Here is a 118,721-nt window from a genome sequence, read left to right as displayed (position 1 = left end):
AATCCTTGTCATTAAAAAAGGTTTAAAATCATTAACCTGAAACCTTTGTACATATTTGAATTCATTGCTTCTGCTTAATATCATAGATTTAGCAATGTTACTTTAGCCTATGATAAAAAATGGTTTGTGCGTCCGCTTCCTTGACCATGACTCAAAGAATTCCAGGTACACTTTAAGGTCCAAGAATCCCACAACCTTTTTATGCCCCAACAAAAATTGGGTGAGGGGCCAACATAGTGGTTTGAGAGGCTGTGTCCATATGAGTTGGGAGTTTTTTGGTTTTATGTCTGTCCGTCCGTCGGTAATTATACCCCCACAAACGAAGTTTGAGGGGGTATATAGGAGTGAGCTTGTCGGTCGGTCAGTCTGTCGGTTTTCATGGTTTCCGGACGATAACTCATGAAAGGCTAGACAGATTTGAAATTTTTTTGGTACACAGGTGTAACATCAGAAGATACAGGTCAAGTTCAATATTGGGGCTGGTGGGGCCAAGGTCAAGGTCACTGTTACTAAAAATAGAAAAATGGTTTCCGGACGATAACTCATGAAAGGCTTGACAGATTTGAACAATATTTGGTACACAGGTGTAATATCAGAAGATACAGGTCAAGTTTAATATTGGGGCTGGTGGGGCCAAGGTCAAGGTCACTATTTATACTAAAAATAGAAAAACGGTTTCCGGACGATAACTCATAAAAGGCTAGACAGATTTGAACAATTTTTGGTACACAGGTGTAACATCAGAAGATACAGTTTGGTACACAGGTGTAACATCAGAAGATATAGGTCAAGTTCGATATTGGGGCCGGTGGGGCCAAGGTCAAGGTCACTGTTACTAAAAATAGAAAAACAGTTTCCGGACGATAACTCATGAAAGGCTTAACAGATTTGAACAATTTTTGGTACACAGTAGTAACATCAGAAGATACAGGTCAAGTTCGATATTGTGGCTGGTGGGGCCAAAGTCAAGGTCACTGTTACTAAAAATAAAAAAAAAGGTTCCCGGACGATAAATCATGAAAGGCTTGAAAGATTTGAAAAAATTTTGGTACACAGGTGTAACATCAGAAGATACAGGTCAAGTTCGATATTGGGGCTGGTGGGGCCAAAGTCAAGGTCACTGTTACTAAAAATAGAAAAACAGTTTCCGGACGATAACTTATGAAAGGCTAGACAGATTTGAACAAATTTTGGTACACAGGTGTAACATCAGAAGATACAGGTCAAGTTCGATATTGGGGCTCGTGGGGCCAAGGTCAAGGTCACTGTTACTAAAAATAGAAAAACGGTTTCCGGATGATAACTCATGAAAGGCTAGTTTTTCTTGTCAACAGTGTAACTTCTAAATTACTCAACAGATTTAAATAAAACAAAACATGCATGATAAAAGAAGATGCAGTGTGCAGTAACCTCCAGTGGAGTTATGGCCTCTTTTCAAAGGAATGGTTTGCCATTCCTGTGTCCAGGCGGCATTTGGGGGTATTCGTCACTCCTGTGACAGCTCTAGTTCCAACTGTATTAACTATTCAAATGAGTCAAGATTCCTGAATTCCAATCCATGTCTTGGGCTTCATGACCATCGGACGAACCAAGTTCAGATCAGATTTAGACTCTGCCCCTCAAGAATAAACACATACCCCAGTAGTTCTTTTACCACTCACCCCTTTAACATTAGTACAAAAAGGTCATGTTTAAGAAAAAATGTTTGATGTAGACAAACATTGAAACTAAAATTACTGTTTGACATGATGTAAGTATTCAACATTGTACAATGATGAAAAATATCAATTTTTTCAATGTCAATTTTGGATTAAAAATCAGTAACTTGCTCAAATTCTTTGATCTGGACAGGAAACAAGTGATAGGTAATATTAGTACACTACATCCTGCACAATTATAAAATGTTATTAAACCATTATAAAAAACATGACAAGCCAGTAGGCTTTTAATAAAAAACATTCAAAAGCAGAATATTTTGATTGTCCAAGATCTACATGTACACTCCAACTGGTAACATTCTTAGAATTTAATTCTATAAGTCACAAGAGCTTTGTCTGAAACTTCAACAAAGCCTGTTGCTGTTTGATAATAAATAATGAAATAGTTCTGAGAAAGGTTGTTAAATCAAATATCAAACTGTTTTCACGGATATAGAGATCCTATTGATCAATTGGCATTGATCTTTAACCATTAATGTGTGATGGCTATGCATGCCAGGCAAATCAAAATACAAGAAATCTTACCAATGATCCCCGAGAGTCACATGGGTCTTGCACACGTCACACAAACTCATGGTGAATGCAAGTGCCAACGAATTAAAGTTTCCCTAATGCATGGCCTGGACAAGCCAACAATGAGCTATGACCCAGATGCTTTCTCCTTATGAATATTTGTGCCAATTTTTTTGGCATATTTCTAAATCAGTCTATACAGTAAGAATTCATGGGCTAGACTAGAAATAGTCAAAATGAACGTGCCCAAATACAGCGAGCTGCCATTGTGATAACTATGTCAAGCTTTATTTTATCATTGCCAGAAAAAATTAATCTGGGCCATCAAAAGCGTACTTTCTAAAAGTGCAAGACAAATCAATGACTTTATTGTGCAACTGATTTAAAGTAAGATTTATGCCAGACATATATACATGTGAACTTGTTATCAGCAGACACAATTTAAAAGTGTTTTGTGAATATCTGATAACTGTCCTTTATTAAAACTGTATGAAACAACTACATTGACATTTTTTTTTTCGTTGGTAGTCTGGCTCCATAACTGATTGCTAAAGTGCCTCCAGAGCTGTTTTTGAACACATTATTATAACTATATTTACAGAAATTGATTACAAAGTATACTGGTAAGATATCATAACTTAGTTTGATATTTATTTCATTGAATTGTGTGAAATTTATTCTCAAAAATTGATGGGACACATGGCACTTTAAGCTCCATTCATTGGGGTACCGTATATATCACCACCTCATTTAACTCTTAGCTCCTTTAATGGACATATATTTCTCCATCTTGTGGCCCCTTTAGCTCCTTTAATAAGGGTATATATCTCTGCCTTGTGGCCCCTTTAGCTCCATTCTGCTCCACCTCATAGCCCTTTTAGCTCCTTTCATAGTCATATATTACTCCACCTGGTTCAGTATTTTTGAAATAATACAATACAGATGGGATCCTGCCGATTTCATTAAAGCTCTATATCATAAATTACTAGATACCTAATGTCAACATCAACGTCAATGTTGGGCCTGTTGAAAGGGCCTTTGACACAGACATAATTTTCATAATTCAATTGCAACGCAGAATAACATGGAGTTAAAAAATTCATGGAACCTGCAAAACGACACCTCATCATGGTGTACCACATTTGTTGAAAATCCTATAACGCATAGCAAGGATACATCCTGGACAAGGATCATTTCAAATTATGACCTTAATCTTAGACGTACAGACCTAGACGACAGGCTACCTCATCATGGTGAACCTTCAAGGCATGTTTTCGAAAATCCTATGGTGCATGATCAAGATACAGCCCAGACAAGGAACATTTCCACCTTTTGCTTGCAAGCTTGACCTTGAACTTTAATGTACATACCTGGGTCATGTGCACATACTGCCCCCTTGTCATGGTGAACCTACATGGAAAGGTTTTTTTTAAATCCTAAAATACATGTTAAAGATACAGTCAGACAAGGTTTGATCGTGACGACGGGATGGATGCACTTACACAAAACTGCAATTGTGACAAATAGGTATTGCTCACCGCATGTGGGCTCATCAAATATATTCACTTAGTGTGATACATTAATGTGCTATATATAGAATATACAAAGAGAACCCCAAATATCAAATATTATTCATTTATTATAAACAATCTTAAAAACAATATTGCACAAAAAAATATCTTCCAAATATAATAATGGTCCCCAAAATGACATTTGTAGCAACATGAATGACATAGAGCTGGAAATAGGTACAATAGTTACCTATAAAATCCCCTCCTCAAAAAATCCTACTCTTTAAAGTTATGTTACAAGTCATATCTGTGTAATGTTTTGTTGCAGAAGGGTATATATAGTATTTTCCTGTGACATAAAAATAATTGCTATTTAAACATTACCAGCATTGAATAACATTTATTTTCAGACATAAAATTGAGAATTTTTTTATAATTAGCATTTTTCAAATCTGATAGAATGTGATTCTAGTCTTCTTATGAATTTCACATACTGTTGTACACACCAGCACATGGGAACTAATACTTTAAAAAGCTCCATTTGAATAGTTCAGGACAGCAATACGAGACAAGTGTCGTCTTCCAGAGAGTGTTCATGAAGGAATGAGTCTGTGTTTAAGTCATCTGCAGTGTTTATGAACTGGATGACTTTATGGCTGACTTATCCATGTACACGGGGTTATAGAGGCGGAAGATGGTGGGCACCTGTGGTGTTAATTATCTGGATGACATTACAGCTGACTTATCCATGTACACAGGGTTTGAGAGGCGGAAGATGGTGGGCACCTGTGGTGTTTATGAACTGGATGACTTTACGCCTGACTTATCCATGTACACGGGGTTTGAGAGGCGGAAGATGGTGGGCAGCATGTTGCTGATGTTGCCAAACAAGGTGTCCGAGATGCCCTGAAAAATATAAAAAGTATAAAATTTGAAATTTATATTATTTTGACACCTAAAAATTCTGCTACATAGGCTGCCAGTAACATATTGAGAACTCATCAAGTAAGCTTGTATTGGATGAATTGGAACAAGCATTTAATCTGTGTACATGTTTTAAGACATTTCATCATTAGCAACACCCTTGTCTCTATGACATTAGAAAAGAATAAAAGAACAGGACATCAAATATCGGGTAAAAGCTTCATTATGTTGATACCATTTATCTCAATTGTTTTTTCATTGTTGTTTGCACTAATTCAACAAAATTATATAAAACAGCTATCGTAGTAATGCTCTCACCAGGGGCACCAGGAACTGCACATTGCGAGACTGATGTCCGCCATATGAGGCCATCTCCATCATGAAGCCCTTTACACATTTGAACACCAGCTCCGCACGCTTCATACACCATGGGATCGTCATCTCCTGTGAAATAGTATGGGAGAAGATGTCATATGGGTGTGAATGCTATAAAGTGTCACCTTAACACAAGAACTCATTAGCAATTTCTATATAATTATGCACCTTCTATTGAGTTATTGCAATAAGATGGCAATGAAAATGTAATAATGATTATCAAATTAAATAAAATATAAATGGAAGATAAAACTTCTTTTGAGATCTTTAAATAATTTAGATACACAAGGTAATGAGTGGTACATACATGTTTTAGTAAATTTTAATACATTATATATATAACAACTGCAGTAATTTCTGGACAAGACCATTATGATAACAAATCATTTTTTTTTTTTTTTTTATTATAGAAGAACATCCATTGCATGCCAGACGAATAAGCTTCTCAGACTTGGTGCATATTTATCTGAAATATTCTAGTACACTCCCTCAGCCATGCAATGGCGTATAGAAACATTTTTTCCTTTAAACATAGGAGCTAAAAATGAAAAGCAGTTTTCATAACTGTGTCTGTAATAAATGATAATAGTGCCACACTTAATCAAAGTTCTCCTTGATAACCTAGCACTATCTCACCTCATGCATCTTGTGCGTAAGGAGGAGAGGGATAGTGAGGGTGTTGATGTCGTATCGGAAACAATTCTTGATAATGTTCCGTAGGGCGAGAATCACAGCGTGACGGGATGAGATATCCCCTCGTACTGTCTCATCTGTCACCAAGTGGAAGACGGCGTGCACCTCAGACAGGTTCGAGTGGCGTGTGATGTAAAAGTCCCCGGTCACTAGTCTACCTTTCTTCTCCTGGGGAAGCATAGTTATACACAGGTTGATTTTCTACTAATACTTGAATTTCATTAAAGCTAAGGTATAAATGATGCGATATTATCTCCTAAAAATAAGCACAATTTCGAATATATAAACAAAAATTAGGTTGCTCTTTAACCGTTTAATTTTCTCTTTTCAAGTTAGACAAATACATTTAAGGGATATAACACATCTAGCTGACCTGTGTCCCAGTCTCCCCCCCAGAGGAGCCACTTTTCAGGCTGGCACGATCCCCATCATCGCTGGTATTGGACCGCCCCCTTTTCCCGACCCCCTGTAGCTCGGACTTCATCCCTGCAAGCTGCTGATGTAGGTTGGGGAAGTGGAAATCTGTTGACCACTCACACACCCTCGCAAACTCTGCAATAGTGTCAGGTTTATATGAAAATTTCACACTTTCAAAACTTCTATAAGAGTTTTAAAATATCAATCTTCATTAAATGTTTTCTGTCAAGTAAAGTGTAAACAAATCCTCTCAGCTGGGTCTAATCTTGTATAAAGAGTGATTATCTTAAATAGGTTGTCTTAAGAATTACTCAAACAAGATTAATAAATATAGTTTTTGTGTTGAAAAATATGCTGTGTTTTATGTTCTTGCTTATTTTAATGTTTGTGTTTTTAAAACATATTAAGTTTAGCATACAATTTTAAAGCAATTAACATAATGTGAATGAAAAACATTGTTCCGCCTGCTAACTTATCTGTGGTTGCTTGTCAGAGATGGTCAAAGTAATCTATTGGATTAGAAAGCCATGAGCTCCTTCGATGGAGGAAATGTTATTCCTTTATATGTCATTTGATTGGTTGAACAACAACCAGTGTCCGGTTAATTTATCCCTGGTTAATTCATCAGTACAGCAAGTAGCCTTTTGATATAATGATAATAAAATTATATCATATTATGTTCTTTTTTAGTTTTACAGTACATTGCAATAACCAAAATCAGAAGACTTTTTCTAGTGTAGTTACATAAAACATAATTATAAACTTAATCATAATATATTGCTTTTTCTATTAAAACAGACAGCATTATGCAACATGTTGCTTACAGTTTAGTGGAGCATCTGTGGGCAACAACCTGCAATGACTGTCTGTTGGCTGCACTTTTGTGATATAATCAAATAAAAAATGTATTAAACACACCCTTTTGATGTGAGCTTTTATTAAGATATGTTTTGTCACTCAGACTTTAACAATAATATTGTCCACAAATAAAAATAATTAAATAATCTGTGCCAGTTTGTTTTTCGATCTGTTTAGGTTTAAAGGAAAAGTTTTTGATATATTAACATCATGTGAAAACGTTCATCATTTTGTTATCCATTTTGATAATTAATGTCATTTCTTTAAGTGTTTAATTGTTATTGAATTATACAGAAATCCTTTTGCCAATTTCATTCAAAATATCATAATCAGTTATCGAGCAGAAAGAAGATGACAATTGGTTTTTCATTTATTTTTTTTAGAAATGGCAATGGGGTCAGTTAAGGTCCACTTAATGATATAAAATCACACTTGTGTTATTCATGAAAATTGATATTTGAACAGAATCTGATATACTTAGATATCAATAGAGACTATGTGAGCATTATGACACAATCCATACATTTATAACTCTGAAGTCATGACTGACTGAGGTGGTAGTATTCACCGGATGACGTCTGTACACAAGTGGCAAATGATAGGTTTGAAATTAATTGATATTGTAATAATTCATATGAGACATTATTTCACAACAATTGTTAAGAAAGTTATATTTACAATGTAAAGTTACACTTGTTGGCATGATATTGCTTGAGGGTGTGGTCGTCTGTTTTGGAGGACACCAGAGAACCTGGAGAAAACCAACTTGTCCCCACAGGTAACCACTCAGGCCAGAAATCTAACCCGGGTCACCTTGTTGAGAACTGAGGGCGCTCACAACTGTACTAACAAGACATAATGTGCCCGTATGTAGTAAGAAACTATGTACAATGTGTTTTATTCTAAACATATTTTTTTTTTATCAAAAGGGCTTTAGTACTGAAATATCCAATGACATGACAACAATGCAGCAATCTAGTACATCTGACAGGAATAAAACATATAAAAGGAAAACCTTGAACAAACCTTATAGTTCATCGCTTCAAACTGGCCATTCAGAGACAAGTATTGCATGCACTCCATTTTGGCTATTGGTGTATGTGACTGAGTCAACTCATATATTGGGCCATGACATATAAATTAAGATCTTCTTTTCTCCCACCTCAGATAAGTAGATCCATTAATTTAACCATGCTAGAAATTCTTATCTTGCCCACGGGCGAAGATAAAATGCCCGTATGGAACTTCTTTTATTGGTCACCATATTGTAATTACCTCCCTTGTTGAAGACTGTCGTCTGTAGCGCATCATAGAAACATTGTCTTGTGGCAATATTTAGAACGCTAGTTAATTATTTCTCGCTTCAAATGTCACAAGAAAAAAGTTTTCACGCACCTTTCAAGAAATCATGTTTCACTCTTCTTAGAACTATTTAAAGACCGATCAGACCATTTACATACTCTGCATCACTGCGCGAATATCCATGACAACCACGAATTATCGCATATCCGTACGCAATTATTTTCACTAAGCACAAAAGAGTTCCAGCAAAAAAATACATTTTTACTTAATTTTGTTTAACTGAGGTGGGAGAAAAAGCATCTACCATAGCCACTTGTGTAAGATAGGTTCATTCCGACCCTCGCGCAGGGTGTTTTGCGGAAACTCGGTAAACCTCGTTTCCGCAAAACACCCTACGCTCGGATCAGAATAAACCTATCTTACACTCTCGGCCATGGAAGATACTTATAATCTAAGTTTAGTTTAAACCGATTTAATTTAGCAAATATAAGCAAGATTTCAATATAAATACTAGGGATGCAAAAATATTCCATTGAATGTTTGGTATTTGAATGTTAAAATCGGTATTTGAATATTTGCTTATCTTTTAAAAAAAAAGATAAAATAAACCTTGCATCTGCAGTTGTGTTGTTAAGTTTAAAATTATATTGTCTTGTTTCTACAACAATAAGCACCTAATGCCAGAGGCGTTAACGAGATGACAATAAAGTGAATGCGAGTCATAATGTCTGATGGACCGATCGTAGAGTTCTATAAACAGTCCCAACAATTGTAAAATAACTGGCTTTTAAAAAGTGACATTAAACAAGTTTAATTAGTTTTCGGTACTTTTAAATGACCATGCCAATTAAGAATTTAAGGAATCGGCCTTCACACCCACTTGTCACTTTGCCTGCCAATTAAGCTGCTCAAATCAGCGATTTATATAATATGCTGAAACTAAGTTCTTCATTCACTCTTCATTCCTTGAGAATATCTGTTCGCAAAACATTCTAAGTTTAACTTATTAGATTAATATTTTTTTACAATGTTAAAGATGCCAGCCACATCTGAAGTATGGAATTATTTCACGTCCTCTGTTGACAAGAAATCTGTCACGTGCATACTATGCAGCCTGACCTTGTTGATATGGGAACGACAAGTAATCTCTATGATCACATGAAGGATAAGCATTTAAGTTCTCAAAGTGAAAGTAACAAACAGCAATCAATGAAAAACTTTAACGTGTCCGGTCTAAAAAATGATTTTTGTTCCGAGGAAATTACAAAGAAAGTGATGAATTTGTGGTAAACAATAACCTGCCCATTATCATTATGGAGTCACAGGGTTTCCGTGACCTAATGGCGTATGTTGCTCCCAGTTACTCTGTACCATGTCGAACTACAATTTGCTCCAGAACGACTAAAAAAGGGCGCCCTTGCTGACAGCCTGGAGTCCATCCAAAGTACCTCTATAACAACCGACACATGGACGTCCAACACAACAGACAGCTACATCACAGTGACTGAGCATCATGTAACCGCAGACTGGGAGATTGAATCCAATGTGCTCATAACCTACGAGATGCCTGAGCATCACACCGGAGAAAATGTGGTCAGGCGTCCGAGTTTGGTATCTCGGATGGTATTAATACATGTGTGCATGACAACGCCAGCAACATGGAGCACGCGGACTGATTGTGACAGCCTTTAGTGCTTCAGTCACACATTGCAGCTGACTATCAAGCCAGAACTTGCTCTCCCGGATGTCAACTGGGTCGTCTCCAGATGTTGTTAGCTGGTCGGGCACATCAAACACTCAACTACATTGACAGCAGAGATGCCCATGCGCCAAGCTACTTTGAAGGTGGCCAAACAAGAGCTGGTACAGGATGTTGCAACTCGGTGGAACAGCACGCATGCCATGCTTGCCAGTGTGAACAAGCACCGCCGCGTGCTGTCCGACCTCATGTTGGACACTCGGGTGATTTTGAAGGGGGCCAGCATCAGTTGTTGAAAGATGGCATCTCTGAGGTGAGCAAGGTACTCAGTCATTTGACTGAGAATACTTCGTTCATGTCAATGGAGAAGAACGTGTCCTGCAGTGAAATATCTCCCATCGTGACCTGTCTTCTCGACAACACACTCAGTGCATGCGAGTCTGATTCTCCTGTTGTCAAGGAAGTGAAGGGCGTTATTGCTGTTGGACCCCTGATAAAAGGACCTGGACTTCCTGTCAACGGAACAGTGACGGCACATGGAAGACACTCAAGAGCAGATTAGACTTTAAATGTTCCACTTCGACTGCCAGCCCTGACATGAGCCCACTAATACCCTCCAAACAAAGCCTATCTTAGCTTTATGGTTTCAAAGATGACCAAGATGGATGACAACGTGCTGGGTCGGTACCGGCATGAACCTTCCACGAGGAGGCCACTCCATTTTCATGGTGGAAAAAGAATAAGGGACGCTTTCCTCAAGTTGCAAATGTTGCTCGCCAACTCCCTGGGATCCCAGCGACATCTGCGCCATAAGAAATAATTTTCTCCTGCAATGGACTCAATGTTCAGAAACAGACTGTAATGCAATCTTGTTGATAACATTATATTTCTGAATAAGAACCAGGCCATCATATGTGATAATGATGATGATATTGATGAGTGATTTCACTGAATTATATGTATAAGTTATGTGCTTGTTATTTGCTAGATATGTTTTTCATATAACAATGTAATGTTTGTTTTTTAAATGTAACTGAATATCATAGCATTTTACAATGTATTTCCTGTATTGTTGTACAATAGATGAGTCGAAATCCAAATATTTTGTTTTATTTTCAAATCTCAAACATCATCAGCATTATATATGCTCATATTTAGTGGTATTAGTAAATATCAATTGTGCACTTCTAGGGTCAGATAACGTTGAAAATATTCAACATGCTGCAATGATTTCTTGAATTCCGATAACACTGGAAACATTCCACATATACTGACAAGAAAAAAGTTGATGCATAGCATCAAGTCGGCGCAATGAAATTAGAAGGAAAAGTGCATGCAGATAACCAAAAATAGTTATTATTTCAATGATAATATTTTTTTTATTTTGGGTGTACATATGCTCGAAGGACATTATGGTTAATAATATTGTTACAATAGTTTAAGCCCGGAATTATAGATATTCTTTTTTTTCCCAAGCTAATCCTCCGGTTAAAACTAAATTAAAACAAAATAATATATGCCTTTCTTCAGAAGAAATAGAGCCAATGGTCTAATACATTATTTGTACCGGCATGTTATGTGAATTCCTTGCTTTATATTTTGTGCAAGTTTTTTTAACACATTTCACTCATATGAGTATATCGAACGGGGATAAAATACTATACATCAAGAGGGAATTATCTGGAGTTCATTCTTTCGAATGACATTTTCAAAACAAACAATTAAGCTCAAGGGTAATTTTTCAAAACTCGGCATTTTTGCTGTCACCAAGGGAGATTACTGCCTCGGAGGTTTACAAACATAAAGGATATTGCAATAGTACCGTGTAACCTTCATCTATTTGGGCGGAAGTTGATATCAATCGGAACACCTCGGCCTGTATCTATCTGGGAGATGGCCGAGTTGTTATGATGGCGTTGGTATTTAAGATCAAAATTTTCAAAATGATAAGCAGGGCTATTATAATTTAAGGTTTCATTATCAATTAAAGTGTAAAGTTTTATAAAACATACTAAACTTCATATTTTATCATGCAAAGTGGAAACTATTAAAAGCATTGTTCTGCAATTTATGAACTAGTCCGTTAGTTGGAATATTTCTAAAGTAATATCAAATAATATCAATAATAAGGGACTCGTGGTTAATAGCAAAAAATAACAGTTTACTATAACTTTAATTTTTGTTATCAAATATTTGATCAAAAGAATTACCAAATACTCAAATATCGATTTTGCCATTCATTTGCATTGCGTTGGCAGTTGAGGCAGTCATTACTATTGAAGTAATTATCGTACAAAATAAATTATGTTTTAAATACAGATGATTGAATGTGAGACTTCAAATGCAATTTCCTATATTAAAGAATTTTTTTTTTTAAGGAACTGATTCAACTTATTAAAGTAGAATAAATTACAATACAAGAAAAAAAGAAGAGAAAGAGAGGCAAGGCAAAATGTGTGAGAGTGTGGGTTGGAGTAGTCTTTCACTGGCTTTCAAATCTTTTGACATGTAAATAAATCAATGAACTGCATCAAACGTAATACTATTTTTCTCTTCTGTCTGGGTGTCATAACCATATAGTAAAGAACAGAGGGTTACCTAAGTCGGAGACTAAACAGTAGTGAGCATATACTGCCTTTGTTCAGTTACGTTAAGAGAGGACAAATGAAAAGGAATTTTAAGTCTTCCAACCAGATTTGATTTAAAGCAAGTGCATAGAAACCAGCCAAGTAAAACCAGTCAAGTAACTTAACGTCCACTTTCATTTTGTCTTTTATCCAGTTGGTCTTTTTCATATTGTGTTCATGTATTCCACATAGCATCTGCACACCCTGCAGAGACTGCTTATCAAGTCGATGATAAAGACATTTCATTATATTAACTCTGGACCAGCCTTTATCTCTGATGTAGTTAATATATGAGCAGGAAAACTGCAATCATCAGAAAGAAAAATACCTAGATGTTTGTGAGATTCAACAGAAGGTAGAGCTGTGTCGAACATGTACACTGGTGCATGAATGGGTTTATTTCTTTTCCATATTTGACCATTGATTCAGATTGTGTAGGATTGAGCTTAACAAGCCATCTGTCAGCCCAGAGAGATATTTTATTAATGTCTGTCTGTAGTTTTAGTGTTGCAGTCTGAGGAGAGTCGACAATAACAAAAAGACTCGTCTATAAAAAGGTTTACAATTCGAGTCTACCTCCTTAAGAATATCATTAATGTATACAAGGAACAAAAGAGGACCTAGAGTTGATCCCTGTGGAGCTCCTGGAATTACAACGGGATAAAACCTATTGGCTCAGTAGTTGGAAAACCAAGACAATAAATGACCATACAGTCCTGCATGTTCGAGTTTGTTCAGTAGACCGTGATGCCAAACTTTATCAAATGCTTTACTTATAAGACAACACTTACTTCAAGACTGTTGTCAAGAGCTTGACAAAATCTATTATCTGACATAAAACAGGTAAATAAGTGTGAATCACAATGAAAAATGAATACATGATTAAATATAATTTTTTCAAATACCTTTTCCATTGTATTCAGAAGAGGGATTGGGTGAAAGTATGAAGGATTTGAAGGATCACCTATTTTGAAGTTGGCGCAGACATTTGGGTATTTCCATTCTGATGGTATAACAGAAGAAATAAGCGAAACATTGAACAATTCACATAAAAGTTGGCTTAGATGAACAGAAGCTTTACATAGTGTCGATTATTAAGGCCATCTGCGCCCGTTGCTTTACCTGTCGAGATGCAATTTATTGCATCCTCATCCTTAAATGGAAGAATAAGTATGGATTTTAATTTTTCATTTTAAGTATGGCTGCATGCACCTTGATGTTGCCGGAGTGATATCTTAAAGTCTCCCACCAGTCCCTGAACCGAGCTCACTGGAATTGAGTTTTGAAGTATGTTTGTCAAAGTTAAGTGATTGAGAAATACAAACCAGAGCAACTACTTCATTTCACAAGCCACGTAACCTAGTCCAAGATTATTTGAGAGTTTAGCTTTTCTAAAAGCCTGTTTCCGCTGTCGGATTTTTAATTTAATGTCAACGATTATCCAAGGAGGATCAAGAAGATAAATATTCACTACCTTGCTTGGAATACAGCAGCCAGAATTATCAGAAATTGTTCAAGTAAGATTGGAGGTAAATATGTCTATTTTCAGCATTCTTAATAGTTGTCCAATCTGTATCCGAAAGTGTCTGTCGTATATTGATCGTAGTTGCCATTTTCATATTTCCATTTTTTATGACGAGAGACCTTCTGAAAATTGCTAATACAGGACAATGGAAGCAAATGTTTTGCTCAAGAAAAAGCTCACCAACACCACTATGGACTAGATAGTTTGAATTAGAAGCAAATAATAGATCTATAATTGAGGATGAATGCTCAGTAAAATGTGTTGGGTCAGAGATACATTGCTGAAGTCCAAACTGCTGTGATAGAGAATGAATATTTTCCACTAGAATGTTAAGATTGAAATCACCTGTTCCAATAATATCACCAATACCACTTTCTCTCACCAGGCCTATTGAGTCTTCAATGAGGTTTTAGTAGTTGTTACCTGAACCAGGAGGGCCATAGACGACACCAAGTAGAACACGTTTAGTAGTGCAGATCTTTATTTCCAACCAAAGACACTCATATCATTTCTCTCCAAATCATTTCTTCAAAAACTACCATTTCCTCATCAAATCTGTGTTATTTCAGCTTTAAAACAATTGCATTGTCCAAGGCTCGACACAAATGGTAACCAGAGTCAAGTGACCTGAGAAAAACAATTTTCTGACAGAATTATCACAGCGAAAATTGGCTAGGGAACTGCCAGGTCACCCCAAAAAATCCCTTGCCACTGCGGTAATTTAACAAAATTTTGCTGTAAAAAAACATAATAAATACAAACTTTGCTATACCTATAAATAACCTATCTCTTTATGTATATAGCAGATGAGCACAACTAGTGTGACATCATTGAATGTATTAAAGTCTGGTCTCAAACCTCTCTCTACAGTATTTGGTTAATTAAATACATTGTACATACAGAGAAGCAAGTCTCAGCTAATAACACCAGATTATCTGATGTGTTTGAAAAGTGTCAGCGATCAATGAATAATGACATTATTGTTAATAAAATCCGCACAAAATAACATACCAGTTTCTTATTTTAGACTGACCGAGAATTCAGTGACACATTTTCATGATCTGAATTCTGTTATTAATTTGCAGTGTGGAGATTCCTAAGCTTTGCTTCAGAGCAATTCCCCCAATAAAAAAAACTTGATGAGAAAAAGCTTCAAAATACCTATTTATTGCTTCTAAATTTATTCTAAAACAATAATAATCAGGCCCTGCATAGTCTTATTAGAAGTTTTTTATTTCAGGATAATAATTGTGGACAATCTGCATTACGGTGTCATATGACTTTCCATCCCATTACATCCAGTGAATCATCTTTTTCTGAAAATTTCATGATTGCAACATGTGATAACTTCCTGCACCATTTATAGCAAGTATAACATAAACTCATACATTATGCTGATGCCATATAGGGAGTGTTACACAATAACCTCTCTCAATGGAAGGGATATTTCTCTAACCCAGACAGGCCTCAAGACTGTGTCAATATCTTGTCTTATATTATCTGTATCACATCAATAAAGCAGGCTCTGCAACGGTATAATTGTCTACATCAGAAATTGAGAAAGCTACTAGAGCTTTAAGCTTCAAAAATATATCGCATAATGTTTCTATAAAAGGCTTCAGAAAACATGACAAAATGTCACCGAGACTGATTAATTTGTAAAAGGTATTAACTTTAAGCATGTTCTAAGCAATCTTCTAGGAAGCTTATGCAAATGTAAACCATTCAAAATTTATTGTAATGCTAAATGCCAACATGGATTATTTTTGTTTTAGTTTCCATAAATATATGGCCAGTTACTGAGCTGTTTCTTATCCCACCTATGTTTAAACTACAGCATTTCACTCTTTTTCTAACTTTTTTTAAACTCTCTATAAACTACTCACTGGGATGAATCTCTTTAAATCCTATTAGTGGTCGACATATTATTTTGTCAAATAAGAGGTAGTATTTCTCAAGTTTTCCAATACATTTATTTAAGGAAATCAGCAGTCAGCCATCATTGATCTTAATCAGGTAAGAGGTAGATATTAACAGTTTCAGGCCCAGTCAGTTGGTAGCAAAATATTATGTAGACCACTAAAAATTCAAAGGTTGTTATGCAGCTGTGTGGCATCGAATCATTTATTTTTGTAAGTATTTACTAACAATCTTTAAGCATTACTCAGATCAGAAACTAGCAAATCCACAAACAGAAACATGCTTTCAGCAATTTTGTGGATGGCAGCCAATTTGAAAAAAAAAATGACTTTTAAAAACTTGGCTCCTTCAATGCAATGTTAATGTGTTTATAGATAGATATGCAAGACCGAAATCCACACTCAGTGTGTAGAAACAAGAATGAGATCACCATCTTTCTTCGTGACATTTTTTTGTTGAGATGACCTTATAAATGACCCTCCTCACACCTATAAAATCCCATTAAGAAAGGGTGAAAGTGGTCTGTGATTCATATCTGCCTCTCACCCAAGAAGTGTGTCAGTGCTTAGGGGTACATTTTCCTGGCCGCTCATAATAAACACTCATACTAGTTTCTACTCAGAAAATGAGTGGTGGGTTATATCCTAAGAGTGTGTTACCTTTCTTGATGCCGGTGTAGGAGTTGACGCGGTTGTCCACCAGGAGAATGATCCCATTCAGGTTGTTGGAGTACAGGGACATGGCTGTCTGCAAGCGCTGAGGCTGGGCCATTGTCACACCTCTGTAAGGCACATGGAACACACAACATGACAGGGGATTGTGCGGATGAAAACATTGGTATTATGGACTAATTTCGTACCAAGAACAGAGTTCCAACAGTAGTATTGCATTAAATCATTACTCAGCATGATTCAATTTGCACATAAAATACCTGTATCTTTTGTAAGGTTGTGAAATTAGGGGAATGCAATTAATTGACACAATAACACTGCACTATTCTATGTAACATCTGGCAGCTATTTTAATGACAGGCAGTGAATGATGACTGTTTCTGCTCTATTTCTAATCTTCAGCATCTTTTGTACCACCATCATGTATTTTATTCTACCTTTTGATATCAACTGAGAAGGAAATGATACAACAAATCTTTTAACTCAAGATTTGTGTTTAACCCAACTGTCTGTATGTAGGGTAACTGCTGATTCAATGCAAAATATTCAAAATATTGAACTGCTTCACTATTCTGTATTCAATGGTAGAAAAAATCATCTGCATTGTTCATATTCTGATTTTATTCAGAAAATTTCCAAAATAAACTGTGCATGAAAATCTGTAAGTAATGATGTAACAAACCCCATATTTCTTGATTAAAAGCTGGTGATGACAAGTTTTCAACTAATTTATTTAAGTGACAGCTGCAAGCTGATATCGATCACCATAATTTTCAATCTGTTTTCTTTACCAGTACTATCGTTTGATAAGTCACAAGAATGTTCCCCCAGTTAAGAGTGAACTCATAAACCCCAGGATTACCGGTATTTCATTTTAATTGCTGATTTACTTTCTGAATTATTAAGAATGAAATATTATGTAGTCATTTGTATATTTTCATAAAATTAATATGTTTAAACCAACCTTTGGACTACAGATGGACACCAACACCAACTGACCAATTTGCCATAAACACAAGAGGTAAACAATTCAATACCTTCAGCTAATATCATGGAGAACCTGTTTCTATCTATGAAAGTTCTTAACTTACATTGATTGAATACTATTTAAGTGCAATAGAGTGGGTTTAGTTTTAATAGCATATTAATATGGCTCCCTCATTTTCGAATGGGTTGATTACCGGTACTTACCATACTGTAATATATCATACTGAAAATGAGAATTGTGTCAAAAGGACACAGATCCCCCACTTGCCTGACATGACACTAGTTCGAATATATATCCAACCAAAGTGAGTCAATCCATAGAAATCTGTGACATTGTATTTGCAAATAAAATAGTTCGAAGATGCCAATTTTTGGTAATTCAAGGGCCATAACTCTCTCCTTACTATGTGCAGCTACAAATGAAACCCCTCATGCACAACTTCATCAACTTAACCATTTCCCCTAAGGCCTAAAAAAAAATTGTTTGGTTAGGGTTACATCCTTTTCAAAAATAGGTAGGGTAGGTAGTTTTTTTTTTATTCTTTTTTTTTATTAGGCTTTATATATGAATGTCATTTTCATCATTGGAGAATGGTGTTAAAGTTATCTTCTAAATATGCATTTAAGGTTTTAAACTACACATTGAAAAGCCAAAAAAAAAAAGCCAAAAAAAAATATATATTTTTTTTTAGTTTTTCAAATTTTAACTATAAAAATGGTAGGGTCGGCGCCTATTCCGTAGGTAGGTTCGGGTAACCCGAACCAAATGCAAAGGTCAAATAGTTTTTGAGATTTGAATGACAAAAGTTTGCCTACTACTTATGGACGGAATCATGGACGGATGCACACACAGACAAGGGCAAATCTATATGCCATCCCCGCCAGTAAGTGTAGGCATAAAAAGATGCTTAGTGCTTTTTGGTGAAATATCACAGCTGTTATTTTCCTTACTGTTTCACATCTAAGTTCGCATATGTTTTGTAAGAGTATCATAGGGTTCACTATGTTAAGTTGAATAAGTTGAATATTTCTTCACTGAAATGACATCACGCGATTTCCCAATTAATTCTCACTTATTGGACATTTATCTTAAGTATAAAAGAAACAGCAAATTTGTAGATATTTTTGGTGTAAGATCATTTTTATTTCACTATGATCAAATAAATTAATTATTTCACTTGTGGCTGCTCATAAAATATTGCTTTCTGTGATCACTCAGAGAAATAAATTTCGATGTTACCCCAAAATTCAACAAATATTGTTTGATAATATTACTGATATACAACAGTGATACACATCTGTTGTTTGTCCTTTAAAAGACTCACGATAACATACTGAAAACTCAGAAGTGGTGTTACAAGAGTCATTTAATATAACAACTGTCAAAGGTCAAAATCTGCTTTCACTCAATTACTGAAGAACACTTGGGTCAAGGATCCTCAAACTTGGTAGTAGGTCACCAACACCCAACTATTTTGAGGTCAGTGTGTCAAATGTCAAGGATGTGGCGACTAAGAGCTGAAAATCTGTTTCTGATTAGTGACTGAATAATGCTCAGGCCCAGGAACCTCAAACTTGGTATGGTGGTTAGTAATGAACAGCAGATGCACCCAAACAAAGTTGAGGTCTGTGGGTCAAAGGTCAAGGTAATTTTTTAACCTGAAAACCTTTTTACGATCCATAACTGAAGAATATGTGTCCCAAATGAAGAATGCTGGGCCGTACTGACCTCAATCGTAGTATGCAAGTTGGTCATCACCAGTAGATTACCTTGTTGACTTTGAGGTCAGTGAGTCGAAGACCAAGGTGACCTCAGCTAAAAATGTTTCCAATAAAAAAACTGCAGAATGCTTGGTTCCAGGGAACTCAAACTTGATATGCAGGTTGGTCATAACCAGCACCCTACCTTTTTTCAGGTCAGTGGGACAAAGGTCAAGGTGATGGAGACTTTTAGCTGAAAATCCATTTCCGTTTAATAACAGAAGATTGCTCGAGCAGGTCTCTCAAACTTGGTAGGCAGGTTTGTCAAGACCAGCTCATGACCCTTATTGATATTGAAATTAGAAGGCAAAGGTGGTTATGAACATGTGTTAGATACTGATGGCTATCTGTCCATACAGGCCCAAATACTACTATCTGTCCAATGTTTCAGAGGCATTTGTCACGTTCCTGTGACAGTCCTTGTTCCTACTATATTCAATGGAAGTTTTATAATCATTTAAATCTGTGTTAGCTTATTTTTCACAATAAAAGTAAGAGTAACACCAATACTTGAAGTGCATAGTAACAACCATTGAAATCATATATCATATGTATTTCTAGCCAATTATCTAAGTGGAAAAAAACATTCTAACACAGATCTCAAATTTGACATGATGGGAGAGGGGAAAGTGTTTCTTTTTGAACAAGCACAATAAGAAACTAGAAGCGAAGAAATGCGACGAAACCAGGTTTTTAATATGGGCTATCAGAAATTAAAATAAGCCAATTAATTTCTTGTATGAATTAGGAAAAAATAGTAGTCTTTTTCTCCCACCTCAGATAAGTAGATCCAATAATTTAACCATGCTAGATATTCTTTTCTTGCATACCGGACGTGTGTTTCCGGTCATGTGACCAGTGCTGGAAAAAACCATCTTACATACCCCATGTAAGATGAGTCACGGGCAACAATGCGCCACTTCTTATTTCATTTATTGTATGGTTTATGAACAATATATTATGCCATTTCAATAAAGCGCAATCAAATATAGATGTTTGCAAGACTTTTAATTAAAATTGAACATAAATAATCGTTAAAAAACGCTATTTTTAGTTATTCAAACTGCGCTCTATGACGTCGGTAAACAATGTCGCACGCGCTTTTTGGTGTAATTGTATAAATTTCGTTTTCTACGTCATTTTTTCCCCAAATTGATAAATTTAGATATGACAGAAAAAATATCAATCATGTTTTTCCGGTCCGGATCGAAAAATCTGACCCTCGGGCTCGCTGTGTGGCCGGTAACTCGGCAAGCCTGGTTACCGGCCTACGCACGTGCCCTCAGGTCGGATTTTTCTATCCGTACCGGAAACACATGATAGATACTTATAATCTTGCCCACGGGCGAAGATAAAATGCCCGTATGGAACTCCTTTTTAACGGTCGTCACATTATAATTACCTCCCTTGTTGAAGACTGTTGCATCATGGAAACCTTGTCTTGTGGCAATATTTAGAACGCTAATTAATTATTTCTCGCTTCAAATGTCACTATAAAACAGTTTTCATGCACATTTCAAGAAATAATGCGTCACTCTCCTCCGAACTATTTAAAGATCGAATTGACTGTTAACATAACCCAAATCACTGCGCGCATATCCATGACAACCACGTGCTATCGCATATCCACACGCAATTATTTTCACTAAGCACAAAAGAGTTCCAGCAAAAAATTCATTTTTACTTAATTTTGTTTAACTGAGAAAAAGCATTTACCATAGCCGCTCGTGTAAGATAGTTTCATCCCAACCCTCGCGCAGGGTGTTTTGCGGAAACTCGGTAAACCTTACGCTCAAGTCAGAATGAACCTATCTTACACTTTCGGCCATGGAAGATACTTATAATCTTTACTTTTTATCAAAAAAAGCGAAGTATCCCATGTGTTTAGTTTCCATCAATTCTAACTAAAGCTGTTGGGCAAAAACCATTTTTCTAATTTAAGTAACAGTGACTTTGAACCCAACCCCCTCAAAAGCAATCCCAAACTACACACCAACATTCATCACTATCCATTAACTATCCAGTAAGATATTTGGCAGAAACCAATTTTTAGTAACAGTGACCTTGACCTTGATCCTACTCCCTTCAAAGCAATCCCGACTTAGCTCTTCACATAATCTTATACATACAATCTTTCATTACTATCATTAATGCAAGCTTAAGTTTTTGGGCGTCAAACATTGGTTTCCCCATGACCATTTCTCCTAGCAGTAATACATTTTGACAGCAACGTCACATTAAGCACCTACCCAACAGTATGAGGTTTGTGGCGACACAGGTCCATGGCACTGGTACATAACAGGCGAAGATTGTGGGTTGTCTTCATCTGGGCACCTAGGTAAGGACACAAACACATTGTTTCAGTTGTATATGATTTTTTGGCAATCCTCTCTCGTATTCTTATGAAATTCATGAAACTAATTTTCTTTTCCAAAAGCAAATAAGTTCTTCACAAGTTGAATCACATGTAATAAATGCAACAAAAAGATCCCATTTCTTAACAATACCAAGTATGATAGTGAAGCTCTCCTCCACACGTGTCTGTGCTGTGCGTTCCTCCATCCCTGCCTCCACTAGGTTGCTTGTCATAGCTCGCACGCGCTGCCTGGAGGATACAAGGCAGAATAGGGAACACAGATGGTACTTAGCTTTATGAACAAGAAGTATATACAGGTTTTATATCAGTAAAGGAAGCCTCTAAACTTTTGAGGTTTGTATTATTTTTATTTTTCATTTAGAATCTGCCATTCAATATAATTAGGAACAAAACACAGTCTGCTTTAGGATAAAGGCACTAATACTTGAAATCAAGACATAAGACTAACTTTGACACGGATGAGCAATTAAAATTCATTATAAAAATCATTAAAATCCTTTGAATACATATACGTGGGTGTTCCTATTCCCTTGGAGTCCTCGTGGACCTTCATAACCCAGTCTCGATACTCGCGTCTCTGTATTTCTTGCTGTCTGCTCAGCTCCGACGCCCATTTGGACTCCATCATTTGCGTTAGCTCAAAGTTTTGCTGGGCCAGCTGGTTCACTTGCTCGTCTGTAAATGACGTTCCCACACGGCTCAGTGCTGTCTTCATCTCCTCTTGCTGTCTGAAAATAAAATAATAGGTGGAATATAGACAGTAAAATTGACACAAGCTGCTGGGACTATTCTAGTATCTGTCAGAAATGATGATTTTCTTTCGGTGAACTTTTACTTTGATACATATGATTGTTAGTTGTTTTTTAATCCATAAGATGCATTCATCAGCAAAACAGTAACTGTTTTACTGCATGTGTCTGACCAGGAGAATGCACCAACATGGTAAAGCATTATATGACATTTGTTTCAAAACAATTTGATCCAAAAGATAAAGCCAATAAATATCTTCTCTGTTCCATTAATAGCAAAACTAAACAGACAAATCATAAAAACACCAGATTATTTTCCTTAGATAAATGTATGTCATACTGATCGCAGTTTATAGTGAAATGATGATCACTTCCCGGAAAAGGTGCACAGACATACATAACATGCTTTCCCAGTTGGCCAATAAAGCTGCATAACCAAAAAGCTTCCAGGAGAATATTTATGAGGAAATGAGGAGGAAATCATGGCAGAGCCTTGTGTTTGTCAGTTGTATAACACCAAATCTAATACTCACTGTAGATCGTTGACATATTGTAAAGGTCTTATGCACCAGTCAATTGTAACCACGGCCCCCCCAGGTCCGGGGGATAGCCAAGGAAATAGGCCATGTTTTTACCTTTCAAGTGGCCCCGCAGTGCCGGGTGAATGCGGTGGTTTTGTCTTGACGCAAAATATCGCGGGGAATGGGTCTTACCTAGGGTCCCTTGGGTGCGCGGGCATTTGGTGGGGAATTTACCATCAGTTTGTCCCCGCAGAGTGGGGATTTTACCCGGGGTTGGCTGGACTGAAAGTCAAAGTCTCCGCTATTCCCCGGACCTGGGGGTGAGGGCTGTGGTTACAATTGACTGGTGCATTAAATCTCACTTTTTTGTGTGAATTCAATAACAACTTTGAAATTAATTTTAAGAGTACAATCTGAGTTTTAAAATAGAACTGTAAAATGAATTGACCAATCAACGGAAATGGAATCACTAAGACATGAATACTGCCCGTGTTACAAATTTTAAAACCAAGCAAAACATTTACCAAAAAGATTATTCTTCAAAAAAAAAGAGTAACTGTAAGAGACAAATGCCTTTAAAGTGCTAAATAGATCAATGGAATATGGCTACATTCATGAAGAGCTTACAATAACTATAAATGCTGGACCCCCTTGTCCTGGAATGATGAACTAAGAGCTATAGGGACCTGCGATATACAGAGATAAGGACAGGCATCTTGCACCCAACATGTGTGACCTTGACCTCCAAGTCAATGACATGGGCTTTGCATGCAACATATTGTCTTCATGTGCCAAACATCTGTGCCAGATTATTTAAAAAAATATCTGCATAACAAAGTTTCCACACAGACACAACTGCCTATTTTCCATGTGCATATATGAAGCTTTTAATAATAATTAATCTCTAAGTGTGACCTTGACCTACAAGTTACTTACTAGACCTATTGTGGGTCTTGCACATAACATGTCACCTTTGTGTGCTAACAGCCAGAAAATGATACAAAATCAACAGTTTAACTTTGATATGCCAAGTTGGCAGAACTGGCAATTGATCAATGTCGAGCTTAATCCCCCGTTTCTTCTTTTTTCATATAAAATAGACTCATGATGGATCAAAACCTAAATAATTCAGCTGACTCAAGCACCATTGGCAGTCCCAAATACACAAATCATGCGCAAAACCTTATTCTTACCTCAAATTCATTATTTCACACATTTTTAAATGTTTCAAATTAAACAAACAATTGATAAGAATAAGAATTATAAAAAGTTGTTATAATTGCAATGACAAAATTTGATAAGGTGTGAAAAACGATTATCACCGTTTATGCCTGACCACTATAACTTGAAGGGCAATTCAGAAGATAATTGTGAGAAATTAATGATGAGAATTTAATTGTATCAAGTGTAAATAAGTAATAAACTTATGGATAAATGATTAATAAATCCCTCCACCAAACTGTCGAAATGCCAATTATTTTAAAAATCTGACCTTGTATGAATAAGATAGGTAGAGACACGGGACTTAAGCGTGACACATTCTCATGCAACTGTGGTCAACACATTCTCATGCAACTGTGGTCAACACATTCTCATGCTATGGTGGTCACGTCTGCCAAATAATTTTAAAATCTGACCATGAATGAGAATAATATAGACCAGACTAAAATGGGATGGACAGACATACTTAGATCGGAAGGTTGCTTTGACCATGACCTTGAAGGTCTTAAGCACAGATCCCCATGCTATTAAGGCCAATACTGACAAATAATGAATAAGAAAGATACGGACTGGACAAAATGGGACTGATAGAGGGATGGGCGGGACGATGCACGTGATTCCTATATAATCCCCACCTCACTTTATTAAGTGGGGATATTATTACAGCAATCTTGAGTATCACTGTGTTATTGTCTCCCTACCAGACAATTATAATAAATAGTAACGGTATCTAGAACTTCACGATGCCCTTCATGTCATACGTGCCATATTTATGGAAGGCTTCCCACGGGATTTTGATCAGAAAACCACGGAATTTGCCCTCAACTTGTGGGGCTCATTGTTTGTCATTAATTGTTCCAGCATGAGTTTCATTTTAATCTAAGCAAGCATTTCTTTTTAACTCCTCAGGTAAAAGTATTGTACCAAGCAATCTAGTCTACAATTTTCCAAAACACACAAATATGGAAAAAAATTGGGACAGTGGATTTTCTCTTGCAGAGAATATTTCATCTATGTATATTTACAATAAAATGATGTCAATTGTTAGGTAAAAGTATGGCAGCAAGATTACTCATACTGAGTTCTTCATTAAAGAAAGAGCTTCCAGACTTCAGAACAGTGCCTTTTAAGACCATTCTCACTACTTATTGGCATGTCATTATTGGTGGGTGTATAATGAATAACAAAAACCTGTTTTGACTAAATGAAAGTTAGCAGTTAAATAGAAAATATAGCATAAAGAACATCTTTTTAAGGTTAACCACAAGATGTGAGTCCTTATAAAGTTAAATATGGCTCAGGTAACCATTTTTTACATGACTCAATGGTGTATTAAACTTTCCAGTTTCTAAATTAATGTATACCACCTACAATTTACGTCATAGGATTCGATAGAATGTGGGGGTGGTCATATTCATTTACCAAATCCATAAATTTTATGTCTGTCTATACAAGCTAATACATTATAGCTCATCATGACAAACAGAAAAAAGCCAATACCAGAAAATGACAAGATGATTTTTGATGCACGACATCAAAGACATGGCTGAAGAGGTTTAAGTGTGAATTTATATATTTTTAGCATAATTTGAATGATGGTAAACATTCTTAGACATGCTACTTCCCCAAGCGACAGACCCTGTTTTTTTTTCCAAAAGTAGCCTCTAAAATGCCCCAATTTTAGAAAAAATCCCCAAAAGAAAGCAATATTTTTTCAACGTTAGCAAAACAAAATAATTTTAAATCTAATGTGTTCAATCCAAATTGTAAATAATGAGAAATAAATCAACAAAGATAGTGAATTCCCGGTTGAAAGAACGGTTATGTGCCAACAAAGGGTCTTTAATCTCTGTAGGATGATCGTTAATACTGCCCGAGAGTGGCATCTGATTTTTAATATTCTGCAAAACCTCAAAGCCTGGCTCTGGGATTGACCTTTACTTAATATAACTTTGGATAAACAAAACCAAATGGCAGACTTGTACCCTATTTACTTTTAATACAATCTAAAAAATTATCCATTGATCCTTGTGCATTGAAAATTGTAAACATGTATCCCTATAGACCCGGCCAGGCATCCTGTAATGTTTGGAATAGTTCTTGTAGTACTTGGAAAATAATTAGAAACAATGGGGCCAATATGACCCTTCATTGCTCACCTGAGTAACTTGCAAAACTAGGGAACCAAGCTATTGACAAGTAAATCATTGGTTGCTAAGACAAAAGATAGTTACTAAGGAAGTTAGTGTTTGCTAAGATGGTGTATGGTTGCTTAGGAATATGATGGTTGATAGGGAATCAAGCTATTGTAGAGGAAGTCATAGGTTAAGAAAAAATGTGCTTACTAAGGAAGTTGAAGTTTGCTTAAGAGATCCGTTGTTGTTGAGGAAAAAGGTGGTTGCTTAAAGGAAGCCGGCTAGAAAGTCCTAGGTTGGTTAGAAAAATGAGTGTTGCAAACAAAATTTGTATCTGCTAAGCAGAATAGTGGTTGCGAATGAAAGTGGCTGTCACTTGGAAAGTAAGGTTATATGAAGAAAGTTGGTAGAAAACCACAAGACAAATCTTCCAATACAAATGAATATATCAGCTCTGTTCATTGCAGTTTTAGAGAAAAAATCTAAAATATTTTCCTTACATAAATCATGTTAAACGAGTGACGCGCTTGGCATGGCCAATTATGACCCCCCAGGGGTTTGATTGGAATCATCTCAGTAGAAGACCTTGAGACTATGCTAAAAACCAGGGCAAGGTCAAGATTTTCTTTATGTAAAAATCCTTGCACAATGAATAACAAATATCTAACCTCTTGGCAATTAAATTTTGGATAAGTATAACTATTTTTACGTTTCCATGGCAACCATAGTTCTCAATGGAAATATTTCTATGAACAGTTTTGAAACTGTATAAACCAAGCTCAATTCCTGTGAAGTTTATTCAATGCAACAAATATCTAAGATCTCATCAAACTGGTTTTGAACAAAAAAAATCCCATGTAAATAAGTGACCTCTTGGGCGTGGACAGAATTTTAAAGACTTCATTTTCATTGCCATAGAATTCAAGTCATTAAGCTAGTTTTCAATGGGAACCCTTCAATGACTATTCCTGTGAAGTTTGGTTGAAATCCACCCAGTGGTTTAAGAGATGTTGTTTGAATCAAAATGGTAACCACAATATTACACACAAGCATGACGCTGGATATCTAAAACAGATTGATCCAAAAAGCTCCCTCTGAGCTTAAGTGAGTTTAAAAAAATCGAAAAATTATAAGCTTTCAACAAAAATCTCTGAGGTTCAATATCTTCAACGTTTTACAGTCAGAGAACTGGATCATGGCAAATAATACACTTAAGTTCTATCGTCTCCAATGTAATTCATTAACAATAAAATAATATTATTAACTTCTGTTACATAGTGGCAGCTTAAAAAGGCACTAATCCCCAGGAATAATCCCTTAATAAGGACAGAAAGGTGAATGGCCGAGGTTTAACACTACAATTCTTGAAAATATCTGCAAATAAAATCAACCGGAGTTAAAGCCTTTTTTCCTTATCGTATAACATGTTTAATATTAAAACTTTATTCATAACATAGGAAGAATCAATCTACATCCTGGCAAGCATTGTTTTTATTAAATTACTTTAGTTTCATAGTTATTGGATGATATATGCTCAAATTCTTGACTGCACAAGATTAAGTTGATGCTGCGGACATTGGTGACTCAAAAAAATATTACCATGAAGAGGATTGTGTCATGTACAAGTACATGTATGGGTTTGTATGAGGCCTAAAAACATGAGCTGTCACAGAAAGTGACGATTGCCCCCTAGGTGTAATCCAGTTCAATAGATTTTGCAATTACTAATATGCCTACAATATTAAAGTAAAAGAGTAAAAAAATACTGAGGCAATTCATCCCACAATTGATCTTGAACAAGAAATTAAATCCATAAACACTATCACCAAGGTTCATTATAATTCAATAAGAAATACTTCAGCAGTTGTTTAAAAAGACACAAGATATGCTGCAATGCGATGGACACCTGCTTTTTAACATTTATGCAAAGAGAGGGTTTGGAGAAATTAAATTATATGTGACAGACAAAATTACAGATGGAGAAGGGAAACTCTAAAAGGTTCATATGCTTCCACAGTTAAAACAAGAGCACCTTGGTGCAAAATTTAGCCCTGGTCTATTATTTGACTAAAGTCCCAAAATCCAAGGAATTTTACCAAGGACAGTTCAAGTGTATCACTAGAATTTGTCATGATTCAAAATTTTTGCCAAACAATTTTTTTTCCCAAATGCATGACCAAGTAATAATCAGTTTTGACTAAAAAAAAACTAGGAATTTTCGCGAATGGCCTTTGTGTGACCTTGACCTTTAATATTCAGTGATTTTTTTTCGTGAAATTTACCGCCGAATAACGGCTGTTTCCCCTCGCCGAAAATCGTCCAATTTTCCCAAAAAATAGTCAAATTTTCCAAAAAAAAGGTAATCAATTCCCCCCAGAAATGAATAAAAAATACAAATATGAATTGTGCTTTTTGTTTTTATTTTGTAAAACAATGCATTTTAAACACGATGCGAACGCGCAACAACAGCAGGAACCGGTTCGATCCGGCCCGTGAAATAGTCAAATATATCAAACATATGCTATTGGAAAATAAGTGATGTCTTTACGGCCATCGATGGCGCGCACATGCTTGTCTCACAATTTCCATTAGGTGCGAACAAATTAAAAGGCTTGTTTTTTTATTTATTAAGACCTTTGAACTTACTGTGGGTGCATTAAGTTAACACTGTATTGTACAATGAACAATGAACAAATACACGCTGATTATGCTTATTGGTACGATCATGGCGGACACATGGCGTTAATCTCTGTTCTCCAGCAATGCGTGACAAGATGACTGCAGAAATGTTATGACAATTTTATGATCTTTCTTTATGTTGATACAAATTCAAGAACAAATGATTTTTTTATGATTATTGGTAGATTTCAATTGTAGAGCTGAAGAGGTGTTTCAAAAGTGGTAGATTTTACCTACCACAGGTAGAATTCACATGTCTGCTTTGGACAGCACATTTTGGTATGAGGCGAACATGTGTAACACACCAGCCTAGGATTGGATTCTGCTAACAACATAGCAATACGAAACAATATTATGAAACAATACTGGAGCACACTTCAGTGAAGGATCTTGTCGTAACTTCAACAATCTTAAATCTGCAGGAACATCACAAACGTCAACAAGTTGATATTTTTTATTTAATTAACTTTGTGTTCCTTTTAGTATAAGCCTAAGTTAAATTTACACACCTATGCAGCAAAATGACATAAATATGTCACTCGAGATCATTTTAAGTTACAACTTAAATCAATTGAACTCGTTATTGAAACGGGCCCCAGTGTACTGTAATCGCTACTATTGACTGTTTACTAGAGACTGGTTAAAACAATTAAAACTGCCACAGGCCGATACTCACTCCTGTTCGAGGTGCTGCAGGTCCTTGTCACGTTGATGTATAAGATCTTCGATAGTAAGGGCATATGTGTGTTCCAGGTTTAGGAGCGTCTCTAGCGCCGGGGAATGAATCAGGGTGTGGTATACCTCCGAGAAATGCTGCTCACTGCTCACCTCCTCCGCCGGCGCAAACTGCTTCACCTCCTGTCGTAAGTAAACAATTTGTGTATGTATTCCATTTCATAGTCATATCTGTTTGGTTTACTTTTTTATACAGGTAGGCAATTTAAAAATACTGAGTATCTTCACAACTCTGTGTGTAACATTTTAACATTTTTAAACAAGAGATGTTTGTCCAACATTATGCCCCCTGCCATGTTGTCAGGAATATTTGGACAATTAAATGAAATATGCATGGCCTGGAATGATAGCTGACTTGTCATTGACATTGGATGCCTTTGAGGCAGTTTTAAGATTATGACCATTCAAAGTGTGAGGATAGTAGGCACAGTTTTTAATCATGTTCAGATGATGACTGGTATTTACAGATAAACATGTATGCTTTTAGCAGCAAGGAATAAGTAAATATGACATAAATTTTACTGACCAATATGAGTTGTGACCTTGACTTTTGACTCTATGACCTCAAAATCAATAGGGGTCATCTACTAGTCATTTCCCGTATCTTGACGGCCATGTGCGCACGCATTGTTGCGTCACAAGGACAAGTTTTTTTCGTTCAAGGTCACTGTGACTTTGACCCTAAAATCAATAGGGTCAATTACTGGTCAGGCCCAACCTCCAAGTTAAGTTTGAAGGCCATAGGTGCAGGCATTGTCAAGTTATCACTCAGACAACCTTTTCACATTCAAGGTCACTCTGGCCTTAACCCAATGACTTCTAAAATTACTGGGGGTCATCTACTGGTCAGAATGAGCCTCCATGTCAAGTTTGATGACCTAGGTACAGGCATTGTTGAGTTATCACTTGGACAACCTTAGGGATTAAGGCACATAAGGCAATTAATGCATGTCGGTAATAAGCCTCACCGGAGGAAGGCGTGTCGGCCCTAACAAGTTATAAAGGCCTGGCGGAGACCCTGCAAAAAGAGATACACTACCAACCACATGTTTTTTTGCAGATTTTGCTAATCACCGATATTGTTCCTTACCGCGGATATTATCCTTTAAATCTATTTTTCACTATACCCCGCGATATATCACATATCGCACACCGCGTTCATTTCTATAATTTGCCCCTTTGAACTTGAACTTGAGTCAACACTATACACAGCATTGCATAGTGTAAACTTACAGTAATTAAGGTTGCTGTTTTCAATTTCCTTGTTCCTATTCTATAAAGACAATTTTTGTCAGTTTTAGCAAACTCATACATACTTGAACAAATCACTTTGCTTTGCAACTGAAAGTTTTCAGATGCTTTTGCCATTTTATTCAAATAATAAAAGCCCTTTCGCAGGTTTATTTTAGTATCAATTAAATTATTTCCAAAAATACTTTAATAAACACTCACTTTTCCAGCAACCTTATTATCAAGTGTGGGGTATGAGTTTGTTTAGCATTGAAATCGGGTGAAAGCTATTATTCGAGCCAGGTACAATTTACAATCTTCTTTTTGTACCCTAGGCACCTGTTAAAATACCTGCATGTCGCCGCAAAGCCCCATCGCAGCGATATGCATGTTTTCAGAAGTTGTATTTAGTAGCAGCAGATGAACGCGGTTATATGCGTACCACCACGAATCTCTCCTGCGAAGGCATCACATATTTACATTATACCGATAAACACTGTCACCAAGTGTCACAAAACCACTGATCAATACTACTTAACAAAAATAATATCTAATCGCTTGGCCAAATGGTTTTGGACAAGATGACTTTTCAAAGATTTTCCTTTTTGTTGCCATGTTGTTCTGCATGGAAATCATTTCTCTGAGCAATTTTAAATGAAAAATTAGAACACATCACCAGACACAAGGGGATCCTAATACCTTCCTCTGAGCACTTTGTAGGACCCATTTATTCTGTACTGTTTACCACCTACCTGCACGAAGACTGTTTCCCACTGTTGTGCAAGGCTTTCTACATCCACCTCCCCACACCGCACTCTCTCCAGGGCCTCATTCGCATTCTCATCTGACAGTCTGCTCGTCTCAACAGATATAAACTTTTCAATCTTTGTACAAAGGTCTGTAATGATAAATAATTAATAAATAGAGAAAACCATTCAGATGTCTGTGTTTTAATTAACTACAATGAAATCCTGTTCCGATTCGATAATTTAACTTGCAAATTGTATAATATATAAAAATCACCATTTTCGTTAGATACATTAGCAGACATAGTGATGTAGTACATTGATTTCACTTTGCAACCTCTAGAGAAACATCTGTCATATCTTTTTTTAGGTTAAAATGAAACAAATACATTTACATACCATGTGTATATAAATTCTGAATATGATATACATGTTGATGTATGTTTACTGTATTAAAGAAAAAACAAACCATCTTCAATATAGCAGGGTAGGTTATGTTCGAAGACGAGTCTTCCTGTCAGGTCTCTGGCGTCCTGAGGGTATGGAATTTTGACAGGAACACGTAGCACTGATTCCACATCCTTACTGGTGAACACATATGTGAACTCCTTCTCCACAGAAAGTGGCATATCTGCCTGGACTCAACTACCTCTTTCTACATCGGACTGAAATTGATGGATCATTTAAAATTGCAAACAGCACACTTTTTTAACAGCAGTTGAGTTAAAAATAACCTTCTCCTTAGAAAAATGTTAAGATGCTACCATATTTTCTTGATATATATCTAATAAGCGTCTGTTGACATTGATGTAATGTTTTTTTACATTTGAGTCATAAAACGGCTCTGTTAAAAAAAAACAAAAAGTTAACTTCTTCTAAAAAGAAATAATCATATTCATACCCTTGTAACATTATTTTAAAGAACATAAATGAAGTTTTGCCTAATTTTCAAGCGAAAGGTGGGAGTTTTCCAGTCCGTGTGCGTCTGAGTGATACAGACTGTGACGTCAAAAAATAGGCCGATCTCGGGGTAAAAGTCGGTCAATAATGGATGAAAACACGCTGTCTGCTTCAACCGGTATGGACGTTTATTCATAGTTTTTCAGTTAAACTTGTGAAAGTGTTGCCAGTATTCTGAAAATGAAATTCTTAAATACTCATTTTGCTTTTCAATTTTAAAAACGTTATGTGTTAGCGGGTAAATGTGTATTGACATGCCTCATAGTTGCTTGTGTGTTTTGCTTTGTTCCTAAAATAGGTCGTCTGGCATTTATTTCAACTACATAGGATGTGTCGCTCATTAAAAGGATAATAATTTCAAACTAATTAATAGATAATACAGGTACAGTAGTATTTCATTTTTGTCTGCTTTTGCTATTTGCCGTTGGTCTACTTTCTTTTGAAAGTTACAGCATTAAAACTTCTTATATATGTGAAAGTACTGTCAGCCAGTCAGTCAGTCATTGGGTAAAATGGTCAGATGAGTCAGTCTATGGGTCTAGATCACTACAGAGACCGTTCAAAATGACAGCATGTGTAATGTTACAATGTATATTTACTTTGTTGAAGGTTTTAAACCATTTTTTTTCTTTTTCAACATAACAATTCAGAAGTCTGAATACTTCTTTGGGTGTGTGTGTGTGTGTGTGTTGGAAAGATGTGGGTATTAAAGTGGTATATACACGAAAGTAAGGCTTGTCAAGTAATGATACAACTTAAGCAATAATTTTGTACACAGCATTTCGCAATTCATTCATAATTAGATTTTAACTGTCTAGAAATTTCTGCTCATTGAACTTTATATAACAGTTGTATCTTCCGCCCTGCACTTGTTATGCACATGTGCAGTGGCATGTGTGAGAACGTATAGTACTGTCTATGATAGATCGGCAATCGGCAGTCACTCAGTGTCTTTGTTGAATAATAGTGTCATAGTTCTAAAAGTTGTGTAGTATTAAATTGATCATATAAAAAATTAACAATATTTAAATGGAAAGAACAAAAAATGTGTGTCTTTAAAATGTGTGATCCAGTACATCCGTTATTGCGCATGCGTATGCTTATGAACATGCACTTGCAAAATGCATATAAACTTTGATGAAATTGGCCTAGATTTAGTTGGTGTGGCATGTGTTACATGTAAATAACAAACTATTCAAAGAGAAAATAACTATGGATTTAACAACAGACAAGAAAGGTATGCCAAAATAAGTTTTATTTTACGATATTAAATGAGATAGAAAATCATGCCTGACCAGGTTTTAGTACCAGATGTTATTAAAATGAAACTATAAGACATTATTTCCTGGATTCTACTAATCCCTCATTAACGTTTTATCTGAAAATTAAATCGGTCAAATATACAAATTAAATGTCTTTTTTTGGTGGTATTTGTGCAAATTTCTCACAACATTAATGTTGCAACCACTGCTAAAATAAAATAACAAATTACCTTTAAATGTATTTTATGCAGCAAAATAATCTGAAAATAATATTTTGTAAAATATGATTTAATAGGTATAATATTCAATGTACAATAAGATTGTTATTTTTTATTAAGCCATTATTAGCATTATTGTAAAATTCTGATGCCTGGTGATCACATATCATTTGTGTTTCACTGCAAAGCGCATTGCTTGTGGATTACTTAAAATATATATATAAAAAAATACCAAAAACATAGTTTGATTTTTTTCTATATTTAACATGAAATGAACTAATTTGCAATATTTGAAGACAAAACAAGCTTGTAATATTAGAAGTGATAATTTTAACATATTCTTTCTCTTAGTTTATAATATAAACCTGAAATGATATGGGGCTAACAGGCATCCGAATCCACATTATTGCACATAGGATAGCCCAATATATAAAAAAGTTACATGGTTTGAAGTTAACGACCTTTGGAAAATTTTGGGACTCAAACATATTAATTATATGATTAAAGTGTTGATGTAATATTATTAATTTCATATGCCTGAGTTTTAGCTTGCTGAAAGATTCATATTGATAATAAGAGCTGTTTTAAATTTGATAAAATTTTAGATTCCCAATAATTTATATCTGTCCTTTGATGGTGATCAAATGATGTGTATACATGTATTTAAAAAAAATCAAGAATGTTTGAATAATAACAGTACTGCAAATTCAAATAAAAATAAAAAAAAGATGAAAAATTTCAACTTTTAATAGCTTTGTTTGATATCATAATTATTCTAGTCATGTGGGTGTGGTTTTTTTACTGTAGAATAACATTGTTTTAAACTTTAGTTGGTGATTTAAAATGACTTGGGGGTACCATGACACTGTGAAGTAAGTTATTCATTCTTGTGCTGCCCCATTTAGTGATCAGTCTGTCTCCCCACCATTTCCCTGCACCCATAAATACTTGCAGTGTTATTTTCAGGAAACCTTGGTAATTATTTACATCCTAGGTTGTTATCTCTGTCTGCTGTCAATAATTGGATTGGTTGTCTAGACTTGAAACATGCTATATATTCACTGTGCAGTGTCAAAAAATATACCAGACTCCGTTTTCTTGACTTGCTTCTGGAATAACTTAAAATCTTTCAAAGACATTGCCATATAAGTTCTTTATTATCTAAAACAATCATCCTTAGTTTTAGCTTTTCTAGACCAGCAGTTAGTTATATGCAAATTACCATCGCGGACGGATTTTGCGCATGCTCAATGTGATTTGCGCAATAATGCATTTGATCACGTGATTGCCTTTTATGTCGGCTTAAGATGTTTGTTAATTTTTTTTCTAAGGTTTTTGGAAACTAAAAGCAGTTAAACTTTTTAAAAGGATAATCAGTTTAATTATTGGTTATATATATATATTAAAATTATGATATAGTAAAGCTTCTGTATGTTTGTCACATTTCGTAGCAATATATCAAGAAACAAAAAGCCATATTTTTTTGCAAGAGAGTTTGTTAGTAGAAATTCTCACGTTTTTTCTTTCTTTTTTAAATGTTTTCTTTTAAGATTTTTGACTTTATTTGGTAGTATGATGAGAGTATTCAAATACCAGGTAACTCCAATCTCAAAAAATGTCTTAATTTCTTATAATTATTTTTATTTGATATTAATGTTTCAGATCTGTCAATAAAATTGCATGTCAGATACAAAAGTGCCAGAGATACCAAAGAACAAATAAATAAATTAATTAATTAATAAATAAATATATTGTTCTCAAGTACTGAAGTAGTTAACATTTTTCTGAAAAACTTTATTTTCAAAACGGCATCGGAGTATTAAACACTATCAATTTTGGTTGATTAAAAAGAGAATTTAAAAAGTTTTACATAAACAGCAACCAGCATTGAAACAGCAACCAGCATTGTTGGAAAATAGTTATGATTTCGTGACAAAGGACAAGAGGTGAACAGCTGTGATCCTGGGCAAAGGAAACATAGATCAATTGGTCTTGTTTCTGGTACAGGACAGTTGGTCAATAGCTGTAATCCTTGACACAGGACAGTTGGTCCATAGCTGTAATCCTTGACACAGGACAGTTGGTCAATAGCTGTAATCCCTGACAGGGACGTTGGTCAATAGCTGTAATCCTTGACACAGGACAATTGGTCAATAGCTGTAATCCCTGACAGGGACAGTTGGTTAATAGCTGTAATCCTTGCCACAGGACAGTTGGTCAATAGCTGTAATCCCTGACAGGGACAGTTGGTCAATAACTGTAATCTCTGACACAGGACAGTTGGCCAATAGCTGTAATCCTTAACACAGGACAGTTGGCCAATAGCTGTAATCCATGACAGGGACAGTTGGTTAATAGCTGTAATCCTTGACACGGGACAGTTGGCCAATAGCTGTAATTCCTGACACAGGACAGTTGGTCAATAGCTGTAATCTCTGACACAGGACAGTTAGTTAATAGCTGTAACCCCTGACACAAGACAGTTGGTTAATAGCTGTAATCCTGACACAGAGCAGGTGGTCAATAGCTGTAATCCCTGACACAAGACAGTTGGTCAATAGCTGTTATCTCTGACACAGGAGAGTTATTTAATAGCTGTCATCTCTGACACAGGACAGTTGGTTAACAGCTGCAATCCTTGACATTGGTCAATAGATGTAATCCCTGACACAGGACAGTTGGTCAATAGCTGTAATCTCTGACACAGGACAGTTGGTCAATAGCTGTAATCCCTGACACAGGATATTTGGTCAATAGCTGTAATCCCTGACACAGGACATTTGGTCAATAGCTGTTATCCCTGACACAGGACAGTTGGTTAATAGCTGTAATCCTGACACAGGACAGTTGGTCAATAGCTGTAATCCCTGACACAGGACAGTTGGTCAATAGCTGTAATCTCTGACACAGGACAGTTGGTCAATAGCTGTAATCCCTGACACAGGACAGTTGGTCAATAGCTGTAATCTCTGACAAAGGACAGTTGGTCAATAGCTGTTATCTTTGACACAGGACAGTTGGTCTATAGGTCTTGTTCCTAACACAGGACAGTTGGTCAATAGCTGTATTCCCTGACACAGGACAGTTGGTCAATAGTTGTAATCCTTGGCACAGGATGGTTGGTCATTAGCTCTTCTCCCTGACATACAATATTAAGTCAATATGTCTCGCTCCTGACAGGGGACAGTTGGTTAATAACTGTAATCCATGACACAGGACAGTTGGTCGATAGCTGTTATCTCTCACATACAATAAGTGAGTCAATATGTCTCGTTCTTTAAATGGGACCAGGGCTTCTAAAATTTTGGAACCTCAATTGGTCCGGACTTGGCCCTCAAAAAAAAGACCTGTTCAATAATCCGACTATATAGAAATGTCACACATTTTCGCGACATGTTTTCTGTCAATATTTTTTTGCGATGTGGCAATTTGTAAGAGGGCTCTAGAGCCAGCATAGCCGATGCAGATAGTCATTGATACAAGCTTAATTCAAATGAGATTCTCATCGAGTTCTGCGGCGTTTCTAACAAGAAAGACTGCGATCATAATTAACTGTGGCTGTTAATAATATATATCTAGATTTATAATCGGGGCAACGAGCTATATTAAAGTGTGATATCGTCAACGATATTTCATTACTGCGAATTAATATGATGTAAGTGGTGCACTCAGCTTTCAGACTATGTAGTTAATCAATTAATTAATTAATTCGGATTTTTAATGCTTTCACGGATTAACAATGACAAATGCATTTATCTTTAAAACTGTTTTTAACCAGCAATGGTTCTTTATTACAATTTAAGTTGAACCGTTTGGTAATCAACAAACAGATATATCATGTAATGATCGACAACGACATAGCATATTGCCATGTGAAAATATGGACCTATTTTAACACTTAATCAGCAAGCACATAATAAACACATAGTTTGTTTAATTGTGTCTTCTGTCAATACCAAATCACGTGATTGGACTGATTGCAGGCGTCTGCTAATTAACAGATAGGTTATAGAGTGATCAGCGTAGGGGAAAAAGCAGCTGGTCGCATCGGTCTCATGGTAACTAAGACACCTTTATGACCTATTGGGGGTAGTTTTGAATGTGTGAATGACCCATGAATGTTTGTATATTACAATTTCTACAACTTTTGCTGTCTTAGTCATTTCGGACCGAAATTATAAAAAAATGAGAAAAATTTTGGACCGATTTTTGTACACTTTTTGAAACTGAAAACGGTCTGGCCTGGTCAAAATCAGTCCAGACCGGCAAATTGCCAGTTTTTAGAAGCCCTGCACGGGACCGTTGGTCAATAGCTGTAATCCCTGACACAGGACAGTTGGTTGATAGCTGTAATCTCTGACACAGGACAGTTGGTCAATAGCTGTAATCCCTGACACAGGACAGATGGTTGATAGCTGTAATCCCTGACACAGGACAGTTGGTCAAAAGCTGTAATCCCTGACACAGGACAGTTAGTCAATAGCTGTAATCTCTGACACAGGACAGTTGGTCAATAGCTGTAATCCCTGACACAGGACAGATGGTTGATAGCTGTAATCCCTGACACAGGACAGTTGGTCAATAGCTGTAATCCCTGACACAGGACAGTTGGTTGATAGCTGTAATCTCTGACATATAATAAAAGGGTCAATAGATCTCGTTCCTGACACAAGACAGTAGGTTAATTTCTGTAATCTCGGAAAACAATAAGTGGGTCAATGGGTTTAAAATACAATGGTAGTCTTAAATTATAACTGTATCTATATTTATAGCTATAAAATACAACAATATTTTGTTTATTAGTATACAACTGAAGTTGCATTTTTGGCACCAAAAGTATAGATACAGCTGTGTGTTATAGCCAAATCTGTACTTCGGAATAACAACAGTTTAATGTAATTGCTATGAAGGTCAATGCTGTCATATAACTTTTGAGCAACTTGGTATGCTATAGGTTTCTAACATCAGACAATTGGGTCAGTAAGTGTGGTTTGTTACAAACACATAGCTCTTGGTTTCTAACATACACATATCTCTTGGTTCCTGACATGTACACAGCTTTGGTTCCTGAATACACATAGTTCTGGTACCTGGCATACACATAGCTCTGGTTCCTGACATACACATAGATCGGTATCCTGACATACCCAAGGCTCTTGTTCCTGACATTCACATAACACTGGTTTCTGACATTCACATATCACTGGTTTCTGACATTCACATAACACTGGTTTCTGACATTCACATAACACTGGTTTCTGACATACACATATCACTGGTTTCTGACATACACATAGATCTGGTTCCTAACATTCACATAACACTGGTTTCTGACACACACATATATCTGGTTCCTGATATACACATAGATCGGGTTCCTGACATACACATAGCACTGATTTCTGACATACACATAACACTGGTTTCTGACATACACATAGCGCTGGTTTCTGACATACACATATCACTGGTTTCTGACATACACATAGATCTGGTTCCTAACATTCACATAACACTGGTTGCTGACATACACATATATCTGGTTCCTGATATACACATAGATCGGGTTCCTGACATACACATATCACTGATTTCTGACATACACATAGCACTGATTTCTGACATTCACATAACACTGGTTTCTGACATACACATAGCGCTGGTTTCTGACATACACATAACACTGGTTTCAGACATACACATAGCACTGGTTTATGACATACACATAGATCTGGTTCCTGACATTCACATACAACTAGTTTTTGAAATACACATATCACTGGTTTCAGACATACACATAGCACTGGTTTCTGACATACACATAAATCTGGATCCTGACATACACATAGATCTGGATCCTGACATACACAAAGCACTGGTTTCTGACATACACATATCACTAGTTTCTGACATACACATAGCCCTGGTTTCTGACATACACATAGATATGGATCCCGACATATATATAGATTGGGTTCCTGACACTGAACCAGTTGAAGCAAGAGTTCTTCCCCAATTAGAAACTATGTTTTTCATTTCTGGACATAAAAAGGGGATTCCTGAGAAAATATGATCGTACATTTATACATTAAATTTTTGCTCTGAACATTCAGATTCATTAGTTTATGTTGTTAATGCTTGTAACTGATAGTTATCAGATGATTATAAACAATTGTAGGTGAAGGTAAGGAGTAAACGTGCGCAAGTATTAGAAATCGACCCAGAAAGCTGTCAATGTCAGTGTACTGTAACATGAAGGTTTTGGGGTTTTGAGTGTTCCAGTATGGATGTTCAGGATGGGAGTTGCCGACAAGCACGCCCACACAGTGGCAAACACATCACAGCTATATTGAGACCCGGATCTTCGGTTTTTATGTTAAATGTGCATAATGAATATATCAGACCATGTTCACCACACTGAGTCATAATGAGGTTAGATTATTTACAGGTTCAGAGGAGAAAAGTTTAATGCGCAAATTATGTAAACAGTGCGCATAGGCATAAGCGATTCACATTTTAAGTCAGTAAGGCATGTTCAAATAGGCATGTTCAAATAATTTTTGTTATGTATTTTTATTTAATAAACAGTGTACCTGCTGTGAATATATATGGTCTTATTTGTACTCAATGTCCTGTATCATTTAATGTCATATGAAGATGTATCATACTGAACTAGTGTTATAATTGTGCACAGACGGCATTTTGCCTGACAATTTTTATAATTGTTATCCATAATAGTTTTATGATGAATGCAGATATTTGATGTTATGTTCAGCACCAGTTTTTAAAGGGTGCATTCTGCATGTTGACTTTTGGTAAAATGTAGGCTTTGTCTCTTTATACTTACAATGTGAAAATGTGAAGTCAACCATTTATTGATATTTAATCAATTTAAGCTTAATTTGGTTTAAGCCCCTTTTTCTGGTTAAACCTCTCTGTATCACAGAAACTTCATTCTTCTTATTGTGACGTCTCTTAGTTTAATTGATATACTCTTATTAATCTCAAAGTCTTTTTCTCGGATACAAACCTCTAGGTGAGTTGACCCAGGACCTCATGGTTGAGAGACAAACACCTGTTTCCCTATATCACTCTCACCTTCGATCTTTCTTAGATCATTCCTCCAAACCAAGCCTTGAATCTTTAGATGTCTACACTATATTAAGCATCGTCTGCTGCTTGCTTTTAATTATACATTAAAACTTTTCTTCTTCCAGACTATGAGAAAACACACTCCCCACCCACACCAACAGCAGACAGAGACGGCCATGACAGCTCAAACCACAGCAAAGAACCATCACAGCATGAGGCCGGCACTGCAGCTGGTGACTGTGATATAGACAGAGTAGGGAAACCAAAGCCCTCTTTGGTGGAGAATCTGCCGACCAACACAGTAGGGAAACCAAACCAGAACCTGGTTGAGAAATTGCCTGTTAACATGGTGGGGAAGCAGCTCCCCCTAGGGGTCAGAAAGCCTGACACAGTGACAAACAGACAGGTGGCAGAGATCACGGCCACCAGACAGGACAGTGATGTCTCAATAAGGGAGGAACACAGTCATCAACAAGGTATACTTTGCATTGGTAAAAATCACTGTTGAAGACCTAATTTCAATCATTTATGCCCAAATGATTTTAAGAATGAAAAAATCCAGCACTTCAAATAGTCCATTGTTATTGTTTGGCTTAGTGCTTTTGCTAATTTTGACTGCAAATATAAAAAAACAAGCTTATCTTTTGTGGACATGGACAATAAATGTATCGTTGAAGGTCAGACAGTACAAATCAGCATTATTTTGGTAGCTTTATGACCTGGTGATAGATGTTATGTCTGGTGAAATAAGGCATGACAGTAAATGAGCGGTGTTATGGTGTTGTTCATCGGAATCTTTTATTTGCCATAAATTATATGTCTGTTGGTTCCCCAACTATAAAAATAAATATTGTCTGGCTAGGACAGTTATGGCATATCCATTTACTTAATTCTTTAATGTGGTACATCTCTGTTACTGTTAGATTATTTTGTCTGTCAGACTTGGTTATATCACACTTAGTTTACTGAATAATTCAGGTCCACCACCCGCCCAGGCATTCACTCTGATACCAATGTCGATCTGATGATTGATGAATTGTAATGATAGTTAGTCTCAATAATTGTAAGTTGACGGATTTTTTTTTATTTTTGATATGGCAAATCCTTCACGTACAAATTGTTTAGTATCAAAAGTGGGTAGTTATTCCGATCGGGATTCCGGGTTAAAGCATATTGCGTCTATAAAATAACATAAAAACAAGAAATATTACCAGATAATGTTATTTTATATTAGTTCCGTACACAAAAAAATAAATATCCAACTTATTTGTTATTATTATAATTATGAGTTTGATGGGTTTTCTTCATTTCATTCTGTCAAAACATAACGATATATACATGAAGGGCACCTGCAAGGCTTCAGGGGACAATTTTAAAACACTCCGAACATTTCGGCCATGGCCGAGTTGTTATGATTGTATTAACGAGGTCTATCTCGAAGCTTGTCGGAGGAGGCCGAGTTATTACAATTGGATCGAGTTGTTCCCCTTGGCATAATTGTTGTTTGTGTCAGTCAACTTTTGTTTTATTGGAAAGGTAAACAACATGTTTTAATGCATTAAATGCTTGTTAGGGTGCAAAATAACTTTTCACTTACATGGTAATATATGAATATAAACCTTTATGATCAATTTCAACCATAAAATACTTCACTTAAAACAATTTCAATATTTTTAAAACACCCCCAGTTTTTGCACTAATCCGTTTAGACGTTAGGGATTGGAAGAATCCCGTAAAACACGTCTAATATTTTAGACTATAATGATAGTATGATATTATTTTGATAAATACATACCTTGGTAATAACTTCTGTTTATTGCGAGTGTGGGTTGTGGGTGTATCCCACCGCCTGCTACCAAGGTCAGGGTCAAGGGTAACAATTTAGGCAATGCTAAGATTGAAGTTACCTCAGGTTATTGAAAGGTGAGAAACTGATAGTCAGAAGGGTGGTTTAGCTTTCCACCTCTCTTACAAGAGGTTGCATTCGGAATATATCAGCCATTTGCCATCATAAACAACATTGGATGTATGCCGGAAGTCAGTAGAAGTAATTTGTAAAATTTTAAATAATAGTACTAATTAATGGTATTTTTTTTTTCAAGTCTATTTTGTTTTACTTTCATAAAATTAACTGGTGAAGTGTATTATTGCATAAAGATTCACAAGAGTAGGGTAATTAAATTTAAATGCTAAATTGAAATAACTATGTGATTCACTTGGAGCATAGTTAAAGGTAATGATTTCTGACATTGTAAAACCATTCATAAACATCTGAGATGGAAAATGGTTTCGAATGAAGAGGTTGTGGGTCTGGGCCCCACCAGGGTGAGAGTGGTCCAGTGGTAAAGGTGTCTACCTCTCACCCAAGAGGTTGTGGGTCTGAGCCCAATCAGGGTGAGAGTGGTCCAGTGGTAAAGGTGTCTACCTCTCACCCAAGAGGTTGTGGGTCTGAGCCCAATCAGGGTGAGAGTGGTCCAGTGGTAAAGGTGTCTACCTCTCACCCAAGAGGTTGTGGGTCTGGGCCCCACCAGGGTGAGAGTGGTCCAGTGGTAAAGGTGTCTACCTCTCACCCAAGAGGTTGTGGGTCTGGGCCCCACCAGGGTGAGAGTAGTCCAGTGGTAAAGGTGTCTACCTCTTACCCGAGAGGTTGTGGGTGGGAGCCCAACAGGGTGAGCGTGGTCCAGTAGTAAAGGTGTCTACCTCTTACCCAAAGGGTGTGGGTGGGAGCCCACCAGGGTGAGAGTGGTCTAGTGGTAAAGGTGTCTACCTTTTACCCAAGAGGTTGTGGGTGGGAGCCCACCAGGGTGAGCGTGGTCCAGTAGTAAAGGTGTCTACCTTTTACCCAAGAGGTTGTGGGTGGGAGCCCACCAGGGTGAGCGTGGTCCAGTAGTAAAGGTGTCTACCTCTTACCCAAGAGGTTGTGGGTGGGAGCCCAACAGGGTGAGCGTGGTCCAGTAGTAAAGGTGTCTACCTCTTACCCAAAGGGTGTGGGTGGGAGCCCACCAGGGTGAGAGTGGTCTATTGGTAAAGGTGTCTACCTTTTACCCAAGAGGTTGTGGGTGGGAGCCCACCAGGGTGAGCGTGGTCCAGTAGTAAAGGTGTCTACCTTTTACCCAAGAGGTTGTGGGTGGGAGCCCACCAGGGTGAGCGTGGTCCGGTAGTAAAGGTGTCTACCTCTTACCCAAGAGGTTGTGGGTCTTAGCCCAATCAGGTTGAGAGTTGTCTAGTGGCATAGGTGTCTACCTCTTACCCAAGAGGTTGTTGGTCCAAGCCTTATTAGGGTGAGAGTGGTCTAGTGGTAAGGAAATCAACCTCTCATCCAAGAGATTGTAGGTCCAAGTCCCAACCAGGATGAGGGTGGTCTAGTGGTACTACAGGTTTCCATTTCTCATCCAAGAGGTTGTTGGTCCGAGCCTCACCCGGGTGAGAGTGGTCTAGTGGTAAGGATGTCCACCTATCACTCAAGAAGTTGTGGGTCTGAGTCCCAGGAGGTTGAGGGTGGTCTAGTACTATAGGTTTCCATATCTTACCCAAGAGGTTGTGAGTCCTAGCCTCACCAGGACAAAAGTGGTCTAGTGGTATAGGTGTCCTCCACTCTACCAAGAGGTTGTTGGCTCAAACCCCACACAGGGAATGCTTTTTAATCAACCTAGGAATTGGACTGGGAGGTGATTCATTATTATAAATCAGCTTACAACTATCTTTACAATTGAGCTAAAATAAAAAAGTATTCAAACTTATATACTCAAATGCTAATACCAATATGCGATATGTTTATTTTAATAGGGCACAATATGTGTTCACACTTGATAGATGCAAGTAAATTTTCTTTTAATTTTAATGCATAATTATGTTGACTTATTTGACTTTAATGATCAAAGCAAACAAGTATTTGAATTGTGCACAGTTAAAAAATCATTGCTTTTATAAATGTTTTTTTTTAATTAATAGCTGGTATTTGTTTTATCTGAACACAAATCATATGCTTTTTTGTTTTGATCACTAAAGTCAAATATGTTAAACATACTGTATTTGTCCTAATAAACAGTGTGCGTGTGTGTCTTTTTGAGAAACCTGCATGCTAAAAGAGAACAATTTTCCCCATTCAGCAACTTTTAAAAAAGCCGCAGAATTCGCGTCGAAAACATAAAATAACGATCCGTATCCGCTATATTGTAGCTGCATACATAGCGTGCTGTGTTAATCAATAAAACGGTCCACTGAACACATGGCTTCAATAAATTCAAAACGCAACTTTCCGGCAATTTTATTGCATCTTTCAAATGTATACAATAGTTATTTTTCTGTATATGCATGACATCAGCAGTTGCACTAAAATGGCGGCCGTATACTTTTTATCTGAAGAAAAATGCATTGTTCATGTAAAAGAATCAACAAAAGATCCACAAAAAGACTCCTGGGGCGTCTATCGGGCATGGACATTTAATAGTACATTCACGGTATTAATGCATAAAATCTTTTTTGCATCTATCAGGTGTAACTTCAAGTGTAGGTGTTTCTCACTGCAGCCTAGCCACACCCATCTTGTTAAAAGGTCAATGTCTGTAATGCTGAGAATGACATAAAATGCATAACATCCTACATGCAGCATACGGAAACATAAAAATGGTGGCTTGTTACTCCTTACAAATTGTAGCAATTATTCAATGTTTTTGCAATGAACGTGCACATTGTCAGGAAGTGCTTAATTTGAGGTATGTCTTAACAGCATTTCTCTATATTATCTAAAATAATCAGGAACCTTGTAAATAAGTTTCCTGCTGTAATCTTTCTTTCTCTACAGGTGCAAAACCAAAGATTAAACTCATTATTGAACATAAATTTAGGGCAGGGTCCATCCAGTGCAAATCACTCAAGGTTTGGCCTAAAAAACGATTTTCAGTGCAGTATAAGTGCTGTATGCAGGAATGGGTTTGACCCATGCAGTTCTAGTGCAATAAGTAATAGTTACGGTACCGACAACCAGTAAGTCTAGTGCAATAAGTAATAGTTAAGTGCCGACAACCAGTAAGTCTAGTGCAATAAGTTATAGTTAGGTGCCGACAACCAGTAGTTCTGGTGCAATAAGTAATAGTTAGGTGCCAACAACCAGTAGTTCGAGTTCTATTATAAGGAATAGTTAAGGAGCCAACAACCAGTAGTCATAGTGCTATAAGTAATAGTTACGGTCGCAGCAACCAGTAAACAAGCACCTTAATTGTATTAAAAACAATGTTTGAATGCTTATAAATGAGCACAATATGACTTTTTATGCCATACAGAGAAAAGTAATAGTCACTCTATATAAAATAATGTTATCTGTCACAACATACTTTTCATATATTTCTCTATATCCAACAGTGTAACAATCACAAAATCTAAATTGTGTACCAAAATAGCATTTCTATCCAAAGCCCAAACGGATATCAGTTCTGTTCAATAATCAAATATGACACAATCGATAGTCACTGATGTTGACATTTCCGATTTTTGATTTTTTAAACATAATCAATTATCGAAAAACATCGTTTTGAACACTTTAAGCTTCTTCATTGATTTCACTTTATTTATAAGAAGATGAACAAAAATTTATAGTGTGCTTAAAGTTTCAAGAGGGCTTTTAATCCCCATGGCAATATTGGCTTCAAGACTTGACAAGAAGGCAGCTTTTGTCACGAGTGTCAATTTGCTTGTCATGATGGGAGCGGAATCTGGAGCAGCATGAATAATAATTTGAAGCATGTGTGGGTTGTTGCTTAAGTTCCAGATTAGTTCCTTGCAAAGCTATTGAATTCTTTGAGACCAATTGACACAGTTTCCATATTGAGAAATCACCTTTTCTTTTGGGCTTCTCACTTTTTACCTTTTAAGCTTATGCCAAGAACTTACGTTGTCTCGCCATTTAAAACCTTGGATGTAATGTAACGCTTCATCATTATTGATCAATTTATATATATTCTTCCTTTATCTTTCCAGATATGGTCATAAAATGGCATGGCGAGACTTTGAATGGATTAAATGTTTCAAAAGTGAGGGATAACATTGGTGCAAAAAATGATAAAAGTGAAATCGAAACTTCAGAACATACTTGTGATGAGGATACAGCACTACAGGTTGGCCTTTCAAATATGGAGGAAAGGAAGTTAGAAATAGATGAGAGTAACAGACCAAGTGTTATAGAGGATGAGGATCAGTATCAGCTTCCCGACACACAAAACCCCGAGTTACAGCCACGGGGAGGCAGTCCGCAATTCCACAGTTCAAGGCCACGAGTGTTGCCGGGAGCTCACCCAGCACACAGCGTCCACAGTACTGTAGGAATTTCACGACCGGGCATAGGGATGGGGCATGGGTTACCAGTTCCCATCCACCTTGAAATAGAGAGGCGACATGAGGCCCTAGTAGGGGAACCGCAACTCCACATGCAGGAGATGAGCTCAACTGTCTCATCACCCGGTGAGTAATTCATTACTTGGTTATTTTACTCCCTGTCTGACAAAACGCCTTTCCAAATAGGCGCCGACCATACCATTTTTATAATTAGTAGGTAAAAAGAAGAAATACGTGTGTGTTATAAAATGTAGTTCAAAAACAGAATATAAGATTACTTGAACGCCATTTCCCAATGATGGCATCTTTCTTACATCAACATGAATTAAAGAAAAAAACCAACCAACCTTACCTGTTTTTGAAATGGATTTAAGAATGGATTTAAGAAAGCATTAGCTACTAAATAAAAAAAGCTTTAAAATATGAGTTTATAGGACAAAATGTTTCTATTGGTAATTTTTGTGTCAGGAGTTAAAAATACTTTAATTTCTTTGATAAATGAGTTATTTTCTAAGAACTTGCATCACATGACATCAGGTGCAAAGGCATTACAGTGTCCATGTCTGCCCTAGTTCCGTTCACATAAGATAAAAGACTAGATTATTTGATTGAGATTGTAGACGTCATTCTGCAGACAATTAATTCAGTCGGCTGCATTCCAGCAGTAAGATTTACATTGTGCACCACATTCCGCTGAAATGTTACTCATCCAGCGCTGCATAGAGCACATTCTTCACTTGTGCGCAGGTCAAGTGGTTTGTTTTGCAGTAGTTCCATTTTTTGTCAATGTCCAAGGACTTTCATTAATTAAAATATATATATATTTAATGCCATTTTGTCCACATACATTATGATAATATTTTGTAAAATATTAATCAAATTATTGTAACTAAGTGAATCCCATAACTTATGACATTATTGATATGCCAGAATATTAAAACTTTCTTTTATTGATACTAAAGATTTTTATTGTCTCCTGGAATTCTAAAAAAAAATGGGCTAGCATCCTTGAATAAATAATGGTTTGTGTACCGGCATATAAATGGGTACAGGCCAAAGTACATTTTCAGGCTTTGAAAATGTCATCTTGCCACTTTCCTTTATTTATTTGTTATCGGCCTATGACGTAAATCATCGGCCCACATATTCAGCTTTATATTTCGCCCTTTGTGGTGAACATGTTGACTTTGTCTGTCATGCATACAATGACCTCACATCTTTAGTATTGCTTCATGCATACAGACATTTCTATTTGATAAATATGACCCAGAGGTAAAATTCATAAAAGTACAGATTTAAGAAATGTCATTATACTGTGGTAACTCAGGGCCCTAATTTTCGTGTTCCACAAAATCTTACTTCTTACTTTGCCTTTTGGACAGTACTATTTGGAAATTCTGCACATTTCTCCCATGCTTCAAGTTTGTCATAACATTTTGTTAATGTCAAGTACAAGTGTTGAACTGTTTCTTCTATAGATTTACATGTGTTGACAGCTGTGTCATTTACCTTTGAAGATAATTCCAAGAATACAACAGTCAAAATGTTTTTGACAGGCCACATGCCACATGAAGACTTTTTGGAGTAATTTCCTACGTTCAACAGTGGGGGATTTTTTGTACTTGGATTCTTAATTAAACGGCGCCCTAGTTCTATAAAAATTATTATTTAATCTGGTTGAAAGTTCATGTTTTTCTGTTCTTTGTTGTCTGTGAGCTGAACGTAAATGCACCAAGATGCATGATATTTAAGCTGCACTTGAAATAAATTTCAATGAACGATTTTGATTTTAGTCCAAATGCTTCTTTATCTTTTTATTTCAAGATTATGTCTGCCGATGTAGACAGGTTTTCTATATTTAAACACAGAAAAACACAAAATGTGTAGTACATTACAGTTTATTTGTAAGAGGTTTCTGTTCAATGAATCATGTGTCCATGTTTTTTTTCATGGCAGCCATGTTTTCATGTCCCTGTTTTGAAGGTCGTTTGAGTCAGCGTCTAACAGGTACATCATGATTTCATGATTTTGTTCATTGTTAAAATAAGATGATGAAATAACACATATGGTGTTGGCTGACTGTTGGAGTATGTTTGTAGTGTATAAACCCATACCATTTGCCAAAGAGAAAAGACCTTTTCAGAGTGCAGTAGTAAAAATTACTTCAAACAAGAACAAATGCTCGGTCTAGATTGTCAGTATTGTCATTTGTTTTTGCTTAAGTCTTTTCTGTCATATCTGTCCTTGACCTGTTTCGATGATGTATTTTGATTTCCTCATTAATCTGATGCTATAAAGATGATAATGGCCTGCTGGGTAGATATTTTCCGCCCCTCTGTCTACTGCACTTCACCATGTGTATGCACGCCTGCACACTCCATGGAGCATCTAGGCCAATAAACTGTCTGGCTCATGTATTGATGAAATATGTATGATACATCCCTCAGTCTGACCCTATTCAGGTCAATGAAAATTTCTTGTTATATATATATATAAATGTAAGAAAAAATTGAAGTAATTACAAACTTTCATTGACAATTTTAATTATTTTAAATATACACAGGTTGATGTGTACAATGTTTTTATATAATCATTAAATAAAAAATATTTTACAAATTTAATACAGCATAACCACATTTTTTGCCCCTCTGTCTACTGCACTTCAACATGTGCATGCAGGCTTGCACACTTAATATACAGCAACATGTCTGTGTTTTGTGTGGACAATCTACCTGTTGGTCAAAACTTTTATCAGGGAGACACCATTAACATTTCAAAACATTGGAAATATTATTTGATTGTAGAGTGAGCATGAAAAACAGCAGAGATCATTTTTCCTTTGTAACTCATGCCCGTAACTGTGCCCATGCCCGTAACCCTGCCCTTGCCTATTACCCTGCCCCTGGCTATAATTTTGCCACTGCCGGTAACACTGCCCCGGCCAGGATACTGCCCCTGCCAGTAATACTGCCCCTGGCTATAATTTTGCCCCTGCTGGTAACACTGCCCCTGCCGGTAACACTGCCCCTGCTGGTAACACTGCCTCTGGCGGTAACACTGCCCCTACTGGAAATACTGCCCCTGGCTATAATTTTGTGACTGCCTGTAACACTGCCCCTGCAGGTAACACTGCCCCTGCTGGTTAACCTGCCACTGCCAGTAACACTGCCCCTGCTGGTAACCCTACCCCTGCCTGTAACACTACCCCTGCCCGTAACTTTGCCCCTTGTCGTAACCCGCCCCTGCCTATAACCATGCAAATGCCTGTTACACTGACCCTGCCTATAACCATGCCCCTGCCCGTAACCATGGCCGTTCCCATAACCCTGACTCTGCCCTTTACCTTGACCCTGCCCGTAACTCTATCCTTGACACTCAATCTGAGAAATTATCAAGGAGTTTATCTTATGATTCAAGGAAGTGACTAGGACTTTGACTCATCTCTCCCAGACTTTCTTAGTCAGTTTCCTTTATCTGCCTGTGCTGTTGTTACAGTCATCTTTATTTATCTGCAGCTCTCATAGAGGAAATAAGAATAAAGTCATTTTATATTTTACAATGGTCACTGTATTGTCTCTTTATATTAGATAAACTCATTTGAAGGTGCTGTCACTAGGTCAAAATCTGGGGTGTGGTATCCATGTGTTTACTTTTAGTATTAATTTCAATATGTCATACTTTTTAACCTAAAAAATTAGGAAGGTCATGAAAGTACAAAATTTCTGTTATAGTCATGATAGTGCTGTCATTTTGAAATAACCCATAAATAATTGGCTGTTACATGTCATATATATGTCCTAGAATAGAAGCATGTGACTTTTGAAAGTCATATTCTAGATACAAGCAGTAGTCCACAAAAAGGACATGTTCTATTTCATGTCGTCAGATTAAAGATTTATTTAAATTACTGAAAATCGTGTCATTTGTTCATGAATAAATTTATGTATCAGCATGTATGCCATTATCTTAATTACCTAAAGTTATATTTAGCAAATCGTTATCATATTTCCTTGTCAACTTCCTTAAATAACATGCCAGTTTCGGTCACATTCCAAACAGGAGTGGTAGGGTGGTCGTGGTATTTACCTTTGTTTATTCCCCGTAGCTACCTAGGATAAATAGGTCGTAGCTCATGATTTTGGCCTAGTTTACCTGTTTAGCTCAAACATATCATGTGTGCCGTTTTCAGCCTATGACACATTTGATAAGGGTGGTATGTACACTTGGTGAACCCTCCCTGTTTTAACCTGAGAGAGTGTTGCGTCAGCCGGGACCTTGGCTATAATACAAAGTGTTTAAGTTGGTCATTGTTGTGGTCTGTCTGCCTTGTTGACCTAGTGTCAATAGCGTATTAATCCAACAGTTAGAAACTAGGACACTCAACTATTATGATTTTCATTTATAAGTGCTTCACTCTTTAATCGAAATGGTTCTAGACTTTAACATGGGTTAATCCTTTTACATAAAGCAAGTAAATGTTTCATTGCCCATTACAAAATATTACTTGTCTATATTTGCATCATTTAAGATTTAAAAAGCATGCATATTGTCATATTTCATTGTCAACATGAACCACTAAGTCATGACAATGTCAAAGCAATATCAGGGCAGTACATGTCGGCAGATTTTCGCAGTAATGAGTTGCAGACTGGCCTTGATGTCAATGATGGGGTGCACTACTGGAAAACTGGGCCAGTATCGGTTATATTAAGATTACCATGGGTTCACATAAACCTTCACTCCCCTTTCACATGTATCAATCAAAACCCGGATAAAATTGATAGCCGATTGATTGGTGATGTTATTTGGGGCAAACAAAGCATATATGGAATACATGTTAAAATACACGTATAATAAAATGTGCATGACAAACTGTTAGCGTGAAGGTCATCTAGTTCGTCTGGTAATTAATCAACAAAGAGGAAATCCGATCTAAACAAGGAAAAAGGCAACCCTGTTGTCTTTTGTTTTGGGGAATTTCCCAAACCGTCTTGTGTGTGAATAATTACAGTTAAATACAAACCTGGGTTGGCAGTTATGACCTGATTTCGGACAAATTTGGACTTGATTGTGACATGGCCTGATTGGTTGATAGATTAGTGCCGGCCAGTGACAGGCACCTATTCTAAATGATTTGTTCACTCCATGGTAATCAGGAGCAATTTCTTCTCAATTTGTTCCCATTTCGTAGAGAAAAACCTGTTTTATATCAATTTGGTGGAGTTGAAATGAAATAATAATGTCAGACTGATTTTATCTGGCTCCAAAATTGTCTTGGATTGCCTGATATGGGTCTCTTACTTGAGATAAATAAGTTTACATGTCTTCAATTTCTATGAGAAGAAATCAGACATTTGCAGTGGTTTATATTTAGAAATATCTTACTCAAAATGGATCTAACTGGAAATTCATAGCATATTGATCATTTTAATAGTAATATATTGAGCAAGATCTAGCAGGCCACATTTCTAGGTGAAGTAAGGCAGGAATGTGGGTTAATGTATTCTGGAGAGATACTGAACTACTTCAATGTCGATAATAGCAATAACAAGCACCACCATTATAATTATGTTGACACAGATTCCCATTGAACCAAACAAATCCCTTTTTTGTATAGGCCTCATAAAAATGTTTTAATGAAAGTTTTCGAGAGTTTGTGGTCTGTTTAGAAAGTACTGAGAAAAAAAAATGTTATTTTTTAAGAATTTAAATGATACAGTTATTCAGTATCATATTCTTTGCAGAAAGCCAATTTTCATTCCTTTCATAATAAAAAAAATACTTGCTCCCAAATTATTAGATTTGATATTTCACTTCTATTACACACTGTTAAATGTCCTGTTTATTGTTACTTGTTACATTTTAGGCCACACCAAATTGATATTTCGTTCCGCGGATTTACCGCTCCTATTTTTTTGAAAATGTAAAAAAAATATTTTTATTTTTTTTGTGCGCCCGCACCTCCATTTTGATCGCCAAGCAGATTTTTTTCAGGTAATAATTTATTAAAAGGCTAAAAATAATCACGTATAATTTTTCTACGCTAGTTTTCGTGTTTTTGTAAAGGGAAGTTACCGATGCGTAGTGTTTTTATACTGTATAGATCGGTTTAGCATGGGTTCAATAAATTCAATTAAAATGGCCCCTTCCGGTATAAACAATGAGGCTCGAAGTTTGGAAATTAAATCTTATTTTTGACAATAAATATGTTTTGAGCATGCTTGAAGTCATTGTTGATCGTCTCATACACTAAAGGATCATTATTTAAAGCAACCATTATGCAATAAAGCATGTGTATCTGAGACTGGTAGCGATTATATTGCGTAATTAGTGACTCGTTTTGAATGGAAATCGGAATGATCAACTTAGTACTATATTATTTAAGTCATAATACAAGGGACCAACATTTTACCTCGTTACGACGATGCTGAAGATGTCACAGGTCAACTTAACTGGAACATGAGTCATTGTCAGGTCCAAATTGATGATTGTATCAAGCTCATTTTTGATCAAATTCTGACAAAGCAACAGTTTTGAACAAATATCTTTTCACAAATAGCGATATAAACACTGGTCTGGATATACCTCAACATAAGTAAGCCCAAGTTTATCACCTTATATTTTGTTTTTATTTGCATCATAATCCGGGATTGTAATGCGCTTGTCAATTGTAACCACTGCCCCGCCCACCCCTCGCCCTTGTTCCAGGGGTAAACCGGGGACAGCAGAGGCAATGGGCTGTGTTTTTACCTTTCAGGTGGCCCTGCAGTGCCTAGTGAATGTGGTTTTGTCTTCATATTGAAAATTGTCGGGAATGGGCCTCACAGGTATTCGGGGTTGCGGGGCCATTTGGCAGGGATTTTACCAGCAGTGTGTCCCTGCAGGTCGGGTATTTTACCCGGGTTTTGAGAGACCGGAAGTCAAAGTCCCCGCTATTCCGGACTTAGGGGGGGGGGCATATACAATTGGCTGGTGCATAAAAACATCTAAATAACCAAAAAAAGTACTCTGAAAAATACCCTGGTTCTTTTTGTTTTAATAAGCACATGTCATTGCATTTCCTGTGATAATAAAATTTAGTCTATGTTATATGGAGTCTGATGTTTGATGATGCCATTGTGTAAGTGATCATTTTTTACAAATCCAAAATCAATCCTAAGTTATGTCTAAATACAGTTGCATATTATGTTAAACTGATTCAGGTAGATTTATATAAGTCATTTCAAACTTTTTACTAAAAGCAGGGTTATTTATTATTTTGAATGAATGTCATATTAAAGTACGTTTTAATTATATAAGAAATTAGATTTATCCATATAATGTTTGTACTAAACACGGAGGAATAAATAGTATGTATTCCGACATTTTCCCAATGTCCATTAGAGGTTCAGTTCAAGATGGCATTAAAATGGGTTTAAGGGCAATTACTTTGAACAATCTTTCTTATTTATATTGAATATAAGAAAAAATATATTTTTCGCTCTTCGCTCGCTTCGGTTTTTATGAAAACTGGAAAAAAAAAAATTTTGGCAAAAATCTGAGGAACTAAACATTAATTTGGTGTGGCCTTATGATAGGTTTTCACTATCTAGGCCATACTGACATGCATGAAGATCAAACAGTGCCGTTTTCTGAGACATAAACCTTGGTCTTTTTAAAACACTATTATACGTTTTTAGCACACAGGTGTTGCATTTTGATCTATTAAAGGCTTTTCACCATAAAATCATAAAATGGTAGGTTATCGTCCCACAAAAAAATCTGTATTTGAATGTAGACACAGCAGTTAAGAACTATTAAATATCAGTGACATATTAATTAGCTTTAATTCACATTCATTTTTCTGTTAGCTATTGATAGGATTTCTGTATGGTGATATGACATGACGGTGATTAGTTAGGCAGTGATTAAGGTCTTGTTGTCTGGAGAGTAGGTAATTATACATAAAGACCATTCAGTTTGTCATGTATGCAGGTTTTCAATGTTTATTGCTACAGAGTTATCATATGAGGTGAAAAATGCTGTCAGTAGAACTACAAAATATAGATTTATTCCCCCCCCCCCCCCCCCCCCCCCCCACGGTGGTCTGAATAAGCACAACCCTGTAAGCCCTGTACTGGTAAAATCCTTTCTGCCCTTGCTGAAATTCTGTATTTTATTTAGCAGGGCTTGTTGATTTTTTTATGCCAGTCACTGAACTGTATGCAAGAAATGAGGCTAGTTCATCAAAAAACAATGCTTATCATGATAGAAAATATATAATAATTACATTGTTTGTGTCTTTTTATTACTTTGTATTTACTTTAAATGTAACTTCTTTTGTTAACTTCTTGTATAACTTTCGATGTTTTTGCTTTAATAACAAGCTTACTTTAAATATAGATTTTGTTTTTAAAAAATCCCCCTCAGCAAATATATTTAACCTCATTGCAACATGTGTTGCAAGGAATTTACACAGGAGTGGTACATTCTTTCCAAGATGTGAGCTATATTAAGTACTGAACTCATCATGCATGCATCCATTCTGACTGGAGTGTTAGGTGTGATGAAGAATCGATCAAAACCATGTACAGGTATTGGGTTCAAGCCCATCACAAACGGCTTGAAGTTCATAGTAGAATCTACACATCATAATCCATATTGTTAATTATAAAATCCATATTGTTAATTGTAATGTAAAACTAAAAAGCAGGTTAATTGGGACAATTACAAATTCAAAAGAAATTAAACTATATTTACTCAATAAAAAAAACAAAAATTGTGTCAAGAGCATCCTGTTATGCATTTTTTTACACCATTTCTTTGAGTTTGACCTTGGAAAAGATGAGGTATGTAACGAGTTGCAGACAGGAATTGTATGAATGGAACCTCCTGGCAGACATATAGGTGTGCATGCCTGTCTCAGGTCTTCTCATCAGCTAATTGGAGGAAACCTCGCCAGTTGCCAATCAAACAATATGCCTCCTTGCTTTTGTGTTTTGCCTGCACCAAAATACAGCATGTAGCAGCATCTTAGAATTTGTTTTGTAGATTTTTTCATGTATGCAAATATTGAAATGGACTGTGTTCTGGATATTTGCGATGTTGTTCACCAGTTTGAGCTCTGTCTAAAATGGTGGTGAATAGCTCCTTGTGTCACATACTGTCACTCTACTCTGATGATCACCATAAACTGAATGTTGGTGACCTCTCTGAAATAGCACTATTGGTCAAGTATCGGTCAATGGTCATGCTGACTGACCAGTCATTTAACCCAAATTTTGCAAAAGTCCGATCAATAGATGACTTTTCTTGATCAATTAACCCATTGGGGACAATGAGATAGTGGAAGTGTTTTATTCTTCAGAAACAATAGTTGCTATACATACATGTTAATTGATTTTGAAAGTTGTTTGGAAAATAAGTAAGTCACAGTGGAAAAAAGGAATCTGTGAACTGCACTGTCTGGTTATTTTAGGGGAAAACTGGGTAACCTTGTCACTTACCTACTTCCAGGAACATTTCACATTATGAATTATGTCTGAACACTTGCCTTAGGGACTCTGCTACATTTTATAAAACTGTCCTTTGATGTGTTTCAGGCTGAAAAAAGTGAGGTAGACCAGACAAGTAATAATGCTTTGTCAAACTGATATGTCAAGCTAAATTTTTGTTTCATCTGCAGACAGAATCACTTAAAACTGCATTAGGATGGTTCACCACAAACCAGTCATTACACAATATCAAAATAAAAGGAAAAAAATGTGTTTGTCTGGGTAATAGTCCGTTATCATTAGTGCTATAACATATGCCTTTTATATATTTTTGCTGTATATACATAACAATCATTATAATATTTGTGTCTTATAGGTTCTGGATCAAAGACGAGCCCGCTTAACAATAACCTGAAGTGCCTGGTGTGCGGGGACAAGTCATCGGGTATCCACTATGGGGTGCTCGCTTGCGAGGGGTGTAAGGGGTTCTTCCGACGGGCGCTACAGGACGTTGGAGACCCCGCGCGTAAGAAGTGCTTCTACAACAAGAACTGTGAGATCACCATCCTGACCCGCAACCGCTGCCAGTACTGCCGCCTGCAGAAATGTCTCGCTCTCGGCATGTCTCGATCAGGTATGTGAGTGAAAGAAATAGTGGCTGCTATCTGCACAGAAGCAAAGAACCTTCAAACAAAAATGGTATTCATTAAAAAGCGAAAAAAAGATTTGTAGTTAAAACACTTTGTTTCATATGACAAAAATAGAACAATTATATTCTGTCATTTTTATTATCAAATGTTAAATTTAAAGCTTTAATATTAATTGAAGAAATGACAAAGCCTTTTATTGCAGAAACAAGTTAGTGAAGCAAATATTGTTCTCAATAGTTTGTACATATGGTTAAGGTCAGCAACATTTGTCTGCGTACCTGATTGATTGGTTTTTGACATTAACTGTTTAAATGGATGTTTTGATTTCTTGCTAAATTTAGTTTTATATCTGATGCAACATCTTTTTTGTATAATGAATAGGGTAATAGGATTTCTGTACAAGTACTCTATGTAAGTGTTAGGCAAAAAGTGTCTCTGATAATAGAAATTACAATGTCTAGTTTGCATCAAATAAAACAGAACCAGTCTGGTTTCAGACATGTGGGAATATACTGCACTTTAAACTATCATTAGTTTTTGCATTTTAATGTGGTTGTCATTACAGTAACTGTCAGACTAATTTGATTCAGTGACCTGTTTTGATATGCAGTCTGTACGAAAGATTTGCACGTAAATTACCAACATGGGCAGTTCACTGGGTTTAATTAAGTAATGGTCTGAGGCAATTAGTATGTATTTACCAAGTATATTTATTTGATTATTGGTTAAGACACAGTATAACTGAAAATCCTACGTGAATATCCATATATTTCAGAAGTCTTATTCAAATATTAGCGTTTTCTTCTGTCATTTTTTCTCGGGTCATTATTGGTCGGGTAATTTTGCCTTCATTTCGGGGTGGTATGACCATTTGGGTACATAAGGAGGTGTTTTCTAGATTCATTAGGAGACATAACTAAGCCATACCTTGATGCGGAAACAATTTATCCAATGCGCATTTAGTCCATTTTGGGTTTTAACATTCTCCAATAATAATTATATACGAATTAGCAGAAAATTGATGTTTTAAAGACTTCAAAACTTAAACATGATGGTGTGTCTATCCAGCATTTGCATATACTGAAGTTTTGTTTTCTGACATTTTTAAGTGATGATTTATTCCACTGGTCTACTGTTCTTTAACTTGAAACATCTGAGACATTTGAGTTTGAGCACCCCATATACTTGGTCACCCAAAAAGGGACAGTTATTGCATAAATCAGCCTATTGGTTGTGGCACCAATAGAACCTTATATAGAGAAGGGACAATCTGGGAACTCATTCACCAAGAAATCAATCGCAAGGGGTGTGGTCACTTTGTCTTGTCAAATGACCCAATTTATATTGTCTTTCAACAACAGGGCCTAATTTCTAACTTTTATCTACTGATACCCCTATGACCAACTTGGTGTTTGAGATAATATTTTGTCTACAGACCTAGCTTTTGTTTAAATTGAATGATTCACCTGATTAAAATCAATATTTACCTATTGGACAAAATATAATTGAATTTAAATTTATTTGAGGTAAATCAGCCTAAGTCTTGCATGTATTTTTGGATGATGATTTTGAAGGGCAGGCATGTTGAGGGGTCGAAAGGGACCTATGAATTCAGAGCAGAGAAAATATTTTAAATGCATTTAAGAATTTAAGAAAATTTTACCTGAAACTGTTGCATGGTAAAACTAATTATTACTTCTCACCTTGGAATAGTCTTTTTTTAAGCTTTTACAAGTTTGACTAAAGTTTCTGCCATTCTTTACCATACAAATGTTTTTTCTTAATTGTAGGAATCTATCCATTTTATGTTTTAATTCTCCTGATGTTTTTTTTTTCTGATAATTCTTTATTTAGATGAGAAATACTGACATTTTAATATGATGATATATTTGAGCTGTATGTTTCAAATGACAGATTTATGAAAATATGTCTGGAGGTCAGCTTTAATTAAGTCAATATTGCCCTTTTGGGTAGCAAATTTATTTTACTGTATAATACATAATTGTATTATATGCATAATGTGCATATGGGCTGGAGGCCTTGACTTAAATTTACGAAAAAAAAAGCTTGAATCTACATGCATCTGTCTCATTACTGTTTCAGCTGCAAAGCTTGATCAAATGACAGTTTTATGAAAATATGTCTGGAGGTCAGCTTTAATTAAGTCAATATTGCTCTTTTGGTTAGCAAATTTATTTTACTGTATAATACATAATTGTATTATATGCATAATGTGCATATGGGCTGGAGGCCTTGACTTAAATTTACGAAAAAAAAGCTTGAATCTACATGCATCTGTCTCATTACTGTTTCAGCTGCAAAGCTTGGTCGCAGATCACGGAAGATGCGGGACCTAATCCGGAGTATTGAGGACAAGCAGACGGAGCAGGCTCTCCATGGTCTTCTCAGCCTCAACTCGGACAGCGAGTCGCGCACACTCATTGACAGTCTGGACCAGAATGAAGTCAACCTGAACCGGCAAGAGATCAACCATCTGTCTGTTGCGGCCCTGCAAATGTTGTTGAAACAGCGCGCAGAGTGTGGGCCCAACTACCCCCGCCAGCGAGCCCATGGGGCAACCCCACCCCGTCATAGCAGCCCACTACTTGATGGCCCCCCTCTGGCTCATTCCGGAATGAATCGTGTCGATTCTGACCAGCCCCTTGATCTCTCAGACGAGTCAAATCTGTCAAACACGCAAGACCATTTTAATGGCGTACAAACATCCCTGCCACTGAATCTGATAACTACTGCTTCCACGCGAGCCCAGATGATGGGGTCTATATTAAATATGCAGTCTCAATTGCCATTCCATTTACCACACTCACCACTGGCCATCAAGACAGAAGATGGCCACATAGAGGACCGGCGGTCTCCTTACTTGCCCATGTTTGATCCCTCTCTCACTGTTACATCACGAAATAGCCCAAGTGTTCTGAAGTCACAAAGTCTCGTAGCTCAGCAGTACGCTATTCAGCAGCAGCTGGCAGCAGCGATGGTCCAGCACCACCTGGCTGTTAACAGTGCCAGTCTGGACCTGACGACCACTACACCAGTTACCAACCGACATTACGAGTTGAAACGAGAAGAAGGGGAGCCTGGAGACGGGGAGGACAGGGAACCAGGCTCCGAGTCTGTCAGCAATAGCACATCCAAGTCTGTGATCATTCAACAAACTAGTCTAGATCTGAGAAAAGTCATCAAAGAAGAAGAATCCATGAAGCACAGCCGAAGTCCAATAAAAAAACGTCCTTATGTCCCCATGCAAGGGTCCGAAAAAGAGGTGGTGTACAAACATTCCCGGCTGAGCACGGACAGCTCATCATCATCATTACGAAGCTTTACCCCGGACAGGAGACCATCTTCTGCAGAACAGTCTCCTTCAGCCACGCCGTATCCTGCCCACGTGCCAGCTCCGACATCCAGTCAGCTGGCGGACACACGCTACTCACAGCCATTGCACATCGACACTTCATCCCATCTCATAAACAGTCATGGCCCAAGGCCTGTCTCACCAAACATGTATCATCAATCACCGCTGGCCTCTGACTACCGCAGAGGTAGCAGCCCCGATATGCGACCCAGTCGGGATAAGCAGCCACAGTCGGACCACCACCATACTGCAGTGGTGGCCCCGATAATCCAGAATCGTTACTGCACGCAGTTGAGTCGTGAGGATGAAGCTAGAATCACAGTTCCCCTGCTCACTGTCAAAATCCATGAGTCTTTCTATTCGACGTTCACCTTCCTGAAGCATCGTCTTGATGAAATGCAGTACAAGCTGCGCAACTACCAGGGCAACGAGATGATGGACGGCATCATCAACAGACTCCTATCTGGACACTTGGACAAGTCAAACACCTTTCAGGTAAGCTCAACATGGAAGTCTTGATGATAATGTATAGGATGCTATATATAAGCTTGTGTCCTTATGAGTTACTGTGATAGCCCTGCTGGTTGAGATCAGTTGCAATATATGTCATTAAGGAAAAACTATTTTATATCACACAAATGCCTAATCCATTATGTCAGTCAAAGTGTAGAATGGCATTTTACCCATTTATAAGTTTGAATAAATAAAAAATGCACAGCTTTTTGGATGAAATTAGGTGCTAATAATTGCAGTGAAAAAAATACATGAAAAACATCTATGTGGCTCAGCTATTGAGTTCTAAAATGAAGATTAAAAATTCAGTTGTTTGCAATAGAACTTTTTTTTTTTTTTTATCTTTATATTATAAATAGTAACTACAGTATTTCCATATAGAGATTATATATTTTTTTCTTATTTATTTCAACTCCTAAATATAGGTCTAAACCATGAATAGATTGAAGCAAATAATGATCGACCTATTTATTTCTTAAATGATGGATAATTTCAGAAAAGCTGGCAATCCTAAAGTACAGAATGGCAGTTTTTTATCCTTATCAAATGAGTTTCTTACAAATTATACAGAGTTATGTTGTATCAATATCATTGATGTCACCACAGGTGACAGCCCAGATTAACAGGAAACAATTTGAAAGTACTGGAAGATAAATGTTAAGAATGTGAAAGTACAAAACCAATGGACTCTTTACTACTTTGAAGTGCATTGGGCTGTTTTGAACCTTGTAACAATTATATTGTATTTGCTGACATGGCACAGAATTACAACACGTTAAAATTAAATATGCTAGCTAGAATTAAAGTTAATTATTTCTATAGGACTGAATTCAGACTTCAACATGTAACAACGGAGTCTCGGTCTTTCCTTCGTATTATTCTGTATCGATACTACCGCTCATTTTGTCTTTATATTTTTCTTTGCTCGATAACTATTGCCATGTTTTATGTGTTTTATTATTCCATGTATTTGTAATAGTATCAAATGGACGCAAAAAAATTAAGTTGAGTAAATATGAACAACAAAATTAAATTTGCGTGGTTAATCGATGGTAAAAGAAAAGTCTGACTGACAGAATACAAGTTAGATGATTGTGAATTTAAAAGGATATCATGAAAATACAAGTTTTGTTGACAAAAAATAGGTAATGATGATAAATTTACCATGATTTATTTATCTACCGATGAGTACAACAAATCAGTAAACATTATGTTAGGGTAATATTTATACTATGGCTCTAATGAGATAATAATAAGAAAAATTATCAGAAAAATAATAATAGTGATATTAATAGTAAAAATAATGAAAAGTTAACAACAGCAACATTTAAGCAGGATCAACAAAACACACCAGTGTTAATGTGTGAAGATATTTCTGTGTGTCTTCAGAGAAGCTCTTTTAGGGAAATAATGAATCTGTCTGACATTTAACCGTAGACCAGTTTACTTTTAAAGTGTCTGTAAAATACAAAGCTCTTGGTAGACTTTTTATAAATTGTTTCAATTTACGTAGTCCAAAATAGGAATCAGAATAACAAATCGGTACTTGGATCCACAGACTAGGATTATGTATTAAAAGAATCAGTAGTTTGAATACAATTTTGCCTTCCTTGTGTGTTGACAAACAAATTTTCTAAGCTAACATTAGCATTAGGTATGGGTTTATGTTTATTTGGATGTTTTTATGGAAGTTAAAATGTTCAAGCTCAGCACAGCTCGGCGCCCCTTTAATTTTCATAAAGACCTCAAAAAATAATAATGATTACTTAAAAAGTTAGTGTAATGGATGAATTTTTTTTGTTTACTCACAAGGAATGAACATACAGTCGAACCTCGCTATGTCAACATCGGATAAGTCGACTTTCCGGTTATGTCGACTTTTTTTTCCGGTCCCGAATTTATTCCTTCTTATTCTATATAAAATAAATCTGTTTGTGTCGATTTTTTTATCTCAACTTTTTCGCTACGTCGACCTCGTTTTTCAGTCCCAGTGGTCGAATTTCACAGATTTCCTATGTTTTTTATGTCGAACTGTAGATCGAGACGTAGGTGTGAAAATATTCATGACGGTTTGCGCCATGTCGCAAAATACCGTGCGTGTCAATATAACAAACTGTCATAATTGAGGGATACAAAAATGTAATTGGTAAGTGCGAATAATTAAGTTGTTTGTTTATGTATTTAATTAAAGAGACAGTTATTGCTCAAGCACTTTGGTATTGTATAAAACATGAACATTTTATTGATTAGATATTAATCCCGAATGGGAACAGAAAGAATAACTTCAAAATGTTAAATGTTAGTTCCACTGCTCTGGTCAACCAATTCAGAGAAGGACCCCGTATAAAATCTTACAATGTACAAATGTATGCAATTGTGGTTTTGTATGGGTTTTGTGTGATCCATAAACGTAAAAGAAATAAATTTGACACAAATAATTCTTCTTTTGTTTCACTTTATTTTTTAATAATAAGTTTGCTGTTTTCACGACGAAAATATTTAACGAGAACCGTTCAATTGTGGATGTAAACATCGTATAATCCAACTCAAACGTGTTGAGATTTGTGATATTTTTTGTAATTCGGATGAGTCGACTTTTCTTTATCTCGACTTTTTTCACTAGGTCCCGAAAAAGTCGACATAACGTGGTTCGACTGTATTTTCTCTTCTACTACTGAAATATGTATGTGAATGAAACTGAGGCAATATGAATACTTGTAGGGATGTTTTGTCTTTCCTAGATGTCTTTTTGTAGACATTTTGTGTACTTTTTGGTCGGTTTAGGTGCAATGAGTTGTCATTGAATTAAGTTTTGGATTTAAATTTACTTTACCACATTTAAGATTATTTTTTTGTTTTTTTTGTTGTAAAAGAAAATCTTCTAAGGGCTTCAATTTTATGCATGACTGCCAGGTGGCCTGTTGTCAGCATGTTAAGATGTTGAACATTTCTTGTACATTTCTTGTTTATGCATAGTATTAAAAGTCAGTTTCACAACAAAACATCGTTTGCATCAAATGTTGTGTAATCTTAGCAGAACTGCAGTATGACAAATATTATGACAAATACCCAGCAGAACTGCAGTATGACAAATACCCAGCAGAACTGCAGTATGACAAATACCCAGCAGAACTGCAGTATGACAAATACCCAGCAGAACTGCAGTATGACAAATACCCAGCAGAACTGCAGTATGACAAATACCCAGCAGAACTGCAGTATGACAAATACCCAGCAGAACTGCAGTATGACAAATACCCAGCAGAACTGCAGTATGACAAATACCCGTACACGTCTTACAGCACTACTATAGAGATATGATGAGATTTTCACATAATCTGTCAAACAATTCTGTTTTAACTATGTTAATGGGGTTCAACTAATATATATGGCATGTAAAATGTCGATCAACAGTTGAATACATTGTAAAATACTGCCATCCCATTGGTTCAAAAAATGATTTCAACCATCACAAATAGTTGTGATATTGCGTGTTCAATATAGATGTGTGTTCAATATAAATGCGCAGTTATAGCTTTACTGAAAGATAAAAAGTAACATTTTGTGGATTTAAAAATATGTCTAGACTCCATACAATCAAGAATTTAGTGTCTCTTTATTAATGTGGAGGGAAACTATATTTCATCATTACAAGTCGCTAAATCAGTCTGGCCAGGATGTGAATGTTGCCGTAGGTTACATTATTGTGGTAGGTTACATTATTGCCTCTGTCCAATAAAAAACAGCCTACTAAATGACACAAAAATAGGAAGCCTGTTAATATATGCTGCTCCAGGTCTAGACTAAATTCCCAGTATATTTTCTTAATTCTCTTGGGTGATAAATTAGTTTGCACTGACATTTTCTCTCTTTTTCAATCACATTTCTGTAAATGGATGAACCTTTCTATCTGGGTCATCTTGTTACTACATCTTCATTGACACAGACAAATTTTGCCAGAGGTTCCCATCTGTAATGTTCTTTAGACAAAACCATAATTGTGCTTAATGCACCACTTACAACAATTCCTTGGTCTGTAGCCCTATACCCACCCTTGGCGTCAACTCCTGGGTCTGTAGCCTTCCTAGAATAGACTCTTGTGTCTGTAGTGCTGTACCTGCCCTTAAGACTTCTTAATCTGTAGCCCAAAACCCACCCCAAGCATCAACTCCTGGGTCTGTAACCCAGAAACCACTCCTAGCATAAACTCATGGGTCTGTAGCCAAGTACCCACACTAACCATAGACTCCTGGGTTTGAAGCCCTGTACCTACCCCTAGCATCAACTCCAAGGCCTGTAGCCTGGTACCCACCCCTAGCATCAACTCCTGGGTCTGTAACCCCGAAACCACTCCTAGCATAAACTCATGGGTCTGTAACCCCGAAACCACTCCTAGCATAAACTCATGGGTCTGTAACCCCGAAACCACTCCTAGCATAAACTCATGGGTCTGTAGCCAAGTACCCACCCTAACCATGGACTCCTGGGTTTGAAGCCCTGTACCTACCCCTAGCATCAACTCCAAGGCCTGTAGCCTCGTACCCACCCCTAGCATCAACTCCAAGGCCTGTAGCCTCGTACCCACCCCTAGCATCAACTCCTGGGTCTGTAGCACCGTACCAACCCCTAGCATCAACTCCAGGGCCTGTAGCCCTGTACCTACCCCTATCATTTTTTGACTCCTGGGACTGTAGCCACTGTACCCACTCCTTCCATCAACTCCTGGGTAATTACCAATTAACTTAATATGATTAATACTTAAGTAAATATGTTTGAATTAACTCCCCCAGTAATAAATTTTGTTTAACTCTACTTGGTATGTATTATTTTGTGAACTTACAATTTATCTGACTGGTTTCAGGGTTTGGATGGCCGTCCTCTGAAGAGTGGGGAAGTTTGTTGGAACGCGTTCCAGCGCCTGTTGAACCAGTCTATCCAGGATGTGATCAACTTTGCCAAACGTATCCCAGGCTTTACAAACTTGGACCAGGAGGACCAGATCAGCCTTATCAAAGGGGGATGCTTCGAGGTAGGTACCAGCAATGTTGCTAAAAAATTTATATCTCAATTGGTCCAGCCCATTGACTCAGGGTTCCTTCTGGCGATCAGCATCGTATGTCTCTACAGTAAATCAAGCATGTCGCTGTTGATATCCTATAATAAGGACATGACTTGGTTAATTAATTTGGATTTTATCTTTGATGTAATAAAACAGAAAAGTCAATTAGCACTGAGCAAAGTTATCACCCTCAAGGATGTCCCCTGTTATTTTTGGGATATTTAAATGAAAAACAGTGTTTGTGTATTACATATTTTACATTTTTTAATGACTAAGCCATTTTGGACTGAATTAATAAAAAAAAAATGAAAAAACATTGGATGGATTTTTTAGCAATTTGAAATCGGTCTGGCTAGGTCCACACAGAATTGGTCCACACAGGCAAATTGTCAGTTTTTAGATGCCCTGTTGCTAGGTTGGATATAGTGAGCCTAGCTACACACATGGTAGCTTAATTAATACTTATTCAACCAAGGTCATGAGAAGATTTCCCTGTTAGTTTTGAGCCCCGCATGTCCAGGTTTTGTGTCACCTTTTCAACATATAGGTATTACTTTTGGCGTCGACGATATCCTGAAGCCCAGGCTTAAGCAATATCTTATGCAGACAATAACTTTTTATATACTTTTTTTTATCTAATTGCAATGAAATTTGATGACTGTGTTTGTTGGCATTACATTCACAATAAGATTAGTATTATATTTGGTGTTGGCTCTCGACAGCCTACAAATCTAATTATGCTGAATTTTATAGTTTTCTGATGATATCGGTTGTCTGAAAGAAGCATCATAACAAGTGGTACACATGACTGTTGATGTTATGCAATACGATATATATATATATATGTATTCAAACCAATCAACAGAGCTTACAGGAGTTTGTTATTTCATGAACAATGATAACATTATGGATCAATTGTTAATTGGGTATTGTGGATTTGATAAAGGAATCACAAACCCTGTGAGATTTGTTCTCTTATCATTATTGTGCTTAAATCAGAATAAGTCTAAATAATAGTATACTTTTATAAAAATGTAGAGGCCCACAATATAAATTGAAAGTGTAGGTTACCATCTGTCATTTAGAAAACAATTTAGGACAATTTCTACATTGAATTGTTTAATATGTCCATTTCTGAGTTTCCTGTATCCATGTGTTATTACGTCATAATTTTGTACTAGATGCATATATCAGAGTTCTGTTTTTATCTGATTATTGCATTCCATGTACTTCGATGTACTTAGCATAAGTAAGCCCTAAAGTATCTTAGACCTATTTTCGGACGCCAAGTGCAGCTGTAGGCTTATGTCAATAATATGGTGTATTTAGGTAAGATAAAATTATTATTCTTTGGCTTCTAAATAAAGAACTTGAGCGGTTTAATTATCTGCCGATTTCCCCAGTGAAGAGTACTAGAATTATTGTCTCGACATTAACCATGTTTCCTCAGTCGATCTTGGAATCTTTGGTCTCCTGAAAGTCGTGTACCGAAGCCTGCAGACACTGCATTTGCATTTCAAGAATTTCATGTCAATGTTGGGGACACTTGTACAGTTTTTTCCAGTTGTGCTTCTGGACAGTGGCATTCTATGTGTGTCTTTTAGGATAGTTGAGAAGAGGTGTTTTGTGATTTATTTCAAATAAGAATGCTTACATTATAATGAAAGTTATGGTTGCTGAGGAAATGCCCAGTGGAAGGCATAACATTACATATGCACTAAATTAAGGTGTTTTGTAACTTTGCCAGAAAGGCACTTTAGTTTCCTCCAAAAAAGTTGGACAGGCAAGATTTATGAAACATGTGTAACTGGTTTCTTATAAATCAATTTTAGAAAAACCTTCTTTTCTGTCTTTTCTAGCTTTGTCAGACTGATTATTCAACAAAGCCTTGCATCAAATAATAAAAGACAACCTTCAACTTTTGTATTTTCGTAAATTTCCGCCTTTGTTGGTAAGAAAATAGAGATTTATTGTCAAGGAAATAATTTTTATACAACATACCATCTTTTGTGATGTGTAAAACCTCCCTAGAAATATGGCTGAGGCAAAGTTGACAGAGATATTGTCAATGTTTTTGTTTAATTAATTGTTGATATTATTTTGGAAATGTTTGCTTTGTAAATATCATTCTTGTAATAAATTAACCACAAATGGATGGATGTGATCACAAACTAAATGTCAAGACAGCACTTCTAGTCGACTTGATGGTTGCCCCTGTTGTAACTTGTGTTGATTTGGTGTGACATATCATTGTTGTTAGGGTGTGTCATTCCAGTGTTGTAATGGTGTGTCATTCCACTGTTGTCCAGTGTTGTAAGTGTGTGTCATTCCAGTGTTGTAATGGTGTGTCATTCCAGTGTTGTAATGGTGTGTCATTCCAGTGGTGTAAGGGTGTGTCATTCCAGTGTTGTAATGGTGTGTCATTCCAGTGTTGTAAGTGTGTGTCATTCCAGTGGTGTAAGGGTGTGTCATTCCAGTGTTGTAATGGTGTGTCATTCCAGTGTTGTAAGTGTGTGTCATTCCAGTGTTGTAAGGGTGTGTCATTCCAGTGGTGTAATGGTGTGTCATTCCAGTGGTGTAAGGGTGTGTCATTCCAGTGTTGTAAGGGTGTGTCATTCCAGTGTTGTAAGGGTGTGTCATTCCAGTGGTGTAAGGGTGTGTCATTCCAGTGGTGTAAGGGTGTGTCATTCCAGTGGTGTAAGGGTGTGTCATTCCAGTGGTGTAAGGGTGTGTCATTCCAGTGGTGTAAGGGTGTGTCATTCAAGTGGTGTAAGGGTGTGTCATTCAAGTGGTGTAAGGGTGTGTCATTCCAGTGGTGTAAGGGTGTGTCATTCCAGTGGTGTAAGGGTGTGTCATTCCAGTGGTGTAAGGGTGTGTCATTCCAGTGGTGTAAGGGTGTGTCATTCAAGTGGTGTAAGGGTGTGTCATTCAAGTGGTGTAAGGGTGTGTCATTCCAGTGGTGCAAGGGTGTGTCATTCTAGTGTTGTAAGGGTGTGTCATTCCAATGGTGTAAGGGTGTGTCATTCCAGTGGTGTAAGGGTGTGTCATTCCAGTGTTGTAAGGGTGTGTCATTCCAGTGTTGTAAGGGTGTGTCATCCCAGTGTTGTAAGGGTGTGTCATTCCAGTGGTGTAAGGGCGTGTCATTCCAGTGGTGTCAGGGCGTGTCATTCTAGTGTTGTAAGGGTGTGTCATTCCAGTGTTGTAAGGGCGTGTCATTCCAGTGGTGTAAGGGCGTGTCATTCCAGTGGTGTCAGGGCGTGTCATTCCAGTGTTGTAAGGGTGTGTCATTCCAGTGTTGTAAGGGTGTGTCATTCCAGTGTTGTAAGGGTGTGTCATTCCAGTGTTGTAAGGGTGTGTCATTCCAGTGTTGTAATGGTGTGTCATCCCAGTGTTGTAAGGGTGTGTCATTCCAGTGTTGTAAGGGTGTGTCATTCCAGTGTTGTAAGGGTGTGTCATTCCAGTGTTGTAAGGGTGTGTCATTCCAGTGTTGTAAGGGTGTGTCATCCCAGTGTTGTAAGGGTGTGTCATTCCAGTGGTGTAAGGGCTTGTCATTCCAGTGGTGTAAGGGTGTGTCATTCTAGTGTTGTAAGGGTGTGTCATTCCAGTGTTGTAAGGGTGTGTCATTCCAGTGGTGTAAGGGCGTGTCATTCCAGTGGTGTCAGGGCGTGTCATTCCAGTGTTGTAAGGGTGTGTCATTCCAGTGTTGTAAGGGTGTGTCATTCCAGTGTTGTAAGGGTGTGTCATTCCAGTGGTGTAAGGGTGTGTCATTCAAGTGGTGTAAGGACGTGTCATTCCAGTGGTGTAAGGGCGTGTCATTCCAGTGTTGTAATGGTGTGTCATTCCAGTGTTGTAAGGGTGTGTCATTCCAGTGGTGTAAGGGTGTGTCATTCCAGTGTTGTCCAGTGTTGTAAGGGTGTGTCATTCCAGTGTTGTAAGGCTGTGTCATTCCACTGTTGTAATGGTGTGTCATTCCAGTGTTGTCCAGTGTTGTAATGGTGTGTCATTCCAGTGTTGTCCAGTGTTGTAAGGGTGTGTCATTCCAGTGTTGTCCAGTGTTGTAAGGGTGTGTCATTCCAGTGTTGTAAGGGTGTGTCATTCCAGTGTTGTAATGGTGTGTCATTCCAGTGGTGTAAGGGTGTGTCATTCTAGTGTTGTAAGGGTGTGTCATTCCAGTGGTGTAAGGGTGTGTCATTCCAGTGTTGTAAGGGTGTGTCATTCCAGTGGTGTAAGGGTGTGTCATTCCAGTGTTGTAAGGGTGTGTCATTCCAGTGGTGTAAGGGTGTGCCATTCCAGTGGTGTAAGGGTGTGTCATTCCAGTGGTGTAAGGGTGTGTCATTCCAGTGGTGTAAGGGTGTGTCATTCCAGTGTTGTAAGGGTGTGTCATTCCAGTGTTGTAAGGGTGTGTCATTCCAGTGTTGTAAGGGTGTGTCATTCCAGTGGTGTAAGGGTGTGTCATTCCAGTGGTGTAAGGGTGTGTCATTCTAGTGGTGTAAGGGTGTGTCATTCCAGTGGTGTAAGGGTGTGTCATTCCAGTGGTGTAAGGGTGTGTCATTCCAGTGTTGTAAGGGTGTGTCATTCCAGTGTTGTAAGGGTGTGTCATTCCAGTGTTGTAAGGGTGTGTCAATCCAGTGTTGTAAGGGTGTGTCATTCCAGTGGTGTAAGGGTGTGTCATTCTAGTGTTGTAAGGGTGTGTCATTCCAGTGGTGTAAGGGTGTGTCATTCCAGTGGTGTAAGGGTGTGTCATTCCAGTGTTGTAAGGGTGTGTCATTCCAGTGGTGTAAGGGTGTGTCATTCCAGTGGTGTAAGGGTGTGCCATTTCAGTGTTGTAAGGGTGTTTCATCCCAGTGTTGATGGGATGTGTCATCCCAGTGGTTATGGGATGTGTCATTCCAGTGGTGATGGGATGTGTCATCCCAGTGGTGAGTGGATGTGTCATTCTAGTGGTGTAAGGGTGTGTCATCCCAATGGTGAGTGGATGTGTCATTCCAGTTGTGTAAGGGTGTGTCATCCCAATGGTGATGGGATGTGTCATTCCAGTGGTGTTAGGGTGTGTAGAAGCAGTAGGTGATGGGATGTGTCATCCCAGTGATGAGTGGATGTGTCTTTCTAGTGGTGTAAGGGTGTGCCATCCCAATGGTGATGGGATGTGTCATTCCAGTGGTGTAAGGGTGTGTCGAAGCAGTTGGTGAGAGTCTTCATCCTGTGTCCTTTTTGAGAGTCCATGTGGGCTGTTTTAAAAAAAATGGCAGGAAACATGTAAAAATGGTCAAAATTTTAAACAGGTCTGAGTAAACATTTGATTACCTCATTATAATAAGCTGTCATTGTAGTCTACAAAAATAGCTGTGTGCAAAGAATATAACAGATACTTATTTTTTTATTGAACTTTAATTCAGCTGACCCAACAAAAAAAGAAAACAACATGTACCATCTTCAAAGTCACTACAGAAACAAAATCATTAATCTCTGTGTCTTTTTATGCTCAGTTTTCTTAGTTTAGGTGTTAATGTGAATGAAAAAATGTTTAAGCAAGCAATATGCCAACCGAAAAAAAATAAATTATTTTTTCCCCATTATTTACCCAAATTTAATGGCTACTATGAACAAGCAAGTTTGTTTTCTTATTAAATTGTATAATATTTGTACATAAAAACTGCATTTCCTTATATTTTAAAGAATAGCAAGTCAATACCACAGAGTATTACATTAACATTACTTAACATTTCACCTTACAGAACTGATATAAAGATATAGCAGTTCAATGAATAAATGTTTCACTCCTGACATAATTCACATTATTATCATAATTCAGATTACAACTTAATCTTGTGAAATAATTAGAATACAAGTGTAATAATACCTTAATTTATCACTGTAATGCTAACATGAAATAACTATTCAACAGTTTTAATACTGAAACTTTGATTTTTTATCACTTTATGAATAACAAGATGAATTTGATACAAGAAACAACAACAGAGTTTCAACTTTAAGTTAACTCACAAACACTTTGATAAGAACAGGTCATTATAGTACTGATTTGTTGCATATTAAAGTAACCCTGTACTATTAACAGAATATAACCATAATAACTAATGAAAACATGAAATGTCAACATGTTTCACTCCTGACGTGTATGTCAACTTAAACACTAGGAATGAGTCCTTCTGCATGTGCAACCTGTGGTATGTTGATCTCAATTTTGATTCCACAACCAGGCAACAGGATGTAGGCTGAGTTAGAGTTTGTAAAATATCATGTACTGACTGCCAGAAAACATCATCATTTGACCATGTACCGTATACCGTATACACTCCCGGCCGGCCTGTCTTCTGGAGGAACCTTAACTCTATATACTTGTTTTATCCAACTTAATTACCTGTAAATTTATGTAAATTTCAAGATTATATATGGAAAATAGAGCTAAATAGTACACATGAATAATAACATTAACATCTTATCTTATCCTATTTGCTTATCTTATGTAAGAAGTGTCAGTTTCTAAAAACTTATTTTTAGTATCACATTAGCCATATATACAGATATAAGGGCCGCAGATAATGCTTGTTTCTACGTGAGCTCAGTTTGACTGCAACAAAGTCCTGGGGTGCATAACTGAAATATGGAGATCAAAATTAATCTATTAATTTGGTCATGTACATTTTATATCTGTCATTTTTTTAATCAAAACTTAGTTGTTAGAGTAAAAATAATTGTTTGTAAATGCTTGAAACTCACCTTACTGCATTTGTTCTACTACAAGTTACATAAGAATTAAAACAAAAATCATTTATAAGTAATTCTATAACTTCACAAGTTATTATACTTTTGTTCAACATTATTTGAATGCCTGTGGCATAATTTACTTAGAAGCATTATGTGATACTCATTTATTTATAAAAGCATTTATGTGATATTCATTTATTTATAAAAGCAATTTTGTGATACTCATTTATTTATAAAAGCATTTCTGTGATATTCATTTATTTATAAAAGCATTTTTGTGATATTTATTATTAAAGCATGTCCCTGTTCATGTCCCACTTCACTTTGCCGTTTACAGTGTTATTTGTGCCAAAAAATGCCAACTTTCTTTGTCTTTTCTTGGTCGGCCAATTTTGTTAATCCCAAGTACTTCTTCAACATTGTCTGTATCCTTCTTTGTTAATATGTTCATATGTGACAGCCTTCGTGGTGAAGCATTCTTTACTATATGATCCATAGTGTTTGCATAAGCTCTAGGTCTTTCTAGTAGATGCCTGCATGGTCTTTCGGCAGATTTGCAAATGTTTACATTTTTCTGCTTTCTTGTTCTTCTTGATATTGTCCGGGAGCTTCTACTCTTCAGTTTTCTTCCAGCTTTGGCAGCTTTGCAATTCCTACTTTTCTTTTCCCATTCTCTGTTAAGCTTTCATTCTTTCATCTACAACTGTGTTTGGTCCTCTTTCTTTCTTTACTGTCTATTTGTATTTTCGACTTTTCAAGTAGTTCATCATCCTTTTTCAACTTCTGTCTATGTTTTCGAACTCTTTCTGTGGATGTTATTATATTGGTTTGTGTCCTATATTGATTTTTTTATTATTTTTCTTAACGATTTTCTGATGGTTAGAAGGCTAACAATAAGCATGCTCATCTTGGCTGCTTTATATTTACTCTAAAATTGAATGTATGCAATTTTATCATTTTAATGTCAGGAGTGAAACATTTTTACCCATGCAAGAAATCATGCTAAGAAGAAAAGATATATGCTGTAATTTGTTATTTACAGTAACCTGCAGTAACATTTGATAAAACATAAGCATGGAAAACATAAAAAAATCATACAGAAAAATATGTTTATCATTTTAGTCATATATTTTTATCAGATATATTTTCGACTCATAAACTATTATTATAACAATTTTATTTAATAGCATTAAAACACTTACCATGTATGAACTAGATTGTAGTATTATCCACCAATCATCACCAAGAAATTAGAAAAATGCACAGCTGAACAGTGTTGCTTAATAATATGCTAGTTTAAAAAATAGCACCAAAATTGGAAATTGCGTTTCACTCCTGACATTCACATACATGCCATATACTCAATACACAAACAATAACTTTGATCATGACTGCAACTTGTGATTGCTCTAAGACAAACACTTCTTGGAAAAATGCATTTGGGTACATATATGTTCTTTTTTCAAACACAGTGATTCATTTAAGTGCAAATGTTTCACTCCTGACATATTTGGGTCATCTTAGAATATACAATGCTAAAAATAAAATTTAAATATATGATGATTAAATTATTACTTGTTTAAGTCATGGATACATATAACTTTATAATAGCAAGAGTAAGTTATGAAATACCATTAGTTCCAAGAAGTTCTAGTCATTTTCATAGATTTATACTGATTTTTTATGGAAAATAACATTACCGCCCTTATTCCTTTTCAGTCTTGTTTCATGTCTAAAACATTTTTATATTTTATTTAGTTTTATGTTATTTTTTAGCCAAGACATTCAAATTGAATAAAAATAAATAATTTACTCTCTCACCCACATTTTGACATTGAAATAACATTTTGAATTTTAAGCTTTTCTTAAAATGTCACACTTTTTTGTTGCACTCCTGACATTTTTGGCATGTTTTATGGACATAACTTTTTTTTCTGTGAATATATCTTGTCCAAATTTTACATACAGTTATATGACACCAGTTGGCATTTTTAGACAATTGAATTAGAATCTTATAATGCATAATGTGATAGAAGTTTATGAAAAACTAAAACTAGCCATTTTTTTTAAAACAGCCCATTTACGGATAAGAGCCTGATTTGGGGCTTTAATCAGGGACTAATTTAGGGGTTAAGACCAGGGGTGTTCCTGGATCATTTTGAATTAAATGTAAAAGTTATTTGTGAAAATGTAATGGTCTTTCATAAGGGTGGTCTACAAATGTTATATGGGATGAGAGCTAGATGGGTTACTGTTCTACGGTTTTTCCAGAATATGAGAATAAAGATCCATTATCAGCTTTCTGTATGCAAACCTTAAGTGAAATTAAAATTAACTCTAACCATTTGAAAATTGTTTGTATATGCAAGTCTTCACATTTTATTCCTGATTTGGAGATTTGAGCGCTTGCCTTTTGTGAGGAACCAAAACTGATTTGTATGCTTGGGTGATTGGCGCATTGCTACACCCTGTGACTAATACCATTCCATCTAGTAGCTCTGTTTTTTTAGAAAATAGTATTGAAAGTTGTTCTGTTCTTATAATTACACTAAATGTCATGAAATACATCACTTATTTGCTTTAAGTGGACAGTTGTCCTGCTGCAGAGGTCTCAAGTGGCTTTTGAAAACACTTGAAATTAAATTCTAGTCTTGACATTATACTTGCGTCATATGCGGCTCTTTTTTTTAAAGTACATAGGAAACTATCAGCGAAACCGCAGTATGATAGTGCAAAAATAAGTGTTAGGATTTCCTGGCCACTATGAGAACTGAAGAAGATAATGAGATGACACAATATACCATAATTGTTGTATTGTGCAACTGCTCTTGTCAAGGCCTGGGAAAACAGGCATGTGACCGCTAGGCGGGCAAACAGTGATGGGAACTTGTTAGGAGGAATGAAAAGGGAAAGACCCCATCGATTCTTGCTTATAAGTGGTGCATCGGTATAAATTGATATATTGTTATATATCATTCTGTGTGTAGCTTAATACAGTACATGTATGTTTTAATGATACAGGTCATAAATGTTGCATAATTAAAGGTCATGAAGCAGGCTCGGAGGTAGTAGTCAGTAGATCCCTCTGTATCAGATTAAAATAAAATGAAAATGGAAATATGTCACAAACAAATTGAGAAAATATGAATACAAAATATCTTTAATGTTTTTCTCAGTAAATTTCAAAAGGTAAACAAACGCATGACAGTGGGATTGAAATGCAAACAAGCTGTTGGGTATGATAATTATTTTAGCAATAAAAAGAACCACAATGAAGCATTAATGATTGGATGAGACAGTATAGACATTATATAACTTTAAGATCACCATAAATAATTCCCAGATGTTTGCACCTATCCTTGCACTATATTTCTTACCTCAATTTATCATACTTATGAAGCTGGCAAGTTAAGCAGACATTATTTATTCATAATTAAATGCTCTTATCAGTGTATTTGTGTTATTTTATTTTCTGTACACTGCATCCTCACCTCAACACATACATAACTAGTATTCTGTGGTCTTGTAGAGTTCGTGGGTGTGAGCCCCACCAGGGGAGCCTTCTTATAGTCCCAGTGTTGGTTTCTACACAGGCAATTGTACACTGGGGTGATTTATATCATCTTCATTTTTACAATGAAGCTAATATAAATTACTGTTTATTTACAGATGTGTAACTAGAATATTACTTTCAAACATCATTTTAGGACTATGTATGTGTTTTTAGAGAAATAAATTATGTATTATCATACCATTTATGTTGTTGGCGGCATCATGCAAAAACTTGAACCTTTGCAATTACTCAAAAAACATTCAAAATATTCAAATGAAGCTTTGTACACAGGTTGCCAGAGGCATTACGCACATGGATAACAAGGCCATATACTCTGGCATAATAAATATTATTGAGTAACGCCCCTTGTTCCACTGATAAACAAACAACAACAAGAACAGCTGAAGGTTGGAGTTTGTTCCATAGCGTCCTTGAATTTTTCATTTAATTTCAATTTATTTCTATCTATATATTCTTGGCTGTCTTGAAATGTAACAGAAAGTTCCATCCAATTATTTTAGCCCTTAGGAATTTACGCTTCAACATTCTGAAGAAATGTGATGTAATGATGTTTTCTTGTTGTTTGGCTGTCTTTGAACCTGTAATGCCATTACTTGGCAGGAAATGCAAGGTTAAAGCTATTGGGGCAGGAAATGCAAGGTTACAGCTATTGGTTTTGCAGATTGTCTTATCAGCCTCATAATCTGCTTGAATAATATATTATGTATGTGTCGAGGATATGCAAACAATATTGTAAAAATATGGAAGATTTTAGTTTGATTTTGGTTTTGCAAAATTAATTGTTGTATTTTAAAACAAATTGTAATATATATTGTATACTGGATATGATATTGCTCTTAACTATTATTTTTGCACTGATGGATGGTTACATAATTCAGAAGTTATTTTGAAACATCATTATACTTAACATATTGTCAAGCTAAAATGGATTTTTCAAAAACGTCTGTATCCTAACTGTTTTAAAATATCTTAATTTCCATATGCTTCCATTTTGCACATCCTTATGAAATACGAAGGGGTCTTATCCATTCTTAGGCATTTCACAGATTCTTGGCCATTGCGTATCCTTATTTCAAACATAGAAAAATAGAGCTTATTTCACTGTCGAAGCTCTAGTGGTTGACAGCGCACGGGCTGACACCATTACTATAAATATGTATCCTACATAGTTAACTAGTATTAAAGTTAAACACCACAAATTTTAGTGTCTGAAAAATGAGCAGGCGCAAGGTGTGTATTAGAACAAAGTCGGTATTCATCGTGACTATCCTTGTTGCACTTTCTTTACTGCAATACGTTGATAGGGCTGCATTAATTAAGTGTGCATTTAGAGTGCATTAATATTTTGCACACTGTCTTTGAAGTGTTTCCAGATCAATTACCTGATTGTAAGCTTGATTTATGATTATAACTTTTGCATTCGGAACAACCTCGTATGTATGGTTTACAATGTCAGAATTCTTTAATTTAGAATTGATGCAATACAGTAAAACTGTGGTCGTAAAAACAAGCCATTGTTCGAAAAACTGCCTGTCAGTCAAGGGCGAAGCATCGTCCCGACCAGGGCTTCTAAAAGTTTGGAACCTCATTCGGTCAGGACCCGGCGACCCCCCCCCCCCCCCCCCCCCCCCCCCAAAAAAAATAAATAAAATAATAATAATCTGGTAATATGGAAATGTGGCAATTTGTTTGATTTTGAAATTTGTTGGCGCCATCCTTTGTTGGTTGGGAACTGTAGATACCAGGATGTGTGTTTTTGTCAAGATTCTTTTAAAACCATGTATTATGGTCTTTCGTCTTACTGTTAAGCCATTACATCCTCAAGTCTTTACATGCCATTGTCCTGGACCAAGATGTGGCCTTTTATCTCGCAGGAAAGACATCACCATTACTTGCTTTGATGAAAGAGTATTACAGGTTTATCAGATTCTGCTAAATTGGAAAATGTTAGCAAATTGTCAATGTAAAAATATCTGGTTTAAAATTGTTTGTGGTCTAGACTGTGCATTTCCTAAAAAAAAATCATTGCATTTCCTGTTTAGGAGCAGATTACATACATTAACCACTCTTTTTGTGTTTCAGTGCTTGACAACCTATAAAGAGGTTTACTTTTTCTCATGTTTAAGTTGTGGCCCTTTTCTCTTTCTCAGGTTGCGTGTGTTGTACATGCCCAGTTCATTGATGCTGAGTCGAACACGATATACCTGGATGGTCACAGCGCTCTGGTACGGCGGGATGAGATGAAATGTGGCTTCCCCCTTGGTGAACACTTTGTGGAGCTCATGTTCAACCTGTGTATACGCTTCAACACCTTTAGATTGGGCGATGCGGAGAAGGCTCTTTTCAGTGCGCTTGTACTCATTTCACCTGGTAAGTGATTTAAGTTATATAACTGGACAAATAGTTCTTAATATTAATCTGGCTGAAGTCTGTTTCGTGATAGAAACCATTACTTATTATTAGCAAGGCACTATGAAACTATCACTGACAGGAATCGAGCCCAGGACCAATTGTCGGTAAGGCACTATGAAACTGTCACTGTTAGGAATCGAGCCCAGGACCAATTGTGGGTAAGGCACTATGAAACTGTCACTGACAGGAATTGAGCCCAGGACCAATTGTGGGTAAGCCACTATGAAACTGTCACTGACAGGAATTGAGCCCAGGACCAATTGTCGGTAAGCCACTATGAAACTGTCACTGTCAGGAATCGAGCCCAGGACCAATTGTCGGTAAGGCACTATGAAACTGTCACTGTCAGGAATCAAGCCCAGGACCAATTGTGGGTAAGGCACTATGAAACTGTCACTGTCAGGAATCGAGCCCATTACCAAATGTGGGTAAGGCACTATGAAACTGTCACTGTCAGGAATCAAGCCCAGGACCAATTGTCGGTAAGGCACTATGAAACTGTCACTGACAGGAATCGAGCCCAGGACCAATTGTGGGTAAGGCACTATGAAACTGTCACTGACAAGAATCGAGCCCAGGACCAATTGTCGGTAAGGCACTATAAAACTGTCACTGACAGGAATCGAGCCCAATACTAATGATTGGTAAGGCACTATGAAACTGTCGCTGTCAGGAATCGAGCCCATTACCAATTGTGGGTAAGGCACTATGAAACTGTCGCTGTCAGGAATCGAGCCCAGGACCAATTGTGGGTAAGGCACTATGAAACTGTCGCTGTCAGGAATCGAGCCCAGGACCAATTGTGGGTAAGGCACTATGAAACTGTCACTGTCAGGAATCGAGCCCATTACCAATTGTGGGTAAGGCACTATGAAACTGTCACTGTCAGGAATCGAGCCCATTGCCAATTGTGGGTAAGGCACTATGAAACTGTCACTGTCAGGAATCGAGCCCAGGACCAATTGTGGGTAAGGCACTATGAAACTGTCGCTGTCAGGAATCGAGCCCAGGACCAATTGTGGGTAAGGCACTATGAAACTGTCACTGTCAGGAATCGAGCCCATTACCAATTGTGGGTAAGGCACTATGAAACTGTCGCTGTCAGGAATCGAGCCCAGGACCAATTGTGGGTAAGGCACTATGAAACTGTCGCTGTCAGGAATCGAGCCCAGGACCAATTGTGGGTAAGGCACTATGAAACTGTCACTGTCAGGAATCGAGCCCATTACCAATTGTGGGTAAGGCACTATGAAACTGTCACTGTCAGGAATCGAGCCCATTGCCAATTGTGGGTAAGGCACTATGAAACTGTCACTGTCAGGAATCGAGCCCATTACCAATTGTGGGTAAGGCACTATGAAACTGTCGCTGTCAGGAATCAAGCCCAGGACCATTTTAGTGAGAAACTAAAAATAGACAATAGTCAACTCAATCTTTCAAGCGGAATATCAAGTTTACAGATTCAGCTGTGCGTAAATTATTTATGTCGCCATGTTTTATGTACATCTTTTGTTTCTTAAAAAAGTGTTTGTGGCATTCTCCTTCACGTATATAATGATCCTTTTCATATGCCCGTTCATAGAACTGGACAATTATTATAGTTTCACCTGTGGTGATGGGTTGGCGTGCTTGGCGTCCAGTTTTTGTCTGACAATATCTTTAGAAGGGTTTGTCCAGTCATCATCTTATTTAGTCAGAATGTGTATAGGCATAACTTCTCAGATAGTTTTCATAACCAGCCGTGTTGCTTGAGTCACTTGAAGGTTACTACCCTTCAATTATAAAAATTACCTAAAATTGGTAATCCAGTTAATAACTTAAAGAGTCTTTTATCAAACTATCACTAAATTTTGTCAGAATGTGTATGTGTATAATATCTAAGACAGGTGGAATTATTGTTCATGTCGCCTCGGTCACTCCATAGTTTTGACCCTTGAATTGGCAAAAACTGTTTCTTAATTTGGCTGAACATACAACTACTTATTGCCAAACTTGGTGTCCTAAAAACAGGACAGGTGTAAATTGTGATAGTTGGTGCTCTTGTTGCAATTAGTTAACAGTCTAGCCCAAATGATTATAACTGCTAAGAAGATTAGCTTTTATATGAAAAGGTAACTCTAAACCATAGTGGATGTAGCCATTTCTGTCCATTAATGGCATCAGGTGATTGGTCTCATTATTTCTTTCAGGGAAATGTGGGACATCTCCTTTTTTATTTGCTACAAATGTAGCCTGATTTTCAACCACATATAAACAGAACAATAATCCTCTGAATTAATGACCCAAATGATAACTTACAGGAATGCTAAAGTGGCTATGAAATTGCATTTTGTTCAGAAATAGCTGGCAGACATTTTTGTAGATTTTTTCCGATTCTATTTGTTCTTAAAATCAGCCATCTTGAAGAACTTGTTCAATGGGTCCAAAATATGTAATCACTTAGCATTCAGTGTTTGAATTTCATGAATAACATTTTAAATGATTATATAACTCATCAGTCATTCCATATAAGCTCATATCTGCTTGAAAGCGGATTGTTGGAAGAATGTAATCTTTACACAACTCTCCTTCATATCAACAGTAGGATCAGAGCATCTATAAGCATGCATTGGACACAATCAAGCCAAATATTCCTTGTTTGCTCATTTCTGACTATCAAGACACTACTGAGGCAATCATTATGTAGATTCTCTACTGATTAAACACCAAATATGACCTGTGTTCCTATATCAGACAATCTCGGCCTAATTAGAAACATGACACATTCATGATGTCTTCATGCAGCCACTGGTTATATAGCATGTGACAGTTAATAATGCCTTTGTTAAACCCAATACTGTAAATTGTGGAGTTGAGTATGTCCACCCCATGATATCAATGCAAAGACATTGGTGTGGAAGTGTCCAAACCTCAAACATTGTAAGTACAGGCCTGCTGACGCAGCCTTTATGTGTTATTAATGCATTGACTACACTAACTCAACATTTTCTGTCTGTCTATTGCAGACCGTCAAGGCCTGAAGAACCGTGAGAAGGTGTCAAGACTCCAGGAGTTGTTGATCCAGGCACTCCAGACACAGGTGGCGGCCGCCCACCCTGACGAGGGCGGCCTTTTTCCCCGCCTCCTTATGTCCATCTCGTCACTACGTGAGCTCGGTGTGGAACATCGACGTATGCTTGGCAGTCTCAAAGGCCAGATCAGCTTTGCCCACGACCTATATGCCGAGACGTTTGACCTGCTGAATTAGTGTGTTGTAACTTTTTTTGTAATTTTAAGTGGATAAATTGTTTTACTACTTGTTTTTCTATCAGAAAAATATTAAGTGAAAGTATGTATACCCGTACCAACTCTGTGATTCTTTTGATGCAATTGATATGTACTTTTATGACATATTGCAAACCAAAATAATATTTTATATGGAATAGTTATATTGGCAGTACTAGTTTACAATTCAGACACGGAACATCTTGAATCTTGGAATGTTTTCTTAACATTGATATCTTAACATTGATAGGGTTTCTTATGAAAGTTTAAACTGTATGAGAAACGTGTTAAGAACTGAAGCCCATTTCATGTTGTAATGCACAAATTAAAACATTTTATAAATGTCACTAATTATTGAATCAAATTTTCCTGTCTGCCAATAATATTATGTTGTAGAAACATTTTTTGATTCTTAAAGGAATTATTTTATAAAATCCTATCAAATGTATAATATTTAGGTCGATGAGAAAAAATGTTCTATGCGAATGATCATCCAACTTTCATGCTTAATAAATGTGAGCAGGAGACGGTACCCAGCATGTAGGAATATATGTGGGCCACGGTCCTATCAAAATCATAGCTTTTTCATACATTTCGAATGACATTCCGAGGAAGGTATGAGGCATGTTTCCTCCATGTCAATGACACAAAAACACATTTTTGGTAATTTCCTTTTTAAAGTCTAGAATGTTTGCAACTGCCACAGATACTCAATCCTTGTTTTGTTAAATGCAAATAAATATATAGTAATGTTCAGAACATTTAAACAAGCAACAATATGAAATGTTGAAAGTGTGTAATCTCTTTATTTGGTCTTGTAGTATTACAGGGCTTGTTTTGTGCTTACCAGCCTTAAAGTATAAGTTCTGGTGATATTGAGGTGAAATCATTCTAGAGGTTCACTGTAGCTTTATAGAGATCCATCCTCCATCTAGGTAGAATCATTTCTGAGTAATTAACTGTTATTTGTTATTGACCTAAATATCGTTGTTGATTATCTTTAATGATGTTTTGCTCTTACACAATATTGTTATTTAGCCAAGGCAACCAATCAGCAGTCCATACATTCTTACATAATATTGTTATTTAGCCAAGGCAACCAATCAGCAGTCCATACATTCGACATACAGCTATTTATTTCATCTCTCATTTATAGTTTAAAATGATTCCATAGAACATGATTATTTAAGTGTTATTAGATGTTTAGAGATGTGCTATTTAAGTCAGAAAGTGCTATTTAAGTGTGCTGCTTATTGTATTGTTGTTTGAAAAACTTGTAATGGAAGGGAGAGTATTCACTTACAGTTTTAAGTACAATTTTACATTGATTGAAGTCTGTCACTCAAAGAGGTCTTGGATATTCCATTTTGGGTCCTTTGGCCCTTATGATTTCCAAATTAGGGGTCTCTGGTTATCATATGGATTCCTAATATTATGTCTCACGCTAATTGAATGTTTATTTTGGGAGTCCCGGTGATGCACAGTTCTTAATGTGATTCCCTGGCTTGAAAATCGTGTACCAGTAAGTGACTCTGATTTTGTGCACTGGGTAGATCCTTGTATACTGATTACATCTGATTTAGTAAATAATCTGGGAAGAAATTCTCTGCAAAAGCCTAAAATATACTAAAAAATGATGACAGAGATAGCAGATCTCACATACAAACTTTTTGGTTTTTGTGTTTTTAAATGAAAGAGCGGAAAGTCTACATTGTGTATATATATTAGATATATTGTGAATTAAAAATATTTATTTATTTATGTTTGGCTGTGCGTATTTGATGGTATTTATTGCTAGAGTGGTAGTTGTTTTTGAATTTCATTTTATAAATTTTAAGGAATTCTGAGATTTTGGGAGTGTCTTTTACATTGTATGTTGCAATTTCTGTTTTGTTATTATGCAGAATTTTTAAAAATGTGAGTACTTAAAAGAATATGTGATAAAAACCATTTATGCTATTGTATATAGCGATTTGATTAAGGGATAGAAAATAAATCAGATCAGATGTTTTTTATGTAAATAGGCCTTTACAAACCCTTTAGAAAAATGGCTTTGGTTTTGCACAAACTATGAATCTGTAACTCCACAGTATGAAACATTAAAATTTGCATTTTTCTACATTAGGGTTATATTGATTATAAAGTTTTTACAAAGTCAGACCACTAAATCATAAGCCAAAAGTCTATGTAAGTAAAATCAGTGAAAAATGCAGTTTTATTGGAAAGAATCGTCTGACCTTTGCACAGGTTTGTTTAGTGTTTTGTAAATACTTCATATTGTTTCATCTCCGTTATTTTAAATCCAAACCTGTTTACTTTATTATGCAAAATTGATTGTTCTTTTTATCATGTGCAGATGTTTCATGTATTAACTTTTTAAAGTCAATTTTGTTGAAATAAAACTAGTTATTAATATGCCATTTAAGAATGTTAAAGTCTGCAGTTTGTGCTACATAAATTTACACCAAAAAGGTGCTTTTTCCCTATATCATTGTAATATAACATATCATTTTAACATGTTTTATTTTCATGTTTTTAATTCTTTTTATATTTCTTTCACTATGAAAGCATGTTAATTTTGAGAAGATGCCTTGAAATAAAACACCCAACTTTTATTAAATTAAAATACTTAATAAAATTATTCTTAATTATTTTTCTAATAAATAACAGCATCCTTTTTTATGTATATGCTTTGATAAAAATATAACAGTAAAATGATGTGGTAAATGTTTCAAACCATAGTTTACCAATGTATCTGTGAATTGTTTGGAAGGACGTGATGTTACATGTATTTGCTATGTAATTCTGGCTAATCTTTGTGATTCCCAAAGAGTCTTCGATGGTGCTTCGAGGTGAATTGTACATGACATTTTTGCCATTTTAGATCACATTTTAATAATTATTGAATTGTTTTGTTGTTTTACTTATTGAGAATGATTTATTTATTATAATTAGCTATTTGATGTTGAAAACATACAGAAATATGCTTTGTCTTGTACACTTGCTATCAACATGCATCAGCATGCATGTGAGTTTTCATTGCAAGCGGTATTTAGGTTCTATAAACTACGCTGTACAATTTGCTTTGCTTTATTACACAAAGTGTAAACGCTTTTAGGTTTCATGTGATACTTCATATGTATTACGACATTCATTGTTCCATAAACCCTCATCTGTGAATTCCGATTTGCATCAGTTGAATAAATGGTGTTCATTCATTTTATTAAACACGTTCCATTCACTTCAAGTGAAAATATGTCCAATGATCATACTAAAATTTCCATGTTGATTACAGATACATACTGTATGTTTTTATCGAGGTTTCACAAATAAAGGACTGATGTGAAGGTCAATGAGACCATCTTATCAGAGCACATATCATACAATACAGTTTTTAATAATACAAGGAAAACATATTGAGACAAGCTGAGTAGTCTAACAATCAAATATAAACCCTTTTTAGAGGCATAGATTGAAAAATAAAGTTCTGAGTTGTAATATTATCATTTTCGAAAATCATAGTGCTCCATTGGTAAGTATGGGCTTTTGATTATGCAAGGTAAACTTTCAAGTAGATGTTGACACTCACTTGTACTTCACTTCATTCTTGAAATAAGGATTATTTGGTGTACGCTTGTTAATAAGATGGCCGCAATATTAACAGTAAGCAGAAAGTAATTTCTTTTTTTTAACACACACAATTTTACATTGCCAGTAGTTGTAGGGATTTATTCCCGTGTCCACTACAGGGTAGGCATGAGAGAAAGTTTAGCCATCGCATCAATGTTCATTTGACATCCAAAATCATCCGGTTTAAATCACCTTACATTGAGAATTCCACCATTGGGCTCAAAGCCTTCTGTACATATGTGAAAGGTGCTTATCACGATCATTTTAATTGTTAATAAGTTTGCAAACTACTACAATACAATTTTTTGGGGCAGAAAATTATTCAAATTTGACCTGCATGTTGTACTTTTTAAGCTTTGGTTCTTTTTAATCAGCCTCAAAAGTGCTGATCTTGTGCTGTTATGATACCTTTTAAAACAATTAAATTTGAAGTAACTTGTATTTTCTGTTTCAATTTGAATACTTGTTTGTTGTTTTTTTAGGCAAATTATCCATTGAAGTAAAACCAACACACTTCATTCGTGCTTCTGCCATTTTGCTTGAATTTCCATGTTGAATTTAATTGAAATAATTGTCCGAATGTTTCCTTTCCTACTGTGGTATATAAAGTTTACTTTTCAAAATAACAATTGCTCAAGAAAGCAAAAAGTGTGCTGATACAGACACCGGGAACATTCTATGACTGATTCATGTCATCATAGGATAAAGAAAACAATTCCATTATATAAAACTATTAATGAATTTATTTATTTCAATTCAATGAAACATTTCTTTTAATGACTTTATATTAAAATAGGGATACAATGTTAAGTAGCTTATCTGATGCCCTTTTTGACCTAATCTAATGTGACTGTTTATCTAAAAATAGAAAGTCATTAATGTTATATTTTAGGATAGATTTTTCTATGTAAGTAATGTTTTATGACAAATTTGGTGCACTTTTTGTTGTAGATTGGAGACAGAATTCAGACTTGCATGCAGAATGTTGTATGTCAATGTATGTCTTGTGTGGAGTTTATTTTATTTTATATTTATATTGATGTAAGTTAATGTTAGTATAGAGATTAGATTGAATTTAAGAAGTTAATTACAGTTCATGTTTTTTTTTCGAACTCTTTCTGATATTTAAGCCAAAATTTTGTTATTTGTTAGCTGATATTACCATACAATATTTAATTGTGAACTAAGATTTAACAATTGTATTCAACTTTTGATTCCTTTTAAAATGTAAATAACATTGATTTATGGAAGATTCTCAGACGAAATTCAAACTGTTTCAAGACAGTGTTAAATGAAGGAATACCAAGAACATATCAAATGTTTTATTTAGTTTTGACTTAATAAAAAAATACATGTTTAGTGAAAAATACTTGTACCGTTTTCTTTGTAAAATTGTGAAAAAAAGAGTATAAAATGTGTTAATACAGGGGTGTGTATGGCTACTTATTCAATACCAAGTTCTCAATAGCTTATATAGATATTTCTGCAGTTTTAAATGAAACACCAGTTTAGAAATAAAAAGAGCAGCATATGAAAATAAATCCCAACTTTCATTTGATTAATAACAGAAATGAGTTGACTGATAGATTTCATGTTTCATTTGATTAATAGCAGAAATGAGTTGACTGATATATTTCAAGTTTCATTTGATTAATAGCAGAAATGAGTTGACTGATAGATTTCATGTTTCATTTGATTAATAGCAGAAATGAGTTGACTGATATATTTCAAGTTTCATTTGATTAATAGCTGAAAGATTTTTCAAGCATTGCACACCTCTGCAGGAGCTCTAACACAGGTTTATGTTGCTTAAATAGATGTTATGAAGATTTGTTTGTGTTTATAAACTCTATGTGATTGTTTAGATGTAGCAAGGAAACTGCCACTATGCTGCCGGTCAGGCAATGTTGTCTTCTATGTTGGAATCTCAAGTTTGTGTACTCTGTTCCTGTGTCTGTATGCTACACAAGTCCATGAATAAAACTTCCATTTTCAGCTTACTGAGTCTTCCTTCTTGTTACATTTAACACCACAGATGAGAAACATAAGAACATGTTTCAAGTGTCCACATACAGTATTATAAAGTGGTTTTGATATTATAATGTGGGTTTGGCATCTGCTTTGATGTCTAAGATGTCAAAAGTGTTCTGAGTAATCATTTTCAAAAACATTTTGCACAGCCATGCAGAAACATTTTGCTTTCGTGAATTTGAAACACGAAGCATGCTAACATCTTAAAAATGAACAACCCTTGGTACTAAAACACAAACATTTTTGAGAAAATAACAAGATGACTGTGTATACATAAACATAAATGATATAAGCAAGGCAGTAGAGGTTCATTTTATTAACCAGGTTTTCACATAGTGAAACCTGGTTATTAGCATGATGAACGTCGTTGTTCGGGCGAGCGGGCGGCTGGGCAGTGTCAAACTCACCTATGAAACTGAATAACTTCAGTAAGGGTTGACATATCTTGACCAAAATTGGTCTATATGAAGAGTTGATGGATATCTTTCATGGAAATGTTTTTGGGGTCCCTAGAGTCAAGGTCAAGGTCACTGTAACTAAAAATAGAAAAATGGTTGAAACTGAATAACTTTAGTTAGGGATGACAAATCTTGACCCAACTTGGTATAAAGGAAGAGTTTATGGATACCTTTCATGTGATTGCGTTTGGGTCCCTAGGGTCAAGGTCACTGTTACTAAAAATAGAAAAACAGTTGAAACTGAATAACTTTAGTCAGGGCTCACATATCTTGACCAAACTTGGTATATAGGAAGAGTTAATGAAGACCTTTCATGGGATTGCGTATAGGGCTTCTAGGGCCAAGGTTAAGGTCACTGTTACTAAAAATAGAAGAATGGTTGAAACTGAATAACTTTAGTCAGGGTTCACATATCTTGACCAAGCTTGGTACATAGGAAGAGTTTGTGGAGACCTTTCATGGGATTGTATTTGGGGCCTCTAGGGTCAAGGTCACTGTTACTTAAAATAGAAAAACGGTTAAAACTGAATATCTGTTTTTGTAAATCACCGATGATAACAATATCTATATGTGCCATGACAAAGTAACATAATCATCTTTATTAATTGATTAACATTTCCCTTTAATATTTATTTCCACTCTTATGCATGCTTCTTATCTTCCGTGTATATCCTCTAACCAATTCGGCATGTTCTTATACTACACACAACACACAACAAATTAACTTAATTATAATTCTCACAACACAGGCTGAAATTCTTCTGTCAATCATTGAAACCTGGTTTCGTCGTATTGCGGCGTTTCTTGTTCACTTTGCTCGTCTATCACAAGGATTACAGTGAAAGTGCTGCTGATGGAGATGTGTTGATGTTATGATGATCGATGTTGACTTTTATCATTAAAACAAACATTGAATAGGTACATTATGAGGATATTTTGGTAATAACCATTGTGGTGGTGATGATGATGATTTCATTAAATGAAAATCCGTATGCAAACATATGGATGGTCGTTCTACTCAATGTCTCGTCGTTGTTATTGGGTGTCCCTTAATTCGAGGTGGCTGATGGTAAGACAGTCGCAACTGAGGTCTCGTCATTGCCGCTCGATTAAAAATATGTTCCGTTTTACCCGTCTCCGTGGCCTAGTTGTTACAGCGTCCTTTTACGAAGCGGGAAGTCGTGTGTTCAATCCCTGGCCGCGTCATACCGAAAGACGTTGGTACAAGTAGCTCCCTTGTCTGGCTCTTGGCATTTAATGCTTGGAAAAGTGTACTCAGTACCTATGAAAATTGTACCCCTTGTATCGGTGTTCTACACCGAACCGAACACGTATAAAAACCAAGGGGTTTCTTCGAAATAAGAGCTAGGGTATCGCACCCGGACGTTCTTGCATCTCGGCACCACAGTCTCTTTTGTCCGCTGTCCCTTTAGGCAAACAAAATACCTGTGTTTCCGGTGACCCGACCGACCCTATCTTTTCCTCGCCGACCCTAATCTTTTTTTAGACATAAAAGTAAAAAATAAAAAAAATAAAAATCTATCGTAAAAAAATATTTTTCTTTAAATATATTGTTATTATTTTCGTTGTCTGTCTTTCAATGTCCCCGGAGAATATACTTTCATTCCTGATTATGTATTACCGAGACGGGAAAACAAAATGGCGGAGGGCGGCGAACCCTGTCCGATATCTTAAAATTGGCAAAAGCATGTTTACGGTCCAAACACGTGGTTGATCACCGGAGACATATTTTGAATTATAGTTCGCGGTGTTATTTATCCATACCCATGTCCAAAATAAAACTTACTTTTTTACGATTATGCTTTGCGTATAACATGCAGGCTTCTTACGATTAGGCTTTGCGAATTCATGCAGGCTAACTGCCAGGTTCCAATACACATTTTATTGATCGTTACATTAATTTTTCCGCAATTATCAATGGTTATTTATTTCGCCTTATTTAAGTCCCATCAACTGAAATCCAAACAAAAACCTGCGAAAGTTAACAACACATTTATTGGAATGTGTCGGCTGCAGATCAAACGGGTCAATTTGTGACGTCAGAGCACGAGCGGCGATAAGATCAAAGGCGCGTGGCCATGGTTTGTATCTAATTCGGTCAGTCGGATACCGTATGATCCCATTTGATTGCCTGGATTTTGCCTAGGCTGGTACGAAAATACCATACGATCAAAATAATAATAATCAATAATCGTCGTCTGGGAATCTTAAAACAATGACCGAAATGTTTGAATTCACTATAAATATGAATGAAACTTGATTGTAGTAATGTACGAAAAATAAGATACGTAAAATAAATCCATATCCGCGTTTACTTGTTCTTATTTTAACATACCTTCTCTTGAATGCCCAGTTTAAGGAGCTCACAGTTGACAAGAAAATCGGCGATTTTCCTCAAGCGAATAAAAAAATTAGTTGATAATGGACTGTTTGGCTAGAACATTATCACAGATTTGTTGAAAATGAAGTGCTGGATTTTCCCGAAAAAAACGATCACGACTTATAAACGAGTATTGTATTCAAAAAACACCAGATTTCATGGGCAAAATTGGCGGGAAAATACGGAAGTCGAAGGTAAGGAAATGATTTCAGACATTTAATAATGCTGTTTAATCAGTCTTTTTGTAAATAAGGAAACGCGTAGATATAACATAATTGATCTGATCCGACAGAAAATTGCATGATATGGTAAGTGTAAAAAGAAAAAAAAATCCCGCCCTACCGACCCTATTTTTTTCGCCATGTCACCGGAAACACAAGTTTTTTTTTTGGGGGGGGGGGCCTTAGCATAAAAACAAAAGGACCCCGTTGGAAATAAGTGCTTCCACTTTCACGGGTTATCCAAGACCGCTAGGTCAAAATAGTTTATACATAATTTTATAGACTTATTTTCTAAGTTTTGCACTGTTTATGTGTACCGTTTTCATTGTTGACATCCAGTCACCGTTGCTGCTGCCCAATGATGATGATTTCGTTGCGCACGTGTTAACTGTCGTCCTCCATTTTGTTGTGACCATTACGTCATCGCTCCCGAAGCTATGCTCGATAGTCGGAACTGGTGAAACATCGTCAATTCCAATGCTGTTGTTATCACCGACTGCCATGTATTGGGCCAGCACAGATGATATGTAGACCGTTGTTATCAAATGTATCGTCATCGTTAGTACATATGTTTCGTCGATGTTCCCGATGACTCGTTACCATTAAGTCCAATATCTAATGCTTGTGTAATTCCCATTATTGGTAACGTCGTCATTGCTGATGTTCCCGTAGTCGTAGCCGACGTTCCCTCAACAAGGATGATTTAGTATTGTCGTACCCACTGTCCTGTCTTCGTTATTGTATTCTTACCGTCGTTCCCAATGTCCTGTCTTCGTAATTGTATTCTTACCGTCGTACCCAATGCCCTGTCTTCGTTATTGTATTCTTACCGTCGTACCCACTGTCCTGTCTTCGTTATTGTATTCTTACCGTCGTTCCCAATGTCCTGTCTTCGTTATTGTATTCTTACCGTCGTACCCAATGTCATGTCGTCATTAGTGTATTTTTCCGTCGTATCCAATGTTCTGTCGTCGTTGTTAGTCTTCTCACCTTCAGGCCCAATGTCCTGTCTCCGTTATTGTATTCTAACCGTCTTACCAAATGTCCTGTCGTCGTTAGTGTTCTCTTACCGTGGTACTTAATGTTCTGTCGTCGTTGTTAGTCTTTTCACCGGCATGCCCAATGTCCTGTCGTCGTTATTGTATTCTTACCGTCGAACCCAATGTTCTGTCGTCGTTAGTCTTTTCTTACCGTCGAACCCAATGTCCTGTCGTCGTTAGTCTTGTCTTACCGTCGCACCTAATGTTCTGTCGTCGTTAGTCTTGTCTTACCGTCGTACCCAATGTTCTGTCGTCGTTAGTCTTGTCTTACCGTCGTACCCAATGTCCTGTCGTCGTTAGTCTTGTCTTACCGTCGTACCCAATGTCCTGTCGTCGTTAGTCTTGTCTTACCGTCGTACCCAATGTCCTGTCGTCGTTAGTCTTGTCTTACCGTCGCACCTAATGTTCTGTCGTCGTTAGTCTTTTCTTACCGTCGCACCTAATGTTCTGTCGTCGTTAGTCTTTTCTTACCGTCGTACCCAATGTCCTGTCGTCGTTAGTCTTTTCTTACCGTCGTACCCAATGTTCTGTCGTCGTTGTTAGTCTTTTCTTACCGTCGAACCCAATGTCCTGTCGTCGTTAGTCTTGTCTTACCGTCGCACCTAATGTTCTGTCGTCGTTAGTCTTTTCTTACCGTCGTACCCAATGTCCTGTCGTCGTTAGTCTTTTCTTACCGTCGCACCCAATGTTCTGTCGTCGTTGTTAGTCTTTTCTTACCGTCGTACCCAATGTCCTGTCGTCGTTAGTCTTTTCTTACCGTCGCACCTAATGTTCTGTCGTCGTTAGTCTTGTCTTACCGTCGAACCCAATGTCCTGTCGTCGTTAGTCTTTTCTTACCGTCGTACCCAATGTCCTGTCGTCGTTAGTCTTTTCTTACCGACGAACCCAATGTCCTGTCGTCGTTAGTCTTTCCTTACCGTCGTACCCAATGTCCTGTCGTCGTTAGTCTTTTCTTACCGTCGAACCCAATGTCCTGTCGTCGTTAGTCTTTTCTTACCGTCGCACCCAATGTCCTGTCGTCGTTAGTCTTGTCTTACCGTCGTACCCAATGTCCTGTCGTCGTTAGTCTTGTCTTACCGTCGAACCCAATGTCCTGTCGTCGTTAGTCTTTTCTTACCGTCGTACCCAATGTCCTGTCGTCGTTAGTCTTTTCTTACCGTCGCACCTAATGTTCTGTCGTCGTTAGTCTTTTCTTACCGTCGTACCCAATGTCCTGTCGTCGTTAGTCTTGTCTTACCGTCGCACCTAATGTTCTGTCGTCGTTAGTCTTTTCTTACCGTCGTACCCAATGTCCTGTCGTCGTTAGTCTTGTCTTACCGTCGTACCCAATGTCCTGTCGTCGTTAGTCTTTTCTTACCGTCGTACCCAATGTCCTGTCGTCGTTAGTCTTTTCTTACCGACGAACCCAATGTCCTGTCGTCGTAAGTCTTGTCTTACCGTCGTACCCAATGTCCTGTCGTCGTTAGTCTTTTCTTACCGTCGCACCCAATGTCCTGTCGTCGTTAGTCTTTTCTTACCGTCGCACCTAATGTTCTGTCGTCGTTAGTCTTTTCTTACCGTCGCACCTAATGTCCTGTCGTCGTTAGTCTTGTCTTACCGTCGTACCCAATGTCCTGTCGTCGTTAGTCTTTTCTTACCGTCGTACCCAATGTCCTGTCGTCGTTAGTCTTTTCTTACCGTCGAACCCAATGTTCTGTCGTCGTTGTTAGTCTTGTCTTACCGTCGAACCCAATGTCCTGTCGTCGTTAGTCTTTTCTTACCGTCGTACCCAATGTCCTGTCGTCGTTAGTCTTTTCTTACCGTCGCACCTAATGTTCTGTCGTCGTTAGTCTTTTTACCGTCGAACCCAATGTCCTGTCGTCGTTAGTCTTGTCTTACCGTCGCACCTAATGTTCTGTCGTCGTTAGTCTTTTCTTACCGTCGCACCTAATGTTCTGTCGTCGTTAGTCTTGTCTTACCGTCGTACCCAATGTCCTGTCGTCGTTAGTCTTTTCTTACCGTCGTACCCAATGTCCTGTCGTCGTTAGTCTTGTCTTACCGTCGTACCCAATGTCCTGTCGTCGTTAGTCTTGTCTTACCGTCGCACCTAATGTTCTGTCGTCGTTAGTCTTTTCTTACCGTCGCACCCAATGTCCTGTCGTCGTTAGTCTTGTCTTACCGTCGCACCTAATGTTCTGTCGTCGTTAGTCTTGTCTTACCGTCGTACCCAATGTCCTGTCGTCGTTAGTCTTTCCTTACCGTCGCACCCAATGTTTTGTCGTCGTTAGTCTTTCCTTACCGTCGCACCCAATGTTCTGTCGTCGTTAGTCTTTCCTTACCGTCGCACCCAATGTTTTGTCGTCGTTAGTCTTGTCTTACCGTCGCACCTAATGTTCTGTCGTCGTTAGTCTTTTCTTACCGTCGCACCCAATGTTTTGTCGTCGTTAGTCTTTCCTTACCGTCGTACCCAATGTTTTGTCGTCGTTAGTCTTTCCTTACCGTCGCACCCAATGTTTTGTCGTCGTTAGTCTTTCCTTACCGTCGTACCCAATGTCCTGTCGTCGTTAGTCTTTCCTTACCGTCGCACCCAATGTTTTGTCGTCGTTAGTCTTTCCTTACCGTCGTACCCAATGTTTTGTCGTCGTTAGTCTTTTCTTACCGTCGAACCCAATGTCCTGTCGTCGTTAGTCTGTTCTTACCGTCGCACCTAATGTTCTGTCGTCGTTAGTCTTTTCTTACCGTCGCACCTAATGTCCTGTCGTCGTTAGTCTTGTCTTACCGTCGCACCTAATGTTCTGTCGTCGTTAGTCTTTTCTTACCGTCGCACCCAATGTCCTGTCGTCGTTAGTCTTTTCTTACCGTCGCACCCAATGTTCTGTCGTCGTTAGTCTTTCCTTACCGTCGCACCCAATGTTCTGTCGTCGTTAGTCTTTCCTTACCGTCGTACCCAATGTTCTGTCGTCGTTAGTCTTTCCTTACCGTCGTACCCAATGTCCTGTCGTCGTTAGTCTTTTTTTACCGTCGAACCCAATGTCCTGTCGTCGTTGTTAGTCTTTTCTTACCGTCGAACCCAATGTCCTGTCGTCGTTAGTCTGTTCTTACCGTCGTACCCAATGTTCTGTCGTCGTTGTTAGTCTTTTATTACCGTCGAACCCAATGTCCTGTCGTCGTTAGTCTGTTCTTACCGTCGCACCCAATGTCCTGTCGTCGCTGTTAGTCTTCTCACCGTCGTACCCAATGTTTTGTCGTCGCTGTTAGTCTTCTCACCGTCGTACCCAATAAATGAAAATCAACACCTTCCTCTGTTTATCTTTAATCTGATCTAAACCAAAGGATGAAATCCTTTTCCATCACGACATAAACATGTATACTACGTTCAACAGCACATTAATGAATACAAAACTGAACTAATTTTCCCCTCCCCCTTGTTGAAAAGTCCTATACATGTAGCATAATAGTGGAGTGTGGAAAAGGATGACTGCTACCTGTAATTAATAGACAAGTAAGAGTTATTAGTTATCTCCTCCCCCAGGGACAAGTTTTTAAGGGTACGCCGAAAACTTAAAAGTAAACAAAAAACATCCAACACAAATGAATCATCAATACAAGAAACTAATTAGTCCTAAAGCGCAGTGGTCAAATTAAAAAGCCTCTAGGAGAAAGTCTTTGCCTTTGACATTGTCAACACTAAGCAGTCTTTGTAACACTAAATTAATGTCATATACAGCACAACTCATGTGGATATCATTCATTATTGTCACGGCGGCAAGGTCTCCGGGATGTCAGCAGCTCCTTAGTCCCTGCTTTATTGTAAGGTTGAAGACGGGCAAGGGCACGTGGTACACTGGTCATAGGCCTATCTGGACTAGAGTTTCGGTGGTCCGACTGGTCAAAGCTCAGACGCTTTGGCTCTAAAGTTGATTGGGTAGTCTGCCTTGGAGTAGAAGCCCTGGTTGGCCTTCCTGGTATGCTTTCCGAAGGAGACGCCTTGGTGGGTGTTTCGCTTGAGTTAAGCGGGGTTTGAGAACCTCCTGGTGGTAGTGATGGAGTCAGAGGCATGGAAACCTGTGGTGTTACCCTGGATGGAGGAGGGCAATTGGAAACTTCTTGTTGTGGTCGTTCCACAGCGGGTGTCACCGACAAACCTGGCAAGGGAGTGCCGTGGAAAGGGGTGAACTTTCGAAGGCGTTGTCGGTTCCGGATAGTTACTCGGCCTGTACCATCCACACGGATAACATACTGGTGGTACTGCCTTACCTCTACAACAGTCCCAGTGCGCTCCCACCTCCTTGGATGGTTGCCGACCAAGTTTTGCAGATAAACATGATCTCCCACCTGCAATGGAGGCAATCTGTGCGTGTGTTCATTCCAACGCTCATGATCCCTTGAATGTCTTCGGGCAAGGGCCATCTCTCGATGCGACATCAACTCAGTCCAAGTCTCATGAGGAGAGTATCGACCCATTAGGATTGGGATAGCATCACGGATGGGTCGTCCAAACAGTATTAATGCTGGGGACGATTTTGTATCGGGGTCAACAGAATTTCTGTACATCAGTAAGGCTCTCTGGAACTTATCTACATCAAGGGATCCTGTTGCAGTAACATTGTCCATGAGCATGCGTTTAACTGTTTTAACAGCTAACTCCGCCCTGCAATTAGCATGTGGGTTTGCAACGGACGTAATCCTGTGTCGAACTCCCCAGGCCTTTAAGAACTCCTGTGTCTTTCCAGCTGTGAACTGTGGTCCCCCATCAGAAGTTAACTCTTCAGGTATCCCAAATGTCACAAATGTCTCCCGCAGTCGCTTGATAAGGCCCTCCGCACCTGATTCTGACCTGTGTACCATAGGCCAGTTTGAGTATCTATCGACTATCACCACATAATCCTTGCTGTTATAAGTGAAATAGTCACTGCAGATCATCTGAAATGGGTAGTCTGGAGGTGTTATGTCTGAAGGAGGCTGCATCGGGTTGGACTTGGCCATCTTATGGCAGTGTACGCACTGTTCCCTCACCCTGGCAATATCAATTGAAATGTCTGGCCAATACACAGAGTCCATGGCCCTTGCACGCATTGCGCTGACTCCTTGGTGGGCTGCATGGAGTGCATTAAGTACCGGCTTGCGGAGTACAGGGGGAATAACTATTCTTTGGCCCATGAGAACCACACCGTCCACAACACATAGGCCTGCAGCAAAGCGATGAAAAGGGCGCAAGGGCACTGGTAGCTCCCTGCAGTCCTCTGGAAACCCAGCCTCCAGGATGTTGACAAGGTCAACAAACGTCGGGTCTGATGCTGTGGCCTCTCGTACCATGTCCCAAGTAACAACAGTGATGATCGCATTAAGTGCACTGCTTGCAGCGGCAACTGTATCACTGTCATTTGCCATATCATTATCCTCGGCATGCTGGTATAAGCGTGTCAAGGTGTCACGGTAGAACTCTGTTGTATTACTGAGAGTATCAGTTTCCGGTGCTTCGCCTGGTAACAGAAGACGATCTGGCTGACCAGCAGGGTGTCTTGAAGCTGCATCTGGACCTAGGTTCCTTTTGCCAGGTACATGAACGATTGAGAATCTATATCCTAGGGTCTTCTCTTTGAGGTTTAGAAGTCTCCTGTTGTCAATGTCGGTGAGCGACCTGTCATTCAGGATCTGGAGAAGGGGTTTGTGATCCGTGGCTACGATGAGGTCTTTGCATCCAAGAACATAATACCGTGTTTGGTGGAGTGCATACACTACAGCCAAGGCCTCACCTTCAATGGGAGCATACCTGCTTTCAGCAGGATGTGTGAACCTACTGCCAACTAGACACAGTTTCCAGCCATCCGGACAGCAGGCAGGAGTCTTGCTTTCACAGTGGCAGTACTTCTGCATCAAGAAGAATCCAATTCCATCTACAGACCAGTCTGTGGCCAGGCATGTCAGGCGAGTGGGATCAAATAGGCGCACACCTTCTTTCATCTCCTGGATGATGACCTCTTTGGAATGGTGAAACAGTTCATCTAGTTCATCCGTCCATTGAAATATTGCAGATGGCTTCAAAAGAGCACGGAATGGCTTCATTTGTCTTGTCATGGCAAAAGCATATGCCCCCTGATTGATTAGTCCAAACCAAGCTCTCGCACCAGTAATGTCAGATGGTGTAGGAAAGTGTCTTATTGCATCCAGAAACTTTGTACTTGGTCGTATGTTCGTTGGTGTGATGGTAAGACCTGCGAAATCAACAGTGTCCTGGGCAAATTGGAACTTCTTCGGATTCAGGGTGATACCATTTCGAGCACACAGGTCAAACCATTCACAAGCCTGGAAGAAAGCTGCTTCAATGGAATTTTCCCACATACATGTATCATCTACACATTTGACCTTGTTTTTGAAGTCTGCAATAATGGCGTCAAACGTTTTGTCGTCACTGTTATTTTTCTCATCGTCGTCCCAATGTCCTGTCGTCGCTGTTATTCTTCTCACCGTCGTACCCAATGTTTTGTCGTCGCTGTTATTTTTCTCATCGTCGTCCCAATGTCCTGTCGTCGCTGTTAGTCTTCTCACCGTCGTACCCAATGTTTTGTCGTCGCTGTTAGTCTTCTCATCGTCGTACCCAATGGTTTGTCGTCGCTGTTATTTTTCTCACCGTCGTCCCAATGTCCTGTCGTCGCTGTTATTCTTCTCACCGTCGTACCCAATGGTTTGTCGTCGCTGTTATTTTTCTCATCGTCGTCCCAATGTCCTGTCGTCGCTGTTATTCTTCTCACCGTCGTACCCAATGTTTTGTCGTCGCTGTTATTTTTCTCATCGTCGTCCCAATGTCCTGTCGTCGCTGTTATTCTTCTCACCGTCGTACCCAATGTTTTGTCGTCGCTGTTAGTCTTCTCATCGTCGTACCCAATGGTTTGTCGTCGCTGTTATTTTTCTCACCGTCGTCCCAATGTCCTGTCGTCGCTGTTATTCTTCTCACCGTCGTACCCAATGGTTTGTCGTCGCTGTTATTCTTCTCATCGTCAGACCCAATGTCCCGTCGTCGCTGTTAGTCTTCTCACCGTCGTCCCAATGTTTTGTCGTCGCTGTTAGTCTTCTCACCGTCGTACCCAATGGTTTGTCGTCGCTGTTATTTTTCTCACCGTCGTCCCAATGTCCTGTCGTCGCTGTTATTCTTCTCACCGTCGTACCCAATGTTTTGTCGTCGCTGTTAGTCTTCTCACCGTCGTACCCATGGTTTTGTCGTCGCTGTTAGTCTTCTCACCGTCGTACCCAATGTTTTGTCGTCGCTGTTAGTCTTCTCACCGTCGTACCCAATGTTTTGTCGTCGCTGTTAGTCTTCTCACCGTCGTACCCAATGGTTTGTCGTCGCTGTTATTTTTCTCACCGTCGTCCCAATGTCCTGTCGTCGCTGTTATTCTTCTCACCGTCGTACCCAATGTTTTGTCGTCGCTGTTAGTCTTCTCACCGTCGTACCCATGGTTTTGTCGTCGCTGTTAGTCTTCTCACCGTCGTACCCAATGTTTTGTCGTCGCTGTTAGTCTTCTCACCGTCGTATCCAATGTCCTGTCGTCGCTGTTATTCTTCTCACCGTCGTACCCAATGTTTTGTCGTCGCTGTTAGTCTTCTCACCGTCGTACCCAATGTTTTGTCGTCGCTGTTAGTCTTCTCACCGCCGTACCCATGGTTTTGTCTTCGTCAAATGTCTACTTACTGTCGTACCCAATGTTCTTTCCTAGTTGTTTGTACACTTACCGTTGTCTCAAATGTTCTGTGGTTATTTTCTTTTACCGTCGTACCCAATGTTCGTTCGTCGTTATTTACCATTGCCACAATTAATCTTCTTACGTTGTACCTCTGATGGACATAATGAAAAAATAACAACAGCAACACTAAGTAGCAACAACACGAGAAGCCAGAGATTATTTGCAATATTGTTTTTGTAAAGTCTCCATACTTCGAGGTCTAAAGGCCTGAGCCATTTTCAATTTTTGATAGTAAACTGTGTATATTTAGCTCACAGCCGCAACGACCTTGACCCTTGATAAACTGACCTCAAAAGCAATAGTGTTCATCTGCAAGTCATGGTCAGACAAATCATACTATCACGTTTTAGATCCCTTAATGCAAAAATATACCATATTGCTTTATATACTAATATTATAAAAAAATGTTTATCATACTTTCACTTCTGTTTTCATCAAATATTTCAGTTGAAAGCTAAATTATATTTATTTGAAGGAAAGGGAGGTAATAAGACAATCATAAAGCCATATATGCTTATTGCGTATTTGGGTTACGTACAGTTCTTTCATTACATTATTGATACTGTTATATGTAACGAATTATCATTGCATTTTCGAGTTTACCCATTTTTTAAAAACAGATTATTTCCAATAAGCAAAACATTCTCTGAAACTTTTTTCTTTGCCTTGATCATTGTGTGGGAACGGACACCGGATATAGCTCAAAAAGTGATCAATCGATAAGCGTTTGGTTTTGACACATGGACAGTTTTCTATCATTTTTTTTTTGTATTTTATGGTGATATATTTAACAAAATCGAAGAGTTTTGAATTACATGATACTGTGCAATATATGACTATGATGGAAATGTGTCTCCTCTTTTGTATAATAGCCCAATTCTCGCCGAAAGTTGCATGATCGCTCACAAATGTTCATTTATGTGGTACGATTTCAAACATAAATCAACAAATTGAAAGTAAGAATAAAAACTGAATCGAGCGATTTCATTGTAATTACATGATCTAGTAATGTGTAAAATATCAATATGATATATTTTGTTGTTACGGAGATATTCATACCTTTTGATGCCCTGGCAGTGAACTGGGGATAGATGAAGCAAATAAATAACTGCACAGGGGATAGCTATTAAGTGGACTGAGGATAGTAACGATGTATTTAGAAAAACGAGACTGTGATAATGATTACGGCTATTTATCTATACGCGAGCTCGAGGGAAATTGTTTGATGTTGTCCATATCGAGGGATGAGAGCAAAAACATGTTGTTGTTCTTTGTATCTGTATGCACTTACAACTGTTTCATTCATATATATTAGTCAACCATGATGTGTTTTTTCACAAGCATCAATATCTAAATATTTGAAATACGCTGGTAATCTGATTTATTGAGAAACACAAAACATATGGCCGTAGAATTTATGTGGTGTTTGCTATTCATACATATAATATTGCTTTGTAAATCAAGTAGGTACGTTTTTGCAAACAGAAAGTCACCAGTAGGGATATTGTGATCAAATTTGGAACACGTAAAGCTTTGTTCTAAGCTTGGGTCGATGTTGGTATTACTTAGAACAGAATAATGGTCTCTGCTCGTTCACTTCAGTGAGAAAGAATGTATTGTGACCAACCCTGATATTTACGCAGCTTACATATATACGTTCATTTAGGAGAGCACAGATCAAACTCATTGTTAACTAAAGTTTGCTCAATAATTTCTTATCAAATTGTACTCTCACTTTTTGCAGATTATTTGAAAGTTCGAAATAGACATATACATGTATAGTGTATATTAACAGTGTTACTTTAAATTTTTGTCCCATTTTACATGTTATCACCAGGACACACATTTCTCAACTTTGAAACTATCCCCAGTAAATAATACGGCTATCCCCAGTACAGTACTGAGAACATTTCTAAGGGCATATTATTAACAGTTTAAAAGTTACATTGCCATTTCTTACAATAAAAATAGTTGAGCTAATTCATGTGAAATCCTTCGATTCAGATTTTTTATTTATTCGATATATTTCCTAAAAATAACAATACTTGTCGAAATTCAGTAAGTTTTGAGGTGATCATCTCAGATTTGAAGAAACCTTTTACGAGATCTGCTAAATAGTAAGCACTCTAAAGTATACCATAGGCCACATTTAGCATTCAGCTATTAGTTCAAACACTTGCTTCATTTGTGGATACGGTGGATATGCGTTTACGCAGCAAGATCTTACCTCTGATAAATTAAAACAACTGCATAATTGTCTGTTTACTTATCACTTTTTGAGCTATATCCGGTGTACCTTCCCACACAATGTTGATGAATCGGGGTATAAAGGTCGTAAACTCGGCTATAAAAACTTAGGCTTAGGTTTGGGGACAAGTTTACCAATTAAATGTGACCAAAGATCTGTAATAACGGTATAAAACATTCGTGTTTTGTATATTGATGTTTATTTTTTTTCTTTTATCAGTTGATACAATTGTTTGTTCATAAAAGTTGTGTTTTTTTATCCAATACTAATGTTACCTGAACCATTTTGATAACGAGACACTCCATTTATACCATTCTGTCTTCCTTGAGGATTGACCAATCTTATCGAAGCTATCATTTAAATTACGTATACTGGTAGTTATCAAGCTACCATGCTGCTTATGTTTTTTTAGCTATATGCAGCTGACATACGTTTTAATCAGACAGAAATAGTACAATGACGTATATTTAATGAATGTTACATTGTGTTGTCTGACGATTACTTTTTAATTAGAAACGAAATGTATTTGTATTCATGTCTGGTATTTTTTATTTAAATTCAAAACTTAAAACTACAAGCATTGTCTTTAAAATTAAACTGTCATTTGGTACATAGGTAAAGATACACCTGTCGTCAGCGATTATAATACATTCACACAAAAGGATGATAGCTGCCACATTGCGTGTTCAATAGAAATGCGCAGTTATAGCTAAAGTAACACTTTTGTGGATTTAAAAATATGTCTAGACTTAACACCATCAACCATTTAGTCTCTTTATTAATGTGAGGGAAAACTATATCTCATCATTACAAGTCGCTAAATCAGTCTGGCCAGGCGTATGTTACATTATTGTCTCTGTCCAATCAAAACCAGCGTATTAAATGGCACAACAATAGGAAGTCTTTCAATATATGCTGCTCCTGGTCTAGACTAAATTCCCAGTTCTCGTAAACATGAACTGGTTTTAGGATATTTTCTGAATTTCTCTTGGGTGAAATATCTGTTTGTGCTGACATTTTTGCATCAGCGGACACAACCAATAACATCGGGCAATGTTCTCGTGCTGGACATTTCAGATTATCTGTTATCTGAAAAAGAAAGTAATGAACTTCAGTTATGTTCCTGGTGTTATCGCTCTCGGAGGCATTTATGACGCAATTTATCACGTGGTATACACACCCTGTATACAGAGTGTGCATACCACGTGATAAATAAGGTCATATATGCTACGTCGGAAGGCAACATTTTCCTCACAATGATACTTAAAATAAGATAACTTCTCATTTTCTACACCATTTTAATTGAAACATCTATGACACAGTCTATGCTTCTTAAAGAGCCTCGCCTTCGTATTATTAACGGAGTTTGATTAGATGATAAGTTTCTTCAATCACCTCGACAAACCAGTTTCCAAAAAATAATGTTTTGACGGTGCTCCAACAGGCAGAGGTTTTGCGAAAAGGTGTGTCGAAGTGTTTTAAGAAACTAAGATCTCATTAAAACTTTAGTAAAAGTCCAAAGGCGGAGCTCTGTAAGCGGCGTAGGCTGCGCTTTGTTTCATTTAAAATGGTGAAAAAATAGTAAAGTTGTCTTTGTTTTCAGTCTTCATTCAAAGCAAAATATTGCCTTCTTGACGCAATTTATCACGTCGTGGTATACACACAGTGTTAACTTATAGTAATTTCAGTTATCAGAATGGTTTGAAAACTTAGCTTACAGCTGATATTAATATGAATAGAGCATGTTTCCTTGGTGAAAAAGCCTTACCAAATGCCGTTAGTATTGAGTTGTCCCTGGTAGAAATCTAGCCCAGTACGAATTTGGTGAGACAGTAAAAATGTCAATAATAGATTCAATATTTCAAACGGTAAGTTTTAAAGACTCGACACTTTAGTGTAAAATATGACAATATTAAAGTATATTTGTCGCGTCTACGAAAGGCAATATTAGTTACATTCTTCTACTTTATATTTGACCCTTTTTGCAATCTTATTTCCAGACTGAGCATGATGGATCTACTTGATCTACTTTTTGACATGGAATCTTCAACTAATTAAGGTGCAGAGGTTATCAAATGGGAAGAAGGGTGTTATGCGGTTGAAAACAGTGCCAAATAGTGCGACATAAAATACCACTTTATTTAAATACATTCATAAATTGCAGCGCTTGAGTGAGTGAATGGAACTGGCAACTTTAGAACAATTCAAGACCTTAAAATATAGTCACAAGAAAACACCACTTTGACCATGGACTCGTCCGTCAACGTCGAAATACATAACCAATTTTCAGACTTCCACGTGCTATGAGTACTCGAATATTTACACTGGAAACTATCAATTTCTGCAATGGAGAGTCAAATTCAGTCAAGTTATCTGCGTTAACAATCAATATCTTATTTAGACAATATTGCGTCAAGAATTGCTTATACAAAATTACTTATATGTGCTCAGATAATACATACTGGTAGATATGGCCCTGATTACTCGAAACTTCTTAAGCTTTATAGACCCAAGTAGCTTATTTAGTTAAGCAATATTTCTGACTTTAACCTGATTTTGATAAATAAAACTTACGTTTTCTTCATTATCAGACAGATATCATCAATTAACAGTTAAAAAAGAAAAAAAAAGCAAATACTTTATAAATTATAGAAGAACAAAAACATTGACCTTAGCTTAATTGTGTTATAACTTAAGTAGTTTTGAGAAATCGACCTCTGGTAAACTAGAAGGAAACATGCGTCATTGTCAAATATGTGATTCTAAATGAGCTAGAGGACGAGCATCACTTTTTGTTAAAAAGAACACAATGATTATGTTCCATCCATCCATCCATCCATCCATCCATCCATCCATCATCCATCCATCCATCCATCTATCTATCTTCTTTATTTTCCTCCATTACTGAAGATATGCAAGTTATGTACAAATTGTTACAAGTGGTGATGCACAATACAGCATAGTTAACACAATGTGTGTATATATGTATATATATTTCTATAAGTGTCAACAACATGACCTGCATGCCCTACGCATTTAATACCTTCCCTAAATGGAAACTTTAACACAGTCGTAAATGAACTTAAATGATCGTTTGAGGAAAACAAGGTTTTCCTCTTCATTTAACATTGGTAAGATAGGAGCACCGAGGAGTCTAGGTAAAAAGAAAGTTCCATCTAGATGCAATAATTATGTCTGCAAGGAATTGCGTCCTAAAACATGATTGTCACATGTAAATGACGTGCGTAATGTCGATGTCTTAACGCAGTCATTTACACTATGTACTAGCACATCTGTCATTGGAAAAGAACATTGATCGCAAAAATTTACTGGAGTTTGACACTGCGGCACCAATGACTTGCAATAGTGGTCATTATATATCTGTATCCGCTGTGAGAACACACTTTGTATACTATACATGGATGGACGTTTGGCTGTAATAGCCTTAAATATTGAAAACTATCATCACAAAGCACACGCGCGTTTCACTCGCTCTCTTCAAACTGGTAAACTAAGGTCTTAACGTGGCTCTTCAAAGTTGATTTGGATGAAAGCTTTTATGGATTAACAATCACGTCGTTAACAGTTGTCTGTAAACCATATTTACATACAATGCAATATATATCAAGTAAAAAACATACATGTGAGTTCCAACTTGTGATAAATATAATAGATACCTACGAATAAACAGATTCCTGCTAATGCAGTGGACATTCAAGCTTAGGAGTTTCTGCAAAAACAGAAGCTTTCTAATTTCAATATCACAACTTAGTTTATGCAAGCCAACTATCGCTTCACATAGATCTAGTCAGTTTCGTAAACCCCAGTATTTTTTTACATTAAAGTGTTGAAACCTTTTGACTAAGTTAGCATTTGTCGTAGACATGTTACACCAAAGCTCACAACCATATAATGCTATTGGTTTGACAATTTTCTTATATAGATCTATTGAGATCAGTGGGTTGATTCGATGGGGACTAACTCCCTGCGCAGCCATGGAATAAAATGAGTGGAATATTTTAAATTATAGTCCTGCCTTATACCAAGATGGATAACGTAGCTTGATTGTTCAATGTACATGTACATTATTTTTCTCAATTATTTTTATTCTTATTATGGTATTACACCTTAATAACTGAATAGGAAGTTGTTGTTTTTATCATGGAAGTTAAAGGTTTTCAACAATGTTTGGCGACCATCTTGAACGTCGTCTTGAAATATTTACACCTCAACTTCCATTCCTTAAATGAAGTGCCTTTCGGCAATTGCTTTTATCAATCGATCAACGCAACATCTTCGGATATGTTCGGATCGCAATTCATCGCATAACAATATACATGAAAACTATTGATCTTGTTATTGTTTGTATTGTGTCAGCAGGTCCCGTAAAATATAAATCAACATTTTAGAAAGTGTTAATTTATTATATTTTAAATGTATTGTTGCCATAAGTGTTTCAATTTTACGTTTAAAACTGATTTCAAGTGGTTTTCCCGCGTTATTGTGACGTCATTTGAAAAAAAAAACGTTTCCGGTTACAGTCGGGTCGTTCTATTTACAGAATGGGTAAGAAAGGATAACTGAAAGGTTTTCTTTAATGAAATGAAGTATTTTTTAAACAATTCGTGAATGAAATAATGTACTATTGGTGTAAATATAAGTAATGAATTGCGGGATTGATGTCATTATCGGGGATATGAACGCAATTGGGCTGGTCAAAGTACGCGTGGAGTCCGAAGGACTCCACACACTTTGACCAGCCCAATTGCGTTCATACCCCGATAATGACATCGACCCCGCAATTCATTCCTTAATTACAGCGTTGTGCAACAGCTTTCACAACTGCAACATGTATTTTCATAAACTACAGACACATGCAAAGAAATGCATTTGTTTACAGACAAATAACGGTAAGTGCAAGAAAGAGTCAGATATTCCTAAGCATTTGCAGCACTACTACTTGTAATTCTGACCTTTCCCAGGCGGTAACCCAGACATGTATATTGTGATAGCAACAATAATGAACGGTGCTTGCATACATATATCGATACTAATATATATTGTCCCAAACTTAAGGCAAGCACCTCACTGTATCACACTTACATGTATGTGTAAAATAAGTGCGGTAAATCTCGTGCCATCATCAAAGACATAATACTATTTTATACACATTTCGTAATATGCACAGATCCATTCTATGATAGTAAATAAGTTGTTTTGCCATATTGTCTAATGGTATATATGCTAACGATTGTTATAATTCACTTTCAGGTATAAGATGCTTGCATATGTTTCGATGGATTATTAATAAAATACATGTACGTATAAAATTAAGGACGCGATTGCCTTGGCTTGAAATGTAGGTTAAATGTTATTAAAATTGAACATTTACAGTATCTACGAATGGATATTTAACACAATACCCACAGAAAAGAATAAAACTGACTAAATTTTCATACAAATGAAAGTGTATGTTTGTGAACTGGTCTTTGTTTGATAATGATAAGAGTTTTATTTTGCAATTCACAATCATTTCATACGTTCATACTGCGATGGGTGGTTACCTTTATTTCACAAACTTCTAAAATCAATATTTTACTGATAACAAAATCCTTACTTCAGTTCAATATTAAACAACGTTCATTTCGCAAGTTTATAAGCATGGCGTCGTCTAAAGAAATGTGCGAGACATGTCTGTTTGATACAAAAAATAACGAAGCGACGTTATTTTGTGTGGATTGCAATGAACCACTTTGTGATGGTTGTGGGGCCGTCCATCGAAAGCAGCGCCTAAGTCGTCACCACAAACTGTTTGACATCGGCAATGCACCACCAACTGAAGTGCTGGCTACACTCAGGGCGCTGACGGCCTGCCCAAACCACCTGGCAGAGGAAGTGGAGTATGTTTGTCGCGAGCACGACCAGTTATGCTGCAGCAAGTGCGCAAACACCGTCCATCGCAAGTGTGACCAGTTAGAAACAATTGCAGACCTTATGGATAAACCGAACGCCAACGACACTAAACCCATCGTTGAACTCGGAAAGTTTAAAGACTTCGCAAAGGAAATGAAAGATCACGAGAGTAAGCATAAAGCAGCAATCGAAGAGTCAGTTACAGAGACTGATACAACACTCCAGCAAACACAGGCAAAACTTAAAGAGGCATTGGAGGGGCTGAACGTCAGGATAAACCATGAAAAGGAAATACAGAAAGATAAACTGAAGAAGCATTCCGAAAAACAGGATTTCGCTATACAGATCTTTGAAAGAAAAGTCGAAGAAGAAAGGAAAAAGATGGAATCGGTTTCAAAACACGGCCAGCCCGTTCATTGCTTTCTGTTAGGCTGGGAAATGAAGAAATCTACCTTGGCCGCACTGAAAAAGGGCGCTTCTGAAATTAAAAAAAGCGCAAGTCAGCATGTGCTTGTTTGCAAACATTCTAAATCTTATGATGGCCTTGAAAGAGAGATTGGCGTGTGTTTAGAGATTGATGCGAACGCACTTCCAGTGTGTCAAGTTAGCATTCCTTACGTGCCCAACACATTATCACAGGATCCGATCCAAATTGGTACAATAGAATTGCGTGTAGCTGAAAAGCATGATTTCCAAAATGACATGTCAAGAAGAGGTAGAGCTAACAGACAATGGAAGAGAATGACACCACAAGCAGACACAATACCCGGGCAGTGTTCCCTTGTATGGATGGATGGACTTTTGATTATTTTGGATGAACGACTGAGTGAAATACGTGTGGTAAACTGGCCCGAAAAGCGCATTTATTGTAATCAAATAGGTAATATAATCCCAGAGTTTTATACCTATAATGCTGCTGAGGAATGTTGCATTTCGGATCTTAATGGAGCAGACTTTGCCTACTGTAATTCGCGATTCAAAAAAGTGTTTGTTATGAACGCAACAGAAACCAATGTAGTCGTTCGAAAGCAAATACAAATGCAGGACACAGTCAATCTGTTATGTAAGGATAAGGACAGTGGGTGCATCGTTGCGCTTTCCAAGCGGCGTTCCACTCTCATGCTTTTGTCCACAGACGGGAAACTGGTAGGCGAGTTACCGGCGGGCCATTCACTAAGTAAATATATAAACAACGCAGGCAGCATGGCATATGCCAACGGAATGGTGTATCTTACATGTACTACCCAAAACCAAGTCGTCGGCTTCAGCATCGACGGCTCTTTAAGGTTCACATACACGCACCAGAATTTACACCGTCCTGGAGCTGCCGTGGTTGGGCCCAATAATACGTTGTTTGTCGCCAGCAGGGGCGGAAACGCCATTCATGTCGTTGATGCAGACGGGAAGCAAGTTAAAAAACTCCTGCATGGAAAGATAGAAGCACCGTGTGCATTGGCATTTGACAATTGCATGGAACACATGGCTGTTTTGCAAGAAAATGACGTCATCAAAATGTTCAAGTTCAAATAGATTGCAAAATATACGATACGTTTACCACATCACCATGTTCTGTAGACAATAGAGTTCTAGTACTGCGTTTTGATCCGGGAAGTTGTATTCGACCTTAGTGTTTTCGGAAGGCGCTAGCCGAGTGAAATTAAAATCTGCAAAAATCAACCGGAGTCTAATTCAACATTTAATTCCGAATCAAAACACAATGCTAATAACCTTCTTTTCTTTTTGGACTCCTAAATGGTGATCTTTTTTTCTTAAATCACATACTAATTATAAACATGACAACTATTTGACATTGAAATCATGACATACAGTTAACTATTTTATCTTTAAATGTTGCATATGCATATTTTAAACAAAATATTCGTAGATGATTTTTAATTTCACAATTATTTTTTTTAGAAGAGGACAATGAATACCTTTATTTTTATAATAGTGTTTGAATAATTATAAGGTCAGCATTTATTAATGCACATAAGTTAATACGTTGAACTATTTGAGATAGAATAGGGTTGATTATATTATACTCTTGATATTCAATTTTATATCCAATTATAAGTTTTTCGAGGCAATTAATCAGTTTATTTATATTACAATGTTTGAAGCTGTCATTTATTTTCGACCAAAAATGAGAAAGATACGAGCAATTAATAAGAAAGTGGTCATAGTCTTCTATACTAGGTTATAGTGATTACAAAGAAGACTTGCTGAGATATTCCAGGGGAATAGGTTTAGATTTGTGGCCATGATGTTATGTAATAGTTTTAACTTGAACTGTTTATCTTTATTTTCTGGAATCATTCTATTTAAATTGAAATATTATGGTCGTCAGTTGATTGGTTTGTTGTAAGTTACCTGCCAGTATTTATGTATAAAGGTTTTGTTTTTTTCAAATACAGCGTTGAAATACATATAATAAATGTTTTTATTGGTAAGATCGTCCAACTTCTTATGAACGTATTTTAAATTTAAGCCCGTTTACAGATTGAGTTGATTTTATGACATGTTTCCACTCGTTTGGGATGGCTTTGCTGATTGTGTTTACCGCTGAAATCCAGTTACATTTCACTTTTAAAGTTTGCACAATTCTTCTCACGTCTATCTAACCAATTTATGAAATTATATCGTTTAAAAACATAAACCCAGAGTCAATCCATTGTCTAAGTAGAAGACATTTATTATTGAATTTTAAATATTTATCTCCCCGTAAACTTGAGCTCGAATTGAATAAAAATCATTATTAATATTGCTTGACCTTGAATCGATTTAAATTCTAACCACGTGTTGATCAAGTATCGGTAGAAAACAGTGAGTTTTATTTTTTGTCCGGATAGAGATTTTAGTGATCATCTGAAATTCATGCAGAAGACGATACAATTTGACCCGAATTGTATGGTGGTATATAACTGCCATAAGATAACCTGTTAACGTTCGCGAATTGTTTAGCATTAACCACGTATTTTTTTGCGATAGTTATCTAGCTATATAAATATCATAAGACTAAAAACAGGCTTTAAAGTGCCCACAACTGCAACATAAGAGTATAACATGTTATGGTTTGCGAATTCCACTTATATAATAAGTAACATAATAACTGGCAAGATGCGTGATAACTATAAATGCAATTTTGGCTTCCAGCAGTAACTGGTTATCTAGTTATGATTTGCGAATTCCACTTAGTAAGTAAGATACTAACTGGTTAACTAGAAAAGTGTTACCAGTTACTTTTATTTTGCGATGCATATTTATGTGGAGTTGTGATGGATATATACTAAATTTATATCAACTGAGTGAATAAAGATAGCTTTACTTGAGCCTGTTAATATTTCTCTATTCTAGTTCTATTTAATATCTGAGCATTTATTTCCTCGCTAGGTAACGTTTTCCACATGACCATGTTTTGTTAACTCGCATGAATTTTTCATGGTTCGGGAGTATGTTAGAGGTCATGATTTGCGGGATGGTTTGAGGTCGTGGCTCCATGCCATATTCGAGGCCATGGTTTGAGGTCTTGTTCGAGATTATTGTCATCTTATTGGATCACACATTGCCGCCTCCCGTCTTCAACAAGTTCTTTAAAGTCTGACAATAAAGTGAGACATTTGGTAATTACGGAGAAAAGGGAGACAAGCCCAAGTGGCCGAACAGTTGACGAAGATCATGATTAAAGGCCCGTAGCAATAACAGTGAACGAAAACCCAACAAAGAAAAACACACAACGTAACTAAACAAGGAAGGTAGACACCAGAGAGAGCTCCTCCGTGAGGGTAAGGCCATATTAAACCGGTTTAATGTTTAATGTCATGTTCCAAGTTCAAAACCTTCCTACCAGTCAAGAAAAAAAACACATTGGTCTAAGCTTAATTTCTTCGATATGTATATATTAACGTCTGTCTGTAGAAGAAAGATCTTATTCATTTTATTTTTAATGCACAAGGCTTAACACTGAATCCATTACGGCATTTACAAAATAAATGGAGCAATGATAAAGAATTGGTCCTGTCTTAAAGCCCACCGTATTATGTGCATCTGCACTTGTTTATTATTTCTCCTACCAAAGTTTATCCATAGTATACTATTGATAAGGAAATGTCCATTAGCTCAGTTTTCTCTTTTTGTTCCAAATGCACGGATATAAAACATGTATTTAAGGGGTTCGCATATTTTATATTGACAACATTGGTTTAAACCTTTGTTATTTGACTTACTTTTATTTCCCTGAATCACACTTACATGTATGTGTAAAATAAGTGCGGTAAATCTCGTACCATCATCAAAGACTTTACACTATTTTATACACATTTCGTAATGTGCACAGATGCATTCTATGATAGTAAATAAGCTGTTTTGCCATATTGTCTAATGGTATATATGCTAGCGATTGTTATAATTCACCTTCAGGTAAAAGATCCTTGCATATGTTTCGATGGACTATAAATAATATATGTACAAAAATAACGAAGCGATTTTCTTGGCTGGAAATGTAGGTTAAATGTTATTAAAATTGAACATTTACAGTATCTACGCATGTACATTCAACAGAATACCCACAGAAAAGAATAAAACTGTCATAATTTTTCATACAAATGAATATATAATTTCCTACGTTTGAGTAAAACGAATTAGAAGGAAATTAATTTCCCTTGTTTATAATGTAATAACCGCCAGGTGACGATAGATAAGCACGAGGAATTCGTGCGAATTTGAATGTAAAGTCATTCAGCTTTGGAGAATCGATCCGTTCACATCGATTCAATTGATTGTTAAATTTTACAAGAAAATGTTTATTGTGAAAGGTTTTCAGTTACTATGCAATTTCATCATATAAATGATAAATATGTTTTTCATTTTCCTTCAAAGAACATAATCATGTAATGTACATTTGTATAACTTGATAAAGTACGTATATATGAATCATAAAATTATATGTTTTCTATACATCTTTGTTAAGGAGCTTATGGGTGATATGGCCCGACATCTAATGGTACGAGACAAATCCTGTAAATCTGGATGACAAACGGGCAGAGGTTTCTGTGTTTTCCCCAGAAGGAGGGTTTTATCTCAGTTTTTCCTCAGCCAGTCGACCACGTTTGTAGGCTCCATTTTTGTCAAGCATGTTGTTAATAAGACATACTTTCCTCATGTTGCAAGTTCATGCTGTATGTGGTAATCGGTTTCCCAAGTGCTTCACTCACTGTGACTTCCAAAATAATACCATTGAAAAGTATTGATTTTGTTGTTTTCTGTAGGAGGCTATAGAATGGTATTCAGGGAACAAGTGTTTGTTTATGAACTGGCCTTTCTTTGATAATGATAAGAGTTCTATTTTGTGCTTTACAATCATTTCATACGTTCATACTTCGATGGGTGGTTACCTTTATTTCACAAACTTCTAAAATCAATATTTTACTGATAACAAAATCCTTACTTCAGTTCAATATTAAACAACGTTCATTTCGCAAGTTTATAAGCATGGCGTCTTCTAAAGAAATGTGCGAGACATGTCTGTTTGATACAAAAAATAACGAAGCGACGTTATTTTGTGTGGATTGCAATGAACCACTTTGTGATGGTTGTGGGGCCGTCCATCGAAAGCAGCGCCTAAGTCGTCACCACAAACTGTTTGACATCGGCAATGCACCACCAACTGAAGTGCTGGCTACACTCAGGGCGCTGACGGCCTGCCCAAACCACCTGGCAGAGGAAGTGGAGTATGTGTGTCGCGAGCACGACCAGTTATGCTGCAGCAAGTGTGCAAACACTGTCCACCGCAAGTGTGACCAGTTAGAAACAATTGCAGACCTTATGGATAAACCGAACGCCAACGATACTAAACCCATTGTTGAACTCGGAAAGTTTAAAGACTTCGCAAAGGAAATGAAAGATCACGAGAGTAAGCATAAAGCAGCAATCGAAGAGTCTGTTACAGAGACTAATACAATACTCCAGCAAACACAGGCAAAACTTAAGGAGGCATTGGAAGGGCTGAACGCCAGGATAAACCGTGAAAAGGAACTACAGAAAGTTAAACTGATAAAGCATTCCGAAAAACAGGACCTCGCTATACAGATCTTTGAAAGAAAAGTCGAAGAAGAAAAAGAAAAGATGGAATCGGTTTCAAAACACGGCCAACCCGTTCATTGCTTTCTGTTAGGCAGGGAAATGAAGAAATCCACCTTGGTCGCACTGAAAAAGAGCGCGTCTGAAATAAAAGAAAGCGCGAGTCAGCATGTGCTTGTTTGCACACATTCTAAATCTTTTGATGACCTTGAAAGACAGATTGGCTTGTGTTTAGAGATGGGTGTGAACGCACTACCGGTGTGTCAAGTCGGCATTCCATACGTGCCCAACACATTATCACAGGATCCAATCCAAATTGGTACGATAGAATTGCGTGCAGCTAAAAAACATGATTCCCAAAATGACGGTTTTAGAAGAGCTAGCGCTATCAGACTACAGAAGAGAATGACTCCACAAGCAGACAAAATACCCGGGCAGTGTTCCCTTGTATGGATATATGGATTTTTGATTTTATTGGATGAACGACTGAGTGAAATACCTGTCGTAACCTGGCCTGAAAAGCGCATTTATTGTAAACAAATAGGTGATATAATCCCAGAGTTTTATACCAATAATGCTACTGAGGAATGTTGCATTTCTGATCTTAATGGAGCAGACTTTACCTACTGTAATTCGCGATTCAAAAAAGTGTTTGTAATGAACGCAACAGAAACCAACGTAGTCGTTCAAAAGCAAATACAAATGCAGGACACAGTCAATCTGCTATGTAAAGATAAGGACAGTGGGTGCATCGTTGCGCTTTCCAAGCGGCGTTCCACTCTCATGCTTTTGTCCACAGACGGGAAACTGGTAGGCGAGTTACCGGCGGGCCATTCACTAAACACATATATAAACGACGCAGGCAGCATGGCATATGCCAACGGAATGGTGTATCTTACATGTACTACCCAAAACCAAGTCGTCTGCTTCAGCATCAACGGCTCTTTAAGGTTCACATACACGCACCAGAATTTACACCGTCCTGGAGCTGCCGTGGTTGGGCCAAATAATACGTTGTTTGTTGCCAGCAGGGGCGGAAACGCCATTCATGTCGTTGATGCAGACGGGAAGCAAGTTAAACAACTCCTGCATGGAAAGATAGAAGCACCGTGTGCATTGGCATTTGACAATCGCATGGAACAAATGGCTGTTTTGCAAGAAAATGATGTCATCAAAATGTTCAAGTTCCAATAGATTGTAAAATATACGATACGTTTACCACATGACCATGTTCTGTAAATAATAGAGTTCTAGTACTGCGTTTTGATCCGGGAAGTTGTATTCGACCTTAGTGTTTTCGGAAGGCGCTAGCCGAGTGAAATTAAAATCTGCAAAAATCAACCGGAGTCAAATTCAACATTTAATTCCGAATCAAAACACAATGCTAATAACCTTCTTTTCTTTTTGGACTCCTAAATGGTGATCTTTTTTTCTTAAATCACATACTAATTATAAACATGACAACTATTTGACATTGAAATCATGACATACAGTTAACTATTTCATCTTTAAATATTGCATATGTATGAGACAACTATTACTAATTTTTAAACAAAATATTCGTAGACGATTTTTAATTTCACAATTATTTTTTTAGAAGAGGACAATGAATACCTTTATTTTTATAATAGTGTTTGAATAATTATAAGGTCAGCATTTATTAATGCACATAAGTTAATACGTTGAACTATTTGAGACAGAATAGGGTTGATTATGTTATACTCTTGATAATCAATTTTATATCCAATTATAAGTTTTTCGAGGCAATTAATCAGTTTATGTATATTACAATGTTTGAAGCTGTCATTTATTTTCGACCAAAAATGAGAAAAATACGAGCAATTTATAAGAAAGTGGTCTTAGTCTTCTATACTAGGTTATAGTGATTACAAAGAAGACTTGCTGAGATATTCCAGGGGAATAGGTTTAGATTTGTGGCCATGATGTTATGTAATAGTTTTAACTTGAACTGTTTATCTTTATTTTTCTGGAATCATTCTATTTAAATTGAAATATTATGGTCGTCAGTTGATTGGTTTGTTGTAAGTTACCTGCCAGTATTTATGTATAAAGGTGGGTTTTTTTCAAATAAAGCTTTGGAATACATATGATAAATGTCTTTATTGGTAAGATCGTCCAACTTCTTATGAACGTATTCTAGATTTAAGCCCGTTTACAGATTGAGTTGATTTTATGACATGTTTCCACTCGTTTGGGATGGCTTTGCTGATTGTGTTTACCGCTGAAATCCAGTTACATTTCACAATTGTTAATAACAAATAACAAATGATGACGTAAATACAAAAAAAGTTTATGCTACTGAGGGTTTTAAGTGTAATATTGGGACAAGGCAGGGAGATTTATATTCTCCAATTTTATTTAATCTTTTTATCAATGATCTATGTCAATATCTTAAAGATAGTTGTAACCAGGGTGTTTTTATCACGGACAATATTCCTGATATACACTGTTTACGGTACGCAGATGATGTGGCAAATTGTGCTGATACTGCCATAAACCTTCAACGACAATTAAACGCTATCTCCAACTTTTGTAATGAATATGGGATGCAGATTAATCTGAAAAAAACTGAAATTATTGTATTTAGAAACGGAGGCCCATTACGCCAGTATGAAAATTGGACACTTAATGGTAACATCGTCAGAATTACATCGATGTACAAATATATGGGTTTATTGTTTACTCCAACATTATCTTGGTCTGCAGCGAAATCCAAATTAGCAGCTCAGGCAAGGAAAGCCATTTTTTCAATTAAAAACTATCAGTTGTCATTTGGTACGTTTAATCATAATGAATTTTTTAAACTTTTTGATACAATGGTCTCCCCGATACTGACATTTGGCTCAGAAATTTGGGGATTCAAGGAATGTAATGAGATTGAAAAAGTACAGCTTTTCTTTTGTAAATATTTTCTCGGAGTTAAGAGTTCTGTAAATAACTGTATGGCTTTAGGTGAATGTGGTAGATTACCAATGTTCACTATTTATGTCTCGAAATGTGTAAAATATTGGTGCAAAGTATTACAAATGCCTGAAAATAGATTCCCTAGAAATTCATATATTATGATAAAAAATCTGGATAGTTTAGGTAGGCGTACTTGGGCAACTTATATAAAAGAAATATTGTTTACATATGGCTTTGGGTATGCTTGGATTGCCCAGGATGTGGGAGATATAAATATATTTATGTGTCATTTTAAAATAAGAATTGCTGATTGTTGTAGACAAACATGGCTTGGTGATGTAAATAATTCCTCACGTTGTGATACTTATAAATGCTTTAAGTCTTTATTGAATGTTGAAAGATACCTTAATATCAGTTTACCGTTTCCTGTACGAAAATCATTGGCAAGATTTAGAACATCTAGTCATAAACTTCATATTGAAATTGGTCGATTTTTTTGTATTGATAGAAATGATCGCTTTTGTACTTATTGTTTATTGGATAAAGACATACTTGTTATTGAAGATGAATATCATGTGTTTTTTAAGTGTTCAAGATTTAATGACATCCGGGAAAATTATTTGTTCTCTTGGTATCGTGGAAATACTGACATTTTTCATTTCTATAATATGATGGCATCGGAAAATGTTACCCATATTAAATCCATTGCTCTTTACATTCATAAACTCGTGGTAGTAACTTGTTAACCAAGAGACACAACTCTTATTTAGTTACATATATGCATTTTGTTATATTTGATTTGCATTGTAACATGTATTATGGGCTGGAGGCCTTTCATTGAATAAACTTTCGTTCGTTATTAAAGTTTGCACAATTCTTCTCACGTCTATCTTACCAATTTATGAAATTATATCGTTTAGAAACATTAACACAGAGTCAATCCATTGTTTAAATAGAAGACATTTATTATTGAATTTTAAATATTTATTTCCCCGTAAACTTGAGTTCGAATTGAATAATAATCATTCTTAATGTTGCTTGACCTTGAATTCGATTTAAATTCTAACAACATGTTGACCAAGTATCGGTAGAAAACAGTGAGTTTTATGTTTTGTCCGGATAGAGATTTTATTGAGCTTCTGAAATTCATATTGAAGACAATACACTTTGACCCGAAATGTATGGTGGCATATTAATTGCCATAAGATAACCTGTTATCGATAAATCCTCAACTTAAATAACGATTGGAGCGTTAGCT

The 118,721-nt window shown here is 36.9% G+C and overlaps 4 protein-coding genes across 8 annotated transcripts; 3 read left to right on the top strand and 1 right to left on the bottom strand.

Moving 5' to 3' along the window:
* Nucleotides 1-3,852: 3,852 nt before the first annotated feature.
* LOC128218201 (protein C12orf4 homolog) lies at nt 3,853-32,923 on the bottom strand. Of its 3 annotated transcripts, XM_052925810.1 has the most exons (12): nt 32,796-32,923; nt 32,364-32,559; nt 31,901-32,046; nt 29,860-30,041; nt 22,385-22,606; nt 22,009-22,106; nt 21,751-21,835; nt 16,742-16,863; nt 6,108-6,286; nt 5,678-5,902; nt 4,985-5,110; nt 3,853-4,648 (listed from the first exon to the last, which is right to left on the bottom strand). In XM_052925810.1, exons 2-12 carry the CDS (start codon nt 32,521-32,523, stop codon nt 4,538-4,540), a joined length of 1,656 nt encoding a protein of 551 aa, XP_052781770.1. In that variant the 5' UTR covers nt 32,524-32,559; nt 32,796-32,923; the 3' UTR covers nt 3,853-4,537. The 3 variants fall into 3 exon arrangements, with proteins under 3 accessions (XP_052781770.1, XP_052781763.1, XP_052781780.1); XM_052925803.1 differs by lacking the exon at nt 32,796-32,923 and having other exon boundaries at nt 32,364-32,671; XM_052925820.1 differs by lacking the exon at nt 32,796-32,923 and having other exon boundaries at nt 22,391-22,606; nt 32,364-32,671.
* On the top strand, nt 32,888-88,430 carry LOC128218187 (uncharacterized). Of its 3 annotated transcripts, none has more exons than XM_052925773.1 (8): nt 32,888-32,972; nt 41,552-41,902; nt 47,403-47,882; nt 57,606-57,863; nt 60,195-61,747; nt 66,627-66,794; nt 79,275-79,494; nt 82,542-88,430. In XM_052925773.1, the coding sequence occupies exons 1-8, from the start codon at nt 32,942-32,944 to the stop codon at nt 82,781-82,783; spliced, it is 3,303 nt and encodes a 1,100-aa protein (XP_052781733.1). In that variant the 5' UTR covers nt 32,888-32,941; the 3' UTR covers nt 82,784-88,430. The 3 variants fall into 3 exon arrangements, with proteins under 3 accessions (XP_052781733.1, XP_052781750.1, XP_052781742.1); XM_052925790.1 differs by lacking the exon at nt 32,888-32,972 and adding an exon at nt 33,010-33,236; XM_052925782.1 differs by lacking the exon at nt 32,888-32,972 and adding an exon at nt 33,696-34,091.
* Nucleotides 88,431-108,211: 19,781 nt separating this feature from the next.
* On the top strand, nt 108,212-109,993 carry LOC128216662 (uncharacterized). The gene has a single exon (XM_052923287.1). It carries the CDS (start codon nt 108,212-108,214, stop codon nt 109,991-109,993), a length of 1,782 nt encoding a protein of 593 aa, XP_052779247.1.
* A 3,957-nt stretch (nt 109,994-113,950) lies between these two features.
* LOC128216652 (uncharacterized) lies at nt 113,951-116,608 on the top strand. Its single transcript, XM_052923275.1, has one exon. The coding sequence runs from the start codon at nt 113,951-113,953 to the stop codon at nt 115,730-115,732; it is 1,782 nt and encodes a 593-aa protein (XP_052779235.1). The 3' UTR covers nt 115,733-116,608.
* The last annotated feature ends 2,113 nt before the right edge of the window (nt 116,609-118,721 follow it).

The sequence above is a fragment of the Mya arenaria genome, chromosome 2 (assembly GCF_026914265.1).
Source record: "Mya arenaria isolate MELC-2E11 chromosome 2, ASM2691426v1".
Taxonomy (NCBI): domain Eukaryota; kingdom Metazoa; phylum Mollusca; class Bivalvia; order Myida; family Myidae; genus Mya; species Mya arenaria.
This window is presented reverse-complemented; position numbering and strand designations above follow the sequence as displayed.

Excerpts from the sequence above, each read along its gene's own strand:
- LOC128218201 (XM_052925810.1), bottom strand. The coding sequence starts at position 32,523 with ATGCCACTTTCTGTGGAGAAGGAGTTCACATATGTGTTCACCAGTAAG. Across the intron at positions 21,836-22,008 it reads GAGCTTCACTATCATACTTG|GTGCCCAGATGAAGACAACC; the intron begins GTATTGTTAAGA and ends GTCCTTACCTAG. Across the intron at positions 4,649-4,984 it reads TGCAGTTCCTGGTGCCCCTG|GGCATCTCGGACACCTTGTT; the intron begins GTGAGAGCATTA and ends TATATTTTTCAG.
- LOC128218187 (XM_052925773.1), top strand. The coding sequence starts at position 32,942 with ATGGATGAAAACACGCTGTCTGCTTCAACCG. Across the intron at positions 32,973-41,551 it reads CACGCTGTCTGCTTCAACCG|ACTATGAGAAAACACACTCC; the intron begins GTATGGACGTTT and ends TTCTTCTTCCAG. Across the intron at positions 66,795-79,274 it reads TCAAAGGGGGATGCTTCGAG|GTTGCGTGTGTTGTACATGC; the intron begins GTAGGTACCAGC and ends TCTCTTTCTCAG.
- LOC128216662 (XM_052923287.1), top strand. The coding sequence starts at position 108,212 with ATGGCGTCGTCTAAAGAAATGTGCGAGACATGTCTGTTTGATACAAAA.
- LOC128216652 (XM_052923275.1), top strand. The coding sequence starts at position 113,951 with ATGGCGTCTTCTAAAGAAATGTGCGAGACATGTCTGTTTGATACAAAA.